A 144,179-nucleotide genomic window follows, 5' to 3' on the forward strand; every position below is an offset into this window, starting at 1 on the left:
CTGTTCTTTCTTTTTCACTCAATAATATGCCTTGCATTGGTACAAATAGGAATGAATTTTTTATTGTATTAGCGAGTCAGTATTACATTGTATGAATGTGCCATAATTTAAATGCAATAGCTCCTTTGGGGAAGTATAATGCATTTCTTATAGAAATTTTGCATTCTGATAGACATTTGCTGCTCTATCATTTTTTAACTATTATAACTTTATAATAGATTTTTATTAAATATGTACGTTAAAACATATTGTTTGCTTAGGAACATAGTGAAATGTGTGAAATATGTTAAAATATTTCAAACAGCCATCCTGAAATGTCTGTATTTATTATGTGGTTGTACTGGATACTACAGGCTAATATTTATAGAGTTTTTAAATATTTTTCTGTTTTTCCTTGTGATTATTTCTTGGGTAGTATATGTTAGCATTATTAATGAAAGTTTCTCTTTATCTTCCTCCATGCTTTGAAACCATTTATATAGCATTAAATGTGTCAGCTTCTTAAAGGGGTTTTGTTGTTGTTGTTTTTTGTTTTTTTTTTTAGAATTTCCCCACAAATACTTTTGTGGAAGAAGTTATTATTTTTGGAAGAATAAGTTGGTTGTCTTTGAAAATTCTCTGCTTGTGTGTTTTTTTTTTTTTTTTTTTTTTTTTTTTTTTAAAGCATTGACTGACATCATGTTGTTCACCAGCCAGGACATCCTGTTCACCAATCTGCGTGTATTGTACTTAGGGTGTAGCTGCATACTCTCCAGGCTTTGTCTGAGACAGGCCACTGAATGTGTCCACTCTTGATAGGACCCTAGTGGTTCACTAATCATCACATTTGGCAGTTTTCCCTTATTTTTCTGTGTAGGAGTTACAGGACTTTGTAGTTTCATTAGAGATAGGTTCTGTATTTCTACGTTGGCTTCTCTGCCTTGTTTTGGGGAGTAGTTGTAAATATGAAGAAATCAAGTACTTTCTCTTTGAAATTAAGTGTAGATTGTAATGGACTGAATTGTGTCCCCAGAATTCGTATGTTGAAGCCCTAACCCCCAATGTGACTATAGTTTGAGATAGGACCCTTAGGTAACTAAAGTTAAATGTGCTCATAAGGGTAAGGCCCTAATCCAAAGAACTGGTGACCTTATAAGAAAAGAAACAAAACCCAGACCTCCTGCACCTCCTCCTAGAAAGGCTGTGTGAGGACACAGTGAGAAGGTGGCTGCCCTCAAGGCAGGGAGAAAGGTCTCACCAAAAACAGCAGTGTTTGAATTTATACTTCCCAATCTCCAGAACTGTGGTGGAAAAAATTCTTTTAAGTCACCCCGTCTGTGATTGCTATATATATATATATATATATATATATATATATATATATATATATATATATATATATAACATATATATAAAACATATATATAAAACATATATATATATATTTTGATGACAGTCCCAGCAAACTAATAGATTATTTAAAAAAGAGTATCATTGAAAAATTATCAAGAAATGTTAAGTTTCCAATACTTGTCTAAATGTCTTAATTCCAGTTAACATACAATGTTTTATAACTTTGTTGTGTTTTCAATCTTTTAGGAGTGAAAGAATATCCAAAACTTTGCTGTTTGTTCTTAAAAGGAAGCTAGGGTAAATACAGTTAAATTAGTTAGTTGCTAATTTTAATATCTGATAGTGTCTAAATGGCCCCATTCCTCAAGATCCTCTTTTATGTAAGAATTAAGGTTCTTATGTGCAACTATATTGTATGTGAAATGTTGTAATATAGTAGCAAATTATGAGATGACATCTCATTTTCAACTACATTTAACAACTACTAAATACTTAGTACCGTATTTGTATCTATAGTTCATCACATTCTTTAGCTAAATACTTTATGTAACTTATTTCAATATGGGACATAAATATATTCAAAAGATTATTATGTAAAACCTAAACTTTTTATGAATAGTAACATAATACAGCTTAAGAAAAATAGTGTGTGTGAGAGGAAGAGGGAGAGAGAGAGAGAGATACTGAAACATGTTTTGAATTTTTAGAGCTCTTTAATATGTGATCTTGTCTTTTTAGTAAGTGTTTTTTTCTGCTATTATCACTACTCCTCTACTTTAGATCTGGCTCTTTATCTGATTCCAGAAAGCATATGTTTGTTCATTAGCTTCTATGACCCTTTTTTGTGAGTTTTAATCCTTAATAGTGATGTTTCTTTTCTTTCTCTTATTTAGATTTACCATTAATCAAGATTTAGATACTGTATGGACTGAATTGTGTTTCTCCAAAATTCATTGAAGTCTTAACCCCCAATCTCACTGTATTTATAATTAGGGCCTTTAAAAAAGTGATTAAGGGTTAAATTAAGTCATAAAGGTGAGGGCCTAATCTTACAGAACTGTTGCTCTCATAAGAAAAGGAAGGAACACCCAGGAGGGAGTATGCTTTTCACATTCACACAAAGAGATCATGTGAGCACACGGTACTATGGAGCTGCCTACAAGCCAAGAGAAAAGGACTCAGAATGAAATAAAATTGGTCAGTAGTTTGTCTTCTGTTGGGGAAGCCACCCAGTCTATGATATTTTGTTATGGCGGCCCAGGCCGACTAAGATTCTAGCCCAACAGTCAATGAAATGTGAAAATTCTATAGCCATGTAATAACACTTTTAAAACTAAATTTTGGCTCAAATTTATATACTCTTTAATAAGTATATTTTGTCATTTATTCAACTAAATTTTTCAACTCTGAGGGCAGTTTCATTACGTGTTAGTTTTGTATAGCACTATCACTGAACAGAAGGGCGAGTACAAAAACAGAACACTTAGGATTTGATTGGTCAGGCATCTCGAATTCTCTAAAAAATGGAAAGTTTATCTGAAAAATTTGACAATTCTTTTTTCACTCCTGAGTATAAAATTTTAATGCGGGTGACTTGATAAACATCTCAAAACTTAAAGATAAGTATTCTTGGGGCGCCTGGGTGGCGCAGTCGGTTAAGCGTCTGACTTCAGCCAGGTCACGATCTCGCGGTCCGTGAGTTCGAGCCCCGCGTCAGGCTCTGGGCTGATGGCTCGGAGCCTGGAGCCTGTTTCCGATTCTGTGTCTCCCTCTCTCTCTGCCCCTCCCCCGTTCATGCTCTGTCTCTCTCTGTCCCAAAAATAAATAAACATTGAAAAAAAAAATTTAAAAAAAAAGATAAGTATTCTTAATTAAACAAGTTTTTAAAATTTGATTAAATACCTAAAGGATGAATGCCTAAATTAAGTTTTTTATCTTATTGTGATAATCACAATTAATACAGTATTCTGGCAATAAAATGAAATAAATGGATTTGAACCTTTGAAGTTAGAGATCTTTTCAAGGAACATAGCATAAATTTTAATTAATATATATACACACACACACACACATATATACATATATAATAATATACATATATATGTATGTATATATATGTATATATACTATTATTTTTGGAGGAAATTTGTACGTGAGTGTTCAGCATACTAGAAAAGTGAGTCAGACTAAATAATCTTTAGTCTATAAGCATAGAATCTATATTTTTGTCAAAAGTGAATACAAATAGAATTTCAAATACATAATAGATATCAGATTTAGAAGAAATTACATTAATTTTCCATGGGTAAAATGATGACAGAATTTCCATAAGTTATTACAACTTGTCATCAAACCTGCTGTTTTTAATGCACAGGACTTATTTTTTAGCTGCTGAGCTGAAAATTGGTGTTGGCAGTCAAAAAGGACCTGGTTTCATTTTAAGAATACAACTAAATGCTCATTATAAAAATGGATTTAAAGTTACCAGAGGGAACATTTTTCACAACCCTTATGAAAAGAACTGCTAGTCAGTGCTCAATTAATGAAGACACCAAGAGAGTTCTTTTATTCCTGAATTCTGTTAACTCCGTATTAGTCACGGAGGAGATAAAAGCAGGACATTAAACTTTTCATTTGCTGTGTTTTTATTTTTGCCTTTTTAAAATGGGCCATCCTGCATTTCCATACTGGTTGTTGGCATTTGGGGTTATGTTTCTCCCATATTTGATTATGAAGCATCCTAGGAGTAAGTAGAAAAACAATGTTCAGATTGATAGGTTAAAGGAGTTATTGATATTCAACAGGGAGTATAGATTTTGCTTTCATTGGCATAAATATCATAGACATAATGAAACAAACTCTAACACAAATAGATATTCATATTTTCTTCCTATTGTATTTCATTGAATGAAGAATCATGCTATTCTGAGGAATATAAAGAATTCATATGAGTTGAGGAGTTTGTAAGGATTATAAAGAAATGACTGTCCAAGAAGGGTAATAGTATTAAAGGTCTTATGTTCATTCTTTCATTCATTCATTCATTTAATTCATTATGCATTCCTTTATTTATTGTCATTTATGGCCAGTAATCTTGGATTTAAATCACTGAATACTAACTCTCTTAACTCCCCATGCTATTTTCCCCCAATACGTTATAAAAATTGTAAACATATGGACAAAACTTTAATTCTTGCTCCAATTTTGCATAGCCATTTATTAATATTTGTTGGAGTTTCTGATATTTCAGTAAACGAAATAAACCCTTGATGAAAAACATTTTTGAAGATTAATTTTTAATGACTTTTCCCCAAGAAGGAGGATATGGTGAAAAACAAACACAAAAGCTTCAAAAGAAATCAAACCAATACATCAACCCCTGGAATTTTTAAAAACACATGTATTTTTAATTTAATCACAGTCTTTGAATTTTAAACATGAATCTTTCTCCTATTGTTGCAATAAAAATGGAGAATGGAGTCCTGGTACTTTTCTTTTTCTCAGGAGGAGGTCAACTGGTAGTAAAAACCTGTGTAGTTTTCGGTGATTTACTTAGTACAAAATCCATTGAAGAAAAGTTAAAATAATATTATAGCCATTTGGAAAACTTTTTGAGAAGATAAATTCGGTTGAATTGCATAGTGTTACTTTATCAAAGTATAGTCGAGAACAAAAGATCCTTAGGGGATTATGGATACGGGAACATTCTACCTTTAGTTTTCAGTATGAAATGCTAAAACACGAATGGAAACAAGTCTGAAATAAGTTCTCACAGAATATACATTTGCCTATTTTAAGTCAAACAGAAGAAATAAGAAAGGATACAGCATATTAATGTCTCAAGAATGCCAGATAAAAAGTTGAAGAATTGACATTATAGTAATCATTCACTAGGTGATGTAAGTGTTCATGGAATTTTATATATTAAAACAGAAAATATTCGCCATATTTTGAAGGTGGAGAAGAGTAGTAGAGATAGTCTGTAGTCTGGCTCAAGGAGGAATGAGATCTTCTTTTGCATAATTGCCTACTCTTCTCTATCAATGAGAGTGAGTTGGCTAGGTTGAAAAGAAAGATCTGCCTACCTGAGGATTCTCTGCAAGGATAATTGCATGTACTCTGAATTGTGCCTAGAGAAAGTGTCAGGGGTTAAAGTGAGATAAGTATGTCTAAATACACTTTCAAAGTAGTAGAGAATAGAGTATCCACTTGTGCATCCAAGTTGAGTAAAGCAGGCAACATGACTAGAAATTTATTCATTCAATAAATATGTAGTCAGTACCTACAATGCTCCATACATGTTGATAGGTGCCAGAATATAGTGGTTGAACAAGAAAAAACTGTTGCTGGTTCAGAGAAAATATCTGTATTGTGTGATAGCTAAACTACCTGGGCTCTAAAGTTGCTTTTAAAATTTAGTTTGTTAAACATAATAAGGTTAATTATTGTACAATGAGACAACATTATTAGATAGCTGTGGATTTTGTCTGTTACCACTGTGGTATTTAGAACAAAGAGCATAACCATTTGTTAAAAGGAGCCTTGCAACCCCAAGGTAACACTATGCAGAAACTTTTCTGGAAACTTTCCATTGGTCATACCAAAATTAAAATCTTGATTGAACTAATCCTCTGAGAAAATATTGTATCCTCTTTAAAGAGAACAAAAAGACCTTCAGATTCCTTTTGGTTTCTAACTTTCTTGACAGCATTTTTTTTTTTTAAGGAAGACAACCTGGCCAGAGTAAAAGTCACTTGAGAGACTCAACAAACATTGACTAGGTCACCATTTAATTCTACTATGTGCTAATTACATTTGAATCTCAATACTCATTCATTTTCTTTTCTAGGACTAAAACCTCATGACCTCATTTCTCTGATATACTAAGGTATCATCACATGTATGATAGATTCTTCCATCTCATAAAAAAAAAACACAACACTTATTTAGGGCTTAAAATATTTGACTTTACATCTACTACTAATTGCTGATACCTGTGACCTTTTAGGCAATCACCTGTTTTCCTTGATGATTTTCGCCTTTGTTTTACAAACTTCTAGCCCACTCTAGTTTCTGTACTCATTCTAAGGGACTTTCATATCTTTGTGCAAATCCTTACAATAATCTAGTGTTTTGGTTCCTTGACTTCCTCTCCAATTATGACCATCTTGCTTACCCTAATTTAACTATCCACTCCCACATCACACTCCAGGATTGTTTTCTCTTCATTTTCCCTCCAGATCATATGAGTTGCACTGTAATATTGTACATGGGAAAGAAGCAAGATTTTGTGCTCCTAACCCCTTTCTGGTGAGACATAAAGGCCCTCAATGGCACATTACAAGTTAAAGCTTTTCCTTGACAATCCCAGACATTTTCATCAGAGAAAATTTGTAAATATGGAATAATTAATACAGAATTCCTTCTGATAATGATGATCTCTTCTTTTTACATTTTTTTATTTGGTAAAAAATTGTCACCGTACTATCCTTTGACCTCAAGACTTTTAGCCCACAGACCAATTATTCTCTTCCTGTCCATGCATTGTATTTTTCCCCCCTTAGTGCCCTCCGTGTCTAGTCAGCATGCTATGACTTGTCTTGTAATTACAATTGTGTCATTCCTCTTAATATTTGCCTAATTCTCCCTCTGTCATTCTGCTTGGGAAAATCAAACCAAACTAAACACAAATATTCAAGTAAACTCTTTGCCCTCTCTCTACCTATATCTAGGCAACTAAACCCTGCTGTAGAAAGCTACCCAGCTGGGCATGGTACAGCAGAGTTCATGAAATCCGAACTACCTACATCCTCTGGGTTCTAAATACAATACAATACTGAATACATTTCCTTAGTCAACTTGATCCACTAATGTCTGGAAAATTGGAAGAACAGACCCAGAAAAAATAAATGCAATGGGGAATTCCAGATGTCAGACAAATCTACAGGAAAGAATACAGAAAATAGATGGTTGCTAGGTTAAATGTTATATGCATTTACAATTTTGGTAGCTTTTACATTATTTTCCCCATAAATAAAGTTATTTATATTCCCCTCAGCAACCTATGACTCATTTACTCAAACCTATGACTCATTTACTCAAACCTATGACTCATTTACTCAAACCTTGCGTCTATTAGATACTAATAACTCATTTCATATTTCCAATCTAATGGATACAAGTGGATAGTATCTCATTCTTAATTTACATTTTCCTGAGTAATAGTGAAATTAATTGCCTATTAATATAATTTTTTCATCCTTGTAATAGGCAATTTTTTATTCCTTTGTAATTTTTTGTATCTTTGTATGTGTTAGAATTGATTTATTTATTTAATTTTTTTAACATTTATTTATTTTTGAGAGAAACAGAGACAGAGTGCAAGCTGGGGAGGGGCAGAGAGAGGGAGATACAGAATTTGAAGCAGGCTCCAGGCTCTGAGCTTCAGCACAGGCCAGATGCGGGACCCAAACTCACAAACTGAGAGATCATGACCTGAGCTGAAGTCAGACACTTAACCGACTGAGCCCCCAGGCACCCCTAGAATCTATTTTTATATGTTGTAAATATTTTCTCAGTTTCACATTTATCTTTTATGCTGATCTTTTATTACACATAAATCAATGTGCTTTATGTGATTGTAATAACATATATTTTCCATATGACCTCTGCATATGCTATCTTGCTTAAGAAATTCTTTCCTGTCACAGATAGAAATGTATTTTCTGAATCTTTGCTACCTCAAGAATGTACTGTTCTTACCTTAAAAATGTTTCTTATATTTCAAGAATTATTTTTATATATGATTTTATTTCTTTGTATTTTTATTCTGCATCATAACCTATCCCTTTTATTTGATCTTCCAAAACAAATATCTAACTTGCATTAATGACCATTCTTATTAAGATCATCTATAGAATAATTTTTAAGTTCAAAGTTTTTATTGATTTTCAGGGACTTTTTGTCTGTTTTAATTTTAATACCTCGTGTTAGACATTTTTTAATATAAATTAAATTTTTAAAAATGTTTTAGTTCCATAGTAAATTAAGCACAAAGCAGAGTTCCCATGTATCTTCTACCTCTCCACCCCTATACACACAGAGATTCTTCCATTATTGGCCTCCCTCATCAGAATGGTATATTTATTGATGAACCTATATTAACACATCATTAACACGCAACAGCCATAGTTTATATTATGGTTTACTCTTGGTGTTTTGTATACTATAGGTTTTGATTAATGTATAATGACATGGACCCACCATTACAGTATCATACAGAATAGTTTCAGTACTCTAAAAATCCTCTTTCACCTATTTAATCCCTCTCTCCCCCCTTCCCATTGGCAACCACTGAGCTATTTACAGTCTCCATAATTTTATCTTTGCCAGAATGTCATTATTTGTAATTATATTCTATGTAGCCTTTTTAGAATGGCTTTTCTTTCACTTAGTAGTGTGCACTTAAGATTTCTCCATGTCTTTCCATGGTTTGATAGTTCATTTATTTCTAGTGCTGAATAATATTCCATTGTCTGCTTATGCCACAGTTTATCCTTCCAATGAATGGCATCCTGTTTGGTTCCAAATATGCAGGAGTTGAAGGGACATAGTTTTCAAATAATTTGTAGGAGCATGCTTGCTGGATCATATGGCAAGAATATACTTAGTTTTGTAAGAAACTGCCCAAATATCTTTCCAAGTAGCTATACTGTTCATTCTTACCAGCAATGTATTGAGAACTCCTGTTAGCTCACATCCTCACCAGCATGTGGTGGTGTTAGTGTTCTGGATTTTAGTCATTCTAATAGGTGTGTTTTGGTATTTAATAGTTGTTGTAATTTAATTGTTATTGCATTTCCCTGATGACCTATGATGATGTGGAACAGCTTTTTTTTCTGTTTTATTTCTAGTATGGTTAACATACAGTATTATATTAGTTTCAGGTGTACAATATAATGATTCAACAATTCCATATATCACTTGGTGCTCATCACAATGAGTGTACTCCTTAATCTCCATCAACTATTTCACCCATCCTCCCACCCACCTCCCCTCTGGTAACCATCACTTTATTCTCTATAGTTAATACTCTGTTTCTTGGTTCCTCTTGCTCGCTCTCTCTGTTTTATCTTTGCTCATTTGTTTTGTGTCTTAAATTCCACATATGAGTGAAATCATATGGTATTTTTCTTTCTCTGACTTACTTCACTTAGAGTTATACTCTTTAGCTCTATCCATGTCATTGTAAACAGCAAGATTTTATTTTTTATGGCTGAGTAATATTCCTGTGTGTGTGTGTGTGTGTGTGTGTGTGTGTGTGTGTAATATAATGTAGAACATCTTTTAAAGTATTTATTTGTTATTGTATATCTTCCATAGTGAGGTTTCCAGGTCCTTGGTCCATTTTTTAATCAGGTTATTTATTTTCTCAGAGTTTAAGAGTTCTTTGTACATTTTGGGTAACAGTTCTTTATGACGTGCTTTGCAAATATTTTCTTCTCATCTGTGGTTTCTTATTATTTTGACAAGGTCTTTCTTAGATCAGAAGTTTTTAGAAAAATCTTAACTACAGCTTATCAATTATTTCATTCATGGATTATGCATTTGGTGTTCTTTCTGAAAGTCTGCATCATACTCAGGTTCATCTATGTTTTCTCCTGTGTTATCTTCTAGGAGTTTTATTGTTTTGTACTTAATACTTAGGCCTATAGTCCATTTTCAGTTATTTTTTATAAAGAGTATAAGATCTATGTCTAGATTCATTTTTTTTTTTTTTTTTTTTTTTTTTTTGCATGTGGATGTCCAATTGTTCCAGCAGCATTTACTTAAAAGGTTGTATTTTTTCCAGTTGTATAGCCTTTGTTTCCTTGTCAAAGATTGAATAAATTTTGGGGGGGGGTATATTTCTGGATGTAATTTTTATTTTTGATATTAAAATTTTATTCTATTTGGCCTGCCTAAGTTGGTGGAAACTGTTACATCTTTTTAACTTTCTTTTACTCTAGTATTCAGCTAATTCATACTTATTCTTCATATTTCAGATTAAATGCCAGATTGGACTGTATGGTTCATGGTACCTATAGTTTTTTTTATTCATTATAATAATAACTAATTTCTTTAGAAAATTTGTCTCCCATTTTACAGGTCCCTTAACTGGGGCATGTATATACTATGTTAAATACGTATAAAGGAATACTACTCAGCCATAAAAAAGATGAGCTACTAATATATCCAGTAATGTTGATGAATCTCAAATGCATTATGTTCAGTATAAGTCAGACTCAAAAGGCTACATGTTGCGTGTATCTATATGGAATTATGGAAAGGCAAAACCACAGGGACAGGACTGAGATCAGTATTTCTAGGGGGTTAGGGTGGTGAAATTGTTGGCTAGAAGGGACACGAGGGAAATAGTGGAGGGTGAGAGAACTATTATACATGTTGATTTACATGCATTTGCCCAAACCACCAGAATTATATATGGATAAGTTACAAATAAATTACACCTTAAGGTATATGTATAAGAGTTTTATTTTTATCATTATTTTGAATTCAATATTTTTTTTCCAATTCCTATTTTACATTTATTTTTCTCAAATGGGTAAAACTTACAACTTTCCACTTTAACAGTTCTTTTAATAATTAAAAAAAAATTTTTTACTAAAATATCTTTGAGTGTATGTAATAATTAACAATAGGAGTTAATTTTAGTTCTCATTTTTATTTTTTTTTTTGTCTACCAGATTTTTGTGATCTGGTCTTACTGAATTTTGTGGGCATTCTAAGAAATATTTAATAGTAATGGTGATAGTAGATACCCCACTATAGCTTCCGATTTCATTTGAAATTGTTTTTTACTTGGAAAAATGTGTGGCTGGTTTTGATAAATTATCTTTATTATACATAAAGAGTTTCCTTTTTATATTGTCCTGAAAACTTATTTATATGGAAAATATTAGATACAGGATATGTATTAGATTTTTAGCATCCTTTGATATAATTTTATGAAATTTTGGTACAGATACTGCTCTTTCAAGAAGATAATTGATTTTTTTGAAAGAGATATCATTTAATTAAAATATTTAAATTCTCTTGCTTGTGCAACTTTGAGGAAGATTGGAGTAATTAAAGATAATATGAAATGATAGTTTGTTAAATCTGCATCTCCATTGCAGGCGTACTAATTTGCAGATGTTTTGTCTTAGTGATCTGGATGAGCAAGATGATTCTTATTTTAACACTACAATAAGCTGTGTAGTTTAGGACATTATTTTACTTGAACTTAGTCTCAAAGGTATATGCTAGTAGCCCTGCATTTCACAGAAACGTAGCACACAGAACTTAGAGATAAATACTGTGCAGAGACCACATAACTGATAAGAGACAGTACTGGAACCTCAGCCTGTCAGAAGAGTATGCGTGGTTGCAGGTTTTTTTCCTTTCAGAACCTTGAATAGATCAAGCTACCCCCTTCAAGGTCTGTGAAGTGACTCCTGCCATAATGAGAGGGATGACTTTCATCATATTAATAATTCCATTTTTGTACTTTCAGATTAGTTGTATGGTTTAGCACACGCTTCTGTTGAATATTCAATTTAACTGTTCTGGTTCCATCAAATCCACTTGAATTTATAATACCTTCACAGTAGTCAACCTGTTCATGTCCTACTGTCCAACTTTACTTGAACTTCTTATGAAAAGGTTCCAATTTTTAATTACAAGGAAGAAATATTCCTTAGTTTAGTTATATTGGTTTTCCAAATTTCAACTCCTTATGATATAAATTATGCCCTAGTTGTAGTAGAGACTGCAATGCATAAAAAATTATTTTTCATTTAAAATATTTCTCATTAAGAAAATTCATTTAAATTCTAGTCTATTTCAATAGATAGTTTATTTAAGCCATAAAAATTATGAGCTTTGGAACCAGATCTATGTGACCACAAATCCTATTACAACATGAGCAAAATAAACTCCATGAGCCTCAGTTTCTACAATTGTAAAGGTGGGTATTAAACACTATTTCCAGGGGTACCTGAGTGGCTCAGTCAGTTAAGCGTCCTACTGTTGATTTCAGCTCAGGTCATGATCTCACCATTCATGAGTTCAAGCCCCGTACTTGGCTCTGGGCTGACAGGGCAGAGCCTGCTTGGGATTTTCTCTCTCCCTCTGTCTCTGTCCCTCCCCACTCTCTCTCTCTCTCTCTTTCAATCTCAAAATAAATAAACTTAAAAATGTATTTAAATACATACATAAATAAAAATCAACAGTGTTGCTACAATAATTAAGACATTTCAGAGGGGCATCTGAGTGGTTGAATCAGTTAAGTGTTCTACTCTTAATTTTTTTTTAAATGTTTTTATTTTTGAAAGACAGAGACAGAGCATGAGCGGGAGAGGAGCAGAGAGAGAAGGAGACACAGAATTCGAAGCAGGCCCCAGGCTCTAAGCTGTCAGCACAGAGCCCGACATGGGGTCAAACTCCTGAACTGTGAGATCATGACCCGAGCTGAAGTCAGACGATTAACCGACTGAGCCACCCAGGCGTCCCATTAAGCATCCTACTCTTGATTTAGGCTCAGTTCATGGCCTCATGGTTGTGAGACTGAGCCCGCATCAGGTTCTGTGCTGATCATTGAGCATGCTGAAGATTCTCTCTCAACCCGGCCCCTCCTCCACTTATGTGTATGCTATCTCTCTCTCTGTAAATAATAATAATAATAATAATAATAATAATAATACATACACACATACTTTATAAAGCAAACTAAATATTCCTGTTTACTTGGTATGTAGTAAAATAACCAAAAGGTAATGGTTTTTATATTTAGTAGTATTAGTTTCTGTTTAAATAGGTAGTGACATATTGAATAACAAGACATTTTCAATCTTCTCAGAAGTTGTACAACAAGTATTTAAGGGAATAATAAATAACTCCTCCCACCCTATAGGATGAATCATTTCCTTGATGGTGTCAGCTTTTGTAAGATTCTTGTCCACATCTTGATTAAATTCATCTGAAATAAAGCCGTATCCAACACCGATAAAACTGTCTGGTAACCTGCATACTGTAGATATTAGGTCTTGGGCTATGTTTGTGATCAAACTTGGAAAACTTTAAGTATTTGAAGATATTATTTCATTGGCAATAGCAGCAAAAATTTGATTAATTAGACTCATGATATGGTTTTACTGTCTTTTCACAGTGCATTAATGCTATTATATGGTTCCATTTTAACATTCGGCTGACTGGTAGGAAAATTAGTCCTTAGAAAAATCAATCAATTCTCTGAACATTATTGTCATGTCAGTGCAAAACCATATGAAAAATGTTCAAACTCTTAATTATTTTTGTTGCAAAAAATCCCATTGTTTTCTTAGTTTCAAAAGAAAGTTCTCTTGTGATTGGATCCATATCGAATATTGCAATAACATAGCAAAGGAACTTCAAACACAGTGCAGAGAGCCATCACTAGATGTTATTGCGGAGGACTGTGTGTGAATAAGTGTGAGAGATTTGATTGAATATGCACTGATCTTTAGACATACACTGATAGCATACTCTCATGTCTCCTACCTTTTGTTCCTCAAAAGCAAAGTACATAAAAAGTAAATTCTATTTATTTAAGTTTATTCTACCATTGATAATAAGAAAAGAAAAATTACTGACAGTTTATTTCATCTTAAACATTATCCACATGCATTTATTTCCCTGGTCTTTGAAGATGAACAAAAGATCAAAGATTGTATAGTTTGAGAATAGTTCTTCCAGTTGGTTATTGGAAGAGATCAACTTGAAGTAAAAAATAAAAATTGAAATTAAATATTAGGAAAATATTAAAGTGTAATACAATTTAGATGAAAATATGGACTATAACTTAATAAATCAACTATTTGGGGGGGAAATTGTGGTCATTTCATAAATAGATAGTTTTGTGTAGTAAGGACTTTTGCCTCCTCAAGCAACCTCTTTTTTTTTTTTTAAACTTTTTTTAATGTTTATTTATTTTTGAGACAGAGAGAGACAGAGCATGAACGGGGGAGGGGCAGAGAGAGGGAGACACAGAATCCGAAACAGGCTCCAGGCTCTGAGCTGTCAACACAGAGCCCGATGCGGGGCTCGAACTCACGGACCGCGAGATCATGACCTGAGCTGAAGTCGGCCGCTTAACCGACTGAGCCACCCAAGCGCCCCTCCTCAAGCAACCTCTTGATAGCCAGGACTCTAATACAGATAGGGTAATGAAAATACTATATGTATTTGATATATACACATTTTCCCTTACATGAGTACAATAACACATTTTTGAAATGTGGATAATGATGTAACAAAATGGGAATATAATAAAGAAACTTCAGTAAGCATTTAAATGTGCTAGACAATATTATAAACATTTTGCATATGAAATAAGTATCATATAACCATTTTGCTGAAGAGAGTTTGCTTATTTCCATAAGCTTTCAGAGCTAGAAAGTGGTCAGTTGGGATAATAATATGTATGGGTGAAATGAGTAAGTTAATAAATTAAGCAAGAATTTATTGCATATCGCTTGTATACCATGGTATAGAGCAATCAGGCAAAAGCTGTACTCTGCAGGGTATTACATATTATTTGGGGAAGATATTGAACAAATAAATATACACAGTATTGACAGAGATAAATATTATAAAGAAAATTAATGTAATTCGTAGGATAGAGAGTTGACAGTCTAGAATGAGCACTGTGAAGAGATGGCATCTAAAGAGCCCGGGATGCTGTGTGGAATGATGACAGCAGACATAGGATGAAGAAAATTCCAGACAGAAATGCAAGTCTACATGCTTTAGGTAGGCATTACCTGACACAATCAAGGAATGGCAGAGTGGCCCAGGGATGGATCACAGAAAGAAATAGAAAGAGTCGTGAAAATGAAGGATAATCCTTTCTTTCTTTTTTTTTAATGAAGGATAATTCTGAAAGTGAGCTAGGGACCAGATGGCATACACCAAGGGAAGAACTTTGTTTTCCTACAACCTCAGAATAAAATGCCATCAAAGAGTTGACGGAGAAAGTGGCTTTATCTCGTTGCTACTTTATAAGGATGACTCTGAATTTTGTGTGGAGAATAGCAAGTGTAGCAAGAGTAGAGTCAGGGCTAGACATAGCTGTTTTCTGCATTGTTCATTGGGAGAGAGGAAGGGGGTTACACTATGTTGTAGCAATAATGGAAGTAATTCTGGAAATATTGGTTGGATGGGGTGGTTGGACTCCTAATTAATAAACTCAAATTGTTTCTTTTCTGTGTAATATTTGCAGTTACACAAATATATCATTTCAGTTTATTTTTTTCTTTCTCCAGAACTACAATGCTGCCATCCTTTGAAAAGAAGAGACAGCTCAATACATACCTGTTGAATAAATGACAGAAATATATCTCTTTCTGTTTTTTAGATCTATCTTCACATGCAGTATTGAATAATTTATCATTACATCGTACTCTGGTAAGTTCAGCATGCTTCATAGTTTCAAGGTCTTTTTTTAAATATAGTTATCGAAGTAATCCTAAAATGTGCATAGAGTATTTGATTTAAACCAAATAATCTTTGCCCATGTATTTTTCTAGTGGATATCACACTTTTTAAATGTCACCAATGTTAACTTTTGTTGTGTACTGATCAAATGCACTACAGATAAATGGTTACAGCAGTCTTTATTTATGAGATCTGGAATAAAGTGTGAGAAATTATTTTTAAAAATTGTATAAAATGAAAACGGTTTCTAGTGCTGCTATCATTTTTATCCTTATATATTTTTGAAGAAGAAATACTATTCACTTCATGTTCAATATATATGTAGGCAATGAATGAAAATAATGGAAAACATATTTTCTTAATAAACTGTTAAATTGGCTTTGAGAACTGTACTGAACATACATTTTGTTTTTGGTACTTTCCCTCTTGTTTTTCTGAGAATTGTTTTTTTCACTGAATCATACAAGCCATAAGGTATAAAGATGCAGAGTTGTTGGTAAATATACTTTGTGCCATGTGGAGAAAGTTGGTCTTCAGGGAAAAGGAAAATCCAGTAGATATACATGGAGACTGGGGCAGGAGACACAGATGAGTCCTGACAAATTAAAGCCCCAATGGTACTGCTCTAGGATTGTGTGAGATACCACAAGTGTCTTACAAAGTTCCAGTTTAGTATGAGCTGGGCTTGTAACAGAGACTTAAGTAATATAAACAAAAGACAAGCTCTGGAATACTTGGAATAGATGTATGAGTCCTCATTGTGAATACTTTAGCAAGAACATATTTAAAACATTTTTTTAATGTTTATTTATTTTTGAGACAGAGAGAGACAGAGCGTGAGCAGGGGAGGGGCAGAGAGATAGAGGGAGACACAGAATCTGAAGCAGGCTCCAGGCTCTGAGCTGTCAGCACTCATGAACCGCAAGATCATGACTTGAGCCGAAGTTGGACGCTTAACTGACTGAGCCACCCAGGTGTCTCAGAATATTTAATATATAAGATTCTACAACTTAAAAGAAAACTATACTGTTTCTATATTGTTAATCTATAGTACATGTAATCTTTATTGATAAACTCAGCTACCCTAAAACACTACAAATAAGGAAGGAATATCATTGGTGATGTCCTTCAGTCTCATGGCTAAAATACAAAATACTATTTCTATCATCACATTTAACAATACTATTTATATCTCATGATTTCCTAATTGTGTCTATAGGTCAGAATTTTTCACTTCAATTCCTATTCATATAATTTATTCCCATATACCCAGCATTTCCACTGAAATGTCAAATATACTTTTGAAACTCAACATATCCTTTTTTTGTTTACCATATCCAATTCGTCTTCAAATCTTGTTGGCTTGACCATCAAAATCTGTTTATAATCTGATAACTCCTTGCCACCACCCCAGTTATTTTCCTGTCACAATTAGTTTTCACCAAAATATTTTACTACCTTTTGAATCTGTCTCCCTACTTCTGCTATTGTCCCCTTCAGGAAAGGTTATGTTAAAACGTAAATGAGATCATCTCACTCCTTCATTAAAAAGTCTTTGGAGGGTGCCTGGGTGGCTCAGTCGGTTAGGCTTCCAACTTTGGCTCCGGTCATGATCCCGTGGTTTGTGAATTCAAGCCCTGCTTAGGGCTCTGTGCTGATGGATCAGAGCCTGGACTACTTTGGATTCTATGTCTCCCTCTCTCTCTGCCCATCCCCTATTCTCTCTCTCTCTCTCTCTCTCTCTCTCTCTCTCTCTCTCTTTCTCTCAAAAATAAATAGATGACCATGAGTCTTATTCTCTAAACTTCTTTATTATCAGGGTCCAAATATTAATTCATCAACTTTTTAAAGTGTTGAAAACAATCACTTAAATATTTTGAAGTAGGAGATTTAACAGAATGGAATTGGTTTAACAAGTGTTGGAAATGCTAAGAACACATGGATTAGCTACAGGAGGAACCATCCAGCCTTGAGCAAAAGAGACCCATGAAGGAGGCAATGTTATCAGAACTTACATCCTGGTGTCAACCAGAAAAATCCTAAACTATGGTTAGTCCAGCCAGTAAGAATTAGGGCCACAGAAGCAAGGCAGTGCTGGATGTACTGCCCAAAATGGGTTCCAGGGACAGGAAACAGCCTGTTCTCTTTCTTCTCCCCCATTTTTTTGTTCTCCCATTATCCACACCCAGCTAGACACCACTAGCCTAGGTTAGAATCCCTGACTAGATCAGGGGAAGGCTGAGCAATGGATCTGAGACAAACATACAAACATACTTCTTCATGTATCCCTTTATTCAGCTCTTTGTTTTTTTCCAGATACCCCCCACTTTAGTCTGGCCTTTTCTGAACACTCCATCTAAAATTGCACCAACATCCCCACCTGGCAAGAAATCTCTTTTCTTTTTTCTTATGTAATTTTCCTCCATAGTATTCATCATCGTTAAATATTAAATGTTTTACTTTAATAAAATTGAAAGTACATTTTTCTTTGCCTGTTTCTCCCAGTAGAATGTGAGCTTTTAAAAGTCTAGACCATTTCCTGTTTTATTTCCTACAGATTCTCTAGCATGTAAGACTGTTCATGGCACATAGTAATTGCTCATGAAATATTTGTGACTGAACAATTGAATGCATAGGTAAAGTGATTATGAAAATGGTCTTGCACTGAAGAAGTTACCTTGAAATAAAGTTTTGTTTAAGGGATGTTTGGGCCCTCCCACTGAACTAGCTAGTTTATACTGCAGATGCAATTTTAAAATGTTAGGTGAAATCTTGTTTCCACATACTGCAATTCCAAGGAACTGGTTGGACGTACAACTGAAGCACCCCAAAACTAGGCACACTCACAATCAGAAGGAACTAGGTGACAGGTCGCCTGGGTGGCTCAGTCAGTTAAGCATCTGACTTTGGCTCAGGTCTTGATATCACGGTTCGTGGGTTCAAGCCCCATGTCAGGCTGTGTGCTGACAGCTCAGAGCCTGGAGCCTGCTTCAGATTCTGTGTCTCCCTCTTTCTCTGCCCCTCCCTTGTTTGCACTCTGTATCTCTTTATCTCAAAAATAAATAAAAACATTTTTTTAAAAAAAGGAACTAAGTGAACCATCCTATAATTAAAGTAAAATAAAAACAAAAACATAATCCAGGTTCCACTAGAGGATAAGTAGACCTTCAGTATTACTTAATATATGATTGCTTCCTACAGAAATTATGGTCATGTTGGTGACTTGACCAACGCTGTCTAATAGGGATGTTAAAGTGCAATCAATGTATTTCTTTTTTAATTTTTTTTAATTTTAATTTTATTTTTGAGAGAGAGAGAGAGAGAGAGCGCGAGAGCGCAGGGGAAGGGCAGAGAGAGGGGGTGACAGAATCCAAAGCAGGCTCCAGGCTCTGACAGAGCCTGATGCGGGGCTCAAACCCACAAACCAAGAGATCATGACCTGAGCCGAAGTCGGATGCTTAACCCGCTGAGCCACCCAGGCGCCCCTACGATCAATGTATTTCTTGAACATTTTCTAAAAAGCTGTAAAACTAACATCATGCTTAAGGGTGTAAATTTCTAGAAAATCATTTTATAGGAAATTCCCTTGATGTTGGATAAATGAATTTCTCTAATATATATAATATGTGTATTATATATATTACATTACATATATATAACATATAACGTATAATATATGTTATATATATGTAATGCACATATAAAATATAATAAAGTATCTTTAGTAATCGTGTGATCTTAGAGTATGTAATTTCAAAATAGGTCACAAGATGTTTGACTTTGGACAAGTTAATAAACTGGTTTGAAATTGGTTTTTCCATTTACAGTTTTACTGAAAGGATTAAATGAAATAACACTGATCTTTTAAATTATCTAGCACACTACTTAGCACATAGGGAATGCCATTTTAAGTCTTTTTAACTTTAATTAAATATACTCAAGGACAATTGAGTATGTAAATTAGAAAATTGTATTTGGTTGGATATGATTTTTATAATCATCAATATTTTGAGATACATTCCTTGAAATATAATCAGCGGTAAAACTCTAAAAATTATTTATAATAACTTCCAAAATAGAAATGGAATAATTCTGGTCTATGTCAGTAAGATGTATTATTAAACATCTTTTGAAAACAGGATTTCAGAATATTTTCTTTTTTAAAAATTTTTTTTTTCAACGTTTATTTATTTTTGGGATAGAGAGAGACAGAGCATGAACAGGGGAGTGGCAGAGAGAGAGGGAGACACAGAATCGGAAACAGGCTCCAGGCTCTGAGCCATCAGCCCAGAGCCTGACGCGGGGCTCGAACTCACGGACCGCGAGATCGTGACCTGGCTGAAGTCGGACGCTTAACCGACTGCGCCACCCAGGCGCCCCCAGAATATTTTCTATTAAGTTAAAGTGAAATTCTTATTTGGGTTGTAGTCATAATGTCAGATGAAAATTCTCACTTTTTAATGTTTCTTTAATTTTCATACATAATATAGTTAAGTTTCATTTCTCTGAATTTTTTTGTATCTCTGATGTAGACTTGAGTAAAAAAACAATCGCTCTTTATGTCTCATGATGACCATTTCAACATAATTGCCTAGAACAAAATTGATCAGATGATTATGTGTTACTCTTTTAAAAGCATGCAGTTTGGGAATACAGCAATTCATTGGCCTATTTATTTTTCCCAAACACAAGCATAAAGAAGATGAAGATGCAGTTTTGATTTAAGACACTAAGAAATTTTTTTTTCATGAAAAGTTAACTACACATTCCACAGTATCTGATTGTATTGTTTGGGATTTTATTACCTCAAGGTGTGAAATGTGTGATAATTATCAGTTCCTAGTAATTTGCAGGAATACCTTGGAAGCCACTCAAATGCCACTGATCTCAGGGTTGATGTGATGAAGAGTATATACTTCAGAAAATTTTAACTCCACTACTAAAATTTAATCACAAAGTGTATCAAAATACTGATATCTAAAAGATAGAAATAACATGGGTAAGATGAATTGGAGTGATATTTTTCTAATTCTGAAGTCTAAGTAGAGCATGATAAATAATTTCTGTAGATTACAGTATTACATTCATAAGAGGAAATAGGGAGGGAGGGCACCTGGGTGGCTCAGTGGGTTAAGCACCAACTTTGGCTCTAGTCATGATCTCACAGTTGGTTGGTTCAAGCCCCACTTTGGGTTCTGTGCTGACAGCTCAGAACCTGGAGCCTGCTTTGGATATGACTGTGTCTCCTTCTCTCTCTGCCCCTCCCTTGCTTGTGCAAGTCTCTCTTGCTCTCAAAAAATGAATAAACATTAAGAAAAATTTTTTTAACATTTATTCATTTTTGAGAGAAGCAGGCTCCAGGCTCTGAGCTGTCAACACAAAGCCTGGTGCGGGGCTCAAACCCATCAACTGCGAGATCATGACCTGAGCCGAAGATGGACACTTAACCAATTGAGCCACCCAGGTGCCCCTAAAAAAAATTAAAAAAAAAAAAAGAGGAAATATGGAGGAATGGAATAGACATTGATACACATACCTCTATACCTTTATAACTATATCTACATATTTTATAGTGATAATTGTTCATTTATATACTATAAAATGTTGTCCTGAGCTTCTCCTACATACATAGCATTGTGCTTTGTGGGAAACTCAAAAGGAAAGATATAGTTATATTTGCTTTTATAATAAATATAGCACAGGAGAGCTGTATTTGCAATCTATTTATCCTGCTCTACCCAGATGCAGGCAATAATATGTGTATGCAGCCCTGTCCTATTCAACTAGAGAACCAGGCTGAGGAAAATGGCAAGAGTTTCCATTTCCCAGTAAAATTAAGAAAGAAATAAGTTGTGCTTGCAATTTAGAATGCTGTTCATGGTATGCTTTCTGAACACCTGGTTTTAGCCTTCTTTCTCTGGTGTGTTTGCAATGATCCAGCTAACAGGCCCAATGCTGAGGTTCCTCAGTCTGAATGTTTACTAACAGGATGAGGCAATTCCTTGTGTTAATCAACACCTCAAAATTTTCCTTGCCTTGATTGATTTTTGCTACTCATCAGTAGACTCCAGCCAGCCACTTAGGGCCACAGTATTCATCCTAGTACAAAGTGCTGAGAGAATTAGTAATGGAAGAAATTCCAGCTGGGCAGATCAGCAACACTTCATGGAATAAACTTATCATTGAACTTAACTTTGATGAATAGATAGGATTTTAGTAGACAAAGACTCAGAGAGAGTACTTTCTAAACAAAGAACAGCATTTTTTTAAAATGTTTATTTGGGGAGCAATGGAGAGAGTGAGAGTGGGGGAAGAGGCAGAAAGAGAGGAACGAGAATCCCAAGCAGGCTCTGCACTGTCAAATTGGAGCCTGATGCAGAGCCAGATCTCATAAAGCATGAGATCATGCCCTGAGCTGCAATCAAGACTCAAACGCTTAATCGAGTGAGCCACCCAGTGTCCTAGACTCTGGGTCTAAATTTCTCTCTTGTCTAGCAAAAGAGTGGACACAGGATTGAAAGTGAGAGATGGCTAACATCCAGGAAAAGACAAGAGCCCCGAATAAGGGTTCTTGACCCATTTTTTTTTTATTAGGATCAGAAGGCTTACAAACATGGTGATGGATGTGCACATAGGGGCAATGAATCTGTGAACATGAACTTGTGGACGTGAGGGGAAGAGGGTTTTGGGTTAATACAAAACAAAATCCGGGTACCGGGAAGTTGGGAGGAAGGTTGTTTACAGCAGACATGTGGCAGCATCTTTGTTTATCTTAGCGAGCCTAGGGGATGAGACAGATGGGGAATAACCTCAGGGTTGACAAGGCACTTTTCTTTTGTTAACCAGCTCCACTCTGGGCTGCTTTGACTGCAGTGCAGCGGGCCTTAGTCCAACTCACCAATTTATCTAACCTGGCCCTATTCTCCTGTGGAAGCAGCTTTTCTGTGATAGTACTAAATTGGGGGTGCTTCTGCCCTGAATATCTAATCTTGTTTATTTCATATACCTATGTATTGGGCACCTTTGCATCCATTCCTATTTTACGCCTTTGCCTCTGCCTGTCTATTCTGAGGGCTCTGCACTCCCTATTTGGGGGTGCATTTGCACCTTCCTATTCCTGGCACCTTTGTGCCTCCCTATTCTCAGGGTGCCTTTGCACCCCCTATTCTTGGGGTGCCAATCTGGTTTACTCAAACTCGGGCATGAGCATTTTATGGCTCTGTATTTCTTCATGCCTTGTTAACCCATTGGTGCAAAACTGGAGGATTCCTAAGCTTATCACCCACAATCCAGGTGCCCCAAAGAACAGATTTTAAAAATAAATACAAGCCAGCATCTAGAAAGTACACAAGATATTTAAGGAGTCATAAAATGTCTTGTTTGGAGAGTAGGACATGGGTATAAAACCAAACTACTAATAGAGAAGAATGTATGTCAGATTACAGACCATCCCATATCAGGCCTCATTTTAGCCTTTCAGAATGAATACCAAATATTTTCTATTTTTGTAATCTCTGCTAGAACCAAGGAGTAACACAGTTTAGCATATCAAAGCTTCCTTCCTAAGACCAGTAAGTTTTATGAACACCATTTCTGAGTCTCACTCTGAAATTAACTTCCACATCACACATGCCTTGCTGTCCTCCAAATTCTGATTATTCTTCTGGAACAGGCAAGTCACCTATATGACTTGCCTTGTTTGGAACTCTCAAAGGTAGGGTTATTTCATCCCTGTGTAGGAACCTAATCAAACTGTGAATACAAAGGAAAAAGAAAAATCTATCTAAGACTACTTTGTTGTTAATGACAGCCCATATTGAGGACATTGAACTTCTTCTGGCCTCCTCTGCCTTTTTTTGAGATAAATGCTTGGAATGACCCTGACTCCAACACATCTGCCATCACTGTTCTCCACTTAGAAAATGGTGTCCAAGCTCCATTCCCAAGAACGAGTTCTTTAATGGAACTGCCAACCCTTGAAACAGACTACAGTGAAAATACAAAATCTATACTTGAACTTTGGACTACCCACAGTTTTTGGTGACCTGTTATAGAAGTGATTGTGGTTAACTTAAACAGAAAACAATTTATTGGAAAGATTCTAGAACTATCACATATTAAGACCAACAAAATCTTTTGAAGAATAAAAAACAAAATCTTATTTGTGAGAGGGAAGGAACCGATGCAGTTAGGACATTAAAAAATGCTGCCACTACTCCTTGTCCTAGGAATCACACACAGGCCTCCATGTAGAGTAGACATTGCTACTGTCACTGGGTGTAGCTGTTGTTCAACCCAGGCGTGAGTCTAATCAGCCTGTCCATTTTTTTTTTCTTGAATTCAGCAGAACATCATAGGGTAAACCATAAAGTTATGGTCCTCATCCTGAATTTGCAATGAGTAATTAGGTCCTACCTCTCACCAAATTTTAGAAAATGGAGTATTCCTTCACAATATAAAGGTTCAGATGCAGGACAAAAATTAAAATGACAAATGTCCATTAGGTCTACCTTTTGACTACCCAGATTACACATACATTTTTTTTACACTTATATTTATAAAATTAAAATGCTTCAGAAATCTTTGAGTTTTTTGTTTCATATTGTGCCGTATACTATCAACTATGTTTAGTATTCAACACTCCTAAGTCCAGGTTTCCATAAAGCAGCAAGAAAACAATGTTAAATATTCCTAGATCTATAAAATGAGGACCACCAATGCAGAATTACTGGCTGATGCACCCCTAAAAAGTTCATCCCATTCTAAGTTATGTTCTATACACCTTTGTAACCCATTCCTCTATGTAACCCATAGATTTTTGTTCATAGAAGTTACCATCGTCCTGCAGTTCAGTCATGTGTCCTTCTCTTCCAAGTTTGACTTTGCAATTTGGCACAATTGTGATTTTAGATATATAAGTCTGTAGACTACAATTGGTCATGAGGAAACTTAAGTTTATCAAATAAAAAAGTATTGGTATTATTATGCCTCATATGTAGGAGAAAATTGCAAGTATGATCAGGGAAATTGAGTGGGCTTTGGGAATTTGGGTTACTATTGGGCTCTCTGAATCTTCATGTATTTCTCCATTGCAGTGTTTGTGGTCTCACTTCTTTCTGAAGTGAGGTTTCTTTGGTTTTGCCCACTGTGGCTAGAAAAGGAATAAATTCTTTTTTATAGTAACAGAAAGCCATTATGACTCATGGTTGAAAGGAGTCATTCCATTCCATGTCCATGAAATTCACATGCCCTTCCTACCATTCATACTTTGCTATGGCAAGGAACTCACAGACTCCAAAAACATTTTACTAAATTAATTTTCATGTAACTAGAGACAATTATTTAATAAGCTATTTCCCTTCTGCAGCTAGATTCCATCCCTTGACTACCAATAGAATTTTATACCTTCTGATATACACAGGTTAGTTTACCAAATCGCACCTTTCTCTTAGGAAATTCAACCTTCATTCTAGATATAGTACTTGGTTCTTTTCATAGATACTGACTTACTTAACTCATGCAGAAAATACTTTATTGGAAGCAATTTTGCCTACTTCCTTAAGTTGTTAAAATAGCTTGAGAACTGTATTTTGAAAATGTTTAAGAACTAGTGGAAGTTGGGCAAAATCCAATCTGACCACAATGTCATTATGGACAAAGGCCATCTCTGTAGTGACCATATGTACAGTTTACATATCTTGTCACTCTACACAACTAAATATTGCTGTTGCTGCCACAGATTTAAACTCCTATTCTTCCTTATGAATTTTTTTCATGAATCCTGTTTCTAGAGGATTATGTCTAATTGGCTGACTTGAGTTATTTGCCTTCAACTTGGCTTGCAGGATGTAGAGAGAAGAAAATAGGCTATTTTTGGGGGGTGCCTGGGTGGCTCAGTTGGTTGGGCTTCTGACTTCAGCTCAGGTCATGATCTTGTGGTAAACAAGTTCAAGTCCCACGTCAAACTCTGTTCTGACAGCTCAGATCCTGGAGCCTGCTTTGGATTCTGTGTCTCCCTGTCTCTCAGCCTCTCCCCTGCTCATGCTCTGTCTCTCTCTCTCTCTCTCAAAAATAAATAAAAAATTAAAAAAAAAAAGACACTAGGCTATTTTAGGCTATCATGGTAAGAAGATGTTCCATCTCCTCCAGAGACTCACAGTGTGAAAAATTACCTCTAAATAGAAAGAAGTTGGGGCTCATGGGTAGCTCAGGCAATTAAGTGTCAAGTCTCGGTTTTGGGTCAGATCATGATATCACGGTTTTCTCAGTTAAAGCCCCGCCTCGGGCTCAGTGCTGAAAGCGCACAGCCTACTTGGGATTCTCTCTCCCTTTTTCTCTGCCCCTCCCCAACTCACCCTGTCACTGTCTCTCTCAAAAAATAAACTTAATTAAAAATTAAAATAAAATAGGAAGAAGTTTTCATAATAGGAAGTTGATAGTGTGCTTTCCCTAGTTTGCCTTGCATTCTTGTTGGATAGCTGTCAAATAACTCTTTTTCACCTTGGGTCTCCCTTAGATCTTAGAATTATAGCGGTATTCACAAGAACCCTACTCTGTCTTCTTACTAGGACCATGTGTTGATGATGTGGACTTTTTAGAAGATAAAGAGAAGCTGTTAGAATATGTGGGCAGGGTGACTATACTTACAGTTAGGGTGACTCCAGGGGATATTATCTGATAGGAAAGATGGATGGTGGGCCAGCCAGCAGAAGCTGCATTTGTGTTTTAGATTTTTTTGTAAAAGACAAACTGAGAGGTAAGGAGGGACTTGAGTAAGTTTGTGGAGGTAATAAAATAAAACTCAAGTAGCCTTGCTGAGGTTCACTACACAAATGATGGTGGTTAATGATATGTGCTGAGGAGAAGGAGTTAAACTATATGCACAGCTCTTCCAGCATTAATGACTAGAAAGATGGTGATGCCATTGGTAGAAATAGGGAAGTCAGGAAGAGAATATATTGTAGGACAGGGACTAAATGATAAACAAGGTTTTGACTATTTTCAGTTTGATGGGCTGACAAAAACAAAAAAGAGAGTGTGGGACATTGGCATTGCTGAACTCCTGTGTGCAGTCCTTCATGATTTGAGTTTATTTTTTGGTGTAATTTATTATGATAGGTGATTGTAAGCTCTCAAGGCAACATGAGATGAGATGGTGAATGGCATTGAGCGCAGGAGTTAATGATCATAAACAAGCATTGGGTTGCTTACAAGTCTGGTGTAAGATCTAGAAAAAAAATTTCTGAAGTTTTAAAACCACTTGCCGAGTAGTGAACAGGAAAAAACAAAAAGAAAAAAGCATGAGATTTATGAAGCTTATTAAACAACTTTAAATCCTTTTGAAAATTCTATATCTTATCAAGATGAAAGAAAAGTACTTAAACCTCCTAGAAATGACCAATGTTTGAATAAAAACAGTATTATATTTATAAATTTTTATTTTTTAATAAAAACAAAGGTGAGGTAATTGTTTGAGTTGATTAATTGGGTTTATTGGAAAGACAACTGTTAAGGAAATATGCTTTTAGTAATTTTCAAAGTAAGCAATTGAGTTATGACAATTGGTACATAATTGCAATAGCAGAAAAATTTGATGTACTTTCATAATTTGGTTGTACTTAAAAGGAACATTTATTTTGATAATCTTTATAAGTATATAGAAAATCTATGAATTCATTTTAAAGTTTACCTTCTGTAGGCCACTTTGTTATGGCAGAATGGCTAACAACACTGGCTGGCTCACAGAAACAATTGGTCTAGCAAAAACCATTTCCAATTTGAGGTATTTCCATTTGCATTAATTAGAAGCTGGGTGAATACCTCATTAGGGAGTTTTAACAACTGACTTGAGTGAAATAATTCTTACTGATTTAGAAAACAAAATACTTAATAATTAAGATAATCTAACCCATGGTCCTACATTCCTCCAGTAAGATAACTATCCAAATCTATACAGCACTATACACAATTTTATCTTATTTTATTTGGTCTTGCATAGCCTTGGATGTCTAATCCTGATTAAATTTTCCTTTTTCTGAACTTATGACCAGTAATTTGCAAGAAAAATTCAGAAATCTCAAAGTCTCATCCTTTATTTATCTCTTTGTTAGATTCTACTTAATATTTTAAACAGACTAAAGACACTGATTATAATTATTCTTTTAATGTAATGTCAACAAACTTCTAACAGATTTCTGATAAAAGCTGTGTTTAATTAAACCCAACATTAGAAAAGAATTTGCAAGTTTATAGATCTCCAGCTGTAAATATGATCTTATAAAATGTTCACAACAAAACTTTAAAAACTACTATGAGCTCAATTTTTATACAAGAGAGTAATTTTCAAAGTGGACAAGTAGCCTGTGTAATAGAGGACCAGATTCAGGTTCTATGACTATAAATCACAAACAGGTTTTTTTTTTTTTTTTTTTGTCATTACACTGTTATTTGAAATACTACCATATTTCTTAAGTTTTCTTTTTTCTTTTTTGGCAAAGAAGGTGGGGTGTTATTAGAGACACATGACTGGTCCAGTATGTTTATTTATTCAGTAGTGAATAATACTTTAGCACATACCATATTCCAGCATTTTCTTTTTTAGTCAATGGTGACAAAATGCTAAAATTAAAATAAAATCCTTGCCCTGGTGGAGTTTATATTTTGTATTAAAGATATGTATAAACAACAAATAGATAACATAATGTAATGTGATAGGTACTTTGAGGGGAAAAATACAGACGTTAGCAGAATGTCATCAAGACCCATTCATGCTGCAAATGGCAAGTTTCCCTCCTTTTCTATGCTTGACAAATACTCCATTTTGTGTATGTATAGGTGTATGCGTGTGTGTAGCTTCCTCACCTCTCTGTTTTCATAGAATGGAAGAGTTAGGACCTTGCTCTGGCTTAGGCTTTGGGAAACATGCAAAAATAAACTATTGAAACTACACTAAGGAGAATCATTTCTAGCTTTTGATTTAAAGTCAGAAATGTGGGACTCTTTATTTCACTTAACCACTCAAAGTCACTATAGGGTTGTTAATTGGCCTAGTTTCAGTATTGTGTCTTAGAGAGTAGGGAGGTCTAAGGAGAGGGAGAGAGATGGGGGAGAATGGTCATTCAATGGATCAGTCGGAACACACAAACTTATCAATTAAGTTTGCACAATCGTGTATGGGCATAGCTGTGGAACCCCAAAATAGTTAAAATAGTAACATCAAAGACTACTAATCACAGATCACAATAACAAATAATCCTAATCATAAAGTTTGAAGTAATAGAAAATTCTCAAAATGTGACAGAGAAACAAAGTGGGCAAACGCTGTTGGCAAAATGGAACTGATAGGCTTACTCAAACACAGGGTTGCCTCAAACTTTCAATTTGTAAATATGTATTATGTGAAGTTTAATAAAAAAGAGTACAACAAAATGAAGCATACCTTATTTAAATCATCATAATATTTTTACCCTTCATTTAGTTAATGTGGTGTAGCACATTGATTTGTGGATGTTGAACCATCTTTGCATTCTGGAAATAAATCCCAGTTAATCATAGTGTATGATACTTTTAATGTACTGTTAAATTTGATTTCCTAATGAAAGAGAAGTACTGACTGACACTACAGAGATACAAAGCATTATAAGAGAAAAATATTTTGTTGAGGATTTGTGCATCTATGTTCATTGGGGATATTGGCCTGTGTGGCCTGTAACTGTCTTGTGTCCTTGTTTGGTTTTGATATCAGGTTAATGCTGGGCTCATAAAATGAGTTTGGAAGTGTTTACTTCTATTTTTGGAAGAGTTTCAGAAGAATTCACATAAGGTCTTTTTAAAATCTCAGGTTGGGGCGCCTGGGTGGCGCAGTCGGTTAAGTGTCCGACTTCAACCAGGTCACGATCTCGCGGTCCGTGAGTTCGAGCCCCGCGTCAGGCTCTGGGCTGATGGCTCAGAGCCTGGAGCCTGTTTCCGATTCTGTGTCTCCCTCTCTCTCTGCCCCTCCCCCGTTCATGCTCTGTCTCTCTCTGTCCCAAAAATAAATAAACGTTGAAAAAAAAAATTAAAAAAAAAAATGTCAGGTAGAATTCACCGGTAAATTGGTCTCATCCTAGACTTGTGTTTGTTGGGAAGTTTTTGATTATGAGCAAAGAGATTGAATCAGCCTCTTCAGATTTTCTATTTCTTTATGATTCAGTATTGGTAGGTTGTATGTTTGTAAGAATGTACCCATTTTTCTAGGTTGTTTATTGATATATAATTTTTCATAGTAGTCACTTATAATCCTTTATAGTTCTGTGGTATCAGTTGTAATGCCTCTTCTTTAATTTCTTGTTGTTTTGAGAACTCTGTTTTTTTCCTGATGTGCTTAGCTAAAGTTTTGTCAATTTTATCTTTCAAAAAATGTTTAGTTTTGTTAATCTTTTTCATTGTATTTTTTATGGCATTTATTTCCACTCTGATCTTTGTAATTTCCTTCCTTCTTCTAATTTGGGCTTTGTGGTTTTTTTTTTTTTTTTCCTATTTCCTTGAGGTGTAAAATCTTTCTTGTTTTTTGATACAGGCACTTATATCTATGAACTGTCCTCTTAGAAGTGTTTTTGTTACATCTCATAAGTTTTGATATGTTTACTTCTGTTTTTATTTTTTTCGTTTCCATCTTGATTTTTCTTTTGATTTCTTCTTTGACCCATTGGTTGCTCAGCAGCATATTGTTTAATCTCCACATAATTGTGACATTTTGAAATTTTTTCTTGTGATTGATTTTTATTTCATACCATTGTGGTTGGAGTGAATTTAGCAGCTCTCTTCTAAGGTTTTTGGAGAGAATTGCAGTTGGCCCTTAGATGTACATGTAATTAGAAGCCTACCCTTCAGGCAACAACTGTAAAGGTGAATTGATAGGCCTCTTTCACAGAAATTCAGGGTGCCTCAGTTTGTTGCCTTTCTGCTGTGCCCTGGGGATAGTAAATGCTTACTGTTGGTTACAATCCAGTGGGACCTGTGAGTGTGAGCCCTGCTGGCCACTGAGGTAGGCAACTGAGACATAGCTCCTGGATGGCAGCTCTAAAACTCAGGGCACCAGGTAAGGGTACAAACTTGTTTCTGGAAGTGAGGCAGAGGGAAAGGACAAGTATGCCGCTCTGTTCTCTTTCCCCAGAGAATATTTCAGTAGGTCTCTAGAAGTGTGATAAATGCCTGTCATTCTGGTCAGTACTTTAAGATAAGCAAATAAACCTCTTTAACAGAATGTCTAAGTGTTTGGCAGTCAGCTACTTCCATTCTGGACCCTGGGGTAGGTGTGTGCACACATATAAGCCTTTTAAGAACTTTTCTCCATTTGCTATAGCCTTGTGGGTCTTGAGGACACAAGCCCTGTTGGTTTTCAAAACTAGAGGTTTTGAGAGCTTGTCTCTCAGGTGCAGGTCTTAAAAGTCGGGGTGACTGATGTGGGGTTCAAACTCTCTGCTTTTCAGGAAGACACTTGGGCTTTTGCATTTGTACCCACTTGTGGGTAGTAGTGCCAGGGGTGGGATTTATGGTGATATTGTATCTCATTTTCTCCTACCCACTTTGATGTGGAGTTCTCTTTTTCACTGGATGTATAGCATTCACTCAACTAGTTTTTAGCAAAATTGTTCTGCATGTAATTATAGATTTGGTGTGCTGGTGGGAGGAGATGAGTTTAGGATATTCCTACATTGTTATCTTGAACTGGGACCCATGCAGGTGTTCTTTTATTTTTGTTTTATATATTTCACACATAAATTATTTAGACACAGTATTTTGTTATTAAGCAATTTGTATTAAACATGACTTTAAAGGATGAGAATTAGGGGTGATAAGTAGAAGTAAGTATATCCAGCTCTTTCAAATAGTTTCATTGTAAAAGCAGAAAAGATATAGGTGGTAGGTAGAAGGAATGATTTGGCTCAAAAGAGGATTTCATAGGCTTGTTTATATTGGGGATTTTATTTAGGTCAGCATTTTTGGATGGTTTGTTTTGCTTCATTGTAAATTAATTGAAGTGTTCCAGTAGAGAAGGAAAATTGAACCTTATAAAGAGGTGCCATTTACTTCAGCCATGTCCTGGAGAGGAAGGGAAAGGAAGAAATCCAGTCCCAACACTCATTAACAGGAACTTTGTGCTCTGTCCACACTAAACATGGGCAGTTTTACAGAATGACTGTGTCTTTTACCGCAACTTGCTTACATACCGTTTACACTATCTTTAATTCTCCTTCACCACTCTCCACATGTCAATATTTTTCATCCTTCAAGAAGTCAGCTCAAATGTCACCTTATTAATCAACCTTTCCTTAACAACCCAGGTAAAAGTAGTCATTCCCTCCACCAAGATTCCACAACCTCTATATATGTCATTGGAAATCACATTTACTGTTCTGCATTCCAACTTCCTCACTAGTTTGTGAGCATTTTGTTATACTCATTTGTGTTTACTTCTACTGTCTAGTACAAAGCCTGACATATCATAATTTGTCATAAAATGTTTAAATGAATAAAAAATAGAGATTTCACTTAAAAATAGTGGATTATATAACATGTTTTGAGGGCATAATTAGTTCCCCTATCTCCTCATATCCCAAAGGATGTAAAAGTCACATCCCAAAGGATGTAAAGGAAGTAAACATATTTTGATTCACTTTCTTCCAAGTATCTGTAATAACTTACAAAGAATGAAAAACTGAGATGGTATAAGTCTTCCATATTTAATGAAAAAGGAAAAGTGATCCAGAAGAAATATATGCGTGAGACTACTAGAAAATCCGGTCTATCATTATACATACCTCCTATTACATAAGCAAAAACCACATGTACACAAAAGTTAGGCTCATGGTTCTGAATATACTTTGATTAGTTGTGGTGGGTAATTGGATTAAAGGACAGAAACTCCAGGGACATCTAGGCCAATAATATAGATAAGTAGGGAAGGGGATGCTGGAAAGGAAAACCCATGCTGAGGTACCATCTAAACTAGCTCTCTAGGCAAGAAGCTTTCAATTAGGAGATATGCTCTGAGTTCTATAAAAATGATCAGTTTTGTTAGCAACTGACTGTAAACTTAATAGGCTAGAAAGCTGTTTCAGGTTAACTTTTCTGTTCCTTTTTATACTATTCTTGAACAAATAACTAGCCTCATTCAAAAATGAATAATAACTGTAAGGCAATGTTTCTTTGTGATACACCAAAAAAGAACATTCTTCAAAGTGACAAAAAATTACAGAAATTATCAAAGCTTTAAAAGAAATATTTTGTAAAAGATAATACAAGATGTAAAGTAATCTGGCAAAGATCAGGTTACTAACAGTATAAGATGAAAACATAAAGTTATGTTGTCAATAGGGTATATATCACTAAAACCATAGTTACTTCAAGGAAATCAAACTGAACAGAATGGAAAGACAGTAACATTTATATATACCATAAACATATAAGACAGATGTCAACACACACACATGAACCCCACATACATAGATACACATACAATTGTTATATCATCTGACAACTTTGAGTGCCCACAATGTCACTGGCAAGCTATGTGGAAGAAGAATGATTACCATGTGGGCACACTTGCAGAGGTTTACCTTTCCAGTTGGATAAACCTACTGGAAAGAGGAAGACTCTTCACTTGCCATATGTGTGCCACACACAAAAGGAAGGTGTACTTGACAACTTTTTGCTATCTCACAGAAAAGATCTTTAATAAACACAGTTTTATGAATGGTGGGTGTGGTGTGTGTGCTGTAAAGAAGGCCTTTTCTATTTGAAAAAACAAAACTGCACCTAATTGTAATACACAAAAATAGCAGGTCGCCACAAAAATCCCCCTAATCTTCATCATCTTGAAGGACATAGCAAGAAAAATCAGTATGATCAAACGGTGGCCACTAAGTACATTTCTTTTCAGTGTGATTTTGAAAAGAAGTAGTGATTAAAAGCTTCCTTTTTTCCCCCTTTTTATAAAGGAAGTTGGCTGTTAAGGCAGAAAGTTCTTGCTTGAGTTTTCAAATGGAGGAATGAGATAAAAATAATTCCTCCAGAACACAGAGAATGCTGTGAAGACCATTTCTGTGATTTCAAGTGGCTTACTCTAAGGACCTATCTCAGGTCAAATCTAGGATGTGTCACATCTTCTCAAACTCCATTGCCCAAATCGGATCGTTTGGCCAAGCCAGATATATGCCAGAAGAGAAAGTAAGCTTCTCTTGAGGGAGTGTTTGTTGTGAATGTTGTGAAAAATAATGCAATCTATCATAAACACCAAACACTTTATTGTGGTTTTGAATATGAAAAATGTTTTTCCAATTACTTTACTTTTTTTCAAGTTTATTTATTTTGAGAGACAGAGACAGATAGAGAGTGCAAGTGGGGGAGGGGCAGAATGGGAGAGCAAGAAACCCAAGCAGGCTCCATGCTGTCACGCATAGCTTGATGCGGGGCTTGATCTCAAGAACCATGAGATCATGACCTAAGTCAGAATAGAGTCAGATGCTCAACCGACTGACCCACTCAGGCACCTCCCCCCCCAATTACTTTAGAAAAAGTTTCTTATTTATGTGAGTAAAATTTAAATACAGAAATTTTGGGGATATGAGCCCACATTCGATTTTCAGATGTCACTTCTAACATACAGCATTAAATAAGATTATTTCACTAACAGATATTTTTTTCTTATTCACATGCATTGCAGGTGTTAATTAGACGAAAGTTATCTTAATCTGAATATTTTTTCAATAAACATGCTTGAATATTTTAATCAGAAATTGTAATGAAAGTCATAGTTGAAGTAATTGAAGATATCCCAGTGAGAATTTGACTAGTGGAATAGCCAAAAGCTTGACATATATTGTTAAAAGATTGTTGTTCTACAGGACAGATTTAATTTATTCTATGTGATTCAAGAAATATGCTTAAAATTCAAGCCATGCTTAGAAAATATGGAAAACTGATGCTTTAGACTGAGTTGTGCCCCACTCTCTATTTACATGTTGAATCCCTAACCAGTAGTGTGCCTGTATTTGGACAAAGTGCTTTTAGGGAGATAATTAAGGTTAAATGAGATCATAAGGATGGACCCCTAATCCATTAGGACTATTGTCCTTGTTACCAGAGCTCTCTGTGTCATGTTGAAGACACAGCAGGAAGGTGGTTATCATAAGTGAAGAAGAGAGCTCTCACCAGAAACCAAATTTGCTGGCACTTTGATCATGTACTTACAGCCTTAAGAGCTGGGAACAAATAAGTCTATTATATAAGCCACCAAGTCTGTGCTATTTTCTTTTGGCAGCTCCAAAATACCAATACAATATAGATTGTTTTAATTTGGCAAACAGCTTTCTTACAATTAGAGAATTTTTATAATATAATGCAGCCTGTACAATACAGTAAACTTATTTGTGAAAGAGAAAGAATGCCGTATACGCTTGTATAGGTATGGAAATCAAACCGCTAGTTTTGCTATTTTATATTTGTTTTACGTAATACATGAGTAAGCTTCTGACTTATATTTTTGAAAGAGCAGTTCTTAAAGCTTCTCTTTTTTTTTTGCTTGCCCACCATGCATTTATTTATTTATTTTCAATATGAAATTTATTGTCAAATTGGTTTCCAGACAACACCCAGTGCTCATCCCAACAAGTGCCCTCCTCAACGCCCATCACCCACTTTCCCCTCCCTCCCACCCCCATCAACTCTCAGTTTATTCTCAGTTTTTAAGAGTCTCTTATGGTTTGCCTCCCTCCCTCTCTTTTTTTTCCCCCTTCCCCTCCCCCATGGTCTTTTGTTTAGTTTCTCAGGATCCACATAGGAGTGAAAATATATGGTATCTGTATTTCTCTGTATGACTTATTTAACTTAGCATAACACTTTTCAATTCCATCCACGTCGCTACAAAAGGCCATATTTCATTCTTTCTCATTGCCAAGTAGTATTCCATTGTGTATATAAACCATAACTTGTTTATCCATTCATCAGTTGATGGACATTTAGGCTCTTTCCATAGTTTGGCTATTGTTGAAAGTGCTGCTATAAACATTGGGGTACAAGTGCCCATGTGCATCAGCACTCCTGTATCCCTTGAGTAAATTCCTAGCAGTGCTATAGCTGGGTCATAGGGTAGATCTCTTTACAATTTTTTGAGGGACTTCCGCACTGTTTTCCAGAGTGGCTGCACCAGTTTGCATTCTAACCAGCAGTGCAAGAGGGTTCCTGTTTCTCCATATCCACTCCAGCATCTCTAGTCTCCTGATTTGTTCATTTCAGCCACTCTGACTGGTGTGAGGTGATATCTGAGTGTGGTTTTGATTTGTATTTCCCTGATGAGGAGTGATGCTGAGCATCTTTTCATGTGCCTGTTGGCCATCTGGATGTCTTCTTTAGAGAAGTGTCTATTCATGTCTTCTGCGTATTTCTTCACTGGATTATTTGTTTTTCAGGTGTGGAGTTTTTTGGTGAGTTCTTTATAGATTTTGGATACTAGCCCTTTGTCCGATATGTCATTTGCAAATATCTTTTCCCATTCCGTTGGTTGCCTTTTAGTTTTGTAAATTGTTGATTGTTTGCTTTGCAGAAGCTTTTTATCTTCATGAGGTCCCAAGAATTCATTTTTGCTTTTAATTCCCTTGCCTTTGGAGATGTGTCAAGTAAGAAATTGCTGCGGCTGAGGTCAGAGAGGATTTTTCCTGCTTTCTCCTCTAGGGTTTTGATGGTTTCCAGTCTCACATTCAAGTCCTTCATCCATTTTGAGTTTATTTTTGTGAATGGTATAAGAAAGTGGTCTAGTTTCATTCTTCTGCATGTTGCTGTCCAGTTCTTCCAGCACCATTTGGTAAAGAGACTGTCTTTTTTCCACTGGATATTCTTTCCTGCTTTGTCAAAGATGAGTTGGCCATACATTTGTGGGTCTAGTTCTGGGGTTTCTATTCTATTCCATTGGTCTATGTGTCTGTTTTTGTGCCAATACCATGCTGTCTTGATGATAACAGCTTTGCAGTAGAGGCTAAAGTCTGGGATTGTGAAGCTTCCCGCTTTGGTCTTCTTCTTCAATATTTCTTTGGCTATTTGGGGTCTTTTGTGGTTCCATACAAATTTTAGGATTGCTTGTTCTAGCTTCAAGAAGAATGCTGGTGCAATTTTGGTTGGGATTGCACTGAATGTGTAGGTAGCTTTGGGTAGTATTGACATTTTAACAGTATTTATTCTTCCAATCCATGAGCATGGAATGTTTTTCCATTTCTTCATATCTTCTTCAATTTCCTTCACAAGCTTTCTATAATTTTCAGCATACAGGTCTTTTACATCTTTGGTTAGGTTTATTCCTAGGTATTTTATGATTCTTGGTGCAATTGTGAATGGGGTCAGTTTCTTTATTTGTCTTTCTGTTGTTTCATTATTAGTGTATAAGAATGCAACTGATTTGTATCCTGCGACTTTGCTGAATTCATGTATCAGTTCTAGCAGACTTTTGGTGGAGTCTGTCAGGTTTTTCATGCATAATGTCATCTGCAAAGAGTGAAAGCTTGACTTCATCTTTGCTAATTTTGATGCCTTTGATTTCCTTTTGTTTTCTGGTTGTTGATGCTAGCACTTCCAACACTATGTTAAACAACAGTGGTGAGAGTGGACATCCATGTCATGTTCCTGATCCCAGGGAAAAAGCTCAGTTTTTCCCCACTGAGGATGAAATTAGCTGTGGGCATTTCATAAATGGCTTTTATGATGTTCCTTCTATCCCGACTTTCTCGAGGGTTTTTATTAAGAAAGGATGCTGAATTTTGTCAAATGCTTTTCTGCATCGATTGACAGGATCATATGGTTCTTATCTTTTCTTTTATTAATGTGATATGTCACATTGATTGATTTGCAAATGTTGAACCAGCCCTGCATCCCAGGGATGAATCCCACTTGATCATGGTGAATAATTTTTTTTATATGCTGTTGAATTTGATTTCCTAGTGTCTTATTGAGAATTTTTGCATCCATATTCATCAAGGATATTGGCCTGTAGTTCTCTTTTTTTGCTGGGTCTCTGTCTGGTTTGGGAATCAAAGTAATGTTGGCTTGATGGAATGAGTCTGGAAGTTTTCCTTCCCTTTCTATTTTTTGGAACAGCTTGAGAAGGATAGGTACTATCTCTACTTTAAATGTCTGGTAGAATTCCCCAGGGAAGTCATCTGGTCATGGACTCTTATTTGTTGGGAGATTTTTGATAACTGATTCAATTTCTTTGCTGGTTATGGGTCTGTTCAAGTTTTCTATTTCTTCCTGTTTGAGTTTTGGAAGCATGTGGGCGCTTAGGAATTTGTCCATTTCTTCCAGGTTGTCCAGTTTGTTGGCATATAATTTTTCATAGTATTTCCTGATAATTGCTTGTATTTCTGAGGGATTGGTTGTAATAATTCCGTTTTCATTCCTGATTTTATCTATTTGGGTCATCTCCCTTTTGTTTTTGAGAAGCCTGGTTAGAGGTTTATCCATTTTGTTTATTTTTGCAAAAAACCAACTCTTGGTTTCATTGATCGGCTCTAGTGTTGTTTTTTTTTTTTTTTTTTATAATCGATATTGTTTATTTCTGCTCTGATCTTTATTATTTCTCTTCTTCTGCTGGATTTGGGGTGTCATTGCTGTTGTGCTTCTAGTTCCTTTAGGTGTGCTGTTAGATTTTGTATTTGGGATTTTCCTTGTTTCTTGAGATAGGCCTGGATTGCAATGTATTTTCCTCCCAGGACTGCCTTCACTGCATCCCAAAGCTTTTGGATTGTTGTATTTTCATTTTCATCTGTTTTCACATATTTTTAAATTTATTATCTAATTGTCTGGTTGACCCATTCATTCTTTAGTAGGGTGTTCTTTAATTTCCATGCTTTTGGAGGTTTTCCAGACTTTTCTTGTGGTTGATTTCAAGCTTGATAGCATTGTGGTCTGAAAGTATGCATGGTATGATCTCAATTCTTTTACACTTATGAAAGGCTGTTTTGTGACCCCGTATGTGATCTATCTTGGAGAGTGTTTCATGTGCACTCAAGAAGAAAGTATATTCTGTTACTTTGGGATGCAGAGTTCTAAATATATCTGTCAAGTCCATCTGATCCAGTGTATCATTCAGGGCCCTTGTTTCTTTTCTTTTTTTTTTTTTTTCAACGTTTATTTATTTTTGGGACAGAGAGAGACAGAGCATGAACGGGGGAGGGGCAGAGAGAGAGGGAGACACAGAATCGGAAACAGGCTCCAGGCTCTGAGCCATCAGCCCAGAGCCCGATGCGGGGCTCGAACTCACGGACCGCGAGATCGTGACCTGGCTGAAGTCGGACGCTTAACCGACTGCGCCACCCAGGCGCCCCCAGGGCCCTTGTTTCTTTATTGATCCTGTGTTTAGATGATCTATCCATTGTTGTAAGTGGGGTATTAAAGTCCCCTGCAATTACCGCTTTGTTATCAATAAGGTTGCTTATGTTTGTGATTAATTGTTGTATATATTTGGGGACTTCCATATTTGGCACAGAGACATGTATAATTGTTAGCTCTTCCTGATGGAGTGTCCCTGTCATTATTATATAATGCCCTTCTTCATCTCTTGTTACAGACTTTAATTGAAAGTCTAGTTTGTCTGATATGAGTATGGCTAGTCCAGCTTTCTTTTGACTTCCGGTAGCATGATAGATAATTCTCCATCCCCTCACTTTCAATCTGAAGGTGTCCTCAGGTGTAAAATGAGTCTCTTATAGACAGCAGATAGTTGTGTCTTGGTTTTTTTTATCCATTCTGATACTCTCTGTCTTTTGGTTGGAGCATTTAGTCCATTTACATTCAGTGTTATTTCGGAAAGATATGGGTTTAGAGTCATTGTGATATGTGTAGCTTTCATGCTTGTAGTGGTGTCTCTGGTAATTTGTGGTCCTTGTAACATTTCACTCACAGAGTCCCCCTTAGGATCTCTTGTAGGTCTCCTTTAGTGGTGAGGAATTCCTTCAGTTTTAGTTTGTTTGGGAAACCTTTATCTCTCCTTCTATTCTGAATGACAGACTTGCTGGATAAAGGATTCTTGGCTGCATATTTTTTCTGTTCATCACATTGAAAATTTCCTGTCATTCCTTTCTGGCCTGCCAAGTTTTAGTAGATAAGTCTCCTACTATTCTTATGGGTCTCCCTTTGTAAGTTAGAGCCTGTTTATACCTAGCTGCTTTCAGAATTTTCTTTCTTCCCAGGTCTCTTAAAGCTTCTTTTTTAAGACATCATATGGAGTGTCCGAGTGGCTCAGTCAGTTGAGCATCTAAATCTTGATTTGGGCTTAGGTCATGATCCCCAGTAATGTGGGATCAAGCCCTTTATCACGCTCCATGTTGGGCATGGAGCCTACTTGAGATTTTCTCTATCTCTCTCTCTGCCCCTCTCTCCAGCTTGCATTCTCTCTCTCTCTCACTCTCTCACTCTCTCTCTCTCTCTCTTTCTCTCAAAAAAAAAATATATAATATGGGGGACATGCTCTATCTATGTATCTATGCTTTATTTCTCCTAATGTGCTAGAAAAATGTGTGAACTAGAACTAGCACAGAGAGCAGTTGGATTAGCCATAGAGGCAAAAAGTTGAACTAATGTTAACATAAACCAAGAGAAATTCCTCAGTCTTCAAGGGCTATGTGACTATTCAGTCCTGATCTTGCATGTAAAAAATGACTGCAATATGAATTAATACCATCTTTTCTAAAAAAGGCAAAAAATCCATTAAACAGAATTTCTGCATCTTTTGTAAACATGTGGTTTAAATATTGTACATGATGGTAACCAATATCCTTTCTACTTAGGTATGTAAGATATATTTATATTTTAGTGTAACCTCAAGAAAAACTTTAAAGATTATATCTGGTTTTATATTTAAAAAATAAAAGCAAATTACAGCATCACATTTCTCCTTTCAGAAATTAATTAATTGAAAGGCATTTCCATTTGTAAGGTATAGGTAATTATTTCATCTAATGTTATCTATTCCCTTTGATATTGAAGATGGTATTTCAATCTATTGAGGTCTAGTGGGAGCTGGATAAACTTTCAAACTCGTTAATTGGGGATAATTTTAAAAGTTGACTATTTATTTATCAATGTAGAGGCAGAAATTAGGGAAACGAACAAAAGAGTGTTTTTCAGGGGACAACAGAATCTCTATTTTTATTAATAAAACTATATTTAATTATGTTTAAATTACATATAAGCTTAAATCATTTAAGAAAATTCTTACAAAGTAAATAAAATACTAAAAAAATAACCTAATAAACACTAATATTTATTTTATATTCAAATTATGTGTTATAAAATCTAATTCATTAAAACATGAGTATTTATTACAGGTGTAATGAAGATATTCTTAATGTGAGCATGGCTCATAATAATACTTCATCATTAATTACCTTGCAGAAATTTCTAGTATATTCCTTTTTATTTGTATAGTACTTTACATTTTACAAAGAAGCTTTACAACTATTATCTTATTATGAAGAATAACTCAGTAGAATGAGTGCTAATTTTCTAGATAATTTTCATTTAGTTGAATGAAAAAAATTCAAAGACCTAATTGAGTTTGATAGCACATATGCAAGGTTGAATATAAATAAAATGGTTAATTATAGAAAACTGGTTTTATAGCCAAGGCTTACCAGGGAAGTAAGAAAGTAAAGCCATTAATTAAAAAAACAAACAAACAAACAAAAAACAAAAAAAAACCCAACAGGGTAACTAAGTAGTTCAGTTGGTAAGCGTCTTACTCTTAACTTTGGCTCAGGTCAAGGTCTTGCCATTTGTGAGTTTGAGCCCTGAATTGGGCTCTGAGCTGACAGCTTAGAGCCTGCTTGAGATTCACTCTCTCCGTCTCTCTGTCTCTCCCCATTCATGTGGGGAATACAGCATTGTGAAGAAAATAATAAATATTGTGAGGAATACAAGATTAACCACATTAGTATGTATTATTTATGTATAATTGATCAACTTAGGTAGTTTAGTATCTTTTATCATAATCAATTGAAATATATGGAAGATATTAAATTTATTTAAATCACTTAAGTGGTCACTTTCTGGCCATGATACCATCTCCCTCAAACATGATCCTGTTAATGAAGAACAATTTTTTCCACACATTAATAGCTGTATGGGGAAGCAGAAGAAAATCAGAATTTTATACATCAATAAGTTGTTTTTTTCTTTAATATGTAGGGAAAATAATCCTCTACTAAGTGTTTTTTTTTTCTTATTTCAGTTATTTCTTAATGAAAATAAAGTTAATAAGTATATAGCTGAGCCTTTGTTTCAAGTTAATAGGCATGAGAAAATTAGAAATTTACTATATTACATTTTTTGTCCTATTTAAGTAAATTAGAGTTATTTAAAAATATAAATCATTTATAAGCTTACCACCAATAAACACACTGGCATATCATCATATGAATTATATGTATCTATGAAATTTGTTTTTAAAATGAAAATTGCTCATTTTACTTAGATTTCATTACTTTTCAAGAAGTTCTCAAAGTGGAAGCATTTTCATATGGGCCTTTAGAGTTGATTTGAGGCCATATATAAATTGTAGCTTCTAAGATTTTCTGTTATAGAATTTTTTGATGAGAGTATAGACTGGTTAAATTATTTTAACATGATTTAAAACTAAATACTTCTTCTTAGTTTCATTTATTTATTTTTGAGAGAGAGAGAGAAAGAGAGGATGCATAGGTGTAAGAGGGGCAGAGGAGAGAATCCTAAAGAGGCTCTGCACTGTCAGTGCAGAGCTGGATGCAGGGATCATACCCACAAACTGTGAGATCATGACCTGAAGGGAAATCAAGAATGGGATGCTTAACTGACTGACCCACCCAGGCGCCCTAAGGCTAAATACTTTTTAACAATCTATTAAAAAAATTATGCAAAATAGATATTTTGATTTCGTGAATTTTTTTTTTGTTTAACCCTTTTACTAAGGCAGTGGGTTTAAAATTTTTGCAAATTGTATTGAAAATATCTGTTTTCCATGATGCATTTGTTTCAGCCGTGTTCAAGTGCCATACCCAACAAATAATGTATTTTGAATTTATGGTGTCTCAACTGCTATATCCTTGAGATAAAGAACCATATGTCACATGCTTAGAAATCATACTTTCCTATAGCTATTTTTGAGAGGAATTTCTCTGATTTTGTTTGAAGAATTTTCTAAGTAGCTATTTTCTTTTATCTAATGGGTGCTGTATATTTTATAATCTTTTCTATATTCACATGGCTTGCAAAAGCTTAAAAGTGAATTTGTGACCTCTTAGTACATACATTCATAAGTCTTCATGATATAACTTTTGTATACTAACCTCATTCTTGATGTCCTCTTATATTTATCATCTTAAATTTTTTTTTTTCAACGTTTATTTATTTTTGGGACAGAGAGAGACAGAGCATGAACGGGGGAGGGGCAGAGAGAGAGGGAGACACACAGAATCGGAAACAGGCTCCAGGCTCTGAGCCATCCGCCCAGAGCCTGACGCGGGGCTCGAACTCACGGACCGCGAGATCGTGACCTGGCTGAAGTCGGACGCTTAACCGACTGCGCCACTCAGGCGCCCCTATTTATCATCTTAAATATATGTTGCCTCTCACTTAGTTTTTCTATTTGTTTTGCTATATATTTTTGTTTTGTATAATTAAAAATGGGATAAATTAGATAAAAATCAGCAAAAATATTGTGATGGGTAATAAAGATTGAGTGACAATAATGATAGCTAACATAGGTGGCAGATATAAAAAAATAGTCTACCTTTAATTTAATCATTCCCAACAGTATAATGACTATTGTTCTATTATTAGCATCTATTTTTACAGATGAAAGTGACACATAAATTTTGCATAATTTATTGCAAGCTAACACTGAATAGTAGAACTAGAATTCAAATTTAAATGCAGGCTAACTACTGAGTGCTTATAACTACTAAGATGAATATTTGAGATTTAGGGAAGTGTACTTTGTGAAGCATGTATCAGTCCATTTGCCACTGCTGCAAAATTACTGTGAGCAAAAAACAAAAAACAGAAATGTATAGGTTTAAAACAGTAATGATTCATTCCTATAGATTTGGGGGTTCTTTGAGGAGGTTTTGATATTGGCTTGACTAATTCATGCTTCCTTAGCTAGTTGGAGTTAACTAGTCTGACTGGACTTGGATGGGGTGGCTCAGTTCCACTTGTCTTTTATTCTCCTCCAGGGACTATGATTGCCTAGGTATATTCATCTCAAAGCAAAGACAATGGCACAGGAAACCAATTCAGACCCACAAGTTCTCTTGAAGATTGTGGTTAGGCTATCATTTTGCTGATGGTAGGACTTGTGGTACTTTGGCTGAAGCCATAAAGGAGACATGAATAGAATGTGGAAGACAGACCTTGCATTTAAAAGGTGGTGTTCAGCATGCAGCTTTTTTTTTTTTAATACAGGAAGAAAATGATTATAATTATGTAGAGTTCATACCAAAAATATATAATGATACATAAATATTAAGATATATTTAGTATTTTGTAGAAGTGCATATGAATAGATCTAGACGTTTGGTAAATCCAGAAAGAAAGACTTTCTGTTTACCACAGTTCCAAGATGATTATTATCTTCTGTGAAACTGAAAAAGTGTGAAACCAGGCTTGCAGAAATAGTTTTCAGAATCTGTGAGATCTTATGCCAGTTTTACCTACTGAAATAATATAGCTTAAATAAATTTGGAATGAATATCCTAAGACTTTTACTACATGTTCTAGAAGTAATTACACATGATCCAACTGAAAATATACAAATCACATATTTTATTGTATACTTTTTATAGTCAACATTCTTTTAATCTACCACTAAAGAAAATCAGATTTTTGAATGATGAATGTCTGAAAGATGAGAGCACACAATTAAAATGAAGTGAGGTGGATACCATGGCTCTCATTCAGATTTCTCCTGGAAACATACCACAAAGCCTTGGGTCTCATACCTTGAAAAACATAGGAATGGGGAGTAAAGTTCTTTGCATCAAGATTGCTTTGCAAAACAGAGGAGTAAGAGGCTGGTTACTGCTTAGGAAAAATAAATTAGCATGGAAAAATAGGGACTACAAAGAAAAATAAGTAACTATGTGTGACCATATCTAGCTCAAGGAAAGACTACAAAATTAAAATTTCTTCACATAAATGCATTTGTTATTGAAAGGTCAGGTCTGCATACTGGTTAACATGAGGCTTAGAGCCTGACATCTAGGTTAAAAAATAAATGGAATCCTAAATAGTGTTATATAATAAATACTTCCCTCTGGCATAAGATGTTTATAAATAAATGGTATTTTATTTCTAGAAAAAATTATTTCAATAAAGGATATCTATGGCTAGCAACTGTTGGCTCACATTATTGATTGCAATTTTAAAAAGTCTATTCTTTATTAAACATCAAATGAATTTAACATTGAGGACATTATTTGTTTGAGTGTACTTTATACTCAGGTGAAATTCTTAGTAGTCTGGTGTTTTGTTTGTGTGAGTGGCTGAGGTTACACTACAATTAGACATCTACTCCTTTTTTAATTACCAGGGAGATGATTGCTCATTGTATTATAAATATTATCTGAGATATGAGGCTCTACCATTGAATTTATAAGCTATTACATAGAAAAACTTATTAATTCCATGCTTGATAAATATGATTTTATTTTTAAGTGAATGAGTTCAAGTATTTATTACTTAGAAGATAACCTTGTGAAAAATATAATATGAATATAAAATTTGTGCACAGTTAGGATCTTTTTCTATAAGAGTCAATATGAAAGTGGCTTACGTAAAAGCAAAACTGTGGTCCAATGATTGAAAAGGAAAAATGCCATAGAAAAAAGTAACCTTCCTTTTAAAGCAGTAGGTGACTTTGTTGAGAACACTGAAACAATTGTCTGAGATGCCAAATATGAGCAAAGAGAGGTATTTTTAATTTTACCACTTCAAAACTTTTTTTTTTTTGTTTTGAAGACATTAATGAAAACATTAAACATTTCTGGGAAAAGTAAAACTGCCTTACAAGATGCTATTGCCCAAAAATGTGTTTTTTTTTTCTACATAGTTAGGAAAAGTGAGAGATTAAAACATTTTTAATCCAAAATATATTATCCTAAAATACACAAAGGGGACTTTTATGAGCTTTAAACTTCAATTGTTTTTCCATGATTCAGTTATTCTCATGTATTCATAGTCACAGTTTTATGATTGTTCATATCATTTTAAAGCAGTTTTATCAACATAAAACCACCAGTTAAAAAGTCATAAATAAAAACAACAGTGGAAATGCTTTGATTGATTTTAAGAGGTGGTGGAGAATATAGATTATAATAAAACTATACCTAGTTTTAAACACTTACATTGTACAGGTCACTGTACACAGTTTATACATTTTAATGTAATTTTATCCTTATACCAGTCCCAAGAAGTTGGAATATTAGTTCTCAAATTGGAAGACAGGAGCTGAAGATGAGAAAGAAAAACTGGCTTAAGATTACATAACTAGTAAATGACCCAGGAGACACATTCAAGTCTGTCTGATGACAAAGATGACTTTCTTAACATTTAGACCTTTCTGGTGTCGAAATCCATAAGGACCCAAAAATGAAGTATCCAGACTAATTAGCATTTGACTATGTACAAGGTATACTCAGTATATTACTTTTGGCAATTTACAACATAAACTTGCATCTGTCATTTTCCCTCTTAATTATAATTCCAAGACACATTGCTATATTTGTACTTAAAGACACATATCTGAAAAATTAATAATCATGCTGGCAGATAAACAAAAAGTGATTACTGTAAAACCTTGGTTGGCAAGCATAATTTGTTCCAAAAATGTGCTTGTAATCCAAAGTACTTATATATTTCCCCATAAGAAATAATGGACACTCAGATGATTTGTTCCACAACCCAAAAATATTCATATAAAAATGATTACATTACTGTAATATAATACAAAATAAGAAAATAAAAAATATAGAGAAAAATAAATTAACTTGCCCTTCTTTTGAAAACCTTTGTGGCTGGTGTGAGGGAGACAAGAGAGAGGAGGGTTATTGTGTAGGAGGACTTTCACTAACAGGATCACTGCTATCAATTGGCTCCATGGAATCTTTTCTTTTCGTGCAGCTTTAACAAGACACCTATCTAATGACACTTGCTTTTGCTTCCTTTGAGGATTTTGCAGAAATGTGACATTGCATTGTCGTTAAACAAATTCATCACTCTCATTGGTACAGCCTTATTCAGGTGGTGCTTTTCTACAAAATTTTGCACTGTTTCCCAGATTTTATACATCTCCCTAATCTCATTTGAAGTGAAGAATCCTCCACCTTATTCTCCTCCACCTCTGCAGATGAGATGCAGACGTAGACTTCTCATAAAATCTTGCGATTTTAGCCACTCATATACCTCATTCGTATTTCTCAATGATTTCCTCCTTAGCGTCCACAGTAATTATCTCCTTCTTCTTACTGCCTTTCTTTTCAACCTCTTCCTGCATGGGGCCCATTGTATATGCTCACACGGATGTTGACTACAGTAGAGTATTAATAAACTCTTGTCGTAAACTGTATTTAATGTCACTGGCAATAAGGCAGCAGAGGAAAGGGGCTGTATCAGCAGGCAGCCTGACCTCGAATAAAGCAAAACATTCCTAAGCTTACTCTTGTGTGGAAAAGCAAAGGACTGAACATAGGTGCTTTGAAATGACAACACAATACACTAGTGCCAGTTGTGGGCACCTTCCAAAATTCTGAAAAATCACAGATTTCTGCCAAACACAGTGGCCTGAAACTGTACACCCAAACATGGGAGATGATTACCCACAAACCTACAGTGAGAGAGAGGGGTGGCTATTGGCTCAGGTGTGATCATGTGATGTTTGGCATAATGTACTATGCATATTGCAAGACATTGTTCGTTTATCAAGTTTAAATTTATTAGAAATGTTGCTAGTCTTGTGGAACACTCACAGAACAAGGTACTCACAATCCAAGGTTTTACTGTATTTTCTTAGCCTGCTTCAACACCTTTTTCTTGAAAGAGCCCAGATCTCTTTCTCCCCATCCAGGTTCCTTTGGTTTCCAAATCCAACTAATTTCCATCAACATGTCTTCTCAATATATACATAGTTTCCTTCATCTCCTCTGCCTAGGTCTAGATGTCATCATCTTTGCTTGGCCCATTGCTACTCAGGCTCCTCCCTCTGCTATTTGCTTCACTTCCTCCAGATAAATCGATCTAAAACCAACAATGACATCAAGAACAAAATGATTCTATAAACCAATGTAATCTGTTATTTACCACCTTACTTTAATGTTGAATTTACTGACAGGGTAGTTACCTTTGTGGCTATGCTCTTTCTTTTCTTTCTTTTCTTTTCTTTTCTTTTCTTTTCTTTTCTTTTCTTTTCTTTTCTTTTCTTTTCTCTTTTCTTTTTTCTTTTCTTTTCTTTTTTTCCTTTTATGTTCCTGACATATAGTAAACTGCTCTTACTGAAAGTTTACCAATTGATTAGTACAGACATATGCCTACATTTGTGAAATTATTACCAAGATCAAGATAATGAATCTCTCTCTCTAAAGCTTCCTTAGGCACCTTTGCAATCGCTCCCTCCTGCACTGCCATGTGTCTCCTGCCACCCGCTCTGGTCTGATCTGGTTTCATACTCTCCAGGTAAAGTTTAATGCAACTATCAGTGTAACTTAGAGAGCAACAATGTCAAAGAGAATTTCTGTGTTATTTTCTTGAAATCCATACCATTTCCTTATTCTTCTGAGTGAGGGATTTTTGAGTGATTTCAGATTTAGTTCAGAAAATGCACATCTTAATCTGTGCCAACGAAAAATTGCACCAGATGAAGTTAAACAGCCAACGAAGATATGTTATTTAAGAAAGCAATATATTAGGGGTGGTTGGGTGGCTCATTTGGTTAAATGTCCAACTCTTGATTTTGACTCACATCATGGTCTCACAGTTCCTGGGATCAGGCCACATAGGGTTCTGGGCTGACAGCCTGCTTGGGATCCTGTTTGTTTAGGATCCTCTGTCTCCCTCTCTCTCTGCTCTTCCCTTGCACTTCTGAGCTTTCTCTCAAAATAAATAAATGTTAAAAAAAAGACAATATGTTATTGGAGAGTACTGTAGAGGTCAAGACTTTTGCAATAGAGGTGAGAGATTAACTCAACTCTGCAGGAACAAAAGGCAGGATAGTGTCTTAAGTGCTGGGGGGAACTAGTGGAAAAAAAATACAGGGGACATTGGGCTTAGGTTAGTCAAGTTACTAGGCCATCTGTGCTAGTTGGTGCTTATGCAAGTTTGTGTTCTATCCTCTAACATATATTAAGAAACAGGGAGACTATCTTTTTTGATGATTATATTTCAAAGACATGGCTCCCAGGTATTTGAGAAGGACTATTCTGAGTTTTAAAACTGGCAAGAGGCTGGGAGAAGATTTGCATCTCAAAGGGACAGGGAAAAAATTTACAAAGGGAGGTTAGGGACCTATAGTCAGGAAGAAATCTGAAGTCTAGTCAAGCTGAAGGAAACTTTCAAGTCATTGTGGCCATCTGGCATCTCACTTTGGTATTTAATTTCTGTGTAACTTAGTGGTTGAGTTATATATATATCAACATGCATACATACATGTACGCATACATGTACACCTGGAGAGCCGTCCCTAGGAAAATTCCTGTCACTAGGTCATAAAGACCAGATAAATAAGAAAGAAATGTACTTGCTTACCCATTATGAAAATGATCAACCTTACTTAAAATTGTATATTGAGACTGCAGTGTGAATTACAATAGCACATTTTTATTCAATAGCATATTTGCTTATGAAATAGCATGCTTAAATTTATTAAGTAGGTATTTTCCCCTAATGAGAATGTTGAAGTTTTCATGAAGATGTTTACTCCTACGTTATTGTAGGACTAAATTAATACAGTCTTATGAGAAGTAGATAGCAAACAGAAACATGTATAAACTCAGTTTTTTTTTCTGTTTTGACTCAATAATTTTAATTTTAGTGTTTATCCTAAAGGAAAACCTAAATGAGAAATAAAACCTGTGAATGTCTGTGTGTATGTGTGTATATATAGATATATACGCAACAATGTATGTATGTATTTCACATATATAGAGAGCGAGCTCAAAATAGTAGTAATGAAATGTTCTAGAATTATGGGTCTTGTCTCCAGAAACAATATCTACAGGTACTTGAGTTGTTACCTGTAAATTAACAAATAACATACAAGTGTCTTGATTCTTTTTTAATACCTGACACCTAAGTGTACATTCTTTCTATAAATGCATAATAAAATATTTGGAGGTGCATTTACAGATAATGATTCATTTGTCCTTATGAATCCCTAGTTTCTGGTCTACATCTCCTGGTAAACATTATCATGAATTGACTATGATAATAGATAAAGGGGTGCAGTCTGGGGTCATTGAAAAGAAAACAACTCATTCACCCATGTCAATAATATTAGATACTGTCTTCTGATAATAGAATGACTTAGGACATTTTAACTTTGTACCACGTAAGTTTTTAGGAGATATGTTTAAAATTATTAATGTGCCTATAATAACAATGATAACATTGAGATTAATGTTTTCTATTATATAATATAGATAACACAATAATAGCTAATATCTAGTGAGTATTTATAATGAGTAAGGCACTATTCTGAATTACTTACATGAATTACCTGACCTAATCCTTATCACAACCCTCTAAGGTGGGTGCTTTTATCATCTACCTATAGTTTATATATGAAGTCTGGAGCATAAAGACGTTAGTCATCTTGCCCAAGTGATAGTAATAGAGCTGAGGTTTGAACCCATGATCTTTGGTAGAGCTGACAGTGTGTTCTTGTCTAGGTATTTGCAAACTGAGTCTTCATCATTTTCTTCCACTGAAGAATATTTGAGAATTTCTAAAACTAAGAATAAAATTGACTTTGAGTCTTCAACTAAATTCTTAATATGTGAAAGACATTAAAACAATAATTTTTCAACCTGGGGCCTGTTTTTCATGATAATAGCTTTTCTTTTTTTTTTTTTTTCTTATACTTTTATTCTTTCTTTTTTTCCCTACTGTGGAACTTGATTGGAGAAAAATCTCAGTTCAGTAGTCTGCTCTCAAAAGAATACCTAGTAAAGGCAAACAACATTTAGAGGAATAAATCCTTTTGTTCCCTGTCTGTCAAAATATGGGAATATGGTACAATGAAACCCCTCAAATGAATTCTCAGCAAAGAGGGAAAAGAAACCTGTTAAGATGTAATAGCTATTTGAATTTTTTCCAAGATAAATCAAGTACATTTCATTTAAAGTGGAACCTTCTTTCATGGAAGTTGTTGGAAGATAGATTGAGCAATATTAAAGTAATTGGACACTTCCTGTGAAGTAGAGGCAGCCCATGAGAAACGGTTGGTGAATCATACATCTCTATATACATGATCAGTCCAATCGGTCCTTCACTAAGGCAGTTTGAAAATATAATTCAGAATAAAAATATATTTTATTTAAATAAGATACAGGCATTACTTATGAATGTTTAGGGAAAGTATTATCATACAAACAAAGAAGAAAAATGGAAAACACATCAAATTCAATCCTCTAAGATTATACCACCAATAACTTTGTGTATGTTTTTTAGCTGTTTTACTTGGTGTATGTTTCACACATACCACAATTTCATTTTGGTTTTCTTTATGCCTGTCTTTCAGCTCTGTTTATCATTTGAAAATTCTGTTTTCACTTACACATGGTGCATAGAAATAAATATTTCACCATAAGATGATTGCTAATGACTAAATACAACTTCCTTGTACTATATAACTTACTCTAAATTACTGATATGCTATCATTAGCCATTCAGCTCGTTCGCTAAAGTGAACAATCACAAATTGATGCTGTTATAGCTAAATCTTTCAAACAGTCTGCATTAACAAAAGTATATATTTTAACATTTTAAAGATAACACAGGACACTAACTTCAACAATGATAGAAGCCTAAGACTTAATAAATTAGCAATTGATGCCAAAAATGCTTTCAGCAACTATTATGTGTCAAGCACCAAATAGTGCAATAACAGTGACTTCAGAAATGTAGCTATTTGGAAATACTCATTAACCTAAACCAGATGCTAACAGTAGATGTCAGGGTGGTCTCCTTTTTTTTTTTTTTTTAATATGATAAACATTTTGTTGAAATGTTTGTATTCCTTTTGCAGGGTTTTACATTATGTTACCAAGAGTAAGTAAGCAGATATGTTTTATGCATGTAAAACTGAACTCTGAGGTCACCTAAACCAAACTGGCTGTATCTTCTTCATTCATTCCTTTTTTCACTCTTGTGTTCAGTCATATAGGAACTGCATTCACAGATACATATTCTCGTCTCTGCCCTATAAATTTTCTCAGTAACCTATATTTTTTTTACCTTTAGTCTAAGCAGTTTAAGATAGACCCTAGGGATTCATCTCACTGGATAAAGTGCCCCTTCCACACAACTACTGATAATAGTCCCCCAATGCCTTATTTACACAACTGTTAAGCATTATGGATGATATTTTCTTTCTGAATGTGCCACAATTTCAAACAGATTATCCAGAATGTTGCATAAAAGAAAATAAAATTATTTCTATTAAAGGACATGTACATATATTGTCCTTCTTTTTAATATTACAACAAATTTTCTCCTGCAAACAAAAATAATATTTATACAAAACTCAATGTCTCATAGCACTGTTGACAATAGCCAAAAGGTAGAAACACCCAGGTGCCCATCAATGGATAAATAGGTAAATAAATGTGGCATATCTATGCAATGTATGTAGTATTACTCAATCTCAAAATTAATGAAGTATTAACACATAATACAATATGAAGGAAACTCAAAATTAGTATTTTAAGTAAAAGGAAACATACATAAAAGATCACAAATTATATGAGTCCATTTATATAAAATATCCAGAATAGGTAAATCCATATAGACAAAAAGTAGAATGATGATCACCAGTGGCTAGGAGGAAGAGAAATGGGGAATGTTGACTTAAGGGTACAGAATTTCCTTTGGGGGGAGGAATAAAAAATATTTTGGAACTAGATATGGATAGTGGTTGCAGAAACAGTGTGAGTGTACTAACTGACATTAAATTGTACCTTTTATAATGGTTGATTTTATATTATTGTGGCTCAATTAAGGAAATAAATGGCATTTGCACAGAAGGATTTTGGGGGGAAAATCTTTACAAAGGTTCCTATGTAATTTGCTTCTGAATTCTGAAGAATCAGTGAGAATCAGGTACTATATAAAATGTTTAATTTCAGTTGATAAAAGCATTGCAAATTAAACTGGCCATTGAAAACAGAATAAGAAAAAGAGGCTTTTCTTATGCCTATAGGAAAACAAACATTAAAAAGTAAAACGAAGAATATAACAAATTACCACAACTACTTTTCACTTGTTAGCCCATTCAGTCCTATGTAATTTATTCTTTTAAGAGTGGGTTTTGGATGAGCCTGTCCTTTACCATAAAGTCATGCTTTGGGCTAAATTGGGTCCTATTAATTTTAACAGTCCTTGCTATAGTCTGACAAATGTCTAAGCTATGTCAGCTTTCATCTTTGAAGTTTGGTCTATTCTTTCAAATATCAGTAGTTAAGAGTGTCTGGTTTTCTACAATTTTCTGAGATTGCCTTTCTTGAGAAAAGTTACAAGATCTAGGCTATGAGCACTTAGGTGAACTAAGATCATCTGTAGATGAGACTAAAAAGATGTGATTAATACAGTAATGAATAATAGAAAAAAAGGAGAGGACTAAAATCCTTTTCTGTGGTAAACTACGAAACAATTTCATCAGTATTTCTTCACTGATTTTCCCAGGGGTCAAAATCTGTTATGCACAATAATAGCATTACCCAGATCAATATACCTTCCAATCCTTTCTATAAGCACACAATTTCTCACACGTGTATATACATTAATAACATTTCATCTATACAAAAATGTTTTTGATTTAGCATTTTTTCTCCTGCAGTTCTTAAAAAAGTGCTGATATACTTAAGAACTGTAGGACATACCATACACTTAGGAAACACAGTTTTAGCAAAATTGAATCAGTAATATATAGAAAGGAAAATACATAACAACCAGGTGATATTTATCCTCAGAATACAATGTTGGGGTGATATTTAAAAAATAAGTTAATTAAACAGATTAACAAAATGTAAAGAAAACTATATGCTTTACTTGATAAATGGGGAATAGGCATTTGCCAAAATCCAACATCCATTCTTGATAAATTTTACAGCAAAGTGGGGATAGAAAAGAACTTCCTCAACCAGATAAAGGGTATTAGTTTCCTGGGGCTGCTAGAACAAAGTACCACAAGCTGGGTACCTTAAACAACAGAAGTTTATTGTCTCACTGTTCTGGAAGCTAGAAGTATGAAATCAAAATGTCAGCAGGTTTGGTTTCTTCTGAGGGCTGTGAAGGAAAAATTGTTACATGCCTCTCTCCTAGCTTCTGGTGGCTTGAAGCATTCCTTTGCTCATAGGGTGTGTTTTCCCTATGTCTTCACATCATCTTCCCTCTGTGCTTGTCTGCCTTTGTGTTTTAAATAGGCATCTAAATGTAAACAGGGTTAAGACTGTCTTTATTATAAGATAACATGATCATCTATGTTAATTCAATGGAATGTACAAAAATGCTGTACGAACTAACAAGTGCATTTAGCAAGGTTGGAGGATAAGATCGATATGCAAAAATCAATTATATTTAAGTATATAACAACAAACACTTGAAAATCAAAATTAATCACCATTTCTGATAGCTTTAAATGATCTGAACTACTTAGAATTGAATCTGACAAAGTCTGTGTCTGACCCAAACACCAAACAATCACAAACATTGTTGAAGAAGACCTAAATAAAGAGAAAGTTATACTGTATTCATTTATTAGAAAACCAAATAGAAAGGGGCACCTAGGTGGCTCAGTCAGTTAAGTATCCAACTCAGGATCAAGCCTTGTGTCAGACTATGCACTGACAGCACAGAGCCCGTTTGGGATACTTTCTCTCCCTCTGCCCCTTTCCTGTGTGTGTGCTTGCTCTCTCTCTCTCTCTCTCTCTCTCTCTCTCTCTCTCTCTCAGAATAAATAAATAAACTTAAAAAAAAGAAAACCAAATAGAAAGAAGATGCTAATCTCCGAATTTGATGCAAAGGTTCGATGAAGTCTCAACCCAAATCTCAGGAGTTGTTCATATAGAAGCTGAGAAGCTAATTTCAAAATTCATAACAAAATGCAAAAGACCTAGAATAGCCAACACAATTTTTAAAAGAATAATATTAACATCACTTGATTTCGTCCAGTATTTCTTATTTCTTTTTTCTATTCTCCCTTTCCATCTTCTTTTTTTGTATATATTTTATATATCTTGAAGTTGTCCAACAGCTCAATGATCCATTGATAATTTTTCTTCTTTTGTATATATTTATTTCAGTTTGTAGCACTCCAATTGCTATGTCTTCATGTTTATTGCATTTTACTCTGTGATGTCTGTTGTTAATTCCATAAGGTATATTTTTCATCTCAGGCACTGTAGTTTTCACTTCTATAGGTTCTATTTGAGTCTCTTTTCTAACTTCCATGTCTATACTTAATTTGTTCAATATTTCTGCTAGTTTTTGAACATATGGACTATATTTTAGTATCTCTTTTAATGTCCTTTGCTACTAATTCAAACAGATGTGACAGTACTGTATTGTTTTGATTAGTTCATTTTTTCTCTTCATTATGGTCCATATTTTTCTTCCTCTTTGATGACTGGTAATTTGGATTCGATGTCATACATTTTGAATTTTATCTTTTGATTGGATAATTTTATATTTCTTTTTTTTTTTTTTTAATTTTTTTTTCAACATTTATTTATTTTTGGGACAGAGAGAGACAGAGCATGAACGGGGGAGGGGCAGAGAGAGAGGGAGACACAGAATCGGAAACAGGCTCCAGGCTCCGAGCCATCAGCCCAGAGCCCGACGCGGGGCTCGAACTCACGAACCGCGAGACGGTGACCTGGCTGAAGTCGGACGCTTAACCGACTGCGCCACCCAGGCGCCCCAATTTTATATTTCTATAAATACACTTGATCTTTGCTCTGAGATGCAGTAAACTTACTTGGAAATAATTTGATTCTTTCAGTTATTGATTTAAAAATGTGTTAGACAGGAATTGAGTAACATATAGACTAAAGCTGACTTTGTCCTAATAAGGAGTCAAGAAGTTTCATGCAATGCCCTATAAATTTTGATGTTTTTTAGTTTGCATGGTCCTGTGGGAACATTAACTACTCTTTCCTCTACTTCTTTCAGGTGGTACTTTACTTGGTCTTTGATAGTTTACGCACTGCTTATGCTAATCAGTACCCTGCTGAGTACTTAAGTGAGACTCTTCATATTTTTGGACTTCTCTTTCTGCTCATTTCTTTCTCCTGTGGTTCTCCGTTCTAGTTACACTAGACTCTCAACTCAACAACTCTGTCAGTTCACATGGGTTCTTTTTGCCTTTTGTCATGACCTGGAAACTCTGTTAAAGCAGTGATCTGGAACTCCTACAGGGCCACCTGTTTGGGTCCTGTCCCTTAGGGATAACTGTTCTTTGTTGCATGATTTCCAATGTCTTGAAAATTATTATTTTGTATATTTATTCTACTCTTTTTAATGTTTTAGGTAAGAAAGGAAATTATATCTGTTTTGCAGCATCTTACCATGAGGGAGTAAGTGATCCTTTATTATTATTTTTTTAGAGCAAATGATATTTTTGTCAGGGACTCATTAAGAAAATTGACTTTTTTTTTCGTTGACACATATTATGGGATGAGGAATCAAATCTAGTGACTTGCTTGCTAGCTGACAATAAATTATTTGAGAGTAAAAGATAGGTTAAAATCTATATCTAAATAATTAAAAGTGGGTTACACCAACTAAGAGTGACTTTTGACATTTTTAAAATGCTGTTAATAGCACTTCCACAATCTTGAACTCCAGAAGGCTAAAAGATTAAAAGCTAACAGTCTTTTTTTCGGTTCATTGCTTGTTGATTTCAACTTCACCTTAAAAGAAACTTTCTAAACAACTCTATAGGATATACTCTTTTATTATAAAGGCCTCAGTGGAAATTTTATATTATACATACACACATATACAATCAAATATGTATTTGGAAACACATTTTGGGTCAAAGCCTTTTAGCTGACAAAGTGCTAATGTCAGTTGAAATATGTGTTTAAAAGAAATCACTAATGTTCTTCCATGTTGCTTTTGTCTTTCATCAGCAAAAAAGAATGCATAGGGATATACACACATTAAATATAGAATAGGACTGACTTTTAACATCTTTAAAGAGTACATATGGGTTTTCCTTCCTTGTTCTCATTAATGGAGAGACCGATTTGTATATATAATAAGATAAGCCATAAAACATGTATACACAGTAAATTTAGTAAAAATTAGGTTCATCTCTTTTTTCAGTAAGTTCTATGTATAAACAGTTGTTCAAGGCACTGATATTCAAGAATAAATGCAGTCTCTGTCTGATTTTGAGGAGTTTAGGTTCTGGAGAGGAGCAAAATGTTTGAATTATGTATTCAATAACATGTGATGTTGCTATGGTAGAAGAGAAAAGAGCTTTGGCAATCTGGGAAGAAGTCCAAAGGGGAAATAATTCCAGAGCACAGACATTGAAAATATTGGTAAAGGAAATAGGAGAAAATGAGCATACAGAAGTTTTCAAAAGGGAAGGACCTTATGTTTAACATCTCCAACTTTACTCTTAGAAATAACTAATCATGTTTAATTTTCTTATAGGTCTTTATTGGAATGATTTAAAAAACACATTTTTCATATTAAAAAATTTAGATTAGTTAGATAAAGCTCTATAAAGCCCACCTGTGTCTCTAGTCCATTGTCCATATTGTAGGTGAGATATGCTTTCAAGCAGTACAGTCTATCGATGGCAATCTTCTGCTTGAATCTCTTTAATAGCTATTCTTCAAATTCCATTAGGAAAAAGTCCACTATGTTTAAAATGCACTCCAGGTTGCTTAATGTTCTGTTCACTGGTAGTCACTTTAACAATATCTCAATTTCACTGAGAAATTGATGCCCACTGAATTTAGCATCAGTCCTATTTATTCCTATGCTGTTCCTTTTAAGTTTCAGGCTGTTTTTTTTTTTTTTTTTTTTTTTTTTTTTTTTTTTTTTTGCCAGAAAATATTCCTGTGCTGTTGGTATCTTTTCCTGGCATTTTGCCTACATCATCAAGAGTATATAGAAATTTCTGCATGCTGGAAATATGACTTTCTGATCCTAAACCCCCAAACTTCCAACAGCATTTCTTAAGAGAAATTTACACCTGCTTAGAGCAGACAAGTACTGGCTTCTACCCACTTGGTTTCCACATCTTTATTTACCAAGTTGGAGAAGAGTACAGGTCCACACACTTATCCTCTCAAAATTTACCACCTTGTTGGCACTATCTGCCCTCAACCATCACCAGTGCTCTTCAGCCATTATCACTTGTGGACCTAACTCCTGTTTATGTTAGTCACCATGAGAAGCAAACCTGCAGTACATTCCTAACTTCCCCTCCACTAAGCAAAAACTTTTACTTGTTTACAAGATCCTATCTCTTTTCTTTTATTCAAGCACATTCTTCCATGAAATCTCCCCACTACCTAATGAATCTCTGGTTTTTCCTTCACATTGAGTGTTTCTCAGGGCCATCAAACTTGACCACATTCTCTAGCTACTTCCTAATTATCTCTTTCCCTTTACATCAAATCTTCCCCTAGAAAGCTGCCTAGGTTCTTCCTTTCACATCTTATTTTATTCCCATCTCAGCATTTTCAAAGTTGTCAATGGTCTCCATGTTGCTATATTGAATGATAAATCCTCATATCAAATCACATTGACCTTTCAGTTGAATTCATCAAAATTATCATTTCTTCTCTTCAAAATGTATTCTTTATTGACTGTTTGAGATATGTCCTTCCCTTGTTTTCTTTCCATCTCATCATTCTGTTCCTCAGTACTCATTGTGGGATGTCTCTCATTTCTTTGAGTATATTAACATAGTCCTTGGTGGCCTTTTCTATATATACATACTTAATCTCTTGGTGATCTCAGTCTCACAGATTTAAATTACCATCTCCATTTGCCCCAAATGATCTGGCTCCTTCTTTCTTCCCTTGGCTCATCTCCAGTATTTTTCTTCTTGGCCTCTCTGTTTCTCTCTACTAGATTCCTTGCTGGTGTTGAGGGTTTTTTACACATATCTTTGGAACTTTGTATTTGCTGTTTTTTTCTGCCGCGAATGTCTTTGTCTCAGATATTTTTATGGTTCTCTACCTCACCTCCTCTAAATACCTGTTTAAATATAACCTTCTCAATGAAAAGTTTCCTGTCCAATCTTTTAAAAATTGCACATCACTTACACCCTGGCAGTGACTACACACTTTTCCAATTTCTTTTTCTCCATAGCATTTATCACCTAATTTATTATATACTTCATGTATTTATTTTTCTTTTTTATGTGCACCCAATAGAATGTAAACTCTATAAGAGATTCTTTTATCTTTCCTATTGTATTCAGTGATGGCTCTACTGCCTTGAAAAGAACTGGTAGGTATTTGCACATTCTTGTTGAATAAATAATTTAGCGAATTGAACACTCGTAGATATTGACTAAGTCTTAATTTACCTTTAGTATTTAGTACAGTTATCACTTTTTTCAGCAAGTTTAACCTAACCCTGTGTGGCCAGGTCTCATCATGGTGTGCTTTCCTTTTAACAAGAATTACTGGGCTATACACATTATACTACTTTTCTTACTGCCTGTCTTCCTTCCTAAACCTGAATCATAGGCTAAAAGAAGTTAGGGACTAAGTCATATTTGCTGATAATTTTTTATTTGCCGATAATATTTTACTAATATTTCCTATGAAAATGGGGTTTTCCACTTAATGGATTCTTAATATGTCTTGTGATTGGATTAAAAGGTATTTGGAAAATACTTTTGAAACTGATTGAAATAGGTTATAATTTATATAACTTCTTTTAAGGTATTCCTTTTGTTAGAACTAGTACTCAAAATGAAAGGTTGTGTTTTTGTTTTTGTTTTTCCCTTGTATCCTCTGTATTTCTGAACTTTCCAAGCAGCCATCAGGGAAGTCAGATGTCATACCTTGTAGCACAGTGGGAAAAACAAGTGCCTCCAGTCATCTGGAAAAGTTAAATGTGGGCTGCTGCGAATCCTGCTATAGAGGACCATGGTGGGCAGGATGAAGCCAGGCCTAACCATAAGGGACACTGAGTCAGCTACCTGTGTTGTTTCAACCTTTTTTTGTTGTTGTTGTCTTTAAATAAAACAGAAAATTATTTGTTTTCAATGTAATAAGATGTTCGTGAGCAGATTTAAACTGTCATATCTGTGTTTGCACAATGTGATTTCTTTTTTCTTTTTTTTTTTTAAATCAAATTATAATTAGCATACAGTGTTACATTAGTTTCAGGTGCAAAATAGTTCATCAATTCTACAAATTACTCAGTGCTCACCAAAATAAGTGTACTCTGGATCCACTTTATGTTTTTAATCCCTATGTCCACCTACCTCCCCTCTGACAGCCACCAGTTTGTTCTCTGTATTTAAGAGTGTTTTTTTTTTTATCTCTTTTTGCCTGTATTCTGTTTCTTAAATTCCACACATATGTGAAATCACATTGTATTTGTCTTTCTCTGACTGATTTAGTTTGCTTAACATTCTACCCTTGAGGTCCATCCATGTTGTTGCAAATTGCATTATCTCATTCTTTCCTGTGGTGGATTAATATTCTATTATATATATACAAATATCTTCTTTATCCATTCATCTACTGATAAACAATTGCTTTGCTTCCACATTTTGGCTATTGTAAATAATGCTGCAATAAACATAAGGGTATGCGTATCTTTTCAAATTAGTGTTTTCATCTCTTTGGGTAAATACCAGTAGTGGAATTACTAGATCATATTGTATTCCTTTTTTAAATTCATTTTTGAGAGAGACAGAGACAGAGTACAAGCTGGGGAGGAGCAGAGAGAGAGGAGGCACAGAATCTGTAGCAGGTTCCAGACTCTAAGCTGTCAGCACAGAGCACTCGAACTCATGAACTGTGAGATCATGACCTGAGCCAAAGTCGGCTGCTTAACTGACTGAGCCACACAGGTACCCCCATATAGTATTTCTATTTTTATTTTTTTTTTTGAGGAATCTCTAATGTTTTCCACAGTGACTGTACTAATTTGCATTTTCACAAACAGTGCACGAGGGTTTGTTTTTCTTCACATCCTTGCCAACATTTTTGTTTTGTCTTGTATTTTTGATTCTAGCTATTGTGACAGATAGAATATAATAATCTCATTGTGTTTCGTTTTGTATTTCTCTGATGAATAGTTACATTGAGCATCTTTTCATGCCTCTGTTGGCCACCTGTATGTCTTTGGAAAAATGTCTATTCAGTTTCTATGCCTATTTTTAAATCAGATTTGTTTTGTTTTATTGGTATTGAGTTCTGTAAGTTCTTTATATTTTTTTGAATATTAGCCTCTTAATGGATATATCATTTTCAAGTATCTTATCCCATTCAGTAGGTTACCTTTTTTTCCCTGATGGTTTCCTTTGCCACACATAAGCCTTTTATTTTGGTATAGTCTTGATAGTTTATTTGTGCTTTTGTTTCCTTCAGCTGAGGAAACATATCTAGCAAAATGTTTCTTTAGCTGATGATAAAGATATTACTGCCTATGTTTTCTTCCAGGAATTTAATGGTTTCGTGTCTCACATTTAGATCTTTAATCCATTTGGAGTTTATTTTTTTGTGTGTGTGTGTCAGAAAGTGGTGTCAGGAAGGGGTAATATAGTCTGAAGCCAGAATTGTGAGGCCTCCTTCTTTGCTTTTTTTTTCAACATGGCTTTGCCTATGAGGGTTATTTTCTGCTTCCATACAAATATTGGAATTGTTTGTTATAGCTCTGTGAAAAATTCTGGTGTTATTTTTATAGGGATTGCGTTGAATGTGTAGATTGCTTTGGGTACTATAAACTTTTTAATAATTGTGTTCTTTCAATCCATGATCATGGGAAGTTTTTTTTTCCATTTCTTTGTGTCTTCTATAATTTCTTTCATAAGTGTTCTATACTTTTCAGAGAAGAAATCTTTTACTTCTTTGGTTAGGTTTATTCCTAGGTATCTTAATGGTTTTTGATACAACTGTAAATGGGATTGATTCCTTGATTTCTCTTTCTGCCACTTCATTATTGGTGTATAGAAATACAACAGATTTATGTCCATTGATTTTATATCCTGCAACTTTCCTGAATTCATGTAACAGTTCTAGCAAATTTTTGGTGGAGTCTTTTGGGTTTTCCATATAGAGTATCATGTCAACTGTGAAGAGTGAAAGTTTGACTTCTTCCTTGCTGATCTGGATGACTTTCATTTCTTTTTGTTGTCTAATGGCTGAATCTAGGACTTCCAATACTATGTTGAACAACAGTGGTGAGAGTGGCTATCCATGCTGTGTTCCTGACTGTAGAAGAAAAACTTTCAGTTTTTCCTCTTTGAGGATGATAGGAGCTGTGGGTCTTTCATAGATGGCCTTTATGATCTTGAGATATGTTTCTTCTAACCCAACTTTCTTGAAGGTATTTTATCAAGAAAAGATGCTATATTTTGTCAAATGCTCTTTCTGCATCTATTGCGAGGATCATGTAGTTCTTATCCTTTCTTTTATCAATGTAGTGTATCCTGTCAATTGATTTGTAGATATTGAACCACCCCTGCAGCCTAGGAATAAATCCCACTTGATTGTGGTGAATAATTATTTTCATGTACCGTTGGATTCAATTTGCTTGTATATTGTTGAGAATTTTTGCATCCATCTTAATTAGGGATATTGGTCTGTAATTCTCCTTTTTAGTGGGGTCTTTGGTTTTAGAATCAAGGTAATGCTGACCTCATAGAATCTGAAGTTTTCCTTCCATTTCTATTTTTTGGACCATTTTCAAAAGAACAGGAATTAAGTCCTTAAATGTTTGATAGAATTCCTCTGGGAAGCCATCTGGCCCTGAACTTTTGTTTCTTGGGAAATCTTTGATTACTGATTCAATTTGTTTGCTGGCTATAGGTCTGTTTAAACTTTCTATTTCTTCCTGTTTCAGTTTTGGTAGTCTATATGTTTCTAGGAATTTATCCATTTCTCCCAGATTGACAATTTTTTTTGGCATATATTTGCTCATAATACAGTAAATCCTTGGTTTCCAAGCATAATTCATTCTGGAAACATGCCTGTAATCCAAAGCACTTGTATATCAAAGCAAATTTCCCCATAAGAAATAATGGACACTCAGGTGATTCATTCCACAACCCAAAAATATTCATGTAAAATGATTACAATACTATAACATAACACAAAATAATAAAGAAAAATAACCAAATTAACCTGCACTTACCTTTGAAAGCCCAGGAGATCCCTATACCAAATGTCTGTTTTGGGGCCTCTGTCCTCCTTGTACCCAGTAGCCCTGTTGCCTAAGCAGCTTGACTCTGGCAAATAGTATGGACTTCTAAAATCTCAGAATTTGAGGACTGCTGTTTGTAAAACCTTGTGGTAGTCAGTTCCTCTCAATTCTCCAGTCAGTGGTTTTGGAGAAGTGTTTTTCTTATGAAAACCTGATGCACTATTCTCTCTCTCTCCTACTCTCTCTCCTCTCTCTTCTCTCTATGAAAAAAGGGCTCCCTCTTCTCTGTAGCACAGCAGTTTTTCTCACCTCATCCAATTCATGTCTCTACACTTCATACCTGTCACAATTCTCTCCCTCTAATTATCCAGACTGTTCTCTTAATCCTCAGATTCATTTCCTAGGTGTTCATAGTGATTTGATGTTAATCTAGCTGTGTGTTCAAAGAACATGACCAGCCCAGGGTTCCCCTACAACTCTGCCATCTTAATCAGAAACCCCCATTTTTATAAATTATTTTTGACCCAGAATAAAAAAATGTCAATTAAAATTTTGTCATTAAAATGCTAAATACTCTTATTCTTAAAGTTGTTTGAAGTATTTCTAAGTGTAGTCAGAGGTAGACAGTGCCTGTTCATAGCTCTCTATTTGTTGACCCTTCAGTGCTGCTCATACACAATTAAAAACCTCACTTTAATTAAGTCTCACTTAATACCTAGGAGTTCCTCAGAAGTGTTTGTTTTGTTGCATGCAAACTTTCCAAATGTCAGTAATTAATATATAACAGTCTCATGAAAACACAATCTTAAAAGCTATGACAAAAATGTTTTAGAATTTCACCTAATGTTGATATTTTCCACATATTAAGATAACAAAACTTAGCATATATCATACATACATATTAACAACTAAAAAAACCTATCCTAGATTTTTTTTATGTATAAGTTTAGTTCTCTGATGTGTTTTTGTGGTAAGCTGGCATTTTTTCTCAGCATAGCTTTGGGTACTCAGCTGACTTTCCTTTACAGTTCCTACATGCCATTACCTGAATAGCACCACAAATGAGAAGTAGATTTCTGCTCACATAGAAGCTTCGTGCCACATTAAAGGGGTGTGTATATGTGCATGTACATGCAGGGTTTATTTGCATTTATTTACAGTATATTAATTTTTAATATTATAGGGTTTGATGTTTCATCAGTTATGGTTGTAATATTCTAGAGGAAAATGAAAATGATTGGATAAACAGAATATATTTTTTGAGAGCTGATATACCCTGATTTGTGCCATTTATTTTTGGGTAGAAAAACTTACAAGGGGAAATGGATTCAAATGCAATAAGATAAAATTTTAGGAATTGTGCTAAAATGGTAAGTAATGTTGAAACAAGCTATAAAGTATATGAGATTATCTTATCATATTTCACATGTAAAAATCGTTGTTTAGGCAGATTACTTTGTATATTCAAAGTCACATAATTGGTAACTAACACAGTCTGGCATCCATTATCTTTCTGTTTTACACTTTCTGGTACACTATCGTAAAATCAAGGGCTTTTGACATGTAACTGGAGAGATGAAATTGTCGTTCATCTAGGCCAGATTTTACGTGTTCAAATTTAACTCTGAAGGCTGGAGAAAGTAAAATAAATGAAAGAAGGGAAGATGCATTTCAGAACTGAAGAAAAAAGTAAGCAAATACACTTCTGGGGTTTGACAGAGCAGAGGGAGACCAATTTGACCAGAACATATACAGGAAACTTGGGTTCAAATAATAACAGGTTGGAAAGACTGCGTGGAGCTGAACTAAGGAAGGTGTCTATGACCAGACAGAAGGGTTCAATTATAATATCATTATATTATCATTATATATATATATTATCATCATCATATTATTATATAAGGAGCAATGGTTGTTTGCATGAAAGAACTAACATGATGGAAGTGACATTACTGATTAAAGAGGGTTGAGGTAAATTAAAAGGAAAGAGAGTGAAATTAGAAGATCATTAGAAGATTAATTTCCTTTTTTTCAGTCAACTGATATTAAGGAATTTTTCCCAATTTCATGTTTGATTTCTGCATATATCTATAGTCTCAAAACAAACACATGTAATACATAGTCACAAGTAAGGCACTATTTGGATTTTTAAGATATAGCAGTGAACAAAACGAGGTCCCTATCTTCCAACAACATACAGTTTAGTGGATAATTTATGCAATAAACAAACATATAAATCCAAAACATGTCAATTGTGATAAGTGTTATGAAAAATAATTTTTTATCCCTTATGAACATTATTTATAATATTGTTATTCATTTTTTTCCAATATCCATGTTTTTCCTTTTTTGTTTTTGTGTCTTAGTGGTTTTTTTCTGTGTTTTTTTTTTGCAGTTAATTTAGTGTGTTAAAACAAGGTAAAATATCACACAATTTCCGTAGTCAGGAATGTAGGCACTGTTTATTTGATTCTTCTGTTCACTCAAGACTGCAATCAAGAGATAAACTAGGGATGTTTTCTCTTCTGAGGCTCGAGATCCCCTTCCAAGCCCACTGCTTTTGATACAATTCACGTCCTTGCAGCTCTAGAATTCATGGCAGCTTGCTTCTTCAAGACCAGCATGAATGTCTATCTCTGAGATATCTAAATTTCCTTTTAATGGGCTCATCTGTTTAGGTCAGGTCCACCTGGGATAATTACCCTTTTGATTAACATGAAGTTAATTGATTAGAGACCATAATTACATCTTCAAAATCCCTTCACCTTTGCCATATTTTGTTGGTTCGAAGCAAGTCTCAGACTTAGACCGCACTCAAAAAGAGGAGGTCAAACAAAGGAAGGATACCCGGAGTGGGAATAAGTGGGACCATTTTATAATCTTGCTTACTAAACTCTGTGACTATAGTTTAAAAATAGTTTAAGAGAAAGTGAGTAATATTTTGTTTATATTATCTTAATTTGTAATTTTCACACTTAATTGTAACCAGCAAGATAGTACTCAAAAAGCACTAATATTCTAAATATTAAGCAATACCGTCGTTATGAAAGTTTTATTATCTTTTCATCATGACTAAAAGATTTTCATGGCCATTGTCTTATTAAGGTAATTTTAACATAATCTATAGAAGTATTTTTCAGATGCTTGACCTAATTCTGAATTGATGCTTTGGAGAAGAGACCCTCTCTAAATGTGGATATACTTGAAAACTTTCATGATGTGAAGAATGAGCAATCTTAAAAGATTTTCCCATCATTTGGACTTTTAGCATAGCCTAACATTTATCCATATCAGTCAAGGAGTACTTGTGCCCTACTTGTGTTTTAGATTTTATAATCCAAAAGTGTCTAATGTTATCAAATAATGTTTTCCTGAATTTAAGATTGTTTCAGTCTTTCAGGAAATGGAAAAAAATAGTCAAGATGATCCATTTCATTATACTGGATTTCATTTTAAAATCTTAATGATTTACTGAAAGTTACCATTAATAAATAAAACATTAATGTACATGGAAGTATTTCCATAGTGGAATAATCTTTTATTTTGAAATATTTATGCCTTGTATCTTACCTATTTATGTACCTAAATAGCTATGTTCAAATTAATATACAAAAACTTTTGCAGTCCTTTCTGGGTAAACGTATTGCATTTAAGTTTTAAAAATATGTTATTTATAACTTGACTGAGTCTAACCTACAAATTCTACCCTCAGCTTCTATTTTGCCATTTTTATTTCCAGTGTAGGCTGTAGAAGAAATTCATGTGATAAGTCAAAATAGAAGTTCTGTCATTGACTCCTCCTGTAATTTGAAACTTTCCTGAGTAGGGCCAAATGATGACAGCTTTGACTAGAGAAACTAACTTTAGTTATACAGCGATGTCCATTATTCAAACATTACTTGCTCTTATATCATAAAGTAAATACCATCTAAGTGGTTATACATAATTAGAAACATAATCTTTCTACAATTAAACCAGAACATCTTCCTGTGCCAACTCCCTGGAATGTTCATATTATTGTGATTGAAATGTTTATAAGAAGTTGAACATTCTCTGTTCATCAGGGGTTCTTTTTCTCCCCTAAAATTTAGAAGATTTTCAAAGCTATATTGATCTAAAAGCACTTTCTCCCAGCCTATGTTGCTTTCTCTGTAAGCTTTACTGCCCATTAATTGCTATTGAATTGATAGCCATTACAAGTAACTCCCACTGTGGTCAATTATCAAGCAGTAGAACTTAGAACAGTGGGGACTATCTATTAATGTGATTCTTTGATCAACTCAAAAAATATGAAGACTTTTGAGGATGACACTGATTGCATGCGGATTTCATTTTGCGCACAAAAAGAAAGCCTAATAAAAAATTCCTACAATTGATGAGGACCATCATACTAAGAAGCATAAGTGCTGGAAGGCACTTAGCATGAAGAAAGAGAACACATATTATTATACTTTGTCAAGGCAATACAGCCTAATGGATACCAGTCCTAGAATTTTTCAAGTGCCTACAAAGATGTAACGTTACTTAGTTGTGATATGAAAGACTACTAAAAAGAATTCCTAACCTCATAGATTCTCTCTCATAAGAACTCTGACTTAAAACTTGGGAATTCTTGTTAAAATAAAAGTATAATCTTAGCAAATGGTAGCAAGTCATATGCCAAGGCACGTTACAACAGACTTCATTAGAATATGGTCCAAATGCCACTGAGGCAAAGAATTTTTGTTTTGTCTCCTGGTAGGAAAGACAAGAGCCATACACTGTAAAATACATTGTAAAATATCTTCCCTGTTCTTACTCATTTTATACCTTTCTTCTTTTGCCTACCAGTTTATCATTGTATTTAACAGCACCTGTGCATTACAAAAAAGGCCATGTATAATCTATGGATAGCATACAAATAGCTTCATTGTCCCTCAAGATGGCAGAATCAGGAAGACACTTGCATAGACCATAGAAAAGGACACAGGGAATTTAAGGAGCTACTCCAGTGTCTTTGAATCCAGAGCATGGCCTAGAATAAGTGAAAGGCTCAAGGTGGGCACATCTTATTGGCCTTAAAGACTCCTTATCTGCTGAGGAGAGGTGTGGTCATGGTAAGGTCAAAACTGGACACTCTAAAGACTGGATCAAGGACAGGAGTCCTCCTAATTTTTCTTTTTTTTTTCTTTAAAATGTTCTGCTGATCTATATATACATATTTCCCTTAATTCACTGATTTTTATTAACTGGTAAATTTTAATAGCTAATATTTTTCTCCTTCAATATAATAAAATTATTTTCTTATTAATATTATATAACATCAATGAAATATTTTCTTTTTAAAAGAGCATATTAATTTCTTAGAATTACTTCAATTATGCCATTATGATTTTAAGTTATTTTTAATTTTGAATTTAACTTTCATTAATCTAAATTTTACTCACCTTTTGCTTGACCTAAATGTCTAGAAACATTAGTTTTATCTTTTCCTTCTGTAAATTTATCTTGATAATTTCAGAATTTTGTACCTAAATCTAGAGAGTTCAGACTCGAAACAAATTAATTGGGTTGATTTAGTAGCTTAATTATTCAAAAGATAAGAAACCTAATTCCACAATGCGTTTGTTGATTTATTTGGTATTAAAAGGTAAACACAGCTGGGTATGAAATGCCATCGATAATATTTTTCATAATTTCAGAGGAAATTAATTCTAAATAACAACTATATATGGTTTAATTTTGAGAGAGATCAAGGGAAGTTTATGTTTATTAAAGATACCTGAGGGGTGCGTGGGTGGCTTGGACTGTGAAGCAACTGATTTGGCTCAGGTCATGATCTCACAGTTGGTAAGTCAAGCCCCCAATGGGGCTCTCTGCTGTTAGCACAGAGCCCGTTTTGCATCCTCTGACCCCCTCTTTCTCTTCCTCTCCCCTCTTTGCTCTTTCTTTCTCTCTCAAAAGTATTACTTGGCAATCAAAAAGAATGAAATCTTGCCATTTGCAACTACATGGATGGAACTGGAGGCTATTATGCTAAGTGAAATTAGAGAAAGACAAAAATCATATGACTTCACTCATATGAGGATTTAAGAGACAGAACAGATGAACATAAGGGAAGGGGAACAAAAATAATATAAAAACAGGGAGTGGGACAAAACAGAAGAGACCATAAATATGGAGAACAAACTGAGGGTTACTGGAGGTGTTGTGGGAGGGGGAATGGGCTAAATGGGAAAAGGCCATTAAGGAATCTACTCCTGAAATCATTGTTTCACTATATGCTAATTAATTTGGATGTAAATTTTAAAACATAAAAAATAAAATTAAAAAATATTCCCAATAGTTCTCCTGGATGGCAATAATTCATTGACCCAAATGACAGAAACACAACTCAGCTCTGGGAAATATTCTCAGATAGGGGGACATGTGCCTTCTAATATGAGAAAGCATGATAAGTCTTCTCTGTTGTCCATGTTAACACAGTTAATTGTGGAGTAAAATTCTCAGCTGGGCCATAAGATGAGATTGAGGCAGAGGAAAGGTTAATGATCTTCCTTCTGTACTAAATGGGAAATATGACTAATTTTCTCTTGGCTTGTAAGAGATAATATCTCCTACACTTGTTTCAACATGGTTGGAAAATAAGTAATTTCCAAGATTATATTTTGAAAACTCCTATGTTAATAGCAGCATCAAAAAAGTCTGATTATGGGGTACCTGGGTGGCTCACTTGTTTAAGTGTTTGACTCTTGATTTCAGCTCAGGTCATGAACTCATGGTTGGGAGATTGGCTTCTGCACTGGTCATGGAGCCTGTTTAAGATTCTCACTCTCTCCCTCTTCCCTTTCCCCACTCTCTTTCTCTTTCTCTCTCTCTCTCTCTCTCTCTCTCTCTCTCTCTCTCTCTCTCAAAAATAAAAGTCTGGTTAGACTAAAGCAATGTATAAGGTTTGACATTATTTAAATTGATAAAGATAGTAGGTCTTTTAAAATACAAAGTACATTTATTGAACTGGACTTAGAGTTCCATTTTAACCTAAATTTTTATCCTCCCTCACCCCCTAGGTGACAGTGATAAAATTCATTGTATACTTTTAAGGGTTATGAAAAAAAATCTCATGGTTAATACTTTTCAATTCCTGTTAAGAAATAGCACATAGTTTCATAAAATAGCTTATGAGGAAGTATTATTTTTATTAGTTTTTGAAAAATGGGATTTGAAAAATAATTACAAGATCTGATATTAAGTTCCAATTCTTTCAATAATTAGTTGTATAATATTTACGTTTTCTACCTGGTATTTTCATGTGTTACATTGTAGGAGCTAATACTATCTAGGCCTCATTTATTTATTTATTTTTATGTTTCATTTATTTTTGGAAAGAGGGAGTGTAAGGTGCATAGGGGCAGACAGAGTGGACAGAGGGTCTGAAGTGGGCTTTGCAATGACAGGCTGACAGCAGTGAGCCCCATGGGGGGCTTGAACTCAAGAACTGTGAGATCATGGCCTGAGCTGAATTCAGACACTCAACTGACTTAGCCACCCAGGTGCCCCTATGCCTCTTTTAACCCTAAAATTCTATCATATTTATTGGCAAGATAATAAGGGAAGGGTTTCCTCTTAATTATAAATTATACACACTTATGATATTTTACATAAATTTTACATGTATAAAGCATTAACCCTTATAACCATTTTGAAAGGTCTTAAAATGTTCTTTATACCAAAATATTCTATCCAGTAGTAATACTCCTAACCTGACATTCTTTGTACATTATACATACAGCAACAGATGCTATAGATATATAGATATAGATATAGATATAGATATAGATATAGATATAGATATAGATATAGATATATAGCTTGGTAGATAATAGTAAATATCTGTTGAATGAATAAACTATACAGTACATAAATCTTTATATGCTTTCTCTGTTGTAGTCATTTGGGAGAAAATCACATTAAGTTGCATCCATTCACTTACATAACATATTTCCTAGGGTGATAGGACAAGGTATCTTGCTCTGTCAAACAGGAAAGGGTTTGGACCTCCTCAGGGCATTGCCAAGTGAAAAAATTGCCAGGGAGCAAGGAATAAGAAACACTTGAAAGATGAGAAGTTCTCAAGGCAAAAGATGAATGATGTATTCTTGCTCCCAGTTTGTTGAAAGGCAAACCCAGATATATACTTTTAAACAAAATTATTAAATGGTGGGGGGTATATTTTTGTTTTCAGCATATCCGTATTAGAAAGAAGGTGGAAATGACAATTTCCTTTGTCAGCTTTAAAATTCCAAGTGTTGGTGACATAAATGAAAGGCATTTTCTGGGTGTTTCTATTCTTGCACTATAAATGGAGTGTTAGGAAGAAACTATATTTTCTTTACTCAGCTCTCAATTGAACTTTTAGTTCTGATACTTTACTAATTCTATTTTATGTCATTGTCCTCTGAGAAATTTGTCTAATTTAGATATATTTTAGAAAAATAAACACAGGATGAATAGGACAAATAGTTTGGTCAGTGCAAAGCAGATCAAGAACATTTTCAATCTCTGAGATGAATTGAGAAACTTAGGTAGTTTTGGAAATAGAGAGAGATTTGGAAACGGAGAGAGATTTCATACACCCAGGTCCATTGTAGCTTGATCTTGAACATTAGAGTTTATCTCCAGCCTAGTCCAACTATTTCTATGTTATATGTAAGTCAGTACTTTAGGTCCTGATCAGACACACCTTGTTTCTCAATATTGGGAATCTGGAGCCTTAGGCTTTGCCTGGCAACTAATGTCCTTGACCAGAACTGTTTTTAGGAAATGTAATAATCTTTTCTTTTCTTTTCTTTTTTTGGCTTACATGAAAAAAGGAAATGGAAAAGGTATTTTTTGAATACTCCTTTCCCTCTTCTCTGTAATGGGATAGTGTATTAGAGTTAAGCTAAGAACAAAAGGGAAAAAAGTGATCAAAATATGTTTATAAATAAATTCATTCCTGTAGAATGAGATACATTCAGCAAGCTTGACCTTAAAAATATATATAAAAACAAAGCAAAACATTCAAAAATCTCCTAAAAAAGGAATCTTCCTTTGTTCCTGAGTCAGTATGTAGTCAAGAAGTTTGAAAGCCAAAGATGAATGACAGAGTATCCAGGGGACTGCCACCAAAATGTGAACTTTAGGTTTGCTAGAATACAACAAACAAAAGGGCCAAGGTAATGGTTTCATTTCTCTAAGTAGCTAATGAAGTATTAGGAAAGGATGGTGACTGTCACCATCTCAAAAACAAACCAGAAACCAGAAGGTTAAATTGCAGCACAAAGAATTAATCGTAACAGTTATATATATTTTTTTCTGACTTGGATTATAAGCCATTGGAAAGATTAAGCAAGGATAATTTTTGAGATTTCTAGTTCTTTGCTGGAAGAAAGTTTATAATGTATCACATTTGGCTTTAAGGAGAAGTCAGGGCTAGTAAATTTTTTTGAGATGTGTAATCTGTAATTATAGCCATATCAATATAAATTATCTTTATGCTTGTTCATAAAATTTCAAGACCAAGACTTAACAAGTGTTCCTTTGTTTTAGTGCACTCACTAGTTGCAAATAATTTTTAGAGTTCTTTTGTTTTATTCTTCTGCCACATTTCAGGATAAAGTATGTGGAAAGTAGAGAAGATAGAATATGGAAAGAAATATATCTGTTTCAGTAAAACTTTTAATGTGTTCCACATTGGCACATACCTTTAGAGAATAATGTAAATTATTTTCATCATAAGAAACAAGAGGAAAAAGGCTTAACTTGCAGCAAAAAAATACAATTAGACAAAAAATGACTTTTAGTTCCTACTCTGCTCTCCAAACATACACCGATGATAAGGTGTTCCCTTCCACCGACATTCTCGCATAATTTTCTAAATACCCCAGAGAAAATAAAATAAAAATAATTTAAACTGTTGACAACATGAAACTCAAGTGTATGTGAAATGAGCCCCCAAACTATACCAAACAAGTTGTGATAATATTAACTTTTGGTAAACATAGGAACTAAAAGCTAAAGAATACAGGTATACCAATTTTAGACAAGACTCATTAGCTTATGTCTTTGCCCCCACAACTATTTTAGTAATAGTAAACCATACTGAAAGGAAAGGATTGACAAAATGAAATGGGATGTTGGATGACTTTTGAGGCAAGCATTATTTATTCTCTTATTTGGTATATGTGTGCCTCAGAGGTGAAAATGGGAGGCATAGGCATGGTAAAGAAGCTTGTCCGCCATTTATTTACCATAAGTCTAAGGGAAACCAGGTGGTATAGATGATACAACCAACACTGTGAATCATTTCTACTACCCATGCCAGAGGAAGGCCCTGGATACTACATAATAATCATTCTTAGAAAGAATTACATTGAGATGAAAATTCAAAAATTAGAAAATGGAAAACTAGCAATAGAAGTTTCATTATTCACAATTCCTTTGTGGTAGAGTCCTCTCCCTAAGGAATGTGGTGAGGAAAAAAAAAAAACACCTCAAGATAAAGGAAGGCAACCTGGCTATGTGTGAGTATATGACATTCCTCATGACTCTGTATGTCTGTACGTGATATCCCTCACAAACCTGTATCATAAGACCACTCAATCAGAACATGTCTGTATGTCACCATGTATGGGAGACAAAGAAGTGGAAAATTTATAAAGGCTACACCTCACTGCTCTGGGGGCTCAGTTTTTTGGGTGCAGACCCAACAGAGCCCGGGTTGGCATGAATAAAGCTGGTTCCTGGATAGAAAGGCCTCAGTGTCCCATCTTTTTATGTAAGAATCCTGCTACACCTTTAGACATTTGTGACAAAGAAATTTGTGGGAAATTCATATTGGAAACAAATGAAGAATCGATGAGGAGAGAAGATAGAGCACTTTTTAAAAAATTACCTTATTCTGTCTCAGAAGCAAATAAATAAGAAACTGAGGATATACAGGATGGAACAGGAACTGTGTGTTGCATGTCATGGACTTTATCACAAAAGTGAATTCTAACCTTTGATGTAGTGAGTATCTTTAAAGAGAGTTGGAAAGTAAGTCTATAATAGATGTGAGGTTACCATGTTCTCTTTATACAGCTAAAAGCAATTTTGCCCTAAAGTTGGAATAATTTTTATAGTTTCAGTGAACCTTTATACATAAAATATGTGAAAATATTAAAGCAAGATGGGAGTTACAGGAAGGTCATCTTGAAAAGAAAGCATAATGAGACTTATACTTTTCTTGCAAGTTGACATCACTGCCCTAATGAAGTTTGATTTCAAGTTACTTTATCTTGCCCTTGGATGACCCATTCAGCAGAAAGTTGAGAAAAATAAAACTACAGTATTGCATTGGGAACAAATTACATTTCACTTCCTTTCCAGTAAAAAGGTCATAATAGTATTTATTCCACTATTAAAAGTAAATTTAACCACTCTAAATTATTAAAGCAATATGAGGTTGAAACATAAAAGTGTAAAAATGGGTCTTAGTACTAGCATATAGCTCTCACCTTAAAAGTACAGTCCTTAGTTCTGTATTTCCCTCCTGTGTGCTCACAATTGCTTATCTTTTCCCCAGAGAAGAAACTCTTTGGGCTTAATATACATAAAACAGTTGTTTGCCACACTCTCAAATGGGTATACATTTTCAATATGGTTACTCATCCAGCATTTGTGGCTTTTTAAAAAATTTCTTTATTTGGAATTTTTATGGAAAGGCACTCAGTTAGGCTCTCATTATGGATGACAAAGTGAATAAATAAGAAACTCTACTCTAAATACGTTTAGAGGTAACCATAATTAAAGTCTTCCTATGGTAGCTCTCATTAGGGGTATATTATCGTTATCCTGAGAAGAAGCCATCCATTAATTCTACTGGTGTGTTCTGTGAAGGCATAAGAGTAGAGCTGGTGTTGCCGCTGAGTTACAGATGATGGGTTGACGTAGATGGTGGAAAAACTAAAGAGTAATCTAAAAGAAATCTTATGAGCAAACATTAAGAGGTATGAAAATTCAAAGAATTAGAAATATTCAGTTCAAGAAATATTTAATTGCTTGATCCTATGCATGAGGAATGATTAGAAATCTGAAATTTATAATTCAGGGTGCATTACAGATTGATTTTCAACTGATAAACCTTGATACAACTGAAATGCTGTGTTTCCACTTGATAAATAGTCACAGCCTGAGTCCTTCACAGATACTGTTCTGCTCTGTCCAGGTCAGATCCTTCCTTGGAATTCACCAGACCTCTCTCAGATCTAATAATGAAAGCAAAAACCTGCTTGACACAGCAGAGACTTCAAAGAACCTGGTTCAGACCAAGGCTGTCCAGTATCAATTTTTGTCAGTCAGTGAATTTACCATACTGGTTATTATGTATTTTGAGTTTAACTCCTGGGTAGATGGATAAGAATGAAGGATATATCTGGAAAGAAAGATTGAAATGTAATGTGATGGGCTTTGAGTATAAGGCTCAGGCTTTAGGGGGAATTTAGTGTTTTTGTTTTTTAGTTTATGAGAAGTATATGACATGATTGGATACTGTAATTAATTTAAAAAAATTGCTGCAATGGTCAGATAGTACATAGATTTGATATTTGTGTCCAAATTTGATATAAGTGTCCAAATTGGCTAGGAGAAAGTTATAATTACAGTACAGGAAGTGAAATCACATAGATTCCATCCAATGTAATTTTTGAAATCTATTCTTGTTCTTTTTATGTTAATGTTTATTTATATTCAAGAGACAGAGCGCGAGTGGGGGAGGAGCAGAGAGGGAGACACAGAATCCAAAGCAGGCTCCAGGCTCTGAGCTGTCAGCACAGAGCCAGATGTAGGGCTCGAACTCACAAATGGTGAGATCATGGCCTGAGCTGAAGTCAGACACTTAACCCACTGAACCACCCAGCTGCCCCCTATTCTTGGTCTTTTTATATGTAATGTGTATTATTTATAATTTTATTAAATATAATTTTTCAAATCACTCATAAACTGATGTAAAACAAATGAGAACAAGTCTCCTTTATGGGAAGACAGCTGGGGAAAGTTGGTTTAAGTGCAACAAATTCAAAGTAAATCATCATGTCTGTGTTCTTTTACACTCTCTGTGGCTTTAGAAGGGCCAAGGCAGAAAAAATGAGAGCAAGAGGAGTGTTCTTCCTGTCTATTCCTTTAATAGGAGGTCAATGTCCACTATTCAGGACATTTTACCAGCTGAAATTCCAAGTGAAACCCATCCTTTGTAAAGATCACCACCACTCCCAAGATTTAGTGCTTCCTGAAGAATTAGTTTTCACAGTTCACAAACTACAGTAGCCTAAGTTAAGGCAAATTAATTTCATTTGATTGCTTCACCTCATATTACTCTACCCTCTATTGCCCACAATTAAGCTACATTGCTTGAAATTATAATTCACTTTGTGCGTATGCTTTTGCAGATGCAGTTCTTACTCCCTCCTTTCGACAATCCATCTGGGAATTGTTTGCCTATCTTCAGCAACTACCTGCAACTATTAGAGCAGTGATCAGCTTTGCTCTCAGTTGGTGGATTGATAAGCCTTTAGGGGAATAACTCCTGCCTAATCTATTTCATACTTATTGTAGCTTCCAGGTTAGGCTGATTAATTTAAGGAGCTTACTTTGCCATCTGTGAGATGAACAAATCTCTGAGTGGTGTTATGTTGACATTTTGAAAGCAATATGCATACTGAAAGGGAGCACTGCCAGGGAAATTTTGGCTAGCTAGCAGGATTCCCAGCTCCTTCACAGAATATTATTGTCAGTGGATTTAACTGGGTCTGTGGTCTGAAACTCCTCCTTGTAGGTTTAGGAAAAGGATTTGATCAGTGCACCCAGAGCCAAACACTAAGCAGAATGCTTCTTAGTGAGCAAGGTATTAGCCTCTAGAATGATAGTTTTGAGAACTATTTTGACCAGGCTAGTGGTTTTTAAGCTGTCTTCCATGATACTCTAGAACTTCACCATCCAATATGGCAGCTTCTATTCATATGTGGGTTTTGAACAATTGGAATTTGGCTAACAGAATTTTAATTTAGAATTTTAATATTACTTAATTGAAATTAAAAGTTAAACATTTAATTTGAAAAACATGTTTAAAATATGAGTATGTGAATATATTTTTGAAACTCTAATCTTTCGGAAATCTTTATACATATCACATATTTCCACTGAAAATTAAGCATCTAAATTGAGATGTATGTTAAGTAAAAATTGCACACTGAATTTGAAGAATTAATTGAAGAAAAAGAATATAAAATATCTTATAAATACTTTTTTCCTGGGAAAGGATTTATTTCTCCTTCATATCTGAAAGATAACTGCTGGATAGAATATTCATGGATGGTGTTTTTATCTTACTAATATTTTGAATATGTCACTCTTCTCTCGCTTGTCCAGTGGCGTTTCTGCTGAGAAATCTACTGAAAGCCTAATGAGGGTAGTTTGTAGGTTACTGTCTTCATCAATTCCCCTGACTGCCTTTAAAATTCTTTCTTTTTCATTTACTTTTGACAGTTTTAAAATAATGTCTTGGAAAAGATCTTTTTTTGTGTTGAGACAAGGTATTCTATTAGCATCATGGACTCTTGTATATCCGTTTTCCTTATTAAGTTTGGGAAGTTTTCAGCTATTCTTTAAATATACTCTCTCTGCTTCCTTCTCTTTTTCTGGTGTACTCATTATTTATATGTTGGCTTCCTTAATGGAGTTGGATAGTTTTCATAAAGTTACTTTTTAAAATTCTTAGTTCTCTTTCTTATTCCACCTGAATCATTTCTATATTCCTATCTGTGAGCTTGCTAATTTTGTCTTCCATATGATCTGCTCTATTTCCAATGCATACTGATGCATTCTTGATCTCATTTGTTGAGTTCTTCAGACCAGAATATCAGTTTGGTGATCTTTTAGAATTTCAATCTCTTTGGTGAATAACATCGTCTGTTAATTTTATTCCTGAGATCATTGTATTACCTTTCTGAGTTTTCTTGTAGCTTGTTGAATTTCTTCATAACAGCTAATTTGATATCTTAATCAGAGAGATTGTAATATTCCATCTTTGGGTTCAGTTGCTGGAAAGTCACCTATTTATTTTTGTGATAGAGTATTACCATGATTCTTCATGGTGTTTGATGAAAAGTGCCTTTGCTGCCACATTTGAAATAGCCAAACCTTTCTTATTTAGGCAAGATTTTGTTTACATTGATTCTTAAATTCAACAGGTTGGTAGTTAGGAGACTTCCTTTTGACTTCCGGAAGGTGGCGCGATACCACAAGTTTTTGGTTTCTCTTACCATCTCTGACTCCCTGCTAAGGTTGGGAGGCACCTGGGTGGCTCAGTAGTTTAAGCTTCTTGTGTTCTGTGAATTCAAGCCCCACATCAGGCTCTGCGCTGCCTGCTTCAGATTCTCAGTTCCCTTCTCTCTCTGCACCGCCGCCCCCCAAAAGAAACATATATTAAAAAAAAAAAAAAGTGGTGGGAGGTGGTGTACTTAGGACTTGGGGCTTTGGGTGTGCCCAGACCGGGAGGGGGACCTTCCAATTGGGGAGATCCCAGAGGTCCATGGGCAGTCCTCTTGTCTCCTACAACAGAGGGCATGGCACATTTTCCTTTAGTTATGTGCCTGCTTGTCTTTATTTTCCTCTCCCTAGTCACAGCTGTCTCTCCTCAGAGATTGGTGCAACTGATCCCTCCAGATGTAGCACATGCCAGCTCCATTCACTGCCTTCACCATCTACCTCCTCTGCCAGAAAGGTCTTGGGGCCCACTGTCAGAACTGTGGCTACCTTCTCTGCTACTGCTGCCTATACTGGCACTCCCCTTGGTCCACAGCCTCTTCTGTGGTCCAGTCCAGTCACTTTTGGGTGCCCAGATGAATGGATCTCTCAGGTGTCCTGGCATGCTGTGCAAAGGCTCTTTTTGCCAGTTATGGGTGTCTGATTCTTGTAAATCCCAAAAGAGAAAAAAGGAAGAAGGACTCAACAGTGCCATGATGCTCATGTCACTCTCTCATTGATAATTTTTACATGGATAACTTATTGATATTTTCATATATTAGGTAAAATAAAATGTTGTTGTAAAATTTCTTTCACCTATGACTTTTTTAAAAAAAATTGTGGCTCCTAGAAAATTTACAATTATGCATGTAGCTCACATTATGTTTTTATTGGACAGAGCTGTTTTAGGACCTGGGGGTGTGTGGAGATGAGGGTCACCTGTGTTATGCTTCCCACACTAAACGTCCCTTAAACAAGTGCCACTCTTCTCTTATACTTTTGTTTTATATGTTGGAATTCTATGTAAGATTTAATCTCAAGAAAGCACCCTGTTGTTGAAAATCATGTTTAAAAACCTGATTTTAAATTAAAATAAGGTTTAAGACAATAATGTGGTGCTATTTGATTTTGGTTTTCTGCTATGTGAATATGATATGCAGAGGTGTAGATTTTGGGGTAGTTTTATGGCTTAGAATTATTTGAACTTCCTGGATGTATAGTTTGATGTACATCATTAATTTTAGAAAAAATTTGGTCATTATTACTTCAATTGTTTATTCAGCTCTGTTAAGTTTTCCTTCCCTTTATGCTATTCCAGTTATGTGTGTGTTATACCTTTTATAGTTTTCTTAAAGTTCTTGCATGTTATTAGATTTTTCACCTTTCCATTTATATTACCCATCTATTTGTGCATGTTATCATTTTTTCCATTACAGACTTTAATACTTTAATCATAGTTATTTGAAGTTTCCTGTTGGTTGGTTGGTTGGTTGATTGATTGATTGATTGATTGATTGATGGGAGACAGAAAGAGAGAACACATGCACATGGGGAAGGGGCAGAGGGAGAGAGAGAATCTTAAGCAGACTCCACACCCAGCACAGAGCCCATTGCTGGGCTTGATCCCATGACCATGAGATCATGACCTGAGTCGAAATCAAGAGTTCGACACTTAACTGACTAAACCACATGGATGTCCCTGAAGTTTCCTAAATTATAATTCCAAAAATCTGTCCCAGCTCTTATTCTGCAACTTGCTTTGTCTTTTCAAATCTTTTCCCCTTGATTTTTAGCATGCCTTATGATGTTTCTTGGAAGCTAGACATGGTGTATTGATTAAAGAAAGCTGAGGTAAATAGGTCTTTTTGTGAGAAAGCAGGTTAATCTAGCTAGGAGTTGGGCTGTGTTTAGTGTTTAATGTAGCAATAGGTTCAAGAGCTTTCAAAATCTTCTAGTGTCCTTGTTTTGGTCTCTCTTGATGTCTTTGTGCTTCCCTAAAAACTATTTCTTAGTCTGAATTTTGCACATATTTCTGCTGTAATCCACTTATAAGGATCCCTGTTGTGGCTGTGGAGAGGTATAGGAGAGGGAAAGCATTCTGTAAATGGTGATTATGTCAGTGCTTAAATGGGTCTGTGTTTCTGACCTTCACAAATGTTCCTTAGCTTTGCCACCCTCACCCTATTAGGTGATCTAGGAAGACTGGAAGACACCAAGGTCTGAGAATGCCCTTACCTTAGGTGGGATAAAGTCTGATAAAGTCTTTCCCACTAGAGAGTAGGTATTTTTTAAGCAGAAAAAGGTGTGAGTATTTTTCACAATGGTTATTCTTCCTCTCCCCCTGCCAGATCTACAAGGGAATCTTTTTGGCTGTTTACTGCACCTGTAAAACTATTGAGAAATATTTAGTAACAACCTGCTGGGGTTCCTAGAGATAAAATCAATGTAGTTGTTGTGGTCCCCCTAAGATTGTGGCTTCCAGGAGTTCTCGCTTCCATGGCAAGTTTCCAGCAGTGTCAAAATTACTATGTAAATGTTCCAACTCCATTCCATTTGTTTGTCCAGAGATTTCTGCTCTGGGTAAACAAAGCAGAATCTGGTAATACTATCTGGATTCTCCTGTCTTGGCAGATTGTGAATTGGCTCTTGGGTGTGTGACTTAGCTTTAATTTGACTTTCTTCTCATATAATGGAGTTAAGAAAAGTTAATATTCATAAATTTCATTTTCAAATGAATCACAAACTACTGAGCTTAGTGCTGTTGGAGTTACAAACAAAAGTAAAACAAAATTTAATCCCCAGGGAACTGTATCATGTATATAGAGAGACAAATCTAACTGTCTTGAAACAATTAAAAAGAAAAAAGAAAAAAAGATTAATTACTGATGAAATTTGGAGAGTGGAGAATGGCTTTTAAAGACACATCCGTGTTAAAAGAAATGATGTACTTTGGAGTCTATGTAAGCAGCATGCAGAGTGTGAGACCAGGACAAAATGTGAAGGCATTTAATTAAATTGTCTTATTTTATAAATTAAAGACATTGGCAAGAAATACTTTTAAAATAGTTATTTAAAAGTATTTTAAAATACTTTTAAAATAGTATCTGAGGATAGCTTTTAAGTTTTCTAAATATTTATTTTTAAAAACATATGATTTAGAATTAAAAAATTAAATTGTTGTTTATATACCACCTGTATGTATGCTAGCATTTTCAGATGGTGTATTTCCACTAAAGTAAGACAATTCAGGGGTATTGTCCAGTACTAAATATTTAAATATGACTATAGCTAATAACCTTGGCATGGTGTTACATGGAAGCTGAGATTATAGTCCTAGTCTCTACCAAACTGATTAACATCATTCTGAAGTGCATGATCCTTCCTCTGGTAATGAATACATTTTCTTACATGTTCACTTCCAAACTACAGCCATCAGCAAACAATAGTTCGTAAATGACAGTTCCAATAATTTTTAACTTGGCAATAACTCAATCTGTAATTCTCAATATTTTTACTCTCCTTTGGGAAATTGCAAAATTTGCAAATAGCACTTAAATACTAGGAGTTTTGTTTTATTAATAGAAAATATGTTCAATATATTTACATTATGCTATTGTAATAAAATAATAAAACATATAACATATAAAACTTGGCAGTAATTATCTTTAATTTCTTTTTAAATTTAGATTTTAACGCTGGAATAAAATTCCTGTAATCTCTGGATTGGGCTTTAATAATTAAGATTTTTTTTTTTTAATATATGAAATTTATTGTCAAATTGGTTTCCATACAACACCCAGTGCTCATCCCAAAAGGTGCCCTCTTCAATACCCAGCACCCACCCTCCCCTCCCTCCCACCCCCCATCAACCCTCAGTTTGTTCTCAGTTTTTAACAGTCTCTTATGCTTTGGCTCTCTCCCACTCTAACCTCTTTTTTATTTTTTTTTCCTTCCCCTCCCCCATGGGTTTCTGTTAAGTTTCTCAGGATCCACATAAGAGTGAAACCATATGGTATCTGTCTTACTCTGTATGGCTTATTTCACTTAGCATCACACTCTCCAGTTCCATCCACGTTGCTGCAAAAGGCCATATTTCATTTTTTCTCATTGCCACGTAGTATTCCATTGTGTATATAAACCACAATTTCTTTATCCATTCATCAGTTGATGGCCATTTAGGCTCTTTCCATAATTTGGCTATTGTTGAGAGTGCTGCTATGAACATTGGGTACAAGTGCCCCTATGCATCAGTACTCCTGTATCCCTTGGATAAATTCCTAGCAGTGCTATTGCTGGGTCATAGGGTAGGTCTATTTTTAATTTTCTGAGGAACCTCCACACTGCTGTCCAGAGCGGCTGCATCAATTTGCTTTCCCACCAACAGTGCAAGAGGGTTCCCATTTCTCCACATCCTCTCCAGCATCTATAGTCTCCTGATTTGTTCATTTTGGCCACTCTGACTGGCATGAGGTGATATCTGAGTGTGGTTTTGATTTGTATTTCCCTGATAAGGAGCGACGCTGAACATCTTTTCATGTGCCTGTTGGCCATCCGGATGTCTTCTTTAGAGAAGTGTCCATTCATGTTTTCTGCCCATTTCTTCACTGGGTTATTTGCTTTTCAGGTGTGGAGTTTGGTGAGCTCTTTATAGATTTTGGATACTAGCCCTTTGTCCGATATGTCATTTGCAAGTATCTTTTCCCATTCCGTTGGTTGCCTTTTAGTTTTGTTGGTTGTTTCCTTTGCTGTGCAGAAGCTTTTTATCTTCATAAGGTCCCAGTAATTCACTTTTGCTTTTAATTCCCTTGCCTTTGGGGATGTGTCGAGTAAGAGATTGCTACGGCTGAGGTCAGAGAGGTCTTTTCCTGCTTTCTCCTCTAAGGTTTTGATGGTTTCCTGTCTCACATTCAGGTCCTTTATCCATTTTGAGTTTATTTTTGTGAATGGTGTGAGAAAGTGGTCTAGTTTCAACCTTCTGCATGTTGCTGTCCAGTTCTCCCAGCACCATTTGTTAAAGAGACTGTCTTTTTTCCATTGGATGTTCTTTCCTGCTTTGTCAAAGATGAGTTGGCCATACGTTTGTGGGTCTAGTTCTGGGGTTTCTATTCTATTCCATTGGTCTATGTGTCTGTTTTGGTGCCAATACCATGCTGTCTTGATGATGACAGCTTTGTAGTAGAGGCTAAAGTCTGGGATTGTGATGCCTCCTGCTTTGGTCTTCTTCTTCAAAATTCCTTTGGCTATTCGGGGCCTTTTGTGGTTCCATATGAATTTGAGGATTGCTTGTTCTAGTTTTGAAAAGAATGCTGGTGCAATTTTGATTGGGATTGCATGGAATGTGTAGATAGCTTTGGGTGGTATTGACATTTTGACAATATTTATTCTTCCAATCCATGAGCAGGGAATGTCTTTCCATTTCTTTAAATCTTCTTCAATTACCTTCATAAGCTTTCTATAGTTTTCAGCATACAGATCTTTTACATCTTTGGGTAGGTTTATTCCTAGGTATTTTATGCTTCTTGGTGCAGTTGTGAATGGGATCAGTTTCTTTGTCTTTCTGTTGCTTCATTGTTAGTGTATAAGAATGCAACTGATTTCTGTACATTGATTTTGTATCCTGCAACTTTGTTGAATTCACGTATCAGTTCTAGCAGACTTTTGGTGGAGTCTATCGGATTTTCCATGTATAATATCATGTCATCTGCAAAAAGCGAAAGCTTGACTTCATCTTTGCCAATTTGGATGCCTTTGATTTCCTTTTGTTGTCTGATTGCTGATGCTAGAACTTCCAGCACTATGTTAAACAACAGCGGTGAGAGTGGGCATCCCTGTCGTGTTCCTGATCTCAGGGAAAAAGCTCTCAGTTTTTCCCCGTTGAGGATGATGTTAGCTGTGGGCTTTTCATAAATGGCTTTTATGATCTTTAAGTATGTTCCTTCTATCCTGACTTTCTCAAGGGTAATAAATAAGATTTAAATGTGGGGATTTTGTTATGTCCTAGTATGAAAATAAGATTTATCAAAGCTTACCTCTTACTACTTACCAATATGCAACTTCTCCTCGTTTTTACCTCCTCTTCTTATAATCCCATCCTGGAAAGGCAGCACCAAATAGTCATTAAAAATGCAGATGCTGAATCCTGGGAATATATCTGACTGATAAGTCTTATTAGCTATTGACTCTGGTAAGGCCATTAATATATCTTTGTGCAATTTCCTCTTAGTACAATGGGGACTACTACATATTTCATAGGGTTTTGAAAAAAACTAAAGTAATAAATTCACCTTTTCACTAAGTATTTGTAAACTAGTGACGCTGTGTCAAACCCTGTTTTAGATCCTGAGTATAGACCAATGAAGTAAAATTGAAAAAATCCCTGCCTTTATAGCACTGAAATTCTAGTTAGAAGAAATAAATAATAAATACATAGCATCACAGACAATAAAAAAAATGTTCTAAAGAAGAATAAAGCAAGGTAAAGACATTGAGAGTAAATGGAACTATTTTATTTTATTTTGTTTTGTTTTATTTCATTCTATTTTATTTTTCATTGATTGATTGGAACCACTATTTTAGATGCAGTTATTATGAAAGAACTCTCTTAAGAGGTGATCTTTGAGTAGAGGCCAAAATAATGTGGCACTAGCCAAGTGGTTATCATGGAGAAGAGGGTTTTGTTTTTTCTTTTTTGTTTTTGTTTTTAAGAAAGAAGAGCAAATAAGTGCAAAGGCCCTAAAGTGGGTATGTGTTGACATGTTTATTTTATTTTATTATTTTATTTTTTAATATGAAATTTGTTGTCAAATTGTTTCCATACAACACCCAGTGCTCATCCCAACAGGTGCCCTCCTCAATACCCATCATCCACCCTCCGCTCCCTCCCACCCCCCATCAACCCTCAGTTTACTCTCAGTTTTTAAGTCTCTTATGTTTTGGCTCCCTCCCTCTCTAACATTTTTTTTCCTTCCCCTCCCCCATGGGTTTCTGTTAAGTTTCTCAGGATCCACATAAGAGTCAAAACATATGGTATTTGTCTTTCTCTGTATGACTTATTTCACTTAGCATCACACTCTACAGTTCCATCCACGTTGCTGCAAAAGGCCATATTTCATTCTTTCTCATTGCCACGTAGTATTCCATTGTGTATATAAACCACAATTTCTTTATCCATTCATCAGTTGATGGACATGTAGGCTCTTCCGTAATTTGGCTATTGTTGAAAGTGCTGCTATAAACATTGGGGTACAAGTGCCCCTATGCATTAGTACTCCTGTATCCCTTGGGTAAATTCCTAGCATTGCTACATGAATTCAGCAAAGTCGCAGGATACAAAATCAGTGTACAGAAATCAGTTGCATTCTTATACACTAATAATGAAGCAACAGAAAGACAAATAAACTGATCCCATTCACAATTGCACCAAGAATCATAAACTACCTAGGAATAAACCTAACCAAAGATGTAAAAGATCTGTATGCTGAAAACTATAGAAAGCTTATGAAGGAAATTGAAGAAGATATAAAGAAATGGAAAAACATTCCGTGCTCATGGATTGGAAGAATAAATATTGTTAAAATTGACATGTTTAAAGCAAAGCAAGAAGGCAGAAGTGGCTGGATCAGTTAACACTTAGATTAGATAGGTAGTGGGGAGAAGTTCCAGGTCTTGTAAAGCTCTAGCAAAGATTTTGGATTTTATTCTGATTCTGGAAGAAAAACTATTAGAGTTTTGTATGGAACAGTAACATGATTTTTCTTGGGATTTTAAGGAATTATTACTCTGTCTTCTTGTGAAAGAAGAAACTATAGGAAGGCAAATGTAAGTACAGTGAGACCAACCAGAAAAAATGGTCCAGGAGAAACATGTTTGTGGGTTTGATGAGACTATTGATGGTAGATGTGATTAAAAGCACCAGACTCAGGATATGTGTTGAAGTAGAGCCTACAAGATTTGTAGATTTATAGCCCCTTGCTGACCACTTCGTACTAGTGAAATTTACTGAGATGGGAAAGGCTGAGACGGAGTAGGACTTCAACTGGGGAGGGGTATGTGGTGGACATGGACCAGATTGTGACCTGGCTTCTATGAAGAATACAGTATGTATTAGCTCTGCCTTTCCGCCATACCTGCTATTTCTATTCTTGTGTGCCTTTAAGTTTACTCTTACTCCTTGTCATCACAAACTCTTCCTTTCCTTCAAAATCCAGTTTGAAGTTAATCTTAAATCTCACCCTGATAATCTTCTTTCCCTTCTATGAAATCTTAAATGTGAATAACATGTATAGATTTCCTCACATAATTCTACATTGCTTTATATTTTTCTCTCATTCAAGAGACTATTACATTGTGTGTGTGGGTGAGTGTACAAAGTTATGTTTTTCGTATCTCTAAAACTTTAGGATGACTTCGTTTTGAGATATACCAAAAATTGAAGTCTTATAAAGAATAAGGGGGCTGGGGTCATGAAATATTTACACAGAATTTTCTTTCCCTTTGAAAACACTTGTAATCATCTAGGTGTTGAGTTTGCCTATAACTACAACCTGAGATGTTCACCAACCAGTCTCTGAGTTCTATTGGAAAATGGTAATCTTCATTGTGAGAACATGTTTGTGAAATGTTTCTGATATATGTTCTTATACATTGGTTGCTTACTGCCTCTTTCACAGTAGATGTTTTCTTGTTGGAATTCATATGTCAATAAAAATCTTCACATTTATCCACTCTCGTACTTCCATCCATACTGTCTCTTCCCCAAACTTGCCCACCATCTTGTAACCTTTCTTCTTTTAAGCTCCTGGCCAAGTGATTAATCAGTTTACTGCTATCTGGGTCACTCCTGTAACCAGCTATCTCAGAACCAGAGATTATGCCTTGAGTGCAAGTACATTCCTGGTCAGGAACAGGATGGGGAGAAAAAGAAAGAACAAAACAGGGAAGGAGAAAAAGCTCTTCAAGAGTACATCATTGAGCTGGTTACCACTGAAAGCAATTGGGCTTTAATCACACGAAGGACCCTCTGAGGAACCATGTAAAATATCCCTCAGCACTGTCTGCTTGGGACACAGAGAGGGACCATTTGTACCCACTCCATCCAGTTTCCCATTTGTCAAGGGTTGCCCAAGGAGAATAAATACCTCATTCTTCCATGTTTATTTTTCTCATGTGCTAGAGTAGTTAGTTGGGCTATTGCAATCTATATGGTGGTGGCAGAAACATCCAGGAAAAGGAAGAGATGTATTCACATTAACTGAGCCTAGGTGTTGTTAGTATACATTTGTGCATGGCTGGGTGCCATAGTAGTGGCTGCCGCAAAAAGATAATGTTTAAAAGTTGTGAGGAAGGGCATAAAAAGATGTTCTATACATAGAAAGTATACTTATAAACACATGATTCTTCTATTAAAATAGTTCATTTACCAATGTTCATGGGTCATAAAATAGATCTTACATTTGTCTTGAGTGTGGATCATTTTCAGTTAACCTCTATCAAGCTTTTCTTTCTTTGTAAAAGTAGTGTTTGTGTTATCAGTGTTTCAACGAAGCAGCTGTTCACTAAACAGCTTTCTTTTCTTTACTTTTTGCTTTATTTTCTTGTGTTTTACTGATTATCTCAATGGCTAGTGAAGGAGTGGATTAAGGTTTTAAAAGTATAATTATCATAGCTGAATTAGTGTTCTATGTGTCATCCAAATTTCTTTTAGCAGGGATGGTCTATGTCAGCAGTTTAAAATCATCAGGGCTTCATTTACTTTTAAGGGATAAAATTGTCTTCATAGCTTGGTGATTTTAGAGAAAATGAGAAAAGATCCATGATTTTAATCTCTGCACTGTATCCCTCTTTCCAAAAAAGTTTCCTGCCACTTTTCCTTAGAGGTTAGGGTCTAAATTCCATAACTGAGATTCCTTTCTGTGTCCTAGGTAGTTACCCTGTATTAAAATGCAAATAATATACTCTTTATATCTTAATGTATTTGTGCTAATTAGATCCTCACCTGAAATCAGATTTTGACATAACAGTTAAGAATAAGGGCATGAATGGGAAGATACTACTAGCATCAGCAGGTATTAGTTGGACTTTGATGATGGAAAAATGTCTGCCTACTTCTCAATGTTTCCTTGAGTTCTCTTTGGCAGAAGAGATTATTAGTTAAGTTGAAGAAAAGTTAGAACAAATGGATCTTAAGAGGGTAGAGGGAAGTGGAAAAAACGTTCCGACACAACTTAGTAATTAATCTGGAAAAAAAAAAAAAAAGAGAGAGAGAAGAGAGACCTAACTCTTACTTTGCTGATTTATACTATCAAAAGTGTTGAGCATTTCCTTGATCAGCGGATTTAAGCAGAAGACAAGTTTGAAATAAAAAGACTAACAATGCTATGCATTTGCCAGCTGGAGACTAAGTAACATGGGTTCCTTTTTTGACTGAAAATATCATCCCGAACTCCATCAAATTCACTATTATGAAACCAAGTCTATTCCTGTTTATGATTTTAAAAGAACTTCATGGATAGTTTTAATAACAGTGGGTCCTTGTTTTGAAGACCTGATAAACTGATCTTTTGAATGAAGTTGCTGAGGCTTAAAATGAACAAACACTTCTCCGGTGACAATTTTGATATGTAACTCTTCTTACAAACTTTAGGACTGGGTTTGGAGACAGAACAATTTGAAACTACAGTTTAGCAACTTATTAAATTGAATAATTAACAGAGCTTCCCTGAGCCTCATTTTCTTTATCTGTAAAATAGAATGAAAAGAACTCCTTGCTTTAAAGTTAAGCGAATATGTGTAATGTATTTTAGCAATTTTTATTATAATTTTATTATCTCAAATTTCATCACAAAAAGGCATTTTATAAAACACGAGCATATATATTGTAATATAAAATGTAAAGTTTATAGCTCAATAACAGATCACTATAGTATAGTTGAGTATTGGGTATTTCAATCTAATACAGTGCTAATATAAGATAAATCAGAAGAATCAAAACATATTTCACCTAGTCTAAAATACTCTCTCAAGACCAGGGCACAATCTGAAAATGAAGATAAATATTTGAGATAATATCTTTTTTTCCTTTAACCTATTAAAAGATTATATCCTAATGTTCTGAGAAACTTAGCAGTTTGCAATATCCCTAGAGCTCACACAGTTTCATTTTGTTTTGTATGTTAACTCATTAGAATCTGGCTATTAAAAAAAATCCATTCATTTTCATAGTACTTCTGTGCAGTAGAGAGGCAATTACTGTCTTGGAGGTAATATGGATGAAAGGTATTTCAGGGCTCACTCACCTGGATTATTTTAACAGTCTCACTGTGACCAGTTTTTACTTCACTTTAGCCCTTTTAGCCATTTTTATGCATGCTGCTTCCTTTAAGTTCATAAAGAGTGATTATAATTTTTTCCTTTCTCTAAAAGTTTTCTGTAATATTACCTGTTTCCTAAGCTTTGTGTTCTCTGTTTTCCATGGCACTGTTGTCTGGCAAAGAATTATTCACTGCTTCTCTGCATTCCCCAAAACTTCCTGATTCTATATGTAGGCACTCATTGTTTTTAACAGCTGAGGAATGTTATTTTTGTTCCAATTTCCATATCCATCTTTAACATAAGCTCATATGGTATTCATAAAGATAATTGGCCACTCTTCTCCACTGCTATCTTACCACACCAGAGCAAGACTGTAAAGGAGAGGTTTTTGAAGTTAATGTTTACATTAAATGAATCTAGTGACTTTAGAAAAAGGGCTGGTTAGTTTAATTAATAAAATATATATTTTTAAATGTCTATTTGCTTTTGAAGAGAGAGAGAGAGAGAGAGAGAGAGAGAGAGTGTGTGTGTGTGTGTGTGTGTGCATGCACACAAGTCATGGAGTATCAGAGAGAAAGGGAGAAAGAGAATTCCAAGCAGGCTCTGTGTTGTCAGTGCAGAGCCTGACAGGGTGTTTGATACCATTAAACATGACATCATGATCTTAGCTGAAATCAAGAATCACATGCTCAACCAACTGAACCACCCAAGTTCCCCAATAAAATAAATTTTTAAAATAATTATGTAAACTATATTATCCATGGAAATTAGTATTTGTATTTGGGAATGTGCATATGCTTTACTGAACAGAAATTTTAAGGGGAATGGCATATTTCCTCCTCACATAGGTGGGAAAATAAAAAAAGAGATCCTAACCAGAAAATTCATCCTGACCCTCAGGAGGGGGTTCTAGAGTCCCTGAATCATCCACAACTTGGGGAACAATATATAACATTGATGAAACCCAGGTGTTCCTGTAGATAGACCAACTCAAAGCTGGTGAAGGGAGGAGGTTGCAAGGGACAGAGAGACATAAGGAGCAAGATTTCTTCTTGTCAGTAGGAGAAGGTATGTTTCCAGGAGTGTAGATGGATATTTGGATGAAGAGACTTAAAGACGGACTACTTGAGGAGATAGAATAAACCTGAGGGAGGGGGAACCTACCTGGGGAGGAGAGAAGCATACAAATTAGAAGAACTCTCAAAGATTCCTTTCCTTTGAAACCTAGGGTATAGTCCACAATACTACATCTCACTTTTTTATTGGAATTGTTATATTTTTCTGTATAACATAGTTTGACTATCTTGGAGGACACTGAAGAAACAGAGAAGTATATGATAGGAGCTCTTTCTCACTTCATCCCCTCACTGACTCCAGGAGAGAAGTAGTTAAGCATGAATCTGACTTCTATTTGGTAATCAGACATAGAGAACTATTGCGTATAGAGTTTGGGAATCACTGGTAAAAGACCATCAGTACTAATAAGGATTCTGAAATAAGAACACAAGAAAAGATGTCAAATTTTATTTTCATGTCATATGTCAAAAGAAATTTCCCTTGGCCAAGAGGAAAGGAAAGTTGGAAATGTAGGTTATGGCTTCTGTACTATAAATGCTCTACTGCTTTTTAACACCTTCTCCCACTCTTTCTCTCTCACTTTGAACTGACATGGCTTTTTAATCTCAATTATGTCATGTATCCCTTTCTAACTTACATACTCAAATATTTGTATAACAGTATCCTGCTTCAAAGTACTGTCATCTAAATCACACCATTGGGTTTTGCCATATCTTAATTTACAACCAGGGATCTAGGATTGGATAAAAGATATTTTCATTGAATATATAGTCTTAATTCATCATAATTTAGATTTTTAAAATACATAGAAGATATTTAATAACATTTGTATAGTAAATTAGCTTAAGATTGATCATAGATGATAAAAAGAGAATGATAATGAAAAAAGTACTTAACTTTAGTGTTCCATTCAACAGTTCATCCATCCATCTCTCCATCTGCTATTTAGACACTTAATCTGCTATACAGGTTTATTTCTCCCCAAAATAGTAGAATATAAACCCACCCATAATAAAACAAAGGAAAAAAATTCAAAATAGAGAGTACAATTTTCTGTTCTTTAAGTTTAATATTTTTTCTCATGCCATATAGCTTTTGTACATCTTTTTCAGACCAATTTCTCTCTCTATGTTTTGTTTGGCTAATTCTCATTTAAGGAAGGAGGGAGGTGGTTATGACTATAAAAAGGTAGCACAAGGGATCCTTGTGATGGAACTGTTCTGTATCTTAAATATTGTGGTGATCACATCAACCTACAAATATGATAAAATTGTATAGTACTAAGTACACTTATACCCACAAATGAATGTAAAACTCTTGATATCTGAATGAGTTTTACAAATGTCAGTTTTCTAGTTGTGTATTGCACTGTAGTTATGTAAGATGTTATCACTAGAAGAAACTGAGTGAAGGGTAACAGGATCTGTCTGTATCATTTCTTAAAACTGCATGCGAATATAGTTTTATTTTGAAATTAAAATAAAAAAGTTAAAAAATAACTTTCCCAGATATCCATAAATATTTGTATTATCTGTATGACATTAGCAGTGTCTGTTTATTAAAGAGATTGAGATTTTTCACAGATCTATGAATAAGTCATGGTCAATGGTAATGGCTTATTAGTCTCTCAGTATAAACTCCCCACTACTCAGGTTGGGTTAAGCTCCTTAGTTCCTACAACGTACTGAATCCAGTGGCCAATTATCTATTCAAACACTTAGCATCAAAAGAACAAACATGACCTCCCATTTGAAACACATTTTAAATGTAGGATTCCATGAAAAACAGTAAAATAAATTCTTCTGGATTTGCTTTGATATGACTGGGCATTATTTTTTATTCTCCTTTCCTTGATCCCCGGTTTCTCTTGATCTGACATATTGACTAGACCAAAATGTCATTCTTTTTCTCTTTTTCCTTCTTCATTTACATTTTCAAGAACTGTGATGGTTCTGAAATTTTACCTTAATTTCAAGCTAACAAATAAGCTTGCCAGTGTTTTATAGATCCTGGCAAAAGACTCAAGATTCTTAAGTCAGAGAAAATAGACTTTACTGCTCATAGTACAATAGGTAACATGAGCTTCATGTTTACATTATTTCCCCTTTTTTCTAATGCACACAGAATGGATACAGAATGACCCAGGTTCATACTATGGCACAGATCCATCACATGTTCAGGAAGCCCCTGAACTGATCTTTTAAAGACTACAAGCAAATATGCCCAGCATTTTTGCCTGATGGTTATTCTTTCTGTTACTGGTCAGGAATCAAATTTCACCTCTGCTTCATCTCTGTCTCCCAAGGCAATCTACTACACAAACATCCTTGAAAAAGATAGTTACAGACAAAAACTGCAGAAATGTCTTGGAGAATTGTTTCTCAACACCGTCTCTGGTGATCTCATCTCTTTCCATGGTTTTCAAAATTATCATTGTATGAATGATTCTCAATTTATAACCCTAATCCTAACCTGTCTCCTAACTGTATACTAACTTCACATAGGCCTGATAGGTCTTTTAAGCCCTCTAAACTTGAAAATATCAAAACAGAAATCTTGGGTTTTCTCTCTGATCCAAAACTTGTTTCTTCTAAATTAATGTCATCTATAGCCAAGCAGTTTCTCAGGTCCAAAACCTATAAATAATCCTGAGTTCTTCCTTCAATTCTCATATGCCAAACACTAATAAATCTTGTTGACCCTGACCCTAAAACATAATCTGAGGCCATACTACATTGCAGAGATGATTACTGCCACTGTTACTATTATTATTTCACTTGTAGCTAGAAATGGCCATACAATATGTGGTAATTCTACAAAGTCTATGTAAAAAAGCTGATTCAATAATAAATAAAGCTTTTTTTTTTAATTTATTTTTTATTTTGTCTTCCCTCTTTCCTGGAATACACAGTAGGATGCTTGAAGTTCTAGAAATGTTAAGGCACTTGCAATGCTAAGGATTGAAGGAAACTCAAAACCTGATAACTTTGTGCATCAGCCTGGGAAAAGATAGAAAACTGTATACAGCCTGTCTGTAGTTGTATTCATTCTTATAAGCACGAGGAGTTGACCAATTTCGAATTACTTACTCTCAGATTGTAAGAAAATGGCCAGTGATGATAGAGCATAGGAGGAGTGGTGATAGGATTATGTAGAATCTAGACTTTAGAGCATCTAAGAAACCCCTGCTCAACGATAGAGCCCTTTTTGAACTGTTACCAAAAACTCTCTTTTTTTTAATTCACTGATTCTTCATCAGTAGGACACATATGCCTAACTTCTTCTTACCTATTGAGTTCTCTGTCTCTAAAACTAAGAGACTGGGAAAGGAGCAGTAATGCCTAGTCCATGTTTCAACACCAAAAATATTTTTTTATTGGTTTATTGATTTATTTTGAGAGAGGAGGGGAGGAGCAGAAAGAGAGGGAGAGAGAGAGAATCGGTACTGTCAGTGGAGAGCCCAACGTGGAGCTCGAGCTCATGAAATATGAAATCATAACCTGAGCCAAAATCAAGAGCCAGATGCTCAACCAACTGAGCCACCCAGGCACCACCACCCACCCCCTGGCCCAAATAAATCTTTTAAAGGGCCAAGTGCTTATTTTAATTGATCCAGCAAATGAAGACAATAAAGGAAATTTTTACTGAGTGCTAAAAACAGTGAGTTTACTTTAGGGACTGGATACTGGCTTGAGGACATTGCACCACAAATAGTTCAAATGCTACTTCCTCTGGGAAGCTTTTCCAGATAAAAGACTGGGCCTCAATTAAATGAACCTTCCTTGTGTTCTAATTAGAGCCGAGTGCATGCCACTATTACAGCGTTTATCTCCTGCATTGTAATTAGGGTTTTAAATTGTGTCTCTTTAAGTACACTGGAAGTCTCTTAAGGCAGTGCTTGCATATTATATTCCTAGATCTTGAGAGCTAAGGCTAGGCTAGATTTTATATGCTCAATAAATATTGATTGATTGGATGAATGAGTGGATCAATGAATGAGTGGTATAGGAAAGAAGGAATGGGTAATTACTTTTCATTGTATAAGGACAGATACAATAGCACAGAATAATTGTGAATTGCTTAAGTCCATACAATGATTGACCTCAGAAGCAAGACATTGGTTATTGTTGACTATTAAATCAGAAAGCCTGTGCATTTTATGGAGTTCTGCAAAAGCCCTAGAGATGGAGTCATGTAATTTTGTCCCAGAATCCTACCTTCCTACGCTGTAAATGTGGGATCATTTTGTCTATACTAGATAATTTTTACTGAAATAAATAAAATGATAAAGTTTTCAACATAGTCTCTGATTTATAGTAAGTGCTTAATAAACATTTATATTTTAAAAATTACATTCACTTACCTTAAATACTGCTTCTAGGTTACATAGAATCAAATAAACATTTGATGTAAATTATTCCTGATCCATAGACTTATGTATAAAAGCATTCTCATATCTGTTTTTAGTTGTCAAGGGAGAGTAACAAACGTGATGAATAAGATATATACAAATTTGTTTTAGACAATAGATGATTTCTTCCTTAGCAGAAATCATGTCAAAAGTTAAAAATAATTTAAACCATTTCTCTATTTCACTTGATGTCCTTTCTGTAAAGTGGTGTTAACATATTCAAAAAGTCATATGCATCAAATATCTAGTATTATATTATATTTTATTATTTTTTGGGTGAATATAGTTCGATTATTTGCTGCATTTAGTGGGACTTAGTTTATTAAAACCCTAAGAGATCTATAGTAAAATATGCATTTTAGAAATGAAAATTGTAAGAATGAGAAAGAAAGGTGTGTTTCCAAATGCATTTTTAGAACTCTTTCAGGTAAGCTTATGTTCTTAGTGTCTTGTGGACAGATAGGTGGGAAGGGAAAAAATGCAAAAAAAAAAAAAAAAAAAAAAAAAGCTAGAGGCGGAAATGAATCATTGCATCATTGCATATTGATACCCAGCAGGTTTCTTTTTATTACAAACTTTTCAGCTTTTCCAAAAATCTGAGCCAACTGAAGTAAATTCAAAAATGTTATTCCTGGTGAGTTCACTTTATTCAGGAAGAATAACAAGTGAGAACATTTCTCGTAACCTAAGCTATAGAATAATATATTATTTTCTGTTGATACTATATTTTTACTTAACGTTGGAAATAAGGATCATCTCATGCTTTATGGGATATAATAGGAAATGTATATGTTGCATGTAAAAGGATAGGATGCCATCATGTTCATTCAACAAAATGTATTGAATATCTATTATGTGTATCACTTTATGATTCAGAAGTCTGTGGGGATATCAAGCTGTGAAATCATAATCCTCAGCTTCAAGAGCTTACATTGAATTAGAAGAGACAAGGAGCTGTGGAAAAACAAGAAAAAGCTACTAATGAAATGTAGAAACACAGAAGTTATTTTGTCTGAGAAATCTATTGATTGGTAGAGAAATATGTAAATAGATACAAAAAATTAAAATGCACCTTAATAAATATTGTTAATTTGCAGGTTGGTATAGGATTTTACTGCTTCAAAATATTTTCAATATATTACTTAAGTAACATAACCACCAAGGCTGTATGATTCATATTGTTCGTTTCAGTTTTACAGATAAGGAAAATGAAGCTCACTGAAGTAATGTTCACAAATTAAGGAAAAAACATAGATGTCTCTTCATTCCAAATCTAATATAACAAAATTACTTTCAACTATAAATAATTGTTTTTATATGCATGTTTAATTATACATAAGTTGTATGAGAGGCAATATAGCATTGAAGCTAATAGCTTGGGCACTAGAATCAGATACAGCTGATACTTAGTTTGGTTTTGACACTTACCAGCCATGTGACTTTAAGTTCCCTTTTTGACTATATATATTTTTTTAGTCTGGATAATGAGAATAAAATTAGTAATTGACTCAGGGTAGTGTATCAGTGAAGATGCTTTCAACTACAAATGACAAAATTGTGGCTTAAATAATGTCAACATTCTTTTTTTAAAAAAAATTAGAATTTTATTTTTTGAGAGCAAAATTGAAGGGAAGGTATAGAGATTTCCCATATATACCCCCTGCCTCAACACATCCATACCCAGCCCCATTTCCAATTTTCCCTGAGTAGTACATTTATTACCACAGATGAACCTACGTTGACACATTATAATCATCCAAAGTCCATAATTTACATTATAGTTTACTCTTGGTCTTGTACATTATATGGGTTTGGTGATTATATATATTCATCATTGCAGTATTATAGCATTTTCACTGTCCTATAAACCTTCTGTGTTTCACTTCCCAGTGACCACTGATCTTTTTACTGCCCCATAGTTTTGCCTTTTGCAGAATGTTATACAGTTGGAATCATACAGTATTTAGTCTTTTCTTATTGGTTTATTTCATTTAGTACTATGAATGTAAGCTTCCTCCCTGTCTTTTCATGGCTTGAAAGTTCATTTTTCAGTGCTAAATAATATTCCTTTGCATATACCCAAGTTTATTCATTTACCTACTGAAGGACATCTTGATTACTTCCAAGTTTTGCAATTATGATTAAAGCTGCTATAACCCCACAATCCCACCCAGACAGGTTTTGGAGTATGTTTTCACCACTCTGGGGTAAATATCAAAGAGAACAATTGTTGGATCATATGATAAGAGTATATTTGTTTCATAAGAAACCACTAAACTTTTCCTCAAAGTGACTGTGCTGTTTTACGTCCTTGCTAGCGATGAATAAGCGTTCTTGTTGCATCACATCCTTGTCAGCATTTGGTGTTGTCAGTGTTCTGGATTTGAACATTCTAATAGACATAGTGTTATCTCATTGTTTTAATTTGCATTTCCCTAATGCCATATGTGGAGCATCTTATGCTTGTTTGTCATTTACATGTCTTTGGTGACGTGTGTCTGTTAAGCTCGTTAGCCCATTTTTAACTGGTTGTTTGCTTTCTTATTATTGAGTTTTAAGAATTCTTTGTGCATTTCGAGTAATAGTGCTTTATCAGATATGTCTTTTGCCAATATTTTATCCCAGTCTCTTTCTTGTCTTCTCATTCTCTTGAATGAAAGATGACCCACATAAAATCATGTAAAAAGAGATTGTCCTGCATATCTTCCATTTTCCTCTCCAGATCCCTTCTTGACCCTCTCTAGTCATTCTGTGACACAGAGGCATAGCATAAAGGGACTACTTCAGCCAGCTCTGATTTCTGGCTTATTTCAGCTAATGATACCAGAAGGTTGAAAGTAGAAAGGAGATGTTGGAATATTCATTTCCCATAGCATCTTACCAGGCCATCGTGGGTTGTGTATCTACCACATCGATAGTCCTCTCAACCCAGCTATTCTCACAAAGCAACTACTTACTATGCCAGTGACTCAATACGTACATATACTGGACTCTTAGTGATTGATATGTATATTATCTTAGAAGTTATTACATAAAAAATTTCTTTTCAAAATGTTATACAAATAAGCACACTTTTCTAACTTCTTCTAAAATATCCATAAATAGACTTAAAAAGAACACTCTCTGTACCAAGAAAAGCAGTAAAAGGTAACCTGTGATGCTGTGATTTATAAGAATATATATTTGGTATTTGTCCCTATTCTTGCAGCAGAGCTCCTAAAATCCTTGAAATGTCTTAAGTAATGAGAACAATAAAAGTTTATTATTGTTATATTAATAATGTGACTTTTGGAAAGACTTCAGGTATGGGGACTAGTGGCAAGGGGAACCAAGTATGTGATTAGAGGTTGGCATATCCAGTCCCAGACCCATGATGGGTGAAGGATTTCAGAAAATTGAGTTTACTGATCAATAGTCAATGATTTAATCAATCATGGCTATGTTATGAAGGCTCCACAAAACCCCAAAATGACGGAGATTGGAGAGCCTCCAGGTTTGTGACCCAGAACACATCTGTGTGCTGGAAGGATGGCATACCCCAAACTCCACAAGGATAGGAGTGTCTGTGTTTTGGTTCCTTTTGGAGTTTGCCCCCCTGTAGCTCTTCATCTGGATGCTCATTCGAATCCTTTAATATCTTTTGTTATAAAGTAGTAATCTAGTAAGCAAACATTGCCCTGAGTTCTGTAAGTCACTCCGCAAATTAATTGACCCCCTAGGAGGTATTGGGGACCTCCGATTTATAACCAGTTGGTCAGAGGCATAGATTAACAACATGCCATGTAACTCACATCTGATACGCAGTGTCTGCTAAGAATTTGAGAATTGCTTGGTGGTATTAGAAAATATACATTGGACAATCTAATTATAAAATCAGGAATAAACCACAACTGAACATGAAATTAATATTTTTTGGAAAAAATCTATTTTAACTCCTGGAGTTTGTACTTTACAATATGAAATAAACTCAACCTAAAATACAAAATGTACAATCCATGATTCAGATTTTTAGGACCTAAACAAACTTAAAACTGTGTTGCCCACTCACTTTTCTTAAGAGTTGCTTTATGAAGTAAGCAGAGTGCTCTTTCCTCCATTCTATTTGCCTTGAGTACTGATAGCAACATAATTTTCTGTCCCTGAGCCGAACACTACTGTGACCAGGCAAAAACAATTTAGCAATTTGCCCTAAGAAATGCTTGTTTCTAAAAGATAAGACATGGAAAAGAACTCAGATAGCTTACTTTTCAAAACTATTTACTAGTCATCAAGACTTGCTTCAAGACTCTCACTTCACCATGTCAATGAAGCTAAAACTATTATGTTGTAAACTTCCTTATCATAATGAGTTTTCCACCTTGCAAAATTCACCCTAAAATCATTTAGCCAAGTCCCCACTCCCACGAAAACCAAGCCAAAAACAAAACCTTGAAACCATTCAGCCCAGTCTCTGAGGCCCTTTATGTGTACGCCCTGACTTTACCCTTCTGAGCCAGTAAGATTCAGTCAAAATAATGTCCTCCTTACTGGAGTAAGTCTAATAAACTTTGCTTTGTTTGATCAGTAATAGTTTTTTCTACTGGTCTTTGGAGAGTTGATATTTGACAGTTTCTACTTGACCTTTAGCTGTGCTGAGATCTTACTGCACCCAGATGAAGAATCCTAGACAATAAAAGAAGTAAGGATTGTGAGGGGGTGGATCAATTCATTCCATGGTTTTAGACATTTTTAATGTTTATTTATTTTTGAGAGAGAGAGGAAGAAGGAGAGAGGGGGGAGGGAGAGGGGCAGAAAGAGAGGAAGACACAGAATCCAAAGTGGGCTCCAGGCTCTGAGCTATCGGCACAGAGCCTGATGTAGGACTTGAACCTGCAGACGGTGAGATCGTGACCTGAGCCAAAGTTGTACGCTTAACCAAATGAACACCCAGGCGCCCCACATTCCATGGTTTTAGATTTTGTAAATCAAGTGCAGTTTGGGGTGTCAGGCAGAAATAGGAGGGTAATGGTTTATATTTGAAAGTAGTTTTTCATGTATTACATTATTTCAGAGTATCAGACCACCAGGAGGTGAATACAGTACTGTGTTGTAGTTTGCTGGAAAAGAGGAATAGGGCTAAAATATGTGCACTTCAATTGCAAATCTAAGAAGGATATTCATCTACTCACACTGGAGACTAGTAAACAGCAATCTGTAGTTGCGTCACACTTTTGTCATATGTGCTTGTTGAGCTTATATAGATATTTGGAGGAATTAATAGAGGGGGAAAAATCAAACAGTGAAATGGAAGAAAAATACTTTCTTACTAGGATTGATTAGAATCTCAACATTAAAATCATTGAGGAAGCTTTTACAATGTAAAAAAGCTCAGCGGACCCCAGTAAAGGGATTATGATTCAATTTATTGGTTCCGACTCTTGTTCCAATATACAGCTAGAATTGAGAAGTACTGATCTAGAACAAGGCTGGCAAACTACAGTTTGGGGGCAAAATCTGGCCCACTGCCTATTTCTGCATAGCTCACAAGCCAAGAATAGTTTCTACAATTCAAACGAGTTGAAGAAATAAAATGAAGAAGAATATTTGAAGACACATAACAATTATATGCAATTTAAATCATAGTGTCCATAAATAAAGTTTTATGAGAACATAGCTGTTCTCATTCATTTGCATTTTGTCTGTGGTGGCTTTTGTGTTGCACAAGCAGAATTCAGTAGTTGGAACAGAGAGTATATGGCTTGCAAAGCCTAAAACTTTTAATATTTGGCCCTATACTCCTGACTCCTGTTCTGTAAGACTCAGAGGAAAAACATATCTCCAACAAGGGTCTGCAGCACAGTTCAAAAAAAATTAGGAACACTTTTGATGCATTAATACATTATAACTTAACTATTAAAAACTGGTAATATATAATTATGTGGAGAAAGCCCTTAATCACTGTCAAAAAGTACATGAGAAAATGATAGAAATGAATTCAATGAGAAAGTGGGTAACTGAGATACAAGAACAATGCTGGACATATTCCTGTTCATGCCTTTACAATGACAAATCAAAATTTGACTCTTCTTCACTACAGTTTCCATTTTACAACAGCAGAAATATAGGATGGGAAAATACAAATAACAAGGAAACATATATTCAGCTGGCAAACACACCCCTGTTCTCTGATGCATCTATTTTTGTGTAAAGTGATAACTTTCAAGGAGCTGAACCCAATGCTTGAATTGAAATCCTTGAGTTATAACTTACCTTATCCAACTAGAGTCATATGTATTCTTCTTTATTTGCATGAAAGTGATGTTATTAACTCTACACATCATTGCAGCTCTAAGTCATTATTATAGCAATGGATATGATTGTATTAGGCTGCACTGGACCAGTTTTCAGCAGTAACTCTATCTGGCCAAACAAAAAATGGCAGTGAATACAGTTCATGCTATATAGATTAGTTATCTTTCCTTTGACATTTACCAATGAATTACCCACTTTGATGATAAGCCTGCAAATATATGAACTATTGGAGATGGTGAGAAGTAAGAGATCTTGTGAAGGAAAAATAGATCTACTGTTATTATATTGAAGTGTAATTTTAGGCAAATAATTTTTTTTAAGTGAAAAATATACAGATTAAAATTGGCAAAATTAAACAATACGCATTTGGGAATAAAGAGGAACATGTAGATTCTTTTTTTAAGTTTATTTGTTGAGAGAGAGAGTGCGCACCCAGGCATCATAGGGGCAGAGAGAGAAGGAGAGAGAGAATTCCAGGCAGGCTCCCCACTGTCAGTGTGGAGCTTGAACTCTTGAACCATGAGATCATGACCTGAGCCAAAATCAAAAGTCAGACTCAACAGACTGAGCCACCCAGGCATCCCAGGAGCAGGGAGATTATTAACAAAAATCCAGAATAGCAGTTATTTCTGGGCACAAGGAGAATAATTCTTTTTTGGAGGCAGATACAGAAATTCAAAGATAATGCTGTTGTTCACTTGATTTTAGTGGATAAATAATTGCTTTATTTTTTTGTCTGTAAGTTGTACCTATTACTTTTTACAAAGCATGGTTATAAAATTTCAGAATGAAATATTTGAATGTAGCATTAAGTATGATTGAACTTTGATGGCAGTTTTTAATAGATACAATAAAAAGTTAAAAATCATAGACCTTTTGCTTATTTATATTGAGGTTTGACCCAATATATTTCAGAAACATAAATCTTCTCATGTCAAAGCCAATCAGAATAATGAAGAAAATTTTTCATAACAACCTGAGAGAACATCACTCAGGTATTTAATATTAAAAATAGGTAGAAAAAAAATAAAATTGCTATTACCTATTATGTAAAAACATGAGAAATTTTACATTTATTTTTAATTTTTTTAATGTTTATTTATTTCTGAGACAGAGACAGAGCATGAATGGGGGAGGGTCAGAGAGAGAGGGAGACACAGAATCTGAAGCAGGCTCCAGGCTCTGAGCTGTCAGCACAGAGATCAGGACCTGAGCTGAAGTCTGAAGCTCAACCGACTGAGCCACCCAGGCGCCCCAACATGAGAGGTTTTAAAACTTAAGTTCCATTGTGTTGCCTTTGGAAGATAACCTTCTAAACAAAAAACAAAAGCCATGAATACTTTTCAGCTAGATTTTAATATTTAAATCTGTAAGTATGCAGTGAATTCATGCATTTACATATATATTGGGGGGGGGATGTAAATCTTCACATTTTATTTCCAATGATGCTCTTGTAAGTGAGGCATTTATCTTTCAGTTTTTTTGACATTATTTGTTCCATTTGTGGGAGTTTGAGCATAAATATTTCATAATGTCAAAGTGTAAAATACTTAAATGCCTCGTTTCACACCCCCTCTTTCTATAGATATATAGATATAGATGTAGATATATATCTGCTTTTTAAAAGATGCTTTAGAAATGCTCTAGTGCTAATGTTTCCTGGAATATTTAGTGTGTGTGTGTCTGTATAAAGCTTTAAGTAGGTTATCAACAATTCCCTTTGATCATATAAATTATGCACTTTTCATAGTACAATATTAAGTTAAATGTTTTGGAAATGAATGACTCCTGAATGCAATCATGGTAGCAGTTGTAAAATTAATTTTCATTACAAACCCTAAAATATTTCATACATTTGCCATATTTCATGGACTCTAAGTTGCAATCTATAAAACAAGCCATTATTTTATGTACTATCAAGAAATAAAAAAATGCATGTAATTATCAATGAATCATGAGATGTAAGAAAACTACCATTTTCAGAGATGTTAAAATGTAAAACAAAACAAAACCTAGGTCTTAAAATTTATGACAATAGCATAAAATATCTTATCCATTTTCTTGTCATGTTCTACTGACCAAAATTTTCAACACTTGTTTAGCATCTTCATTTTTATTTTCTTTCTTTTCTTTGATTTTCTGATTAATATTATAAATATTACATCTTATACATCAAAACAGGGTCTTACATTTTCTTCAGCTCTTTCATAATAGTTTCTTTCAACAAGCGCTCTTGTTGAGAGAAATAAAGCATTTGTCTTTTAGCTACAATTGTATTTTAACATACCTGATACATTTTAGTGAATGGTAAAGTGAGAACATTTCTAATGGATCCATGTTATATAAAAACTGTAAGTATGAATGGCTTCAAGACAGAGCAGATGTATCCCTTTTTCCAGATTATTAGTGCTGAAAGATATTCTCTGTAAAAAAAGATATTCTATAAAAAGTTTGTAAAAGATTTCTGTACCATTCACTCAATTTTGCTGTGAACATAAAACTCTAAAAATAAAGTGTGTATAGATAGATAGATAGATAGTTAGATAGATCTTCTGAATGGTGGCTTTAAATACAACTGAGAAAGCTAGAGAGAAAATAAGTAAAATTCTGAGAAACATATAGACTAGGCCACATAGAGAATATATTTGATCTAATTTAGAAGTTCAATAATATCCAGAAGTGATTTAACCATTCACCAGCAGCATAGTGACTATGGTCTTTTTTCCATATCCATATGGGTGCTTTATACTCAAAAATCAGATGAAGAAATATGGAGAACTTCTGGGCATTTTATAGAGACCTAATAAAATATGTACTGAGTGCCAGTGATCTATAAAATACTGTGCTGATAAAACTAGACTCCCCAACATCAAGGACCTTACAAGTTTGTAAGATGGAGAATATTTTCAAAAGATTTTGGGAGAAGGAAAATTGAGATTCTTTGAAAAAAAAAACACTCATTACATAAAGTGCTATACTATGATTTTTCTGATGGTCAGAGAGGAAGGGTAAGAGAAAGATTCTAATTGGGCTTTATCTTACATTAATTATTAGAAATTTTTGAGCATGGAATTGAAATTGAAAAAGGAGATGTTTGGCAAGATAGGAATGCTTAAGTAGGAAGACTAAGGAGAGACAGTGCACTCATGCTGTGTTCTAAATCTAACATAAGGGACTGTAATAAGGAGGTAGAGGTGAGCATAAAAAAAAAAAAAGAGCGATGTGATAGATATTGTAGAATTTTTTTTTTTCAACGTTTATTTATTTTTGTGACAGAGAGAGACAGAGCTTGAACGGGGGAGGGGCAGAGAGAGAGAGGGAGACACAGAATCGGAAACAGGCTCCAGGCTCTGAGCCATCAGCCCAGAGCCTGACGCGGGGCTCGAACTCACGGACCGCGAGATCGTGACCTGGCTGAAGTCGGACGCTTAACCGACTGCGCCACCCAGGCGCCCCGATATTGTAGAATTTTAAGAGCGGTAGGATTGCATTAAGATATTGTAATATATTTGAAAAGGTGGTCAAAGAATATCCTTAGACTCTTTTCTCTTTTGCCATGTTTCCTTCGTGTTACATGGCACAATTATTGGTGAGAAATGGGAGCATTGTATTGGTGTTATTGGGGTGAAGAACAATTATAATACATTATGCATACATAGATGTATCTGGATTTGTAAATTATATCTCAATACATTTTATTTGTAATTATAGTATAATTTTAAATATGCAAATATTATCCAGTGGTAAATTTATAGCAGTGCAACTCATGACTTGTGATAAAAAACTAAGAGTAAGCATAAGACAAAATTGTGTCTGGTATGGGAGCTACAAATTCTGTTGTGTCACACAAAATTGAGAAAGCCAGCTATGATGAATGGTGAAATGAGATTGAGTTGGTAAAAAAGACTAGTACTTATAAAAAATATGCCTGCTCTAATATCTCTACTGTCAAAATGGATTTATAAAAATTCCTTTCAGTTATGAGTAATTAATTAGAATTCATGTTCTCTCAGTAAAGTAATGTAATTATGATGAACAAATGACCAAACCAGAATTAGGACCCAAATACATTTGCATTGTTTTAGTCAGGTTTGACTAGTTTATGTTATGGCAGCAAACAACCCCAAATGGTTATCAGTTAGCACAAAAAGGATGGGTTTCTTGCTACACTGTGTATTATTCATCTTGGCTTAGATGGTATTCCGTTTTCTGTTGAGCTCACTTATGGATGCAGACTGAGTCTTTATCATGAATATTATCTGTCATCATGACAGTTGGACAGAGCAAGAATCATGCAGTACTTCCTAAAAACTTTTGTCTGGAAATGACACCTATCAAATTCACATATATTTCCTGACTCAAATATGAGCAGAGTCTAAGGCACAGTTGGATTTCCTGGCTATTCACCATTAATATCAAACCACTTGTACTCATCTAGGTCCTAGAATACATATGGCTTTCTCTAGGTTTGTTATATACATGGGCTAAAGATGGCCAATGCATATTGATCTCTATGTTTACTGTTATTCCTGGCATATGGGAAATTTCTGACGTTACATATTGTGTGGCTAAAACTTTAATTGGTGGTCTTGAGCTTCCTGGATCTAATAGGAATATTTTTGGTAACTCTCTTGCTGCATGTTTCTCTATTTCTCGACTTGTTTGTCTGTTTGCTAATCATCCACAGTTTGGGAATCTGTGAAAGGGGCAGAGCAAATCCCATGTGGGCATTGGGCAGATGTGATATAGGAGAAATTCCTATATGCTATAGAAAGGTTAGGTAAGAAGCCTGCTACTCCAAACCTGATGGATGTAGAAGAGATTAGGGATATGGAAGCAAGGGGGACAAATAATTAGATACATGTACATGGATCTCCCCGTGAAAGTCAGATGTTCTCTTAGAGAGATTCTATTAGATAGATTCTATTAGATAGAAAGGAAAACAAACAAACCAAATCCTCAAAATATTCTGTCTTGATTCCTATTTGGAGTTCTAGCAATGGCACTCTGCTGGGGAAATTGAACAGTAGTGCCACAGGGAGATGAGCAAGACAGATAAGACTCAGCTAGAACTTCTGACTTCCCACAGCCTTACTTTGCCCCATAGAAAATCAAGAAACATCTCTATCCCAAGGTAGTAGACAAGAAGGTGCAAAAAAACCCAGATAATCCACTAGAGATCTGAAGTGAGGGATTATTTGAAAGACTTTATGTGCCTTGAAGAGGATGAATTATCCAAAGGAGACTGTTTAAACTATAAAACACTTCAATTCCTGAAATACTCAAGTTTAAAATGTTGTCCTGTATTACCCTGTGGGGTCCATGCTTACTTATGAGATTTGATTTGTTATAAAATATACAATTGTTCATTTGAATAGTAGTAAATATTCTCTCAGAAATAATATATCATTTATCTATAATTATTACTTCGTTCCCTCTGTTCTCAGAAAAACAAACCCAGATATAACTGGATTATATATAAGTATTTTCTTTTTCCAACTTTTATAAATGATGTTCAAAATGCTTCACTTTAGGTATTTTATAAAAATCTTTGTAAGATACCTCCTACCAATAACATAGTTTCATGTTTATTTACCTGGATATTTAACTTAAAATATGAATCCATTTACTTTATGTGCTTAACAAAAGCATTAAGTGAATATTTTCATATAATGTATATTTATACTGCTAAAATTGATAAATAGAATTGATGGAAGTAGTGTTAAGTTGGTTGTTGCTTTTAGCTGGAAAATTCTATAACAGAGCAACAAATATATTTGTCTTTTTTTTGTTCTAAGATGTGACCTCTCATATCCTCTTAGATATACTTATCTTGACACCAGCCTGTCAGATGAATTTAGTTCTCTTTGACTATGTTCTCATAGGATACTGCACATACACAATATTTAGATATTCTACTGCATTATGAATTGGAAATTTTGGCCCGGGCCTTCTGCTTGGACAGTGGCCCCCTGACAGTAAAACTTTGGTTCTCTGTGACCTTTAGCCATGATACAATGTTTATCATATGATAGGTATTAAGTAAAGACTTGTTAGACACTGAATGAATATAAACTCAGAAAAACAAACCCAGATGTACCTTGATTATATGTATTTTATTTTTCCAACTTTAATAAATGATGTTCAAAATGCTTCACTTTAGCTATTTTGTCAAAATCTTTGTAAGATACCTCCTACCAATAACATAATTTCATGTTTATTTACCTGGATATTCTAACTTAAAATATGAATCCATTTACTTTGTGTGCTTGACAAAAGTAACAAATTGTATTTTGAGAATATGCATTTGATTCTAAGGTAGAAGTGTTGTCTGAAAATAGACATTAAAATTACACATTATCATTATTATACTGTCATTAGAGATTTCTTTAAAATATAATTAACCAGAAAGATGATGCATATAATGCATGAATAATCTTTGTTTTTGGTGTGTATGTAAAAAGGAATAGAAAGTGAATAAGTACTTCAAGATAATGAGAGTTTTCCTAAATTCCACTGTTTTTTTTTTTCTCTGACTGATTTAAATTTCAGTTGAATCAGGCACCAGTTTTTCATTTTGTAGGAATTCTCAGTTTGTGATATTTCTGAATTAAAAATGAGATCAGAATTTTAGATGATGTAAAGCAAAATTTTAAAACATGTTAAACCAATCATCAGTTTCAGTTGCCTAAAAGTAAGAATTGTCACTCTTCTCTGTTGCTTAATATGATGCATACAATTTATGATACTCTCAAAAGTTAAGAAGATTGAATATGCAGAGGTTTTTAAATGAAACAAATTCTATTTTAATTAAAATTGAAATGTTGAATTGTGCTTAGGAGCAACTGAATAAGTAGTAGAATGCAATTTGAAGAGAATAATGACAAATTCAATAATTATCTGAGTTAGTATAAACTGAGAATAAAAAATGATGAGAGGACTGATACTATAGGGCTGAGTGAGAATCCATTTGCTTCACTCCTTCAGGTTCCTCATCTGTAAAGTGAGCACAATATACTAATTGTATTATACATAAATTACTCTGCAGTTTTAAATATCTTATTCAATCTATGGGGAGAAGATGGACTCCTGTAGTGTGGCAAAGCATAGATTTTTAAAAATAAACAAACAATAAAACTCTAAAAAACCAACATTATCTTTTAAGAAAGAACCCTGTCCTCTTTACTCTGTTTTGTTAAAGAAAGTGAGTTAGTTAACAAATTAGCGTATGTGATATAGATAGAATAAGCTATTTAGCAATTGATTTAGAGGGTAAAGGCCATTAATTACTGATTTCAACTGGTTATTTGTTGTTTTCCAAATTTTAAAGATGACAAATTTTATTTATAATTTTAATGATGACAAATTTTATTTATAATTTTAATAGAAAATAAAAAGTATAATAGGAAGCCATGCCTTTGAATGTGTTCCTGTGTTCTGTGCTCATAAAGACTTAAGAAAAACATTCCACTGTTTTTTCCCCTTATAAAAGCAACTCATGGTCCTTATAATTAGTCAAAATATTCATAGTTCATAAAGAAAAAAATAGATTTCTGGGTATATAGTGACATGGAATAAGTTCTTGACACTCTCTATTCCATATTCTCCTCTAAAATAATATAAAGAAAGTTTAACAGTAGGAACTGATGCATTTCTAAGTAGTGATTATAGTTGGAGCAGAGAGAGGGTTTTCCTGGGGAAAGAAAGAAGACAAGTGATCTGTCCTAATATCTTTGTAAACAGTATGATAACTGATCTCCTGGTAAATAGACTAAAATATTTGCTAGGAGTGTCCTCATTTATGGAATGTTTTGAGTAGGACATACTTAGTTTAAGATTGCTTATACTAACTGAACACAAGATCTATGGATTAAGGGGGCATGGCTTCCTGACAAATGCCACATAAACTAGTTGAACATCTAAATATAAAATGGGCATGTTTCATATTCTTCATGTTCTCCATTTGTGAGATTACTTGCAAATCTCAAATAAGATATCATTTACTACTCTGAGCCATAGAATGTGATGCAAGAGAGGAGGATCTGTGGAGCCATGTGGTTTGTCTTAGACTTCTATTTCACCTGTGCCTCTTGATTTCTTATATTCTTGAACTTACTATAAAACTTGATACTGGGTAAGTATGACTTAACAATCTAATGTTTCTGTTACTCACATAAGCCAAAGCAAGTTGAGATAAAGCACGTGGCTGATATACCATTCTACGCTGATCTCCTTAAGGATAAAGATCTAGAGACGATGAATAGGACTTTGTTTTCAGAGATGGGGTACTGCTATTTGTACCTTTTATTCTTGGATGGGTGACATGGTCACACTAATATTTATGGAACTGGAAGGGTATGGAGTAAGAGAGATATTGATATATGATTCATTACTTAAAATCTATGTGCTTCAGAAATAGGACCATTTGAAATACCAACCTTAGACCTAGGTAAGAAGGACCCTTTAACAAGGCTGTATATTTTATTCTTTTATGTATGTATGTATGTATGTATGTATGTATGTATGTATTTGAGACAGAGAGCATGAGCTGAGGAGAGGGGCAGAGGGAGGGAGGAAGGGAGAGAGAGAGTGAGAGTGAGCGACAGCGAGAGAGAGAGAGAGAGAGAGAGAGAATCTTAAGCAGGTTCCATGGTTAGTGTGAAGCCTGATGCAGGGCTCAATCCCACGACCCTGTGATCATGACCTAAGCCAAAATCAAGAGTGGGATGTTCAATGGACTGAGCCACCCAGGGGCCCCTAGGCTGTGTTCCTCAGATGGTCTTACTCTGGTCTTCCATTGGCTGAAGCCCATTTCAAGGTGAGGATTCTATAGAACCAAGGGTGTTACCTGTATGAGTTCACACCACACTGCAAATTAGTATTTTCTGCCCAAATAGTCATGAACCTATTTCAGAAACCTCTGGTGGCTGATTCATGAGTCTGTTTTCCCAAATATAGGTTCACACTTTGGGCTAAAGAGTTCATGGGGCTGAGTGTAAAGCATGGACATGGAGGACAGGCTGGGCTTCAGGAAGCATGAGGCTTCTCAAGATTCACAATGGAACTAGATACAAGATACAGAAGAGAAGATAGGCCAGGGACTAGCTATTGGTGATAGAATGATGAGGTATTACAAAACTCTAAATTTCATATTCTTGAATTTCTATATTTGTTAAAATTAGGAGAATGGAAATATTTCCTCCTTTTTTTTTTTTTTTTTTTTTTTTTAATTTTTTTTTTTTTTTCAACGTTTATTTATTTTTGGGACAGAGAGAGACAGAGCATGAACGGGGGAGGGGCAGAGAGAGAGGGAGACACAGAATCGGAAACAGGCTCCAGGCTCTGAGCCATCAGCCCAGAGCCCGACGCGGGGCTCGAACTCACAGACCGCGAGATCGTGACCTGGCTGAAGTCGGACGCTTAACCGACTGCGCCACCCAGGCGCCCCAATATTTCCTCCTTTTTATTGAAGGTACAGAGATTTCCCATAAACCCTCTGCCCCCACACATGCATAACTTCGTCATACCACCATCCCCCACAATAGATGAACTTTAATTGACATATCATTATCACCCAGACTCAATAGTTTACATTAGGATTCACTCTTGGTGTTGTACATTCTATGGTTTTGGACAAATGGGTTTGGACAAAATGACATGTATCCACCATTATAGTATTGTACAGAGTATTTTCACTGCCCTAAAAATCCTCTGTGTTCCATCTATTCTTCCCTTCCTTCCCCTAATCCCTGGAAACTACTGATCTTTTTACTGTCTTCATAGTTTTACCCCTTCATACTGTCATGCAGTTGGACTCATACAATAAGTAGACTTTTCTGATTGGCATCTTTCACTTCTTCTTTTACTTAGCAATATACTTTCCTGAGTATCTTCTCATGGTTTGATAGCTCATTTCTTTTTAGCACTGAATAATAGTCATCTGGATGTACCACAGTTTATTCCTTCACCTACTGAAAGGCATCTTGTATTTATTTATTTATTTATTTATTTATTTATCTATCTATCTATTTATTTATTTATTTATTTTTTAAATCTTTTTTTTAACGTTTATTTATCTTTAAGACAGAGAGAGACAGAGCATGAACGGGGGAAGGGCAGGGAAAGAGGGAGACACAGAATCGGAAGCAGGCTCCAGGCTCTGAGCCATCAGCCCAGAGCCCGATGCGGGGCTCGAACTCACGGACCGTGAGATCGTGACCTGGGTGAAGTCGGACGCTTAACCGACTGAGCCACCCAGGCGCCCCTTTATTTTTATTTTCCTAGGTTTTGGCAACTACGAATAGAGCTGCTATACACATCAGTGTGCAGGTTTTAGTGTGATAATAAGTTTTTGACTCCGTTGTGTAGATAGCAAGGAACGTAATTGCTGGATCATATGATAAGAGTATGTTTAGTTATATAATAAACCATCAAATTGTCTTGCAAAGTGGCTGCATCACTTTATATTCTCACCAGGAGTGAATGGGAGTTCCGGTTGCTCCACATCTCACTAGCATTTGGTGTTTTCAGTGTTCTAAAGTTTTGACCATTCTTATAGATGTGTTTTGATTTCTCATTGTTGTTTTAATTTGTATTTCTCTGATGTTATATGATGTGGAGCATCTCTTCGTGGATTTATTTGCCTTCTGTATATTTTCTCTGGTGATGTGTCTGTTAAGGTGATGGACCATTGTTCAGTTGCGTTGTTTTCTTATTGTAGAGTTTTAGGAGTTCTTTATATATTTACATATTTTAGATAACCATCCTGTCTCAGATAGGTCTGTTGCTGTTTTATCTCAGATTGTGGCTTGACTGTCCACTCATTTGACATTGTTTTTCACAGAGGATTTTTTTTAAATTTTGATAAATCTAGCTTATAAATTATTTCTTTTATGAATTGTGCTTTTGGTATTATATATAAAAAGTTACCAACAAATCCAAAGCCATCTAGGTTTTCTCCCATGTTATCTTCTAGGAGTTTTGTGGTTTTGCATTTTACATTTAGGTCTGTGATCCATTTTGAATAATTTTGTGAAGAGTGAAAGATCTCTGTTTAGACTTATTTTTTTGCATGTGGATGTCCAGTTCCAGTATCACTTGTTAAAAGGAGTATTATTCTGGGGCACCAGGGTGGCTCGGATGGTTGAGTGTTCTACTTGATTTGGGCTCAGGTCATGATCCCAGGTTGTGGTATTAGGTTAAACCTAATGTTGGGCTGCACACTGAACATGGAGCCTGCTTAAGATTCTCTCTCTCTCTCTCTCTCTCTCTCTGTCTCTCTCTGTCTCTCTCTGTCCCTCCCTCCCTCCCTCTACCTCTCTGTCCCCCGCCATTCTAAAATTTAAAACTTTTTAATCTTTCTTTTCGAGAGAGGGACAAGAGACTGCGAGTGGGGGAGTAACAGAGAGATAGGGAGACACAAAATGTGAAGCAGACCCCAGGCTCTGAGCTGTCAGCACAGAGCCCGACATGGGGCTCGAACTCACGAACCATGAGTTCATGACCCGAACTGAAGTCAGACGCTTAATGGACTGAGCCACCCAGACACATTACCCTCCACCCCAATTTTTTTTAAAGACTATCTTTCTCCATTGTTTTTCCTTTGTGAAAAATCAGTTGACTATATTTTTGTGGGTTTATTTCTGGCTGTTTATTCTCTTCCATTGATCTATTTATTATTTCACCAACACCACATATATTAACCTATTGTCAGCATTATCTAGATTTTTAAATATTTAGGTATTTGGTATGTATATCTTATTTTTACTCTTGTACAAGGCAGAACAAATGTTGAGGAAGTCTTGAACACTTTCATCAAAAGCTATATGGAATAAAATTTATAATTGTCTGGTAGACTTTTTTAAAAAATTTAAAAAAAATTTTATCCTTACCTACCTTATCCATCTATCCTACACCCTGGCCTCATAGCTGTTTCATTTTAGATATTTAGATATTTCTAAATATCTAACCCATTGTTAAACCTAAACTTCTGTACATTTACATCAAATATGCCCTTGCTATAGTTGTACTTTGACTTTATACCTATAATTTCATAATTCTGTAATTTTCCAACACTTGTAGTAGTCTCCTTCCTTACCAAACCTGGATTATTGTTTTTCACTGGTGCTATTTCCCAGCAAACTCTTCTGTTCAATCTGAATAGGCCTCACCATTCCTAGAAAATACTACAATCTTCTACTTCTCTCTGCTTGGGCAACTGAGTACTAATCCAGAAACCTATATGACCAGGTTGAGTGGTACAATTTTCTATTGAAGGGGTGTCATCTCCATAGGGCTGTGAGTACACTCATCAATTCTTTCACTCTGTCATAATCCATTCCCTAGAACATTTTTCACAGGAATGATTCCAAATTTGGTAACCTTCATTCTGCTGTTAGATTTGTGCATCTAGAAAAAACAAATTGCTTCTTTTTGTTGTTGTTACTCAGTAATACACAATATATATATTTTTTTCTTTTTGTCTTTTGACTCCTTCACCATTTCTCTGATACCCAAGCCCCCACCTCTGACAAACACGAATCTGTTCTCTGCATCTATGAGTTTTCTTTCTTTTTTTTTATTCCAATATATGTGAGATAATATAGTATTTGTCTCTCTCTGACTTATTCCACCTAGTGTAATGCCCTTGATGTCCATCCATGTTGTTGCAAATGGGAGGATTTCACGCTTTTTAGTGGCTGAATAACATTCCATTAAATATATATACCAAAATTCCTTTATCCATTCATCCATAGTAGACACCTAGGTTGTTTCCATATCTTCACTATTGTAAATAATGCTGAGAGATACATCATTGTATATATATTTTTCTATTGTTTTTTTTTAATTTCTTCAGAAAAATAATCAGAAGTGGATTTGTTGGATATGGTAGTTCTGTTTTTAGTTTTTTAAGAAACTTCCATACCATTTTCTGTAGTGGCCCCATCAAATTTACATTCCTACCGAAGGTATACAAGAATTAAGAATTCCCTCTTCTCCATATCCTTACCAACACTTGTTATATCTTATCTTTTTAATACTTCCCATTCTGACAGGTGTGAAATGTTATCTCATTGTGGTGCAATTTCCTGATGATTAGTGATATTGAGCAATTTTTCATTTGCCTATTGGCATCTGTATATCTTCTTTGGAAAAAATATCTATTTAGATCTTATGCCCATTTTATTATTGGATTGTTGGTTTTTATACTATTGGATTGTCTGAGTTCTTTATATGTTTGTTGTTTATATTTTGGATACTAATACCTTTGGATACTAATACCTAATATATGATTTGCAAATACTTTCTCTTGATGAGTAGGTTGTCTTTTCATTTTGTTGATGGTTCCTTTTCCATTCAGAGATTCTTCAGTATGACATGGTCACACTTACTTGCTTTTGCTTTTGGTGTCAGAAAATCATCACTAAGATGTGTACCCAAGAGCTTACCATTTAAGGTTTCTTCTAAGAGTTTTATGCTTTAAGGTCTTATTTTCAAGTCTTTACTTTTGATTTTTTTTTATATGATGTAAATAGTGGTCCAATTTCATTCTTTTGCATGTGCTTGTCCATTTTCTCAACATCATTTATTGAAGAGACTATCCTTTCCCCATAGTATATTCTTGGCCCTCTTGTTTTAAATTAATTGACTCTCTCTCTCTCTCTCTCTCTCTCTCTCTCTCTCTCTATATATATATATATATATATATATATATATGGGTTTATTTTGGGGCTCTCTACTCTGTTCAGTTGATTTATATGTCTGTTTTTATGCCAGCATCACAGTATTTTAATTATTATATCCTTATAATATAGCTTGAATTCAGGGAGGATGATGCCTTCAGCATTTTTCTTCTTTCTCAAGGTTGCTTTGGCTATTCAGAGTTTTCTGTGGTTCCATGGAAATTTTAGGATTATTTGTTTTATTTATTTGAAAAAGCCATTGGAATTTTAATAGACATTGCATCAAATCTATAGATTACTTTGGGTCATATGGAGATTGAATCAGTAATCAAAACCTCCCAAACAAAAATATTCAGAACCAGACAGCTTCACTAGTGAATTCTATCAAACATAAAAGAAGAATTAATACCATCCTTTCTCAAATTCTCCCAATAAAATAAGAGGGGGGAACTCTTTCTAACTCATATCTGAGGCCAGCATTACCCTGATACCAAAACCAGATAAGGATGCCACAAGAAAAAAAAAATACCAGCCAACATCCCTGATAAACATACAAGCAAAATTCCTCCAAAAAATACTAGTAAGCCAAATTCAACAAAACATTAAAATGATCATATATCATGATCAAAATGAGATTTATTTCAAGGATGCAAAGATGATACAACATCTACAAATCCATGTGATATGTCGCAATAACAAAAAGGATACAAATATGATCATCTCAATATATACAGAAAAAGCTTTTGACAGTATATTTCTGTCCCAAAGCAATATATATTTTATGTGGTTTCCTGTCCTCTTGGTTTGCCACTCCTCTATAAACTCCTCTTACTTGAGCAATAGATTGCTGATTTTATATGACAATGAATAGGCTTGTAGATATTAAAACATACTTTATGGAAACTATAAGCATAGTTCATTAATGGAATCCAAAAATTATACAAAAATAGAATCACCCTGCACACAATTAAATCATATTTAATTTATGCCCTTATATTTATGCAAACTGGTATTTTATATAATCCAATAATTTCTTTTTTTTAATATATGAAATGTATTGTCAAATTGGTTTCCATACAACACCCAGTGCTCATGCAAAAAATGCCCTCTTCAATACCCATCACCTGTCCTCCCCACCCTCCAACCCCCCATCAACCCTCAGTTTTTTCTCACTTTTTAAGAGTCTCTTATGCTTTGGCTCTCTCCCACTCTAACCTCTTTTTTTTTTTTTCCTTCCCCTCCCCCATGGGTTTCTGTTAAGTTTCTCAGGATCCACATAAGAGTGAAACCATATGGTATCTGTCTTTCTCTTTATGGCTTACTTCACTTAGCATCACACTCTCCAGTTCCATCCACGTTGCTACAAAAGGACATTATTTCATTCTTTCTCATTGCCACGTAGTACTCCATTGTGTATATAAACCACGATTTCTTTATCCATTCATCAGTTGATGGCCATTTAGGCTCTTTCCACAATTTGGCTATTGTTGAGAGCGCTGCTATAAACATTGGGATACAAGTGCCCCTATGCATCAGTACTCCTGTATCCCTTGGATAAATTCCTAGCAGTGCTACTGCTGGGTCATAGGGTAGGTCTATTTTTAATTTTTTGAGGAACCTCCACACTGTTTTCCAGAATGGCTGCACAAGTTTGCATTCCCACCAACAGTGCAAGAAGTTTCCCGTTTCTCCACATCCTCGCCAGCATCTATAGTCTCCTGATTTGTTCATTTTGGCCACTCTGACTGGCGTGAGGTGATATCTAGTGTGGTTTTGATTTATATTTCCCTGATGAGGAGCGACGTTGAGCATCTTTCCATGTGCCTGTTGGCCATCCGGATGTCCTCTTTAGAGAAGTGTCTATTCATGTTTTCTGTCCATTTCTTCACTGGGTTATTTGTTTTTCGGGTGTGGAGTTTGGTGAGCTCTTTATAGATTTTGGATACTAGCCCTTTGTCCGATATGTCATTTGCAAATATCTTTTCCCATTCCGTTGGTTGCCTTTTAGTTTTGTTTATTGTTTCCTTTGCTGTGCAGAAGCTTTTTATCTTCATGAGGTCCCAATAGTTCATTTTTGCTTTTAATTCCTTTGCCTTTGGGGATGTGTCAAGTAAGAAATTGCTGCGGCTGAGGTCAGAGAGGTCTTTTCCTGCTTTCTTCTCTAGGGTTTTGATGGTTTCCTGTCTCATATTCAGGTCCTTTATCCATTTTGAGTTTATTTTTGTGAATGGTGTCAGAAAGTGGTCTAGTTTCAACCTTCTGCATGTTGCTGTCCAGTTCTCCCAGCACCATTTGTTAAAGAGACTGTCTTTTTTCCATTGGATATTCTTTCCTGCTTTGTCAAAGATGAGTTGGCCATACGTTTGTGGGTCTAGTTCTGGGGTTTCTATTCTATTCCATTGGTCTATGTGTCTGTTTTTGTGCCAATACCATGCTGTCTTGATGATTACAGCTTTGTAGTGGAGGCTAAAGTCTGGGATTGTGATGCCTCCTGCTTTGGTCTTCTTCTTCAAAATTACTTTGGCTATTCGGGGCCTTTTGTGGTTCCATATGAATTTGAGGATTGCTTGTCCTAGTTTTGAGAAGAATGCTGGTGCAATTTGATTGGGATTGCATTGAATGTGTAGATAGCTTTGGGTAGTATTGACATTTGACAATATTTATTCTTCCAACCCATGAGCATGGAATGTTTTTCCATTTCTTTATATCTTCTTCAATTTCTTTCATAAGGTTTCTATAGTTTTCAGTATACAGATCTTTTACATCTTTGGTTAGATTTATTCCTAGGTATTTTATGCTTCTTGGTGCAATTGTGAATGGGATCAGTTTCTTTATTTGTCTTTCTGTTGCTTCATTATTAGTGTATAAGAATGCAACTGATTTCTGTACATTGATTTTGTATCCTGCAACTTTGCTGAATTCAAGTATCAGTTCTGGGAGACTTTTGGTGGAGTCTATTGGGTTTTCCATGTGTAATATCATGTCATCTGCAAAGAGTGAAACCTTGACTTCATCCTTGCCAATTTTGATGCCTTTGATTTCCTTTTGTTGTCTGATTGCTGATGCTGGAAATTTCAATACTATGTTAAACAACAGCGGTGAGAGTGGACATCCCTGTCGTGTTCCTGATCTCATGGAAAAAGCTCTCAGTTTTTCCCCATTGAGGATGATGTTAGCTGTGGGCTTTTCATAAATGGCTTTTATGATGTTTAAGTATGTTCCTTCTTTCCCAACTTTCTCGAGGGTTTTTATTAAGAAAGAATGCTGAATTTTGTCAAATGCTTTTTCTGCATCGATTGACAGGATCATATGGTTCTTATCTTTTCTTTTATTAATGTGATGTATCACGTTGATTGATTTGCAAATGTTGAACCAGCCCTGCATCCCAGGAATGAATCCCACTTGAGCATGGTGAATAATTCTTTTTATATGCTGTTGAATTCGATTTGCTAGTATCTTATTGAGAATTTTTGCATCCATATTCATCAGGGATATTGGCCTGTAGTTCTCTTTTTTTCCTGGGTCTCTGTCTGGTTTAGGAATCAAAGTAATACTGGCTTGATAGAATGAGTCTAGAAGTTTTCCTTCCCTTTGTATTTTTTTGGAGTAGCTTGAGAAGGATAGATATTATCTCTGCTTTAAATGTCTGGTAGAATTCCCCAGGGAAGGCATCTGGTCCTGGACTCTTATTTGTTGGGAGATTTTTGATAACTGATTCAATTTCTTCGCTGGTTATGGGTCTGTTCAAGCTTTCTATTTCCTCCTGTTTGAATTTTGGAAGTGTGTAGGTGTTTAGGAATTTGTCCATTTCTTCCAGGTTGTCCAATTTGTTGGCATACAATTTTTCATAGTATTCTCTGATGATTGTTGTATTTCTGAGGGATTGGTTGTAATAATTCCATTTTCATTCATGATTTTTATCTATTTGGGTCCTCTCCCTTTTCTTTTTGAGAAGCCTGGCTAGAGGTTTATCAATTTCGTTTATTTTTTCAAAACACCAACTCTTGGTTTCATTGATCTGCTCTACAGTTTTCTCAGATTCTATATTGTTTATTTCTGCTCTGATCTTTATTATTTCTCTTCTTCTGCTGGGTTTTACAATCCAATTATTTATAATTAAATACAAAGAGAAAAGATGTATTAAAGAAATTGACTCATTATGGTAATGGTGTTTTATCAAAAATAAAGTACAACACTCATACTAAACGCTAAAGTAATAAATGGACTTATAATAGTCATAATTAAGAAAGACATGTCTACTAAAGTACTATTTTTAAAAAAATTTTTTTAGTGTTAACAACTTCAGTAAAATCTGAAAATGAAATTAGTATATCTTGGAAAATGAGCTAAAATTATCTTAGTTATTTCTAAGACGACAATGAGGCACAAAAAAGACATATGAAGTAAATATAATTAAAAATTGAAGATGCTTGGAGAAAGGAAAAAGTACAATTAATAGTTTCTCTTTATTTTAGCTATGACATATCTCAAACATGTAATAAATATACACTTTATACAACATGAAACAATTAAAAGTTTTATCAGTTGATTAAGTTTTGGCCAATGTTATATTAAAACCAATTTTATTACTTGTTTGGTGAATTAAAAAATATGAATGTACATTACACTTTATCAAATAGTTTGCTGCATCTGTGTAGGTGATATTTTTAAACTAATATTTTAATTATTGAATTATTTTAAACGATATTCATTTATTAGCACTTTCTTGGATTCCTTGGGAAAACGTAGTTTGTCTATTAGATATATTTATACCTTCAATAATTTCATAAATAATATTGGTTTTTAACTTTCTTTCTTTCATATACTATTATACTCACTTCCTAAAATAGGTTGGGATTGTTTCCTCTTTTCTTAGTATACCAAAGTGATAATAAGATTATAAATTTTTCTTTTTTTGTTGATATAATTGTCCTATAGAAAAAAGTTGAAACTCCTGGTTATTGTTTTTTATGAGGAGTAGACTTCAAATACTTATTTATTTATTGTATACTTACAGGCCATTCAGTGGGGCGCCTGGGTGGCTCAGTCGGTTTAGCACCCTACTTCAGCTCAGGTCATGATCTCCCGGTTTGTGAGTTCAAGCCCCAGGTGGGGTTCTGTGCTGACAGGTCAGAGCCTGGAGCCTGCTTAGGATTCTGTGTCTCCCTGTCTCTCTGCCCCTCCCCCACACATGCGCTCTCTCTCTCTCTCTCTCTCTCTCTCTCTCTCTCTGTCAAAAATATATAAAAGCATTAAAAAATAAATTTACACTTACTGGCCATTCAGATATCTCCTTCTTTTTGAGTCAGTTTTGAAAAGTGGTAATCCTTCAGCAAATTGTTTAATTCTTTTCCTTTTAAAAATTTACCGGCATTTTTATATTATTATTTTGCTGTAATTGTTCCCTTTCTATTCCTAATGTTGCTTACATCTTAATTTTCTCTTAAACTTTAAATATTTTGTTAGTTTTATATTTTTATTTTGTATTTTAGTATTTTAAATTAAAGTCCAATATTTATAAAAGAAGTGTGCCTATAATATATAACAAGTTCTCACAAAATGGACCCATTTAGGTAATATAGCTAGATGAAGAAACAATCTTTCCCAGACTCTAAACACCCTTCATGTGGTAGTCATCACTACCCACTCACCCCCACACCACCACACCAGCTATACTCTGTATAGACTTCTAACAGCATAATTTTTGTCATTTTTGTATTTTCTGTGAATACCTGATTTCTATTGACAAACATTCACATTAGGCTTGTGAAATTCATCTATATTATTGCATGTGAAAATCAATTATTATTCCATTATATAGTATTTATTTTATTTTTTTTTACATTTATTTATTTTTGATAGAGATAGACAGAGCACAAGTTGGGGAGGGACAAAGAGAGAAGGAGGCACAGAATCCGAAACAGGTTCCAGGCTCCGAGCTGTCAGCACAGAGCCTGATGCGGGGCTCAAACCCATGAACTGTAAGATCATGACCTGAGCCGAAGTCGGACACTTAACTGACTGAGCCACCCAGGCGCCCCAGTATTTACTCTTAATAGAAGTTATTCATTCATTCTATGCTTGATGAGCTTTGGGGTGGTTTCCAGATTGGGGCCACTAACATGTGAGCATTATGAACATGTACATACAATTTTTTTAAACAGATTAGTTGGGAAATTCTGGGCATACGGTATGCATATATTCAGTAGATACAATCAGTTGTCTAAAATGTTTGCCAAATTAAGTACACTTCACCACCAATAGCAATAGTATATGAAAGTTCCTCTTAACCCACATGCCTTCTAGTACTTGATAGTCTCTTTCATTTCTCACTTTTTGTGGGTGTATGGTATTATATCACTGTGATTTAGTTTATATTTACTGATGTTTAATGTATACTTAGTGTTAAGTTCCTAAGTTATGAACTTACATTTTTTCTTGCATATTTTTCGTAAAACCATTCCTTGTAACTTTTGCCAGTAATGTCACTTCTTAATTTCCTAATGGTTAAAATAAGTAGATCAAACAGAAAGACCTCTAAGTTACATTCAGTTTTAAACATCTTATTCAGTAGGGGCGACTGGGTGGCTCAGTCAGTTGAGCATCTGACTTCAGCTCAGGTCATTATCTCACAGTTCATGAGTTCAAGCCCCATGTCAGTCTCTTTGCTGACAGTTCGGAGCCTGATTCATATTCTGTGTCTCCCTCTCTCTCTGCCCCTCCCCTGCTCTTGCTCTATCTCTCCATGTCTCTCAAAAATAAATAAATGTTAAAACAATTAAAAATTGTTTGGCAGTTGATTTAGGAAAAGAGTCCATTCATAATTGACTTCAGTGGGCTGGATTTATTGTTAAGAATTAGAAGGATGGACAATTCCATTTACCATTCAAGCAGAAAAGAAAAATATAACAGAAAGTCATATGTATGTAGAGTCAATATTTTCCTGTTTAAGCCCATATTGAAGTTTAATATTGAGAGACTTATTTTCTCTAAATATATTTGTACATACAATGTGATATATATTTTTATATATCAATATACTTGATATATTGAAAGAGCAGTTTTTATGTAAAAAGATATAGATTAACTAATTAATGCCAAAAGAGGAAAAAAGGTGTGAAACAGAGTTCTTATGTGACTTCACACATATACCTTTTTCCTGTGCTGATTTTGATCTGTATTTTTTTTCAGTAATAAATCACAACTGTGAGTCTTAGAGTTTTTCTGATTTCTAAGTCCTCCTAGTGAATCATCACACTTAAGTTGCACTTGGGGACCATATAACTTAAATAACTTACTTATTTTTTTCTGCCTAAACAAAGGGTCCTTAAATTGTAATATTTAAAAATGTTGAATCTTATATAGATGAATAAATACATGAAAAATTGGTAATTTTTACTGATACAAAGATTATATAGCATGTTATACATATGTAAAAATGTATTTAAATTAAAAAAATTTTTTTAGTTTATTTAGTTATTTTGAGAGACAGAGGGAGAGTACAGGGATGGGGAGAGAATCTCAAGCAGGCTCTGCACAGCCAGCTCAGAGCCTGATAAGGGGCTCAAACTCACAAACCATGAGATCATGACTTGAGCTGAATGAAATCAAGAGTCAGATGCTTCACTGACTGAGTCATCCAGGTACCCCTAGAAATGCATGTTTTTTAGAGTGGGTTTGCAAGTAATTTTAAAACCATATCACTTAATGGCCATGTGCACACACAGTTTTTAAAAAATGTGGAGCTGCTCTGATAGCTGTTAGTTCAATACATGTAGTATCACCCTCCTTGCTGCCAACACATTTCTGCTATTACCAAAGCATCCCTAGGGCTCTGAGGAGCAGATTCAGAATGAGTCAGTCATGTTAAAGTAGGAAAAAATAATACCAAGTCAGTAGTTTGGTTTGGGAGAGTTTCTGTGATGAGAAGCAAGTGTTGCAGAAAAGTCAATGTGGAACCTCAAGAAAGATGATAGTATCCAATATGATTCCAAAGTTTGAGAAGTCCTGCAGTACCCCAGAGTTCTTTGCATACACCCCAGTAAGTAATAGATGTTACCTAACAATAATTTTTGTATTCATCATTTTTGAAGTGATTATTAAGTTTTTAGGACGTAAATACTTACTAAGTTTTTTAGCCACTTGAAAAACAATTACGTATTTTTTTTTGGCCTAAGGGTGCTGTTAAATAAAACAAAACATGACACAACACTAAGAATGCTGAGAACAGAGAAAGTTTGGGAATGTCTTATCTATGGCATTTAATAATATAGAATCCCAGTCTTTCATTACCTTAGAGTTATTGAACCAGAATCTATATTTCATAGAGACCAACCAGAAGTTTCACAAGCACTGTCACTGATTCTCATAATTTACATCTACATTTTCAGAATTATTCTTTGTTATTGCCTATCATTATTGCTTGCCTAGTGATGGTGTAGATACCATGAAGTTCAGCTTAATGATATTGCTCATATTCATTATGGTCAAATGGTAAAGTGTTTTATATTAATGTTGTTATTTTCATTATTATACGTATGTGGGCATTTTTACAGCAATGCACACGTTCAAAGAAATTTTAATCTTAAGATTTCCCATTGGAACCAATTATCACTTAAAATGTTTATCGTGAAAACTCTAATTGTTCCTTAATACATACACTCTCAGTTAAATGTTAATGAGGTTATTTATTTAGTTCTGACAATGGGCCTTTATATTCTACATGTGCCTTTGATGATGAGTATTAATGAGCTAGTATAAAATAGTTCTCTATAAAGAACTTCATATGAGTCTTTGATCTGTAGAAGTGTTACAGTTTTGTCACTCATTAGCTTACAAATTCTAAGAGCAAAGGGTACCATTGACTCTTGGAGGAAAACTTAACTCTGAATCAACTGTGGAAAAGAAAAAGTGTGTAGAAGAATGTTGACTTAAACTTAGTCATACAGATAAATCAGTAGGAGAGATGCTGCGAGAAAGGAAGTGTGTGCAATAAAATCATTTGGAAAAAGCAGGATATAATGTATCTTTATGATTCATCATTCCCATTTTCATAATTAGTTCCCTGAGTGTGTCTGTACTAAGGTAAACATTGTTAAATTCAGTGATTGGCTACCAAATGTTTTTTTTCCCCCACAATAACACTCATCTGTCCAAATAATTAGCATTCCTAGCAAGATACTTTGAGAAATGTAATATAATATTCAACAACACTGAGTGTTGATTGAATGTCCGTTATATATCAGTTACTGCTAGATGCCAGGCATGAAGTGATAAAGATATGTAGACATAATCTCTTATCCTCCTGGAAATAGTCAATTCAATAAGCTACTGAAATAAAGTGTGGGCATATTTTATTGCCATTCTCTGATTTGACATCACGTGCCAGGTGCAATCTGATTCAGTCTAGAAAAGAATTGTTAGAAAAAGAGCCAAATAAAGTAATATCTGAAATATGAGTAGTTGTGTGTGCATGTATGTGTGTATAGTCTAGTGGCATGAGACAAAAAGAAACAAGAGAGAGAGAGAAAGAGAGAGACAGGCAGGCAGCCTTGTGGTAGGTAGAGATAGGTATATTCCATATTCCAGCTTTGGAAATATATTTAGGGACATTGTATTTAGTTACTCATTTACTGCCCTTTCCCACCAGAATAAAAGCTTCATGAAAGCAGAAACAGTGTTTGGTTTCCCTTCAGATGTTGCCCCAGATAGTGAGAATGTTGTCTAGAAGGCTGCAGATGCTTTAAAAAAAAACTTGTTCCAGGTGCCTGGGTAGCTCTGTTGGTTGAACATCGGACTTTGATTTCGTTTCAGGTCATGATCTCATGGTTCGTGATTTCGAGCCCTGAGTCAGGCTCTGCATTGACAGTGAGGAGCCTGCTTGGGATTCTCTCTTTCCCCCATCTCTCTGCCTCTTGCCTGCTCTCTTTCTCTCTCAAAAATTAATAAACTTAAAAAGGTAAAAATAAAAAAATTAAAACTTGTTGAATAAAAGGAACATGAAAATATGCAGTCAAGTTGAGCTTAGACTGAAAAAGCTTAGCATGAAGAGAAAAAGTGTATGGCAGAAACAAGCTCCTGATTTATTGCCATGTGTTATGGACTGAATATTTGTGTCTCCATAAAATTTATAAGTTGAAGTCCTAATAATCCCCAGAGTGAGTGGTATTTGGAAATAAGGTCCTAAGTAATTAAGGTTAAATGAGGTCAGGTGGGGACCTGATTTAATAAAATTAGTATCCTTCTAAGAAGAGACAAAAAGAGGTGGCTCTTTCTTTCTTTGATGGGCACACACTGAGAAAAGGCCATGGAAGATAAGGTGAGAAGGTGGCTATCTATAATGCAGGATGAGAGCTCTCGTGGGAAACCTGATTTGCTGGTACCTTGATCATGGGCTTCTAGCTGTCAGAACTGTGAGAAAATACATTGCTGTTTAAGGCACCTGGTCAGTGGTATTTTTTGTTATAGAAGCCCAAGTAGACTAAGACAGCATGCTTTATCATTTAGTATATATTTATGCCACATGAGGAGCAATTGAAAGTTTTTAAGCAAGTTTTTAAGCAAGTGATTTATGACGAAATCACTCCGAGTGAAATGCAGAACGTTGTTGTGGGCTATTGTGGAAAAGCTGCAGTGGGAAGGTTTAGGTGTATTTGAAAATGTAGGTTGACAGAATTTTATTTCTAATTGCATAGTAGAATTTTATGACTATGAAATTCCAATTTGAGTTGTTGGGGAAAGCTGAAGTACCTTTGGTCATGTGAGTGTGATGGTATAAGATATCTAATAAAGACATCCCAGAAAGGTTCAGTATATGTGTGTGGAACTTGAGGAGAAGGATAACCTGGAGAGCAATAGAGAATTGCTCTTAATTGAGATTTATGTGTGACTTCAACCCATGGAGCGATCTTTTAAAAAGAGGAGAGATGAGAAACTAGAAGAGAGACCTAAGGAAGAAAATTTAAACACGAGAGGAGACAAAAAGCTGGCAGTGACATTATGTCCAATCGTGAAGAGGAAAGCCAAAGCAAGAGGATATTTGTGGAAGAATTCATAGTGGGAACTTTTCAAAATTGGGAATATGATAAATGATTTCAAATTGGAAACAGTATATTTCTTCAAAAGACGAAGAAAGCTATTTCTTCCTTCTAAACCTGACATAAAGCACAAAATATGGGTGAAGGTGGTCCAAATGTACAAACTTTCAATTATAAAAAACTAAGTTCTGGGGATGAAATGTACAACATGATGACTAGAGGTAAAAATATTGCTTTGTATATTTGGAAGTTACTGAAAGAATAAATCTTAAAAGTTATCAGAAGAAGTAAACAAATTTTGTAATTATGTGAGGTGATGGATTGTTAGCTAAACTTGTGGTAATCATTTCATAACATGTAAATATACCAAATCATCATGTTGTAGCCCTTAAAGTTATACAACTACATGTCAATTATGCTTTAATAAAAGTAGAAAAAAGTGAAATCCTATATTCAAATATTGATTCTACTCATCAAAATTTTATTTCAAAATCAAAGACATAAAACTACTCTGATATCCATTTTAACTGCCCATATGTAGAAATCCTTCTAAATGTTTTCATTTGTTTGTCTGTTTATTTATTTATGAGAGGGAGAGAGAGAGAGAGAGAGAGAGAGAGAGAGGAGAGAGAATGTGAGCAGGGGACAGGCAGACACAGAGGGAGAACGAGAATCCAAAACTGGCTCTGTGCTAAGAGCAGACAGACCAATGTGGGGCTCAAGCTCACGAACCATGAGATCATGACCTGAACCGAAGTCAGATGCTTATGAGCCACCCAGGCAGCTATAGAAATCCTTCTAACATGAGATATTATTTTACTTTTCAGAACGTATCTTTTGTCCAAAACATTTTTAACTTACAACATTGACCCCCTTGCTAAGCATGGTTTTATGGGCCCTACACAAGTACAGGAGTCACTTACTTGCAAAGAATATCTAATGTGTATTAACAAAATATTGTTAATTATTTACAACACAGTTACTATTACAAAAACATAAAGCTATAATAAATAGTTCTACTGATAGATATTAGAATGGGAAAGAAAAGAACATTTAATTAAAATAAATGGTGAGCAAAGCTTTGGTCCTAAAACACCTGATCAAATAATTAAATTTGTTAAGAGAGAAAAATGTCAGGCTTTATAATAATAGTATGGTGGTTTGGGTATTAAATTTTAAATCTCAATATTAGAATACATTTGATGTTTATTTTATAGTGAATTAATTTGTATAGACTCAATTTTAAAATGCTCTCCTGTCAAAGGATGCTAGAACTGATATATAAATTCAGCAAAGTCGAAGGATACAAAATCAATGTACAGAATTCAGTTGCATTCTTATACACTAATAATAAAGCAACAAAAAGACAAATAAAGAAACTGATCCCATTCACAATTGCACCAAGAAGCATAAAATACCTAGGAATAAACCAAACCAAAAATGTAAAAGATCTGTATGCTGAATGTGATAGAAAACTTATGAAGGAAATTGAAGAAGACACAAAGAAATAGAAAAACATTCCATGTTCATGGATTGGAAGAATAAATATTGTTCAAATGTCAATACTACCCAAAATAATCTATACATTTAATGCAATCCCAAACAAAATTGCACTGGCATTCTTCTCAAAGCTAAAACAAACCATCCTAAAATTTGTATGGAATCACAATCATACCCTGAATGGCCAAAGTAATATTGAAGAAGAAGACCAAAGCAGGAGGCATCACAATCCCAGACTTGAGCCTCCACTACAAAGCTGAAATCATCAAGACAGCATGGTATTGGCACAAAAACAGACACATAGACCAATGGAATAGAATAGAGAAGCCAGAATTTGACCCACAAATGTATGGCCAACTAATCTTTGACAAAGCGGGAAACAGTATCCAAAGGAAAAAAGACTGTCTCTTTAGCAAATAGTGCTGGGAGAACTAGACTGCAACATGCAGAAGAATGAAACTAGACTTTCTTACACCATACACAAAGATAAACTCCAAATTGATGAAAGACCTGAATGTGAGAGGGGAAACCATCAAAACCCTAGAGGAGAAAGCAGGCAACAACCTCTTTGATCTCTGCTGCAGCAATTTCTTGCTCAATACATTTCTAAAAGCAAGGGAATTAAAAGCAAAAATGAACCATTGGGACCTCATCAAGATAAAAAGCTTCTGCACTGCAAAGGAAACAACAAAACTAAAAGGCAACTAACAGAATAGGAAAAGATATTTGCAAATGACATACCAGATAAAGGGTTAATATCCAAAATCTATAACGAACTTAGCAAACTCAACACCCCAAAACCAAACAATCCTGTGAATAAATGAGAACAACATGAATAGACACTTTTCCAAAGAAGACATCCAGATGGCCAACAGACATATGAAAGGATGCTCAACGTCACTCCTCATCAGGGAAATACAAATCAAAGCCACATTGAGATACCACCTCACACCAGTCAGAGTGGCTAAAATGAACAACTCAGGAAAGTACAGACACTAGCAAGGATGTGGAGAAATGGGAACCCTCTTGCACTGTTGGTGGGAACGCAAACTGGTGCAGCCACTCTGGAAAACAGTGTGGAAGTTCCTCAAAAAATTAAAAATAGATCTATCCTATGACCCAGCGATAGCACTGCTAGGAATTTACCCAAGGGATACAGGAGTGCTCATGCATAGGGGCACTTGTACCCCAATGTTCATAGCAGCACTTTCAACAATAGCCAAGTTATGTAAAGAGCCTAAATGTCCATCGACTGATGAATGTGGTTTATATATACTATGGAATACTACTTGGCAATGAGAAAGAATGAAATCCTTCCATTTGCAGCAACATGGATGGAATTGGAAGGTACTATGCTAAGTGAAATAAGTCAGCCAGAGAAAGACAGACATCATATGTTTCACTCATATATGGAACTTGAGAAACTTAACAGAAGACCATGGGGAAGGGGAAGGGGAAAAATTGTTCCAAACAGAGAGGGAGGTAGGCAAACTATAAGAGAATCTTATATAAGAGACTCTTAAATACAGAGAACAAACTGAGGGTTGATTGGGGGCATGGGGGAGAGGGGAAAATGGGGGATGGGCATTGAGGAGGGCACTTGTTGGGATGAGCACTAGGTGTTATGTGTAAGTGATGAACCACGGGAATCTACCCCCAAACCGAAAGCACACTGTACACACTGTATGTTAGCTAATTTGAAAATAAATTGTATTAAAATTAAAAATAAAATAAAATGCTTTCCTATGAAATTCAAATATGGAAAGAAGTTATTTTCTATTTCAGCTGACAAATGAGATTCTTTATAATCTGTCACTTGTCTCTGTAGATGAAATGCAAAATATTAATATAGGGGATGAATAGCATTTTGAATGGTATAGTAGACAAAAGAAAGGGAGATTTTGTGGAACAAAAGATTATTGAGTAAAAGGGAGACAGACTTACAAGAACAGCAATGTTTTTAAGAACTGCAATTATTTCACTAGACAATCTTTCACTAGGAAAAATTTTAAAATAGGTACTTACTTTTTGTAGAGCAATTTACAGTCTCTTTGAAGGTGCTTCTTTTTTGGATTATATAAACATGTTTACAATTTACAATTTATATGTTAATATTTTTTACATATGTTTACAATTTATAGTGGGTGCCTATGTGGCTCAGTTGTTAAGCGTCCATCTTCGGCTCAGGTCATGATCTCGCAGTTTGTGAGTTCAAGCCCTGCGTAGGGCTCTGTGCTGACAGCTCAGAGCCTGGAGCCTGCTTCAGATTCTGTCTCCCTCTCTCTCTCTGCCCCTCCTCCGCTTGTACTCTCTCTCTCTCTCTCTCTCTCTCTCTCTCAAAAATAAAGAAAATTAAAGGCATTAAAAATGTTTATAATTTATTAGGTAATAGGATTTGTATTCATTATGCAGTACTCAAAATAATAGAAATACTAACTTTTTTATTAAATGAGATCTTTACATTCATTAATTTTGATAAATATTCTATGTTATTATTTTTTCTGTTCTCACATTTTCAGAAAAATTTAGGGTACCTGGGTCTCCTAACCTACCTGGGATCATGGGAAATTCTGCTTGCTACAAGCAGGTTTGTGAGGGTTTTTTTTGGATTTTTTTGACGTTGGACTATTCTTGAGACAAATGAGAAGCTTAGTAATACAACTTCCCAGATGTTTATATTTAGGAGAATGGCATTAGACTTGCTCTGAAAGAATTTATAATTTGTAATAAATTAATCTAATTGTTTAAATGTGATTATTCAGTGCTTAAATAATCAGGTGTCTTGGGATCTAAGGTTTTATAATTTTGATAACCTCTTTAAAAACAGGACATAAAATTATAGATAATAAATTTGGTAATTTATGTCCACTTACATTGAGAAATGAAATGACAACAAAAATATAAGTTATAAAATGCTTATTAATACCACAAGCATAACAATTCAAAAAGTAAATATTAATCTCCTGACACATCTCTAATTGTTCCCATATTTTTGGCTTACATATTCATATTTCCTCTTCATATGACCATGATCTTGTAATAAAATTTTCTATAGAGGAAATAAAAAGTTAATTTGATGTTTTCTCTATTGCAACTGCTCAAAACATGTTCTTAATTACCTAGATTTGACTCTACAAATGCACTTGTTCAGTCAAGAGTTGCACTGTAGTAACACTACAGATGTGTTATACCAACTAGAAATTCTGATGATTTCTCTTTTGCATGATTCCCGTGAGAAAAGGTAAAATAAAAAATGTGGTGTGCACGCACAATATACATATATTGCTAAACTGCGTTACATATAGTGCATTACGCATTCCTGATAAGAGAATTTGATCAAAGATTGATCCGAATTAAATCCTCCACTTTTAATTTTGCTCATGAAATTTTCGGAAGCATTTGTATGACTAACTTCTTATTCTGTCCATTTTACACTTTGTGACTCTTTGTGTACATACATTCCATGCAAGGAATTATAGGGCGTATGCTATCCCCATAAGCTTTCATTCCCTGTATCTCTGTGCTGTAATGTTAGGTAAGTAGGCATAGTGGAACTCCTCTCTACCAGATGGCTATCAATAACCGAACTATACATTGAAGTCACTGCAATTCACATGGAGACTTTCTTCTAAAGCTCAATTAAATGTAGCACAAATCCAACTTCTTTCCTAGATTCCCAAAGGGCTCACAAACCACTCCAGCAACATCTAACTATCTATACAATACAGAGCTTTTATTTGATTTCAGTTAAAATACTACTTTTTTTTAAAGATTATTTTTATTTATGTTGAGAGAGAACAAGCAGGGGAGGAGCAGAGAGAGAGAGAGAGAGACAATCGTAAGCAGTCTCTGCAACATTGGTGCAGAGCCTGATGAGGGGCTCAAACTCACAAACCATGAGATCATGACCTGAGCTGAAATCAAGAGTGGATTGCTTGGGGGCACCTGAGTGGCTCAGTCGGTTGGGCGTCCGACTTCAGCTCAGGTCATGATCTCACAGGTCGTGGATTCGAGCCCCACGTCGGGCTCTGTGCTGCCAGCTCAGAGCCTGGAGCCTGCTTCTGATTCTGTGTCTCCCTCTCTCTCTGCCCCTTCCCCGCTCATGTTCTGTATCTCTGACTCTCAAAACTAAATAAGCATAAAAAAAAAGAAAGAGTGGGATGCTTAACTAGCTGAGTCATCCAGGCGCCCCAATATATTACTTTTGAAAAAAAAATTTTAATGTAGGATCACATGAACACATTGTAAAGTTTCTCCCAAGGTCCAGGAAGGGGCACATGAAAGTGAGTAGCACTGTGTGAAGCTTCATTAGCTCCACATTAATCTACCTCTGCACTTCCATTCTTAATCACACATTTTTATGACTACTAAAAACAGCTCCCCAGTAATAAAAATAATACATGATATATTTCAGTGACTGGCAAGGTGAATAATTACAGGCTAAAGTCTGGGTTATTCTTCATGAGGAAATAATTGCTATGATTATCTTTAGACCTGATATGCATTTAAATGAAATATTTTAAAAGGAATGTTCTAATTGTCTTGATTTTGTAAAATTTCCAAATCTCATTCTTCTTATGGAAATCAGTTCTTATAATACTTGAGCTCTTAAGATAAATCATTTTAGTGATGCTAATTAACAGACTGTCAAAAGATGATGTTTGTACTTTATATTTTCCATTTATAAAAATGTTACAAAAATGTTACATTTTCCTAAAAACCAAATTACTGTGAAATACTGAAATTATCATAAAAACCTAAATAAAATACCTATGAATTTTATAATAAAATAGAAAATATTAGCTTTTGTTTTTATAAAGATGGCTTTATTTTTTATGAATTAATCAAATTTCAGCTGATTATAATAGATACTGTTTAAAAAGAGTTTATTTTGCTTGAAAATACAGTATGTGACAATTTCCATGCAACAAAAGCAATTTGTTTAGTGCCACCTTCATGCACTTACTTTTATAAATAAGTAATGGGAAATGAATCCATACAAGTTACAAAAAGACTTTTGATAGTCAGCACTAACATGTAAATGGACTTTTACAATTGGTACCTTGGGCTGTAGCAAACTGAAATAAATCCTTAGTGACTTGGCAAACATTTCCATTTCAACATTGAATTCAGTGAAGTTTTCTCTTCTGATAAGCTTTGAGTTTGAGCTTAGCTGTTGATTTATTTCTATTCCATAGTGAGTATTAAGAGCCATTTTCAGAAATCAGCTCTGAATCCTCCAAGGAGAAACATTCTAAACAAACACAAGAAACCTTTTAAGGGAATCTTATGGGCTCTTAATAACTAGTCATGTAAAAGTAGATACTATTCAGCCCAAATTCACTTTTATTATTTTTCTTTGAATCTCTAATGAGTTTCTCATTGTGATTTATAGTTTCAAAATATGCCTGACGAAGCAACAACATATATTACACAGGATGATTCTTTTTGAAATTCAGTAATTGTCCAGACTCTCTCCATAGCAAAGACTGTGGCATTTAGACATGATTTCTCTAATATGAAGAATTCCTAGTAAAACCCCAAAGATATGCAGCTGTATCTAAAGAATATATAAATTTAAAGTAGTCCACATTCTAGAAAACACATAATAGGCATTACAATCGATTCACCCTTACTAATACTTAAAAGGTATAGGAAAACTGTTAATAAGAAATGTAAAGCACCAGAGTTATCTTTAATAATTTATTCCTTTTTGAAGCTAAAATGGGTCTTACATTAGAAAGCTCTTCCATTAAAAGAAGTTTACACCAATGTGTTTATTTTATAAGGTATCTGTGTTTCTGTTAAATGAGAACATTGCTATGTCTGCCCAAAGAGCATCATATAAACGATTCACATCAAGTTGGTAAATTTTCATTGTCAGAACAACTAAAATAAAATAATAAGATGTAGAGTGATGTATAAAAAATATTACTTTGTAAAGTTATTGGACCATATAATTAATATATACTGAGTAGTTTTAGAACACAAAAGTATGTTATTAAGTAAATACACATTACAATTTTGAACATTAAGTAGGATGTACAGGAGGACTTCTTAAGCATATGCAGGACTGTACTACTACTAAGTGATTTGGTAACATTTGTTAGAAATTTTGGTGGAGTATGTAAACCTCATGCCCAAAGAATCTGCATGTATAATTTGGAATATATAGGACAATCTAAGGTTAAGTGAAAATATGCAGGGTGAGCAGCACTACAAAAACAGATTGTTCAGGCGTTTGGAATTTTTTGGAATCTATTTTTTGATTATGGCAGTGGGAATAATCTGCCAAAATGCAGATGCTCCACATTCCAATGTCTTCAGTGACCAGGACAGTAACATGAATATGTGAAGCCAAGAAAAAAACCTTCTAAAAATAGAGAACTGTGGGCAGTGTGATAGAACCTATCCCAACTAAGAACGCTTGAACACATTCTTTTTAATATCCTGCCATTCAATCAAAACATCTGCAGGCTACAGATGGACTACGGTCCTTGTGTTTCTTTTTCCCTTCCACGATGACTTCTTTAAGCATGCAGAAAGTGATTGTGTTTGTTCCCCTTTGGCTACCTCCTAAGGGCTTGGAACAATGTCATATTTATTTTTAAAGAGATCATAAAATCAATTTTTAAGGCATAGTTTACACGTAATAAAATATAGTAATTTTCAAGTGTTTAGAAGCTCAATGGGTTTGACAGGTGAACACAAGTAACCATCACATTAAAAAAAGGTACATAACATTTCCATTATCCCTGAAAAATAAACTCACCCATGCTACATTCATAAATCACTACTTCCAGCACCTGGCCTTGGTCAAAACTGATCCATTTCTGTCACTGTAGATTAGTCTTGGCTTTGTATTATTTCAGATAAATGAAATCATACAGTTGGTACACTTCGGTGTTTGACTTCTTTTGTTCAATATCCTAATTTTGAGATATTGTTGAATGTATTAGTAGTTTGTTGTATTTTATTGCTGAGTATTATTCCATTAAATAAGCATGATAGTTTTTTCATCTCTTCTATTGATGGCCCCTTAGCCTATTTCCATTTTTGGCCTATTGCGGGGGGGAGAAAAGTTGCCATGGTCATTTACGTACAAAACTTTTTGTAGATGTTTAATTTTTTGGTTGAATATCTCTGAATGTAGTTGTCATGTCATATGTTAAGCATATGAACAACTTTATAAGAAAGTGCCAAACCACTTTCAAATGTAGTTACATAATTTAGCAGAGCATTAGAGTTCTTACATCCCTTTTGTGAAGTGTCTTCTAATTTTGAGCCCATTTTTATTGGTTGTTCTATTCTTATTTTAACACCTTTATATATCTTAGAAAGATGTTCCTGTTTTATAGTTTTTAATGTGCATTGCCTATATTTTCTGAAGTTCATTCCCTAGGGACTTCATGTTTTTTAATGCTATTTAAGTGACTTTTTAAAAAATTATAACTGTTGCTATTACATTGAAATAAGATTGATTTTCATATTTTCACCTGGTAATCCACACATTTTACAAATGTATTTATTATTTCTTGCAGTATTTTTGTAGATTCCTTAGCATTTTTATTAGCATAATAACCTCTGTGAGTAGACAGTTTTATTTATTCCTCAACATTTTTTTGTGATTTTTTATTTTTCTTTATTGCAACATATATAACTTCCAGTAAAATGTTAAGTGGAAATAGTGAGATCAGACATTATTGCCTTTATCCTTGAGGGAAAGTGCCACTCTTTTGTCATTACACATGATATTAGTTATATATATATGTATATTTCACAATGCCCTTTTGTCTTTTCTGCATCTACTGAGATATGTTATTTTTCTTTTCTTCTTATTCTTAATGTTGTGAGCTAGTTCTATATATTCAATAAACCTTAAAATCCTAGGATAAATTCCTTTTGGTCACAACATATTCTTTTTATAAGTATGTTATACATGATACGCTAATATTTTAAATCACTTTTATTGTGGTATAATTTACATACATGTTTACTAATATTTTGTTAAGGGTTCTTTCTGTGTGTATCTGTGTTCATGGGGAATAGCAGTCTTTAGTTTTCTAGTAATGTATTTTTCATATTTTCATAATAGTTTCTTCCTCTTTGAGTTTGAGAGTGTTGCTTTCCTTTCTCTTTTTTCTGAAAAAGTTTGTGTTAACATGGACGTTATTTCTTCCTTCAAGGTGCCATGGAATTCACTTCAAAAGCCACTTGAATCTGGAACGTTCAGGTGAGAGGCTTTTACTTAAAATCCAATTTATTTGATATTGGTATTTAAATTTTTTTAATGTTTATTTATTTTTGAGAGAGAAACAGCATGTAAGTGGGGGAGGGGCAGGGAGAGAGGGAAACACAGAAACTGAAGCAGGCTCTAGGCTCTAAGGTGTCAGCACAGAGAGTCTGACAGGGGCCTTGAATTCACAAACTGTGAGATCATGACCTGAACCGAAGTTGGTCATTCAACTGACTGAGCCACCCCGGTGTTCCTGATATTGCTATTTATATAGGACTATTCAGATTTTCTGTTTCTTCCCATGGATGTTTTACAGTTTGACTTTAGTAATATGTCAGTTTCATCCATGTTGTCTACTTTGGCTTAAAATAATTTGTATATTTTTAATATAAAGTATTTTATTATTTTTTAAAATTTTTATTTAAATTCCAGTTAGTTAACAGTGTAATATTAGTTTCAGGTGTACAATATAGTGATTCAATGCTTCCATACAGCACTCATCACAAGTTCTCTCCTTAATCCCATTACCTATTTAATATTGCCCATCTTTAAGAGCAGAAGTGATACTCTATCGTTCATTCTGTAATATCAGTGACTTTTGCTTTCTCTCTTTTTTTTTATTATAAGTCTAGTGGTTTATCAGTTTCATTAAATTTTTAAATATTGGTCTTTGTTTTTATTGATTTTTTTTCCATTAACCATTTTGTTCATTTCCACCGTTATGTTTATTTTATTTAATTTGATAATTTCCTAGGTTTTTATTTAACATATTAGTGCTCAGACAAAATTCTCTATAATTTCAAACATTTTACATTTTCACTCTAGTTTATGTCCACTCCCCCATGACAGTTTGTTTTGGTGAAAGTTAGATGTGTTCTCCCCGCCCCCACCTCTGCTGCTTTACTGATATATAATTGCCATATAACATTATGCAAGCTTAAAAATGTGTTCATGAAAATAATGTTTTTGAATATTGCTGGGATACTTCTCTATAGAAATCAGTTTATAGAAACTGTGGTGGAAATTTGTATAAGTACGATTACTTACCAATTATAAATTTCTCTATGACCACAAAGTCAACAGAAAAGGCAATTTTGAAACTCTGTCATAGGTGGTAATTCCATTCCCTTTTAATGAGCTCTCATAAAGTTTGGTTGTTGAGTGTGCTTTCTGAGTGGGAGAAAACCAGTTTATAATTTTTATCTTTTTTTTTTAAATTGAGATATAACTAATAACACTATATTAGTTTCAGATGTACAGTACACTGAGTATCTTTTAATCTTGTCACTGCACTCCTGAGTTCAGATCTTAGATTTCTATTGTTTATGTCCTTCAGACAAATGTATGAGTTCTCATTTCAGTAGTGATTATGGTAACAAACGACTTTTTGGTAACATGAGTACCTGAATTACAGTGTATGCAACGACAGTAGGCTGGTAAAAATGCTAAGGCAATAGTATTGTAAATGTCTTCCAGCAAAAAACTACCAGAAACACACTTAAAATTGACCAATTTAAGCTTATTGTTCTTTGCAATGAGAGGGAACACACATCACAGGGAACCATGTGGTGTTGTAGTAAGAGGTTGTTGAATGAATCTATTATAGTATTTGCGTACTCGTTTGGTGATTTTGGAGAAGGCTTTGTTCCGAGTTGGATACTGTCAGAAAGCAAGTGAGAACTTAAGATTCATTATGTTAATAAACTAGATCTATTGGTCAGGAAGAATTAATCACAGCTAAAGCACCGCAAGGTAAAGAAGCAACTGCCACTTAACTAGAATAGGAAAAAAATTTCCTCATTTTTGTTGTTTGGATGACATGTTTTTGTGTTCAGAATGATTCCATGGTGGTCTTGTTTTTGTCCTGATCTGCAGTCAGAAAGTGGCCATGCTTGAAACACAAAATTATGTAGATTCAACAGGAAAAGAGCAAGTCTTAGATATGAGTACCAGGTAAGGTCCCAGAGGTAGAAGCTACTTTTATTTTCCTTAGTATTTGAGCTGGATAAGAAAGAGGAACATTTAAAAACAAGATTTAAAAAAAACAAACATTTAAAAACAACAAATATGGGGCACCTGAGTGGCTTAGTAGGTTGAGCGTCTGACTCTTGATTTCCACTCAGGTCATGATCTCATGGTTCGTGGGATCAAGCCCCACACTGGGCTCTGCACTGACGGTGTGGAGCCTGCTTGGGATTCTCCCTCTCCTTCTCTCTCTGCCCCTCCCCCACTTGCACTCGTGCATGTGCTCTCTCCCTATCTTAAATAAACAAACAAATAATAAATTAAAAAATAAAATAAAGGGGCGCCTGGGTGGCTCAGTCGGTTAAGCGTCTGACTTCAGCTCAGGTCACGATCTCGCGGTCGTGAGTTCGAGCCCCGCGTCGGGCTCTGGGCTGATGGCTCAGAGCCTGGAGCCTGCTTCCCATTCTGTGTCTCCCTCTCTCTCTGCCCCTCCCCCATTCATGCTCTGTCTCTCTCTGTCTCAAAAATAAATAAAACGTTAAAAAAAATTAAAAAAATAAATAAAAATAAAAACAACAAAACAAAGAGGGGCCTTGTGCCAACTGGTTATGTAATGTGCTATGAGCCCAGGAGCCTGAGTGTGCACTTCAGGCTCATCTCCCCATCCACACATATAATATAGTTTTTTAAAGAAAAGAAATCGAAGATAGACTGTTTGAAACAGAAAAATGTAATAAACTGTTTAATGTAACATCTAAGTTGTCCTTATTGTCCTGCAGAAGGGTTCTCAGGAGGTAAATGGCAGTTTTATACAAAAATCTTACACTGTCTTTCAAGTTTGAGCAATTTCCCCATTGCTTTTAGTATTCATCATTGCTGAATAAAGAGCCAATGGTAATCTGATATTTGTTTTACTGTACTACTCTATATTATTCTCATGTAGCTATTTTTATAATTGTCTCATTTCCTTTATGTATAAAGTAATACACTGATAAATATATTAAGTGGCCTTCCATTTCTCTATACACTTGCTGGAAGGTGATGGGTGTGACATTCTAATTTTCATCATTCTTATTTTGTCAAGGAATAACTCAGTGGCTCATTTCAATCTGGAAGCATGTCCTCCATTTTTGTGAAATTTTTTGACATCATTCAAAAGAATTGTTTCTCCCTTTCATAGTTTTTGATTTCCCTACCTGTAATTTCTATTAGTCCAGATGTTTAGTCCTTAAAATTGATTTAGTAGATTTTCTCAACTACTTTCCAAACTTTCTGCATGTTTTTAGATTCTAGCATTTATATTTTCTAGTATTTCTTTTTCTTTCCACTTCATGGATGAATTGTCTTCTCTTGCCCTGAGGTAACTATTTGAAGGTAATTTTGTGAGGTGGTATGCTTTGTGTAAAGGTTTATTTGTGTTTCCTTATTTATATTTGCTTCTTTACTAATACATATTTTTATTTTCTTATTTGTTTTTCTGTTTCATGTGGGTGTGTTTGTCAAATATGTAATGATTCCTGATTATTCATTTATGTTTAATAATTACAAAAAAAAAAAACCCTAAAAAGCAGAAAGCACAATTTGTGTGTGTTACTAGCATAGGAACTAAAGATTATAGTGTTGATTCAATCTCTAGCATAGAACACTTTTTTTTTTTTTCTTTCCCCTACCTACCTACCACCTCCCTCTCCTCCCCTGACATTTTTCTTTTGCTCAGTAATTACCAGGGGTTCAGGGGTCCTGTCCAAGAGGACTTACAAGGTAAGGAATGTTGAGTCTTTTACATAAATATTTAAATATATTATGCTAGTCATTGCTAAGGAGTATTCCATTGTGTATAAAAACCACAATTTCTTTATCCATTCATCAGTTGATGAATGTTTAGGGTCTTTCTATATTTGGCTATTGTTGAAAGTGCTGCTATAAACATTGGGGTACAAGTGCCCCTAAACATGGCCTTTTGTAGCAATGTGGGTGGAACTGGAGAGTGTTATGCTAAGTGAAATAAGTCATACAGAGAAAGACAGATACCATATGTTTTCACTCTTATGTGGATCCTGAAAAACTTAACAGAAGATCATGGGGAAAGGGAAGGAAAAAAAAAAAGTTAAAGAGGGAGGGAGCCAAAACATAAGAGACTCTTAAAAACTGAGAATAAACTGAGGGTTGATGGGGGGTGGGAGGGAGGGGAAAGTAGGTGATGGGCATTGAGGAGGGCACCTGTTGGGACGAGCACTGGGTGTTGTATGGAAACCAATTTGACAATAAATTTCATATAAAAATTTAAATAAATAAATAAATAAATAAATAAATAAATAAATAAAATAACTTTAAACCCTATTATCATGTCCAGCCACTATACAAACTAGTATTTCTAATCCCTACATTTCTCAGGGATCTTTTTTGGGATATCTACCTTGAATGGACAAGTTTACTTATTTCTGCTTTTGAAAATCCATGTATTTTCATTTTTAGAAAGTTGAAATAGCTTTTAGTATATGTGCTGCCGAAGCGAGCACAAGAAATAGCTTTTTATAGCTTCCAGTCTCATTCTCTCACTCTTGCACCATGATTGATCAAAGATTACTAATTCTATAACATTTATTATCTATATCTGTCAATACATGTTAAAACCCATTCAGACCAAGAGATTTTAAGTAAAATTAAATTTAAGTTATTTAGGTACTGTTTTTTATGATTCCTCTACCTATCACTGGTTTCTATTAGGCAGTGTTGTTGTTGCTGCTATTATTATCATTATTTAGTTCATACTTTTTATTTTATTTTTTAAAAATGTTTATTTATTTTGAGAGAGAGAAGGAGACAGAGAGAGTGGGGGGAAGGGCAGAGAGAGACAGAGAGAGTGTCCCAAGCAAGCTGTCATCACAGAGCCTGACACCGTCCAATCCTACGAAACTGTGTATCATGACCTGAACCAAAATCAAGAGCTGGATGCTTAAACTACTGAGCCACCCAGGCATCCCTAGTTCATACTTTTTAAATTGAAAAAGAGAAAGCTTGTTTTGCCATCCGTCAGATTTACACTATGACTTTCTCTTTCATTTATCTTTCTTTTTCTTCCTTCACAATAGTAGTATGTTTTCCAGCTTTATTAATTTGAATCTTGAGTCTTCACATCATTTCTTCAGCTCCTTAGTACCCACTTTATCAGTCTTTTGTCATGTTTCTTTTTGTCTCTTGTAAAAAACTGTTAAAAGTCTGAAATGATTGAAAAGTTCTCTATACAATCAGTTTATCTAGGTATCTCTTCTTTTTCTCATAGCAGTCATTTGAGATAATATATCCAGAATTACATATTGGAGACATTTCCACCTTTCTTGATTCATATGTTAGTATTTAATTGAAAAGTACTATAATTTACAGATTTTTCTCCATCTTGATTAATAAAGAGTATCATAGTGTAATGAAAATGTTATAGATTTGTTTGTATGTTTCAGAGGGAACTTAATATAAATCTCAACTTTACCACTTCCTACAAGTTCACTTCTTTGAGCTTAAATTTTCTCTCTTATAAAAATAAAGGTGACAACTCTGGGATTCTTAGAGAAATTCCCAGAGAAAATATCTATGAATACTAATATCACTTGCAGCTTCCAGATTATAGCAACCAATAAAAACCAGTTAGCATTTCACCTCTATAAACTTAAGGAGATACTTTTATCAGAGTAATAAAGATAAAAAGTAAATATGTGGATGGAGAATTACATTAATGACCACAGAAAGTGTGACCTATTTGGAGTGAAAAAATTTTAAGTGAACTATTGATGAATTACCAAGGAAGTAACTATTTGGTCTGGTTATAAATCTTTTACTTAATTGGTAACTGTTATAGTACTGTAAGTTACTCTAATGAGAAATCTCAGTGGGAAGACTTTAATGACATAATTATTCTCTCCAGTAAAATAACAATTAGTTTGTCTGGTATTGTACTAATTGTTATTAACATAGGGTATAGACAATGCTTAAAAGCTAAGTGTTCAGTCATTTCAGAAAAAAAAGTTTTATGTTATAAAACTGCTTTACACAGAACTGGTGATCTTATAATGCTTAAAAGAACATTTAATCTAAAAATGTCCAAACTTTTAAAATTAATAATATTAATTTTTATACACTTTTAGATTCAAAGAAAAATTGAAAAAATAATACAGAGAGTTTGCATGTACTCTCTGTATTTTCCTACACTGATTCTCTTGTTACTCACATCTTGCATTAGTGTGGCATGTTTGTTATAATTAATGAACCAATTTTGATATATTATAATGTACTAAGACCATAGTTTACATTAGGTTTACTCTTTGTATTGCATGGTTCTATAGGTTTTGACAAATTCATGGTGTAACATTTCAGTCATTTCGACTTCATACAAACTAGTTTCATCACCCTAAAATTCTCCTGTACTTGATATATTCATCCCCCTTTCTCTCCCTGGGAATGGGACATGATAATGAAGATGATGATGTCAACCATCATTCTTTTTATTGTCTCTATAGTTTTGCAGAATGCCATATAGCTGTAATAATAATACTTTTTCAGACTGTGTTCTTTCACCTGAAAAAATATATATTTTAAGATTCTTTATGTCTTATTGTGGCTTGGTGGATCACCTTTTTATTGTGGAATGATATTCTATCGTATAGGTGTACCAAAGTTTGTTTACTCGTCCACCTATTGCAGACCATCTTAGTTGCTTCGAATTTTTCACAACAATGAATAAACATTTGTGTGTGGGCTTTTTGAGCATTATTTTCCAACTCCTTTGGGTGGATACATAGGTGAGAGACTGTGGGATTGAAGAATACAAAATAGTTTTATAGGAAACTGCCAGATTGTATTCCAAAGTGACTATGTCATTTGCTTTTCCACTAGCAATGAATTTGTTGCTCAACATTTCACCAACATTTGGTATTGTCAGTTTTTTTTTTAATTTTTAATTTTTGGCATTTCAGTGAATGTGTGTTGATATCTCATGGTTGTTTCAATTTGTGTTTATCTAATGATATATGATATTGACTATCTTTTCATATAATTATTGGACATCTGCATATCTTCTTTGATGAGACATCTATTAGAATATTTTGCCAATATTTTCATTGCATTCTTTGTTTTCTTACCGTTTAAAGAGTTTGTCATGTATTTTGGATGTAAGTCTTTCATTAGATAGGTGTTTTGCAAATATTTCTTTTCCCAACTGTTGGATTTTTATTGTATTAGAAGTAGCTTGTGCAGAGCACATATCCTTATTTTTAATAAAGTCTAACTTAACAAGTTTTCTTTTTATAAATCCTCCTTTGGTGTTGTATCTTAAAACTATTAATCAAACACAAAGTCACCTACATTGACTCTCATGTTATCTTCTAGATGTTTAGAAGCTTCGCATTTTACATGTAGGTCTATGATCCATGTTAAGTTAATTTTGGGGAAAGGTGTAAGGTCTGTGTTTAGGTTAATGTATTGTGGGATTTGCACATCGAATTTTTTCATTATCATGTCTTTTAAGCCCATTTTGTCCTCATTGAGTTATCTGTTTTCTTTTGTAAAAGAGCAACCTATTGTATTTGTGTGGGTTTATTTATGGGCTTTCTATTCCATGTCATTTGACCTATATATTTTAACTATATATATTTTATTTTATTCCAAGTTTTACTGAGATATAAATGACCTATAACATATAAATTTAAGGAATATAGCATAATGATTTCAATTACATATGTTGTGAGGCTTTCATGTTTATACTTAATATCATGCTATATTGATTACTGTACTTTTACATTAAGTCTTATAATTAATATGGTCAGTTCCCTAAATTTGTTTTTCTTTCATGTTGTGTGGCAATTTTGGATCTTTCACCTTTGGATATAAATTTTAGAATCAATTTGTTG

Source organism: Puma concolor, chromosome B3 (assembly GCF_028749965.1).
Source record: "Puma concolor isolate L17-30 chromosome B3, mPumCon1.1.hap2, whole genome shotgun sequence".
In the NCBI taxonomy this organism is placed as follows: domain Eukaryota; kingdom Metazoa; phylum Chordata; class Mammalia; order Carnivora; family Felidae; genus Puma; species Puma concolor.